Raw genomic sequence first — 137498 nt, 5'->3', positions numbered from 1 at the left:
TTCGTGCTTCCAGGAGCAATGTGAGATCGCAGCTGTCTCTTCCTTTTAACTGCTAGTGGGGGTGTGAGCTGATTGGGTAGGGACTTGGCTGTGTTCTGATTGGGTGGAGGTGTGTTCTGATTGGTTAGGGGCTTGGCTATGCTCTGATTGGATGGGGGGTTGGTTGTGCTCTGATTGGCTGGGGGTGTGTTCTGTTTGGGTGGGGGCTTGGTTGTGCTCAGCTTAGTCTGAGTTGCAGGGGGATTTGAGCTGGTGAGCTGCGTTGTTGTTGTTTGGCTTCGTGTTTGTGGCCGTGCGAGCTCTTCATGGTGGGTGTCAGTCTGCTTCATGTATGGATTGGAGGGGTTTAAAGTGGCTAATGATGCGGCTGCGGTCTGGCTTCTGGTCCTTGGTCGTGGCTCATTATCAGTGTGGGTTTGAGTCTGCTTTCTGCGTGGATGTGTGGTGGTGACATCTTGTGTGGCTCTCGTGAGTGTGGGTCTGGTGTCATTCATCGTGTTAGGGACTCGTTTGTCAATAAGGGCGGGTTTCCAAATGGCTGGTAGGCGGGAGGTATCATCTCGTTTGTTCATGCTGTGTGGGCGTTTTTCTATCTCGATGGCTTCTCTGATTATTCTGTTGTTAAAGTGTTCAGTTTTGGTGATAGTTCTGGTCTTTTTAAAGTCAATATCATGTCCTGTGGCTTTAAGGTGTTGGACCAGGGAAGAAGTTGGTTCCTCTTTTCTGACTGAGTTCTTGTGTTCTTCTATGCGTGCACTTATTCGTCTGTTGGTTTGTCCGATGTATGTGGTGGGGCAGGCTGCTGGGTATCCTGTCCACGCCAATCCATACATGAAGCAGACTGACACCCACCATGAAGAGCTCGCACAGCCACAAACACGAAGCCAAACAACAACAACGCAGCTCACCAGCTCAAATCCCCCTGCAACTCAGACTAAGCTGAGCACAACCAAGCCCCCACCCAAACAGAACACACCCCCAGCCAATCAGAGCACGACCAACCCCCCATCCAATCAGAGCACAGCCAAGCCCCTAACCAATCAGAACACACCTCCACCCAATCAGAACACAGCCAAGTCCCCACCCAATCAGCTCACACCCCCACTAGCAGTTAAAAGGAAGAGACAGCTGCGATCTCACATTGCTCCTGGAAGCATGAAGCCGAGAACACCAGCCTGAAGATGACGAATGAGACTTCGTCGAAACGTCACCAAGACACTTCCAATTTTACGTGGGAGAAGACCCGAATAACCAAAGACCTACATACAAACACCCGCGAAAACCTGAGAAAACAAATATATATATATATGTATGTATGTATATATATATATATATATATATATATATATATATATATATATAATATATATATATATATAAATAATATATATATTATATATATTATATATTATTACATATAATAATATTATATATTATTATATATTATATATTTCTTATATATAAATATATAAGAAATATATAAAATATATATAAAAAATAAAAATAGAAAAAAATAGAAATAGAAAAAAAATGGACACGGTGGCTCAGTGGCTAAGGCGCTGAGCTTGTCGATTGAAAGGTTGGCAGTTCAGCGGTTCAAATCCCTAGTGCCACATAACAGGGTGAGCTCCTGTTATTTGTCCCAGCTTCTGCCAACCTAGCAGTTCAAAAACACATAAAAAATGCAATTAGAAAAATAGGGACCACTTTTGGTGGGAAGGTAGCAGCGTTCCAAGCGCCTTTGGCATTCAGTCAGGCCGGCCACATTTCCACGGAGACATCTTCGTACAGTGCTGGCTCTTCAGCTTAGAAACGGGGTTGAGCACGGCCCCCTAGAGTCAGGAACAACTAGCACATATGTGTGAGGGGAACCTTTACCTTTTAATAGAAATCAGAAAACTGACGGAGGAGGAGGAGGAAGAATTGGTGTTTCCTCTGGAAGAAACTATAACAATAACTTCCACAGTTGAAAAAGTACCATGGATCCAAAACATAAAATTAGGCAATTTTCCAATTATATCATTGACAGTGAGTGGAAATAGTCATTGTCTACTCCAGTTTACAAAAGGACAAGCATTAATTAAGAGCATGTGGTTCTTTTTTTCCTGACTTTGTCAAAGAATTGCTGTACAGGGACAATCCTTCCCATCTGAACAAAATGCATTTGCTAATGTTTCTTCAGTCCTTTAATCATTTTGGTATTGATAGATACAGTTCCAGATACTGAACTATTATTCCCTTATGAGACTGTTCTTTGCCTCAGATTTTGACAGTTTTCTTTTAAATAATTGTCAGACTGATAAAATAAATAGTCAAAGTTCTTGGAATAAAATGAGTTTTTGAGAATTCTGTGAAACTCTTAAAACTCTATGCTGACTTACTCCAATGTCTTGCTAACAAAATTGCAATACAATTTTCAATTTTGGTTCGCATGAATCACAGGGCTCTGAGAAGTTTTGTAGCAGTAATCGTGTCTTTATTTTGGTCATCAACTCGGATAACACAACATTCAAGGATAAAAATACATCCCATTATGATAAATTGTATAAAATTACTAAAATCACAATTACAAACTATAAAATGCTACCAATGCCATTAAGATTGTAAGATTAAAATTATAATGATAGAAGTGAAGACAATAGAGTTTTACATAGTTTGGAAAAAACTATGAGCTAACACTGTCAAACAAATGAAGACACCTAACATGAAATGTAAAAATCCCAATTTCACTAAAATCTATAGGTAAACTATAATATTCACATTGTAATAATAAGAACTATATTAGAATGATATAAAATGAAAGTATATCAAAAGGAATAATAAAATGTAAAAGCCTTAAGAGCTTAAAATGACCAATAACTGTGAATTTATAAATTTAGTCTTAATCAGTCTGATAGCTCTGGTAGCTATGGATAAGTAAATTATATTAATATATTCCTGAGCTATACATAATTTTTTTTTTAATTTGATTTATATGCCACCCTTCTCCGGAGACTCAGGGCGGCTTACAATGCGTTAGCAATAGCCTTCATACTTTTGTATACTTATACAAAGTCAGCTTATTGCCCCCACAAACTGGGTCCTCATTTAACTTACCTTAGAAAGGATGGAAGGCTGAGTCAACCTTGAGCCTGGTGAGATTCAAACTTACAGTAATTGCAGACAGCTGGTGTTAATCACAATGCTTTTTAGTCTGCTGAGCCACCAGGCCCTAATAATAATAAAATAAGCAACATTGATTTAGTTTTGTATTTATTGTATTATTTACTTAAGTTAAACAGAATCCATCTAAACATATTGCTGTTTTCCTGTGATCTTTTTAAAAAAGCCTCCTTGGTTAAAGTTATAGCAAAAATGTCCAACTTTCTCAAGGACCTCCAGGGGGAGAGCCACTCTGTGGCCATATATGATCCTGAAGCCTTAAGCATCTTCCCCACAGCCCTCCATTTGTAATTTTTAATGCAGTATAAGTAGAAATGGGGAAATATGTGAAATGAATTTCATTAAATTAAATTAAATTGCTATAGCTCCACAAAGGTATTCCAGTTTGAAGACCAATTCCCAGCTCTCCAGCTTTGTTATCAATTGCTTATTGGGCAAATGGGATCTTTATCCCAGAATATAGCATGGAGGAAGCCCCAACCTATTATCTCCCTAGCCCAGAACTGTCTTAACCTTTTCTTCTCCGTTACTACCCTTTCCATTCAGCATATTATCTTAGTAAACCTGATGTGGAGATACATATATAGATAGTCCTTGACTCATGATTGTAATGGAGTCTGTCCATTACGGTTAGTAGTTGTGACAGTCATTAACTGAAGCACCCGTGTGATCACTTATGACCCTCCCCATCCATGCTTTCCCCAGTGCGGCCATTAAATGAACATTCAGGTCATTAAGTGGAGCACAAGATGCATCAGGCTCTGGGGGGGGAGGAGCTCCAGAAGACCTAGCACAGGTTGTGAGTTGAGTGCTACCTTCAGTAATGATATATTTGAATATTGATTGATTGACTCTGCGCCGTTAAATGTGTTCATGAAGGGTCAATAGCTGCCTTGGCTAGATGCATCTCATGGCCACCAGCAGGAAGAAGATGGTGAATGGTGCTGGTGGGGTGCAGGGGTAGGCAGTGGTGGCAGCGTACAAGGTGGCCCAAAGAGCAGACATGGGAGAGATAAACAGATGGATGGAGTTAAATAACACTTAGCACTTCATGGTGCTTTATAGCCCTCTCTAAATGGTTTTACAGAGTCAGCATATTGCCCCCAACAATCTGGGTCCTCATTTTACCGAGCTTGGAAGAATAGAAGGCTGAGTCAACTTTGAGCGGTGAGACTCGAACTGCCAAACTGCTGGCAATTGGCAGTTAGCAGAATTAGCCTGCAACACTTTATTCTAACCACTGTGCCACCATGGCTCCTGCTTAAAACTCTGTAGTCATAAATAAGTGCCTGAATTTTGACCACATGAGCAGTGGGCCGCTACAATGGCTGTAACTTTGAGGACTGGTTGTAACTACTTGTTTTTTCAGTGCCGTTGTAACATTGAATGGTTGTTGAATGAAACATCATGAAGTGAGAAGTATATTGATTATTGTTATTTTAACTTTAACTATAGATATGTCATTTATCATACTGTATTTTGTATTGTGAGACATCAAGAATCTGATAGGAGTTGGTGCCTACAAATTTAACAAACTAACTATAGGTATCCATGTGTCCCTCACATGCCAAAACTTAAAATTAAAGCATGTGTAAACATTTTCCAGTACTGGCAAATTTAGTCTGGTTCATTGAAACAAGCGATATTTATTTAAGGAAAACTTTGTAATAGTGAGTTTTCTTTGTCTAACATTACCACAAAATTGGTTTTACTTGTCATCATGAATACAAAAGTCAAACATTAGAGAGAAAACGTTTATGTAATCTATTTTCAATATTTATATGCAATAGCATAAGTGCCTTGTATTATTTTTCCCATCAACCAACTCTAATTACTGATCACTAGACACAGCCATAAACAACAAACACTGAATGTTCAAAGCAGCAGAGAAGTAAAATGGAAATACCTGTTTATATATTTTTTTTTACCTTGCTCACTTTTTCTCTCTTCTTCCTAGTCATTTCCCATCTTCTCTGCCTGGAACTCGAAACATTTACCTCAGAAATTTGTTTGAATCTCCACCCCATGAAAGCAAAAGTGGATTAGGGTCATGATCTCAGGTTAAAAGAAAAAATAATAAAAAAAGCAGCAGATGGGAAAAGGATTAAGCTTTACTCTCCCTGCTGCTTTTCCAGCCCAAAGCATTTTCTTTTGAGATAGCAGTCAATGATTGCGGTTTTGTTACATATCTTTAGATGTAGGCCCTAAGTAGTTTGTTTGAATTGCTTCCCATTTACAGATACTTTTTGCTGCTGGCAGCATTTAGCTGAAAGAAAGCTCATTTTCTACAAACTTTCTCTCAACTTCCTTCCTTCCTTCCATCCTTCCTTCCTTCCTTCCTTCCTTCCTTCCTTCCTTCCTTCCTTCCTTCCTTCCTTCCTTCCCCTTTACAATGATCCCACTTTTTTTTTATGCTCTGAAATTTTATACCATTGGTTTCCCCCATGTCTAGCCATAAAAATAAAAAAAGCTCGTGTATTAATGTAAAGCTGTCTTCAGTTCTAAAATAATATTATGAAATGTGTTAATAATTTTTCAAGGAGAACGCCGCCTCATTTTGTTGTCTATTATCGTTTTTTCCTTCTGTGCATGTCTTTGTGTACTCTACAGTGTGTGTGTCCGTGCATGTGCGCTAAATGAGATACAAACTTTCTGTGCAAGTTGCCCTCCCCCAATCTTTAAAATTCTGGGTTTGTGGTGCATCTTCCTGATAATATCATTAATTTATCAAGAGTAAATAAAATGTTTAGCGGTTGGTCACATTAATTATTGCCTCCATCTACCGGTGTTTAAAGCGAAGAAATAATTAAATGCGCTTTTAATAAGATATGGTTCCAGGAAAGCTGGATCATTTATGAATTGCTAGAGGTGCGCCGAGCTGCCTTTACCTAGAGAGACAGAATTTATGCCAATACCCTGCTGATTGTTCCAAAGGCAAAGAACCAATAGTCGCACGTACAGAGGTTTAATTTAAAGTGTGTTTCTCACTAGGCTGCTCACAACACTTAATTAAACTCTGCTGTTTTGGCAATGACAAATGCTGTAGTGCACAAGGAACCCAAGCAGCAGTGACTGAGAAGCTATTGTAATTTCTTTCATGTGCACCAGCAGCCAGGCTCGGGTCAAAAAAGAAAGGAAGGAGGAGAAAAAAAGAAGATTTATTTGAGGCGCATGACGGGAGTTGCCACGTCTAAATACTGCCTTTAAGTCCGATGGATGGTTTCCTTAGTTTAAGGTAAGATCGGCAGTATTGGTAAACCCTGCAGGGCTGACACTGCGTCAGCCAAGAGGAAGTGGCCTTTGCATCAGATATGGCTAATCATTACAGTATATTATTATTTTTAATTAAAAAAAATAACCTCTTTGTGACAAAGTTATAGTACTGTACTTATTTACTTTACCAGAGAACCAACCTCATGGAGTCAGGGGGACTTGCTTCCAAGTAAGTATGGATTTCATTGGACTACAAGAACAACCAGTTGCCAATTTGAAAAAAGTCTCCTTCTTGAGGAGACTTTCAAAAATATTCTGCAATTCCGTGCAATTCCATCCTTTCCCTCAGAAAGTAGGGATGACACAATAATTTGGCACACCCAAATAGACAAATATCTGCTCAGAGGCTTATTTATGTGTTGCAACAAACTGAAATCCCAGTATACATGAACTCTGGAGCTTTCCAAGACAGCCCTTGCCCCCTATTGTAATTTGCAATGTGATAAAAGGGAAGAATTATTAAAAATATGAGGAATAATATGCCTGAATTTTAATTTATTAGTTTATGGAATGGAATAAGAGTCCACCAATTAAGTGAAAAAAAATATTCTTGTCTTGTCTGTTACCATCTTTCTTTTGGAATTTGCCTTCCCTCCAAGGAAGCTGCCCTCCAATGCTGTGGCCTAGAGGTGGAGCTCTTGCCTCACAATCAGGAGGTTGTGAGTTTGATCCTAGGTAGAGGCAGATGTAGGGTCTCCTGCTTGGGCAGGGGGTTGGACTAGATGACCTGCAAGATCCCTTCCAACTCTGTTAATCTGTCATCTGTTAAACATCTGAAGGTTTGACTCTCGGCTTAACATAACTTTAAGATTTTATGAGCTGATTTATGAGCTACAATAATTTTCAAAACCAACAGTTAAAACTGTTCAGGAGGCAGGCATATGTGCATCCATATAAAATGACCCCAGCACAGTCCTAACACAGTCCTAATTTATGAGGTTCACCCTTAAATGTTCATTAGAGTGTAAATATCATCAAATGATTGTTCCAAGTCACCTAGTAATTTTGCAATAATTACAAAATTATTGTTGGCTGATTTTAGCTGGTAAGCCAAGCAATACTAAAATGACCAACAAATAGTCATTTTGTCAAGGTCCCATTCAAACCTAGAGATGTCCTTAAAGGCCCTTCAAACCTGAATGGAACCATCACTTGCAGCTACTAAATACAGTAGGATTTACCTCAGATATTATGTTGTGCTTTAGAGACTGTATTGGGAAGAACATACAAAGTTGCCTTAACCCAAGGGAAAGTACTGGTCTTCTTACTCATATTTTATTTTCAGACTAAAACAAGCTCTTCAGAATTTCAGACAAAAAAATCCTGGTTGAAGTCATTACCTGGATATTCTAGGGGCTGAACTAGGACCTTCTACATGCAACACAGGTGTTTTACTACTGTGTTATGATGACCCTTCTTCAATTCCTCTATTGCTGAATTTCTGGCTATATTGCACTCTCCATATATTCGCTTTTCCAGATTTTTTACTAACGTAAAACTGAAATGTATTCTACTAAAACTAATGGAGTTTGCAGTGCTCCTCTAGGGTAGTCTTTTGAATCTTCACATGCATTCCTAGCATAATCTAATGCACAGATCATAAAGATTATGCCTGATGAAGTTTAAGGGATTCACTGGCTTCCTACATAAGTATGCAGACGGTCAAAGGGATTGTTACAGTGAAAGCTAAGGAACAGCAGGTTTTTCTTTCTTTCTTTCTTTTTTTTTAAAAAAGTATTTTACTTCTTTAAATAATTAAAATGCTCAGGGTATTGCACAAGAAGAATGGAAGAAAATATTATGAAACAATAGCATATTAAAGCTGCTTGTTTCCCCTCTATCGGTAAATAATACATCAAAGCAAAAAGAGAAAAGGCAATAGAGAGAATTTTTCAAACTGTTTCATTCACATGGTCACGGAGGGAAGGAAAAGAGGATTCGAGCCACCCTGTTATAGTCTTCAGAAAAAAAGCTGCCTATAGGGTAAAGTTAAGCAAGACTAGGGCCTAAGGCGATTATCACTTTTATTTATACAGGGATTGGTAAAGAAACTGCTTAGATGAAATGGTGGTATTGATTTCCTGTATTCTTCATGTGACGCTCCTGCTGGGTGCCAGCTATCAACCACTTGAGCAGGATAGAAAAGCTCATTTCTCAGTGTTGGTGTAAATCCTTTCAGAACTTCTCCACAAGACAGTTGATCTTTCCATAAACACAGCACAGATCCATTTGAGATGTTTTCCTTGCAGGTTCAAGCAGATACATGTTCAGTCAAGTTTACAATTTTTGCAACTAATTAGTTGAATGTCATCAATGAACATTTCAGCATCTGCAGGAGCTGAGATAAATTGCACTCATTTTGGGGCGGGGTGGGGGATGAATTTGGTATCCTATTGTGGTAAAAAACAGAATTTTAGGGGTTTGTTTCTATTCCCTTTGGCTGCCTAGAGACTCACTGCATCTACTAACGGCATCCTTTGATCAGCTTTAAGAGCCTTTTTGGTCTCCTGAGCCTGCTTTTTATCATTCCATTCATAAAAGGAGATTGGAATGCTCAGATTTATGCTGGATCTATCTATAACATCTTTATGGCTGCATGAACCGATAAGAATCCAGCTAATCTGGTGAGATTCTGCCTCTACTGAAGGTTCTTCTGCAAATGGAATGGCTTGAAGTCCTAATGCCAAGAAATATCATGGACGAAGAGTACTCTTGCAATTCTTATAGGAAAAAAAAAATTGCTGGATAAAATTTCTGCACCATATGGGGTCAATGAGACAGTTGAAAACCATGGGTAGTCATAAAAGTCAAAAATAGGAAGTGACATATATTCTAAAATTGTCATTGTCTTTGTTTTCTCTGATCCCCTTCCTGCCTTTCCAAGTAGCAGGCTTCAAAAAATATGTGGATAGATTTTAGGAAGTTTTAAAATTATTCCAAGGCCCACATGAAATTAATGCAATAATTGCATGTACCTGAAATATATGAAGTTGTCCATTCTATCAGCTAGAAGAAGGAGAAGAAAATTATCCAATACCTTAGTGACTATATACCAACCTGCCTCCCTCTAGTCACATTTGCCCTGGATAAATTAAAAAAAACAAACATTTAATAATGTTGAAATTAGGTTATTTTTTTTAAAAAAATGCAAATAATTGCAATTCTTAGAAATGAATTGTTTTGAAATATTTAAAACAAATTACTAAAAAGATGTTAAAATAATCTATAATTTTTGTTAGTTTGAATTTGTGCTTTATTTTAGATTTAGATCAAACTTAGTTATTCTGGCAGAAATAGTACTGTGCCAATGACTCAGCCTTCATTTAATTTTTTTTTATTTTTTATTATTATAACATAAAATGACATTACAAGACATACAACATTTATATATATACACTCTCTTAACAGCTATTTCATGATGATCTTCTTCTAATATTTACATTTTCCCCCTTTTCCCTTTATATTATTCCAGTTTCTTCTTGTCCCCTCTCTTTTAATTACAGTGTATTTATTAAGACCCATATTAACTTTATATTTTTATACATTGACATATTCATTCTTTCCTTTTTTACATTTCACCCCTATTTTTCCTCTCCGTTATTCCTATTCTCCAGCCACTTATACCATTTGTGCCAGATTATATAATATTCTGTATCCTCTTTTTCTGACTCAGCCTTATTCTACCTCAGGAACAGTCTGGTCAGTGCTGCTGTCCCTATAGCTTTAATAAGGGAGAAATTTCAAAAAGGACTGTTGGACTCTTCTGAATTCATTTCTCTACTCCCTGAGTCATCTGTCAGTGGGTAAATCAACCATTCATCACCCCTTCCTATGGCCAAACGCAGGCTGGTCATAGAACAGAAAGTTTATCTATTTATCAAGCTGCTGAGTGACAGGTCAAAGGCTCAGAGGTGTTTCACATCACGGATCTTGCACTTAGGCTCCTTGTTCCAAAGGTGCTTTTCAAAAGGCAACTGGACTTTTTACATTTTTTTTTTTTTTGCTTGAACTGAAACAGCTTTTTGGATGAATAGCAAAATGTCTTCAAGTGAAAACCAAAAAAGTCCAGTTGCTTTTTGAAAAAGCACCTTTGCAACAATCATAACCTGGATGATTGAGAATCTCCATAGGCACTTAGGCTCCTACTGAAGCTGAAGTCTTCTCATGAAAGAGTGCTGAACGTATGTTGAACAATAACCTCTCTGAGGTATCTCTCTCATTCTTCACTTCACATCTGTCCTCTGTACCAGCAATTGTGAGCTGGGATTCTTTTCTACCCATTTAAAAGAAGCCTGCACAAGGCTTTGGAAAGTATCAACCGGTCTTGCGTGGACAGATACCTCTATAGAATGCAGGTGTCCAATCTCACCTGGATCCCAGGGCAGACTGGCCACAGAGGATAGATCCCAACAGACAGACCCCAGAGACAGAGTGCTGCAGCAGCCTCAAATGGCAATAAGGAGATGGGCGGATTCCAATACCAGAACCTGTCAGCAATCAGATTGTTAGTGAAGCAATCTATGGTAATTCATGGCCATAAGAAAATATATATGGGGGAGGGGGGGAAATGGGACAATGCTACTTTGACTTTGGAACAACTAAGTATGACTTTATGCTTCCTCCACTGTGACCTCAGGATGAGGCATAGACAGTGTCACAGGATCATGCCATTCAAAAATGGTTAAGAGGGTTATTTTCATTCTGCAATCCGAGGATGGCTCCTCATGATCTTGTTTTAACTCAGCCTCTTCAGTTCTCCAATTCACAGTATTTCTTCCTTCTTGTTCTTTCTGCTGGGTGTCTCCAGCTTGCACAATGGGCTGCATCCGCACCCATTAGAACTGGCTGGAAGGGGAGAAGCCTTGTAGCTCAGTCCTGAGCATTGCTCAGAACTCAACCCATTATCTTCAAGGGGGAATGTTTTTTCCCCCCTCCAATGCAGCTGGGATTGCCGACTCAGCTGTTTGTCACTGACGGCTTCACTTGCATTTTGCTGCGAGTACAGAAGTGCCACAGTCCTTTCTCTCTGTTCCTCCAGCCTGTTCTCCTTCCTACTTTCAGAACCATCTGGCTGATTTCAAAGCCAATTGGCTGGTAAGGGAGTTAACATGTCTTATCCTTCCCATTTTGGAGAAGAACATAAAGCACAAAGAAGCTCAGTCATCTGTGTTCAATGTCTTGTTCAAATGCTGACTGTCTATCCATTGTGGCTACGGAGAATGCTTTGGAACTGTTGAAGTTAAAACTTTCATTTTGTGCTTTTAACTATGTGTGTGTGTGTGTGTGTGTGTGGATGGGGGGGAGGGAGCGAGAGGAGGGAAGTAAGGAGGGAGGTGGGGGGAAAGAGAGAGGTGATGAATGTGATTCAGCCAGGGCCTATTTACCTTACACGTTTCTTTTACAACTCCAACAATAAAACCAAACCATTTAAAACGGTAGATTAAAAAAAAGGAAAAAAAAAGGAGAGAAGCAGTGAATTTGATGAATGCCTTTTGGCAAGTGCCGGTTAAGCTGACATGGGGTTTTCTACATTACTGACACTGTCAGTGATTTCCGTGATTGTGGCTACAGCTGGGGTATTATTATTGCCACATTACAAGGCGACTTTGGGGAAGCGATTGCACAATCACAGCTGGAAATGCTCGTGGCATTTTGTGTTCATGACCTATAGTAATTGTACGATCTTACAGCAGGATTTGGGGAAATCCAGGCAAAGAATAGAAGAGAAACCCAGCCAACTACCTTCCCCTTCCATGATGTAGGGATTCGGGCTGGGCCTGTTGTCAGTCAGTGGTTGTCAGTGTGGGAAAATATATTTTAATGCCTTATAGTGTCTCCATCTTCTCTCAAACATTAACCAAATCCACAATGGACTGCGAATTAGTGTCTCCACTAGATAATTGGCAGTCAAGCTGAAACCAAGTTAATCAAGTAAAAATAGCAAATGGGGAAAACCTTTTACTCAAACTTACTTAAACCCCAAAATAAATTACCTAGACCTAATCCACATATCAAAGGAGAAGCTCTTAAACACAAATAGATTTATTTAAATTGGTCTCCCAACAGAACTGCGTGTTCACTAGAATAAATACCATAAACGACACACACCCATGTCCCTCCAATGTCACCCTATTTATTTATTTATTTTATTTTATTTCTATACCGCCCTTCTCCTGCGGGACTCAGGGCGGTGTACAGCCAAGATAAAACATAGCATATAAAATTTAAAAAACACTTTAAAAAACAATTAAATAATTTTGGCCCAAGTTTAAAACAACCCAATTAAAACCGAATTCAATTAAAAACTGAGAGGATGGGATCAAGCCAGCCCAGCTAGATGGAATAAGTGTGTTTTCAGGGCCCGACGAAAAGTCCGGAGGTCTGATATCGTGCGTATCTCAGGGGGCAGGTCATTCCAGAGGGCAGGTGCTGCCAAAGAGAAGGCTCTCCCCCTGGGGGTCGCCAGCCGGCACTGTCTGGCCGACGGCACCCTGAGGAGGTCCTCTCTGTGCGAGCGAATTGGTCGGTGGGAGGCTATTGGCAGCAGAAGGCGGTCTCGCAAATACCCCAGCCCTAAGCCATGGAGCGCTTTAAAGGTGGTCACCAACACCTTGAAGCGCACCCGGAAGACCACAAAAAGCCAGTGCAGCTCACGCAGGAGAGGTGTTATATGTGAGCGCCCCGTCGCTCCCATAATCCCCTGCGTGGCCGCATTCTGGACCAACTGCAGCCTCCGGGTGCACCCCAAGGGGAACCCCATGTAGAGAGCATTGCAGTAGTCCACGCGGGAAGTGACAAGTGCTTGAGTGACCGTGTGTAGGGAGTCCCGATCCAGAAAGGGACGCAACTGGCGTATCAGGCGAACTTAGAATCATCATGTACAAGTTTCCACATCCAGAATAAGCTCCCCCTCTAAAACATTGTCTCTGTACCCCATTTTCTCTGCAGCTGCCCACAAAGCAAACCTCTTTGCTTTTGGGAATAAATATTTCTCCTTTCCTCACAGCTGTCTGGATTTCATTTTTATTTATTCTTGCGCAACCCTGGCTCAAGTGGGAACCCCAAATTATTCTTCTAACAGCAGCTATCCCCGGAAGTACAAAAGTGATAAAGAGGGAACAGAGTATTATTTAACATGGGACTTATTTTATAAATAAGGTTAGAAAACAGTACCAGAAGTTAGTAAATTTATAATTAAGGATGATTAATAAAATAATAAATAAATAAATAAATAAATAAATAAATAAATAAATAAATGAATGAATGAATAAATAAATAAATAAATAAATAAATAAATAAATAAATAAATAAATTTATTTCTATACCACCCTTCTCCCGAAGGACTCAGGGCAGTGTACAGCCTATTAAAAACACAAGGACAAACATCAGTTAAAAATAATTAAAATTATTACATAATTTGGGTGAAATTTAAAATTCCAAAAATTTAAAACCAAATTTACAAATCATTAAATTAATAACCCGGCAAATAGAGGTAAATATATATGTAGATATATATAAGATAACACTATAAGCATTATTATTATTATTTACTTTATTCATTAAACAATGAAACTCAGTCAACTGAACAGTCAAGAATGCATCACAAATACCGTTGACTGGTTCTAATGGTTGATACGGGTTGCTGTCAGCATCCTAGGTATCAACCAAGTACCTTCTCAGGATGTATGATGTTCCAAGTAGCACAATTTTTTGCAGCTCCACTGGTGTTATTGCAGGAAGCTGCAATTTGTTGATGTAGCTTATAAAATTTTTGGACATGGTACCAAGTGCCCCGATGACAATGGGTATCACTGTTACATAATTCATCCATAGCCATGTAGTTTTGATGGCCAGGTCGCGATATTGCATGATTTTTTTCCAGTTCTTTTTCTTTGACTCTGGCAACTCCTGGTACCACGAATTCAATAAATTGCATTTTATAATAAATAATATTATATTATATATATATATATATATATATATATATATATATATATATATATGTAGGTCTTTGGTTATTCGGGTCTTCTCCCACGTAAAATTGGAAGTGTCTTGGCGACATTTTGACGAAGTCTCATTCGTCATCTTCAGGCTGGTGTTCTCGGCTTCGTGCTTCCAGGAGCAATGTGAGATCGCAGCTGTCTCTTCCTTTTAACTGCTAGTGGGGGTGTGAGCTGATTGGGTGGGGACTTGGCTGTGTTCTGATTGGGTGGAGGTGTGTTCTGATTGGTTAGGGGCTTGGCTGTGCTCTGATTGGATGGGGGGTTGGTTGTGCTCTGATTGGATGGGGGTGTGTTCTGTTTGGGTGGGGGCTTGGTTGTGCTCAGCTTAGTCTGAGTTTCAGGGGGATTTGAGCTGGTGAGCTGCGTTGTTGTTTGGCTTTGTGTTTGTGGCCGTGTGAGCTCTTTATGGTGGGTGTCAGTCTGCTTCATGTATGGATTGGAGGGGTTTAAAGTGGCTAATGATGCAGCTGCGGTCTGGCTTCTGGTCCTTGGTCGTGGCTCATTATCAGTGTGGATTTGAGTCTGCTTTCTGCGTGGATGTGTGGTGGTGACATCCTGTGTGGCTCTCGTGAGTGTGGGTCTGGTGTCATTCGTCGTGTTAGGGACACTTTGGGACAAATCCAAACAACTTGCCGTCTGGAGAGCCGAAACACAGACCACCCTCAAGACAGACACACACACCAACAAACTCCGAAGACTACAAGAACGCCAGAAACAATCCCCTCCACCCTCACAGCCACACATGAAACAAACAGTGCATAACATCTCAGATAGGATCCTCACCAAAGCCGAAACCAATGTCCTTTCCAAAGGATTCAATATAAAATATATAAAATATAAGACAGGGTCTTATTTTCGGGGAAACATGGGGTCTGTGTGTGTGTGTGTGTGTGTGTGTAATTATTATTATTATTGGATTACATTTGATTACAGATTAAATTGTACAGAACGACCAGAAGTGAAGATTATATTGTATATATTATGAGAATAATGGCTATAATAAAGGTGTATAATATTATATGTATTCAAAAGATATTTGATACGGACAGTACACTATCATTGCAGAAATGGAAATGTGATGTATAACAAAGGAAAATATATAATAAAAAATATTTCTTTAAAAAAAGTGTGTTCTTCCCATGGTATCTGCTGTGGACTAGTTGTATTCGAACTGAAAGCCTGTAAATATGTGATAATAATGTTAGCTCTCCAGGCTATAATACAGCGTGCTTGGTTTTGCTTAATATTTATTGAATAGCCTTCTTACTTTGAATATTGTGTGGGTAGTAAATTATTAATTTGAATAGCTTCCAGTTTTTTATTTAATATGGAAAGATAAACAAACAAGCAACCCCCCCCCCCAGATTATATAAGCAACAGGAGAATACACGGGTGTTTTCACACTTGAGTGTGTTCTTAAAGAAGGTTTACTGAGTAGCAGTGACTTCATTGTTGCAGTGATACGTATGTACTGTTATGTTCACTATTTGATGTGTGCATTACTGATGATGCACGGAATGTGAAGTAGGCCACACAAGAAGCATTTTATATGCATATCCCCTTTCCTTATCAATCATTTAAAAAACCAACAGGAATTTGAAGTTAAGTCAGACATTATTTTGTTCATCTCTGATATGACAAATATTTTGAAAAGATATTAGTAGTTTACAAAGGATCCCCAGATTGAAAGTAGAAAGAAGGAAGCTTCTCACGTTAGGTGTAATTCATCAGCAATATCTATAGATCTTTTTAAAAAAAATTATTTAGGAGTTTTTATGGTTACCCAATTCCCAGTGATTCTGGATGGCTTACAAAGATAAGACCCCCAATAAAAAAATCCAATACATTCCTATCCCTCTGGTCATATAACATTCAGAACTTGGTAGTAAAAACTTTTGGGAGGGCCATTTGCATGGGCGTCCACAGAATATGGGGATGAAAGTGAAAATGAAAATTGAAAAGAACAGAAATTCGTGAGAATTTATGTAAGACATTACTGTTACGAGTGCAAAACTAAGGACTGGACTAGGTGGATCTGTGAGCATATGATGCTGGCAGAAGAAAGAGATGCTGAGCCTTGGTGGCGCAGCAGACTAAAGTACTGTTAAGTAACACCAGCTGCCTGCAATTACTGCAAGTTCAAATCTCACTAGGCTCAAGGTTGACTCAGCCTTCCATCCTTTCAAGGTAGGTAAAATGAGGACCCGGTTTGTGGGGGCAATAAGCTGACTTTGTATAAAAAAGAACACTTTTTTACCTGCTTAGTAGGGCCGAAAGCCCTACTAAGCAGGTATATACAAAAGTATGAAGGCTATTGCTTAACGCATTGTAAGCCGCCCTGAGTCTCTGGAAAAGGGCGGCATATAAATCGAACCAATAAATAAATAAATAAATAAATAAATAAATAAATAAATAAATAAATACCTCCATCTGAATCAGAGGTGGGATTCAGCAGGTTTGCACCGGTTTGGGCAAACCAGTTGTTAACTTTTTGCCCAGCTCTGAAAACTGGCTAATCCCACCACTGGCTGGCCCCACCCCACCCCACCCTCCCAGGAGTCCCTCCTTATCTCGCATCACCTGCCTTAGCCAGTACCTAAAGTCATGCCCGTGGCATAGCTGCTGCTGCTCTCTGGCTCCCTTGCTCCCTTGCCTTGACCACATGGATTCCCGCTTGCCTGCCTTCGCTGCAACCTCCCACATGGCCCAGCTCCCTGCGTGGTGAGTCTTCCTTTGATGATCTCTGCTGCCTCCCACACAGCCCAGACTTTAAAGATTTTTGCAGCAGGAAACAGTGGGTGGCTACTTCTGGCCTTTGTTGGTGCAGCTGGGCACAAATCGGTCGCTTGGGAAGCAACCTGATCTCTGTCCCGAGACACTGGCCTGCTGCAGCTGCCAGCCCGAACCGCCTACCACCGCTGCCTCCTCATTGTTGTCCGGAACTACCTGCTGCCTCTGCCTCCACCTCCTCAGTGCTGGCCTGAACCGACTGCCACCGCCTCATTGCTGGCCCGCTGGCCTGAATCACCTGCCACCACTGCTGTTGCCTCATAGCCAAAGTAGCCTGCACAGCACCTTGTGCAGCACATTGAAATTTAGCACGCAAGGGGAGACAGGGTCCCCTCCTCCTCCTGAAGTCCATTATGACGCAGAGCCACAATGCGGGCTCGCCCCTAACAATAGCAGTGGCATCAGCCATGATGTGGTTCAGGCCAGAGGCAGGCAATGCAGCGGTGGTGGCAGGCCAGTGTCTCAGGGCAGAGACCAGGTCACACATCTCTCCGAGCGACTGGGGCAGCAATAAAGGCCAGAAGTAGCCGCCTGCCATTTCCTGCTGCAAAAATCTTTAAAAAAGAACCTGACTGTCAGGCAGAGAGACCCAGCAAGAGATGAGGCACCAGAGAATCACACCCAGATGCTTCTCTCAGCCGCACTGCTTCTTGGATACGGCTCTGAGCCTGAAGTGGCGGGAGGCAAGGGCAGCCTTGAATGCAAATGTACTACGACGAAGGTGGACTGCTGTTGCTGTGACCAAGGCAAATAAATACAGGGGCACTTCACTTCCGCATTAAGGCTCTGGCCATCACCACTGCTGCTTTGGCCTCCTGTGCCACCCCAACTTGCCATAACAATGCCATTACCTTGTTCTGGCCGGCGGGGGCTGCACTACTCCTTGCATCACTTCTTGTACCATCATCTATGGTGGAGATTTCCAACCCCACACAGAGCGAGTATCCCTCCCCTGCCATCACCCTTACAATCTCAGGCCAGGCAAGGAATGACTGGGAGGGGAGGGGAGGGGCAAGGGGCATGGCTAGCCAGCACTCCACTCCCATACTAAGGCTCTGGCCATCATCACCTCTGCTTCGGCCTGACTGCGCCACCCCACCTTGCCATGAGTGACATCGGGTTGGCCACACCCACTCAGTCACATGAGCTCCCTAGCCACGCCCACCCAGCCAGTCATTAGGGAGAACCAGTTGTTAAATTACTTGAATCACCCCACTGATCTGAATCCCATAAAAATTGGCCCCTTAATGCAGCGGGAGTAAATTGGCTCTCTTTAGTAGCAGCCACAAAGCACCTCCAAAGTACTCCAACCAGTGGAGATTCCGCTAAGTTTGACAATGGAGAATCTCAGCTGGCCATGAGCAGGAGCATCACCATTGCTCCTTGGTTCCATATGGACAACATATGCTTTGTTAACTTAAAAACGGTTTCATGGTTTTGTGATGTAATAAAGTAAGATACCTGGAGGCAAATACCCTTTTTGTCTGTTTGGAAAACAATGCAAAGGCTGATCTACAATGTGTTAGTTTTGAGAAAGTCTAGTTCCATGCTAGGGATAAAATGGCCAAGATTGCAGTGGCTTTATACAAATCCGTGGAATAACAAACTATAGTAGCTACAATATTTCTGGAAAAACCACCAGAAGAGTCATTCAAATGGTAGAAGATTACAAAAAAGAGTACAACACTTGTTAGCTTCCTAATTTAGAGGAGGGAAAAAAAAAAAACCAGGAGAAGGGATAAATTATGGAGGGATATAACTTTGAACATTCAAGTTTTTTCCCCCCATTTCTCACAGGGATGTCTATGGGATGTAAGAAAAGTCTAGTTAGTATTTACAACTGAATAACTGAAGCCCAGTCATTTTTTTATGTGCATCACATAAATAAGCAGGGCTCAGATTGCATAGCCCCAGCTGCCATTCTTTTTCCCAAGCACACCCCAGTGCAACCTGATATGTCTTAATAACGGAATGCATCATCATCCAATGGAAGTCTATCAGACCATATACAGTAGGGATGGCCATCAACTTGATTGGCTTTAAAAAATAGAATCTCTGGGGATAACCAGGGGTGAAATCCAGCAGGTTCTGACAGGTTCTGGAGAACCGGTAGCGGAAATTTTGGGTAGTTCGGAGAGCCCCAGAGTGGAATGAGAATGGAGATTTTGCAATATCCTTCCCCTGGAGTGGGGTGGGAATGGAGATTTTGTAGTATCCTTCCCCTGCCACACCCACCAAGCCACACCACGCCCACCAAGCCACGCCCACAGAACCGTTAGTAAAAAAAATTGGATTTCACCAGTGGGGATAACCCTGTTGAGTTGATGTTACCTCTAGGATGAAAAGTAGCCAGCCTCCAAATGCCAGGAACCAAGGAAGATCTCTGGGGGAAAATCCACTTCTCAACTCTGTTGGGGGCTTTTTGAAAGTAGATGGATAGTCACTGTGGAAGGTTCAAGATGTGGAAAGGCTTTGGAGTGTTTCAGGGAGATTCAGCCTGTTGGGTTGAAGTTACATGAAATTTCAGTATTTTATTGACTATTTCTGTACAGTTCTGACTAGTTCTGTAGAGCCTGACTAGGTGGCTCAGTGGCTAAGACACTGAGCTTGTCGATCAGAAAGGTCGGCAGTTCGGGGGTTCGAATCCCTAGTACAGGTCTCTCGCATGAGCAGAGGGCTGGACTAGATGACCTCCAAAGTCCCTTCCAACTCTGTTACTGTTATTCTGTTATAGTTCTTTAAACTTCAGGGTTTGAACTTAAAATATAAAGAAGCACCGTAATACCGATATGTACACCTTCCTACTGATTTTTTTTAATCTTATTCCAAAGGGAAACAAGATCCAAAGAAGGTAACTTTAACAATGAAACTGATCTCTGATTAATCTACCTGATCCATAGTTATACTACTACACAGAAGGAAAATAGGTTCTGAGGGAATGTGTGTTTAAAAAACCTCACAGACGCATCTTTAAAAGATCAACTTAAGTTTTAATGACTAAGCAGTCTTCTCCATATGAAAAGAAATACCAGAAAATAAAGCCAGAAGATATTGCTTTTGATGAGAAAATAAATCTAGATCTATGTACATATTGGCAAAACTAAAACCATCTGATCCGGAGGAATATATCAAAGATGGGAAGAATAATAAATAGTGCCTCCCGAGCCATGTTTTGAAGATGCTGCCAGTTTGCCAAAGAAGTTAATAAGAAGTCAAAAATCATTCTGCCACTTTTTTTTCCCAAAGAGGATCCTACTTAATGCTCCATTTAATTTGCTCAAATGTCAAGACACATCAAAATGGGAAATTTATTGTATTAGTCATTGAAAGAGATATAGTTGGAGCATCATGATATCTAAAGATGATTAATAAAAATAGCTATTGATTTTACAAAGACAATAAATCTAGCTGATTACATTATGCCACAGAGGGACACCCGCTTCCTTCCCTTTGCATTCTGAAAATATCTCTATATTTTTTGTTAAGATATCAGCAAAACCGGTCCTACCAAGTAGAGAGATGCCATTGCCTCGATATAAATGCCTTTTATACTATTGCCTTTTTCCAGCAAAAGCATTGAATTGGCTTCACAGTGCTTCCTGAGAATAAATCATTGATGACTTTGAGGACGATGTCTTCAAAATAGCTTTAAAGGTAAAGCTTAAGCTTCATTAACATCTGGAAAATATTTTTGTAATGTTTATATGGCATTCAGTCAGATCTATTGTCGTCTCAGATTAATCCTGAAGTACAGGTAAGAAGGACAATAATAAAAGCATTATAAATAATGAAAATTTAAAATGTTACATTTCCTATCTATTCAGAAGTAATCCTTTTCTTCACATGCAGGTGAATTTGCTCTATGTGAACTCGTCAGTCTACTCTTTTGACCCATTGAAAGACTCTGCTCTCTAAATTGGGAAAATCTGCAGTGCTATTCTGCCATACCTTTACCAAATTATAGATAATGAATACAGAGAAGAAGGACTTTGCTTTTAAACTCTTCTCAAAAAAATGGGGAGAAAGAGGCCTGGTTGCTTAGAACTGGGAGACTTTGAAAAGAAAATTTATATTTCGGATTTCTGGATATAAACCCTTGGAGATAAAATCAGTAATTATTAATAGAATCCCACCAAATGTTTTCTAATACCAAGGACAACAATAAGACATTAGAATTTTTCTACGAGAGAGGAGGAAAAAGGCAATCCGAATGATCCTGAAGTACAATGTTTTTTACCTTTCTATCCGTACATTTCTTATCCATTGGAAAAGATCAATATCAATATTTTTCCTCTACCTATTCAAATTAATCACAATGTTCTCTTTATGAGAAAATCAGTGTGTTTTTGAGAATTATTTAAACATTAGCATATATTTTGTGTAGGAAAACAGTATATTATGAGTTGCACAGAAAACTGATAGACTAATGAGATAGTCACAGACCTTTGTTAAAAAAATACATAAATTGATTACAAGGTCATGTGAATCTTCCAGAGTTACATTTAATTTTTTTAAAAATACACAAAAGAATCCCTGAATTGCTTAAAAGAATTTCTTGGCTTAAAAAATATATATAGTTGCATTTCTACTCTAAGCAGGTTCTGAATCCAGGAGTTAATTTTCATCACCGAAACTGAATTGAAAGGATTCAGAACTTTCTTGTAAATTCTATTTTTTTTTTAAAAAAAAAGTAATTTTGGTATTGCAGTGAATTGTTATAATTTATAAACATTAGCATTTGCTCAGATTTCAAAACCAGTTGGACAGAGAAAAAGGTAAGAGGTCTCGGTCTGGGGATATTATCTGGGAAAAATTTGAGTCCGTTAGTCCTGAAGAAATGGATACTGAAAGGTACAAATGGCTCTGGAAGAAACAGATAATCTGGAACTTTTCAGTAGGGACTCAGGTCCAAACAGGAATAGAAACTCCATTGGTCACTCTGCTGACAATCTATAATGGGACTTTGATAGGGAGAGCAAAATCCTATTCACTTTCTGGAACTCTCAATGGCTTTTTATATCATTGACCATGGCATCCTTCTAGAAGATTGTCTGCAAGGGTTTAGTATCAAAAACAACATTTCAGTTGTTGAAAAGCAGAGTGTACAATGGATGATTGGATAGTAGCCAATCCAAACTTTCCTGGACCAACAATCCCTACTCATGATCACTCATGCCCTAGTCACCTCCCATCTTGACTATTGCAATGCACTCTACATGGGACTGCCCCTGAAAAGCATCCAGAAGTTCCTGTTAGTGCGAAAATGCAGCAGCCCACATAGTTTTGTGCAGACTTCGGTGTGCACATGTATCACATCTCCTGTGGGAACTGCATTGGGTGCTGCTTTGCTTCTGGATTCCACTCAAGGTGCTGGTTGTCACATTTAAATCTCTTCATGGCTTGGGACCAGGTTATCTGAGGGACTGTCTCTAGTTGATCATATCTACCCAACCTACTAGAACAGGGAAGCAAGGAATGTTGCAGGTCCTGTCCCCTAAGAAGATATATCTGCGGGACCAGTGGTGGCTTGCTACCGGTTCGCCCCAGATTGGGCAAACTGGTAGAGGCGGTGGCAGGAGGCTCCGCCCACCTGCCTGGATGTCTCTGCACATGCGCTGAAGTGTCACATGTGTGTGCATGTGCGTGCCCATGAACAAACCAGTAGCGAATGAAATTGAAACCCAGTACTGGGCAGAACCCAGAAGAAGGCCTTCTCCGTGGTGGCTCCCTTTCTCTGGAACATCATCCTCCCCCCAAGGTTAGATTGGCTCCCACTCTACCACTCTTTCAGAAGGCCCTTTCAGTGGGCCTGGGAAACCCAGAGCAGAATGGAGCCCATTAAATGGCTAGTATGAATGTGTGTTGTTGCTGGGGTGGGAGTGGGTTATTATTTTATTATTTTTCTTTTTATTCTTTTTATTTTTTTTTATATGCTGTTTTTATAGCTTTGTAAACCACCTTGAGTCATCATGTGCAAGTAGGCGGCAATATACCAAGGGCCTTGGTAGCACAGTGGTCTAAGGCACCCTGTTATTAAGCTGGTTATTAAAACCAGCTGCCTGCAATTACTGCAGGTTCGAATCTCGCCAAGGCTCAAGGTTGACTCAGCCTTCCATCCTTTCTAAGGTAGGTAAATTGAGGACCCAGTTGTGGGGGCAATAAGCTGACTTTGTATAAATATACAAAAGGATGAAGGCTATTGCTGAACACATTGTAAGCCACCCTGAGTCTCCGGAGAAGGGCGGCATATATATCAAATTTATATATATATAAATTATATATATAAATTTAGAATATATATATATTCTAAATAAATAAATAAAATAAACCTTTCTTCCATTTGATTTAATCAATCAAAATTGAGGATGATGGGATAAATGAGTTGATTGGTCAAGGTAGAGTATCATCAATATACTGAAACACATTTGTAGATCTGTACTCCAGTAGAGATTTAATAGAAGTCTTGATTCAATGTTTGGGGATTATAATTTTTTTTTTATTGTAAAAGTTTTACAATTACATTTTCACCCCATTTTCACCCCCCTAACCCACCCCCAACTCCCCAGCCCACCCTCCCTAACCCCCCCTAACCCCCCTCCCCCCCGGACTTCCATAGAATATACCTCCATCATTATCCCGTTTATGTAAAACTTGAGCCCCCCAACCCCCATATCATTTTTCATCTTCACATAGTTCAAATATTTCTATCTTAATATAATATAATACTATCAATGAAAAGCTATTTGATACTTCCTAGTTTGATATTTGTTCTGCACATAATCTATCCACTTTTTCCATTCACATTCATAAGTCTCTTGTGAGCGGTCTTTTAGATATGCTGAAATCTTCGCCATCTCAGCGAAACTGGCCATCTTCAAAGTCCATTCCTCAACAGTGGGCAAAGCTTCATTTTTCCAATATTTGCCTATCAACAATCTCGCTGCTGTAATCATATACAAAATCAAAAATAGCTTTGCGAAATCACTCTCCCTTTCAGCTCGTTAGCGCTAGAGCGGCGCCATTTTTTCAAGCCGTTTCCGCTCGCTCTAACTTTTTCCCAAATCAGAAGTTCAAAAGAGGAGAAATACTTGCAGTTTCTTGGTTTAGGGGTTGATGTTGTTTTATAGCAAAGTTATTTTCCCATCAGTTTAAATGTTTGCTGCAGCCGGCTTGCTCTGACAGGCAGAGTCGTCCCACGCCGTCCAGAGTCTCCGCAAGTTGAAAGGGAGCCGCACCCGTTTCCTCCCCAGTAGCAGACTTCTGGGGGCTCACAGGGGCTCGACCTGCCTCTTGCTTCACTCTTCTCCTCATATCCTCAGGATTTTGGAGTTTTCAAGCTGCTCCCCTCACTCGGAGCGGCTCTACAGGCGGCGGGGCTGGAGGTCCTTCAAAAGTGACCGTCTTCGCCGGTGGCAGACAAACCGGAAGAGGGGATTATAAATTGATAAGAAAAAACAGTCTGAGAGCCAAAGAAAATGGAGTGGCTTAACGTAGAAGTTAACTTATTATGGGGTGGTGACAACATCTAGATAGGATTGTATTTTCCCTGAAGGAACTTGTCTGTAATCTGGGGGCTTTCTTGGATGAATAACTCCTATTAGAACAGCAGATGGAAGCTGTGTCTAGAAGACCATTTGTCTATCTCCAGTTGGTCTGACAAGTATGATCATTCTGGAATAAAAGGTACTGGTAAGAACCAATACTTCATCACTAAAACATCAGTTGGTACAGGATTAGCTGTGTGCTAATATAGTAGGACCATCTATATAATGTTGCACTCTAGTAATATGGCAACTGTATTGGCTATCAATTTGTTTCTGGGTGAAATTCAAGGTGCTAGTAATAACTTATGAAGTCCTACATAGCTTAGAACTAGGTATCTGCAAAATGGCTCCAGTCTGAGTCCACCCAATCAAGGCGTGATAGTAAATAGAATAGAATAGAATAGAATAGAATAGAATAGAATAGAATAGAATAGAATAGAATAGAATAGAATAGAATAGAATAGAATAGAATAACAGAGTTGAAAGGGACCTTGGAGTCTTCTAGTCCAACCCTCTGCCCAGGCAGGAAACCCTACACCACTTCAGACAAATAGTTATCCAACATCTTAAAAATTTCCAGTGTTGGAGCATTCACAATTTCTGGAGGCAAGTTGTTCCACTGATTAATTGTTCTAACTGTCAGGAAATTTCTCCTTAGTTCTAGGTTGCTTCTCTCCTTGATTAGTTTCCACCCATTGCTTCTTGTTCTACCCTCAGGTACTTTGGAGAATAGTTTGACTCCCTCTTCTTTGTGGCAACCCCTGAGATATTGTAACACTGCTATCATGTCTCCCCTAGTCCTTCTTTTCATTAAACTAGACATATCCAGTTCTTGCAACCATTCTTCATATTTTTTAGCCTCCTAAAAAATAGTCCCCTAATCAACTTTGTTGCTCTTCTCTGCACTCTTTCCAGAGTCTTAACATCTTTTTTACATTGTGGTGACCAAAACTGAATGCAATATTCCATAGATAGAAATGTTCTGTATCAATTAATTCTCTGTCCCCGCTGTTCAGTTTAAATGTTTATCCAGAAAAATCTGTGAATTTATTACTAAGTAACTCAGTCCCTTTCTTTGATGGATGCAATCCATCTCTTTTGTACAGTTTTTCATTGGACAAGTTGCAGACATAGTATATAAAAGATATACAGAGTATATTAAAGATTTCCACCTCTCAGTTTGGTGTAGTGGTGAAGACCTAGTCTAGAAACCAGGAGACCATAAGTCCTGGACCTGCCTTAGTCACGAATCCAGTAAGGTGACCTTGTGCCAGTCACTCTCTCTCATTCTTAGCCCTAGGAAAAAGGCAGTGGCAAATCACTTCTGAAATCTTTTCAAGAAAACTGCAAGGATTAATCCTGGCAGTTATTACAAGATAACATTGACTTGAAGGCTATGTTGAAGGCACCAAGAGAGAGAGAGAGATAGAAAGAAAGAGTGAGAAAAGAAAGAAAGAAAGAAAGAAAGAAAGAAAGAAAGAAAGAAAGAGTGAGCAAGAGAGGAGGAAAACCCCAAGGTATGACAGGAAGGACCTCAGAAGCAAGAGCTTTGTGTCAGATCTTTGCTTCATGTGCAAAGATCAGCTTCCTATTTCGAAAGTTTGTAAAAACCTAATTGCTTAGGCAGGCATTCAAAGACTGAGGAGTTGATGTATTTTTGGATGTGTGTGGGCACTGCTTATTGTTGTTTGTGGTTACTATTCCAATTCTAAAGTGGAATTAATATTTATATGGTTGGTTGTTTTTTTAATAGCTTTTGTAAACTTCTTAAATTCCCAACTGAAGCAGAATAAAAGCATATGCAGAAACAATACAAAACAAAATAAGCATTACAACATTAATGGGGTTAGAATAATAGATCCTAATCTTATTTGCTAGCACTATTTTACAGAACACCCACCCTATTCAATTCATTCCCTCTCTCTCTCTCTCTCTCTCTCTCTCTCTCCCTCCCTCCCTCCCCCTCCCCCTCCCCCTCCCCCTCTCTCCATTGAAGATTTATTGATTAACTGAACAACCTTTTAACACAGATTTTTTTTTTAATTTTCAGTGCCTTAAAGATCTGTTCTAGTGTGCAACAATTTCTTGGATTCCTAAAAAAAGATTCAGACCAATCATTGTAAAGGTAAGAAAGTTTGGTATCTTATCATTAACTCTGTTAATACTAGATCTCTGTTCCTTCCTTCTCAGCCAGTCCATAATTCAAAATATTTTACTATCACCTGGTTAATATACAGTAATATGCAATGAATAAAGTTTCTCACCTGGAATTTTCATTTTATTTCTCTCTCATATCCCACTCCTGATACATCATATACTATATAATGAAGGTAATGCTAAAATCCTGTCAGGCAAACAATGAATCTTAGGTGTTCATATCTTAATCTTTTACCTTATTTCTATTCAGAGTACCCCTTTCATTCATAAAACATAAGTTTGTTTTATTTTGTTCTTTACAGTTCTTTCCATAATAAATTTCAGAACCTGATTATATCACCATTTGTACATCTCCTCTTAAATGTCAGCCTATCTATAAACCTACTCTCCAAGGCAGAAGATTGCCAAGTTCTGTTCTTCCACTTTCCCTACTTCAGTGCAACATGCAAAGCCGTTCTTGATTTTCTGTGTTCCATATTCTTTGCTATCTGATATTTGAGGAGTTGACAATAAGAAGCTCTCACTGCTGGAGGCATTTTGTTTGTTTGTTTGTTTGTTTGTTTGCTTGCTTGCTTCAAGAAGAGATTATATATATTTTTCCCCCAAAGGAAATACTGGAATGATTAGTCATTGTGAGGAAAACTTGTGAAAATCAGTGGTATAAATTTATCATTCTTTTTTTTCTACACTATCACTTCACCATATTGAGCCAGTAAACATTCATCTTTCTCAGGAATGCTGGGAGTTGTAGTTCCATGGCAGGAAGTATATTTTAAATTTTATTAACTCATAAAACCACTGTTCTTGTTAGTAAGTCCAATGTATAATAGGTATAAGAGTGGAGAATAGATTGTGTTGCCTAGTATGATGTTATTTTATAAAAAAAACATTTATTACATTTTTGATGTACACCATATTGCACACATTGCAGATGGAAAAATATTACTAACAGTAATAAATAGATGCATTAAAATGGATAAACAGCCACCATGGGGGGGAAGCCTGAACAACCCTGTAACTATAGAAGCCTAGAACTGAATTGTTCTTTTCCCATTCACTAGAATCCCAACTATATTTATTCTCCAAAGCTTGCAACTTTTGTCCTGGAAATCTCATTCTAAATTATGAGGTGGCGAGGAAATGCCACCTGATGAATCAGGGAACCATGTTCAACATTGGAAGGCTTTTTGTATTCATTTTCAGTCCTTGTTTGTTACAGGGTTTGTTAGGTTTCCAAGGATCTTGTGTTCAATCTCTGGCATCTCCACTGAAAAGATAATTTAAGTTTTTAGTCATAATATATGAATCTGAAGGGCCTGGAAATTGCATACATTATAAACTGATTAGTCTTCCAAGATGGTACATTCCATATGACTCCATTTTGGTGTTTTTCCAGAACGGTGTATTTAATAGCAGAGCAGCTTTTCTGCCAATGGGAAGACACAATACTAGGCTAGGCTGTCCAAATTGCCTGACTATAAATAACAAAACCTGGAGCGATGACACAGATTTTCTAATATTATCACCATATTCTAAGTTTCCTTGCTTTGTGAAGGCTGTTCTATATTTCATGTCAGATATGTATTTTAAGTTAAGTAAAAGTTGGTGCAAATAATTATTTACTCTGGTATATAAATATGCACTATATCACTAGACTCAGGAGAAATAATGTTGTATCAGTTTTAAAAAAATATTATTTTTTAATTATTTTATTTAATTATTTTATTTATTTATTTTATTTTATTTTTTAAATTATTTTAAAAAATATCAGTAATAAAAAATATTAAAAAATAGATCAACATTCTACCCAGAAGTTATCTAAGATAAAACTTTATCTGAGATAAAACTAGAATTATGGCTACATTTAGCATATGATTTTATTGGATAGGATGAGAGCTGCCCTTGTGTATATTACACTGAAGCGACAAAACAATGGGATTATTAGTACTAAAGTTCAGTGGCCAATATGCAGTGACAAAGAAGAAAAACAAGAAATTAAATTAGAAAACACTTTCTAGATATCACCTGTTTTACATTGTTGCACATGCCCATGCATGGACACCACATCCCTACACTGTGGTTCTTGCCTCTACAGCCCCACTCTAAGAGAGAGAGAGAGAGAGAGAGAGAGAGAGAGAGAGAGAGAGAGAGAGAGAGAGAGAGAGAGAGAGAGGGAGGGAGAGGGAGGGAGAGGGAGAGAAGAAGGAGGGCAGGGCAGGGCAGGGGCAGGGCAGGGGAGGAGGGGAGGAGTTAGGGAAGAAGAGAGAAGAGAACCGGGAAGGGAAGGGAAGGGAAGGGAAGGGAAGGGAAGGGAAGAGAAGAGAAGAGAAGAGAAGAGAAGAGAAGAGAAGAGAAGAGAAGAGAAGAGAAGAGAAGAGAAGAGAAGAGGACAGTCTGCGAGCTGAAATGAAACGACACATGGGTCATTCTCATGTGAGAGGAAAGAAGGAGGGCAGGGCAGAGCGGGGGGGCAGGGGAGGAGGGGAGGAGTAAGGGGAGAAGAGAACAGGGAAGGGAAGGGAAGGGAAGAGAAGAGGAGAGGAGAGGAGAGAGAGGAGAGGAGAGGACAGTCTGCGAGCTGAAATGAAAGGACACATGGGTCATTCTCTGATAAAGCAGATACAGTTTTCTGAGTCTTTATTACTCGGAGTAGGTGCTGAAACATGGAGCTTTGGAGACTCCTACAGAGACCTACTTCCATGGTCAACAGAAACATCAGTGAACAAACTTTTTTTTTAAAAAAATAAAGCTTCTGCAGTGATTATAGGAAAGGGATCCAGTTTCACTCAATGGCACAATAAATACTCTTATCATTTCGATATAATTGGGTGTTTTCGAAGGAATAGCAGAGAAATAGCTTCAGTCTTTAGTCCTTTCCTTTTACTTCTAGGGCAAAAGAACTAAATCGCCATCGAATGGATCAATACCCATAGTTTGTCTTAGCTTCTGAAGGTGGTGACTTGCATGCTGCCAATCTTCCCTCTGCTACTAGAGATATGCCTGAGTTTAATTCTCATGCTCTTTGGCAAAGCCAAAAATTTTCATTCATCAGACTTACCCCATCATTGTGCCAAGAGGAGCCATTCATGCCATTAAGTTGAGAAGTAGCCTATTTCTTAACCTGCAAATACTTGTCCCCATCCCATAGCATAGCCAAGAATGCCGGGAGCTGCAGTCCCACACATTTCAAAGGACGTCAGCTTGGGGAAGGCAAGTCTAAAAGAAAGCTGTCCTGGGTGACTAACTTGAAAAGTAAAAGTGTTAATTATTCAGTGGTTGTATCTTAATGTTGCTGTTGAGGCAGGTACCATATTTATCTTAAAGTACCCCAGAGCAAAAGAACCTGGGAAGACGACAGGTAGCTCTGGAACCATATTTATCATGTAAATAGCTCAGAAAAGGATACTGCCAGTTACATCTTTTAAATACAAAAATGCATGCATTTCACTATTTTGTAAATGCCAGGGAGATGCAGCATCCGTTAGAGTTAACAGTGCGGCACTTTTGTGTTCAGTAGCATGAATCATTAATCATGAGACAGGCCATATTCTTGTACTGCTTCTGCTTTCATTACTTGGCCTAATTAAACAGTTCTCTGAACTGGAATCTCAGATTCCTCTGTTACAGATTATCATTAATTATGGTGAAAGTGCTCAGAGATGTTGGACTCAATTATATTCTGCTCAACCTTGGCACTGGGTGATTCATTGCACAGCCTGCTTTGCAGATGTACTCTTTTCTTATCTTGCACTCCCACTTTTGTAAATTGGGCTCCGCCAGCCAACAAACTAAGAGTTATGTGCTGCGTTTTCATTAAAAACATGTTGGAGAAGCACAGACCAATTAAGGATTCTGTATTTTATATGAAGTGATGAAGTGAACGCTGGATTCTGGGAGCATTTTGCTCAGCGAGGAAAAAGGGGAAAAAAAACCCTCCAAAATGCAAGAGAAATACATAGAGACTTTCTTCCTTTCTTGCGATTTAAGTTTTAGAACTTTGCTGTACATTCTGAACAGAACTTCTTGTAGCAGAGTATACTCGCTGGCATACACACAAACATGCATACTGATTTTATCTTAAATTTAAGAACAGTCGCATACACCAGATTTTCAAAAACTTGCATTCAAACTTCATTCATGGGCACTGAACAGGAATGAAAAATAGGAATGTGCATTAATAAGAATAATTAATAGTGCAAACCCATACATGTCTACTCACAAATATCTTATTTAGTTTAATATTTCTGACACTCCCCAAATACGGTACTACTTCCTTGACCAGTAACAATGTCTCATTAATCCTATTAGAAAGTGACAGTAGGTAGTTTTCAGTTTAGTTTGCACCCAACACACTTCTGGCCAATCCTTAAATCCAGATCAGAGCAAACACATATGTCACTCTGTTCAGCTAAAACTGATAACCGTTAATTGGCAAAATGGGACACAAGGCAAGCAGGAGCAGGGAGAGAGAGGAGCAGGAATGATACGGAATAATTTGCATTATCTATAAATGCTTATCAAAAGACACAAAACTTTCCAGAGCCCATGGAAACACCATCACAGGTAATTGTCTGAAAGGGAAGAGCTTTTGTTTATTTCAGCGTTAATCCTTTTTTTTTTCCAAAGCAGCAGAACAGAGATGGAAAGTAGGATATCGGGTGATCCTTCCTGTATTAAAGAAACAGTTTGGCAGAGAGGATGAGGTATCAGGTACAAATCTGAGCAGTTGATGTAGGCCTAATCACTCAGAATCCTTCAGGAAAACAAATCTCTCTTTCTCTCTCTCTCTCCCTCCCTCCCTCCCCCTCTCCATATAGATATATGTAAATTTATAAAAATATATTTGAAAAATAGAAAAGAGTAAAACTCATTTAAACATTATTAAAAGCTCTTTACTTACAAATTATTCTTCCCTCCCCAGATACTGATTGAGCAACCAATATCTTACTTTCCCCCCTCCCGATTTCTCCTTGAATCATTTCATCAATTCAACTTTTACTCTCTTGTAAAATTCATACTGTAAATGCCTTACATAAAGATATATAAGGGAATCATTCTTGCTTGAACTTAATTAATCTTTCCTTGTGAATATATGCCATTAATTTCACAGCTGATATGTATTCTCCAAATTTGGACTTCTGATTTTCCCGTTGTTGTATCATCATTGTTTCTTTAAAATTTTTCATCCAGTTATGATACAAATGCTAAATTGTTCTGCCTTTATGTTTTATTAACAGTTACCCTGTTTCCCCTAAAATAAGACATCCCCTGAGAATAAGCCCAATCGGGCTTTTGAGCGCATGCGCTAAAATAAGCCCCCCCGATAAGCCCTCCCCAAAAATAAGCCCTCCCTGAAAATCTTTAAATGCATGTGCAGCCAGTCCTCACCATTTCCTCTGGTTAGGGTTAGTGAGACAGAGCTGGAAATCAGGTAAGACTGCAAGTGGAGCCCCATCTTGCTCCATGTGCCCCAAAATAATAAGACCTCCCCAAAAATAAGGCCAAGTGCTTATTTTGGGGTTCAAAAAAATATAAGATAGGGTCTTATTTTCGGGAAAACACAGTATTATCAGTTTATATGTGCATTCTAATAGATGGTCTTGATTCGATATGAACATTTGAAATTCTGTCATTTTTTAAAAAATCCCTAATTCTTTTCCAAGGTTCTTTTTATAGTTCTGGCATTTATAAATATATCAGCCATGAAAGATTTTTTTTTACCTTTGTTGGATAATTTTTGCTGTGATTTTAATCTATTTACGGAATCTGAATGTACTATATCTGCAATTATCTTTTCCTTGCTGTGATTGTCTACAGTGTTACAAACCAGAACATTTTTGAAGGTCAAGCTAATGGTGAAATTACTGGACTTATTTTTTTTAAAGTGTTTCATATTTTCCTCCCCCTCCTCCTTCTCCTCTTGACTCTGGGAGACACAAAATAAAATAAAAACAAAACAATGCAGATAGTAACAAAACTTATTACCTTTGTTGCCTTATTTCCTTTCCTTATACGATAACTAGTATTAGAAGGTACTGGTACCTTCTAATACTATTTGGTGATTTTATCCCTTTTGGTATTCATGACAAGCAATTTAATTTAACATTTGGAAAACCAAGTCCTCTTTTATACTGTATTTGACTCTTGTAAAAGTTTAAATTTTACTATGAATTTCCCCCCCACCCCGTATAAATTTGTTGGCTGCCAAAATTTTATCTGGGATTGAAATTGAAATGCCATTCAGCACCACATGTAGTAAAAACAAACAAACAAAAAATACTACCATACCTCAAGTTCAATGCTCTGTGTTAGTACAAGATATCAAAGACAAGTCTGTAATAGTTTTATGGGTGATTGATATCCTTGGTTGATTAAGCATGCCTGTGACATTGCATTATAACTTAGTTGCCTTGGCTTACCTGAATATGTAATATAATATAATATAATATAATATAATATAATATAATATAATATAATATAATATAATATAATAATATAATATAATATAATATAATATAATATAATATAATATAATATAATATAATATAATATAAGTTCCTGTGTGAAGTTTCAGCATTCAGCCTTTACGTATGCAGGACAATTACAACAGCAGCCTTCAGCTGCTTCACTCCCAAGATGATACTGGCTGGAAATGAAGCCAGCTTAAGATCTGTGCAGATTTCAAGCTTTGGCAATGTTGTTAGCCAGGTGGATGGGGATTAACACAGTGCCTGACTGATGGAGTCCTCTGTTTGTTTATCCCTGCTATAATCACTTGTCTTTCCATGGGGGATGAGCCTTTGAGGACATGGGATGTCCACTGGCATGAGAAAACAATGTCCAGCGATCACAGAATCATAGAGTTGAAATAGACCTTTGAGTTCATCTAGATCAAACATCTCTTTTATACACAGACATCACCAGATGGAGTATATAGAAATCATATTGACTTTTATTGCAAAAAAAGGAGACAGAAGAGCTCAGTTTTATAACATCAAAGACATGACCAGGTACTGACTGTGGAACAGATCAGAAATTGTTCATGCAAGTTTCAAGTTAAGTTAAAGAAGAAGAAAGCCAGACAGTTCCCATGATGTGACCTTTAGTACTCTAGTAATAGAAGATGAAGTTAGATCAGCACTCTGGTCATTACCAAGTGGGACGGTTCCAGAAACGGATGAAATATCCACTGAAATACAGCAAGCAACAGAAAAAGAATCGGTCAACATTCTAACCAAGCTATGCCAGCAAATCTGGAAAACAAAACAATAGCCAACAGATTGGAAGAGGTCAATCGACATTCCAAACCAAAACAAGGAGACTTAACAGAGCGTGCAAACTATCATACAATGTCCTTCATTTGACTTGCTAGCAGAATAATGCTTAGGCTCATCCAATTCGGATTATAGCCTTAAATGAAAAAAAAAAAGAGGTGCCAGATGTCCAATTGGGTTTTCAAAATGACCAAGGAACAAAATGACCAAGCAAATAACCAATGCACAATTATTGCTGGTCTTTGTTTCCATGCTGAATAATTGGGAAAGCAAACAAATACCAAAAGAAGTCATTGTGTGCTTCAATGATTATAGAAAAGCCTTTGATACTGAATCACATCAAGCTGTGGAAAATGTTCAGAAAAACAGGAATCCCAAAACACCTCATTGCCCTTATGGATATCTTATATACAGGTCAGGAAGCCACAGTATGAACATGACAGAATATGGCAAAAGAGGCTGCTTCCAGGTTGTCAAAGGAGTGCTTACAAAGCTGCATACTCTTCCCTTATTTAGTCAATTTATATGTTGAATCTATATCAGGGGTGTCAAACTCAATTTCATTGAGGGCCGCATCAGCATTATGGTTGCCTTCAAATGGCCAGTAGCTGGGTCACCATGACTAGGTGGGCATGGCTAGGAAGATGTGGCTGGGTGGCTGTGGCTGGCTCGATGTCACTCACTGGGCACAGCTGATTTGGGTGTTAGATCTCGGCTGACTCAGCCTGCAGGGCCGCCCCTGCTGCCTCAGCCCCGCCCCCTAGGCACACGCATAGGAGGCGGTGAGCATGTGGGGCCTAGCATCCCCACTGACTGTCTTGCCCTGCAGCCTGACCACGTTCTGAGTGCTTGCCTTTCACCCGGGATGCCAGCCCCCGCACGCTTGCAGTCTTCTGTGCGTGTGCCCACAGTGGAATGGGTTGGGGCCCAGGTTGGGGTGGCCCCTTGCTGTGTCTAGGCCCCACGGATTTAAGGCTGACCGTGTTCTGGCCCTGATGGCTGCCATGAAGTTGTAGATCAGTGTCTGGCTGGGCTGGGCTGGGGCCTAGGCAACGGGCCAGATTTAACCACATCGTGGACCAGATCTGGCCCACAGGCCTTGTGTTTGACATGTCTGATCTATATTAAGTGAAACTGGATTGGAAGATGAGTGTGGTTTTGGAATTGGAGGGGGGGGGGAATCAATAACCTGTGCTGATGATAGTACCAAGACTGAAAATGCATCTGCAAGCTCTAATACAAAACCTCAAAGAGCACAGTGAAAAATTTTGGCACCAAAATTAAATATAAATAAGGCAATACTAATTACTACAAATCAAACAACCAGCCTTACAATTGACAATGAAGATGGTGGATAGCATCTTCCTTTTAGGATCATCCATCAATAGTATAGAAACAAGCAGTCAGGAAATATGCTGCAGATTAGTACCATGGACCACCAAAAAGCAAATTAACCCAGAGTTCTCATTCAAGGCACAAATGACCAGGCTCACCTTATTTCGGATAAATTATGCAAAAATCCAGATGTCTGGAAAAGGCTCTAAGGCTAGGAATTGGAAAAGGAAAGAGAAGAAGATGACCAGCAGGAAGGTAGATGGACTCAGAGGTTATGAGTTCACTGTTGGGAGACTTGGGTGGGTGGAGCGGAAGGTTAAGGATAGATAGGGATATAGGAAATCTATCTATGTGGTCACTGGGAGTTGAAAAGGACTTGATGGCAGATAATCAATTAATCACTCAATTTATATGTTGCATTCAATATCTGAGACAGTGGGACACTCGGTATCAACTAGTGGGCTAAGTACAAAGGCAGTTTCTAAGATTTGCAGCTCTCAAGCCTTTGTATAAAAGATGATTTATCAGATCAGAAAATGAATTGGCAGCTTGTGTCATAGTAAACATACTAATTATATGTGCTGTTTTTTCCCACCCATCATGAAAGTACCTAGTACATTTTACATTAAGTCAGTCTGTGGACAGAAGCACCTGCAAAATTCAAAGTATTTGTCAGAATGATGAAACAGGCATCGCAATGTTGTGATGCGAACTCCACCTCTTATACATATATGTTCAATGTCATGACACATGTACCAAAGAGATGGGATTTGTGTCACAACGCTCATCTTATCACTGTCTTCCCCTTGCCATTCCATCCCCAGTAGACCCCAATGTTTGCAGACCAGGTTCAGTGGCAGCTGCATATACAATGTTGGACTTAAAGTTTATTAGCTAATAAAAGCAATATTAATCCTCACATCCAACCTAAATTGTACTAGAATACGAAAGACGGATTCTCTCATTCTCCAGAAGCAAACACAATGGACCTATCGATAGATAAAAGAGTGCCATCTATTTCGCTAAAAATAATTCTGGCTATGTACTTTTATAACAGATCATATATTAATTGATTGGAAAGATGTTCCAGGAGAAAGAAGCAGAAATCTATACTTTGGAGGGGGAAAAAATGGCATGTACATATGGAGAACTTGACAGGGAATCAAATAGAGAAATGATAAAAAGGAAAATATAAAATCATATCTGAGAAATATGAGACAGAGGAAGTGGGAGAAAGCATGTGTGGTTATGAAGAGTCAAATCACCAGACATGAGAATAAAAAACTCAAAAGCCCTTGACCCAATTTTCAAAAATCTTCTGATAAATGTAGGTCTCTAGTGGATGGACAGAAGAAGGTGAGAGAGGAGGGGTGATGACTGTGGGCCTCAGATCACTTAGAGATTACTTTAGGAGAAAAACAAAATTTTTGCTTCTCCCCCTCTCGATGACCATTAATGGCCCCCTCTTCCTTCAGAAAGTAATAATCGTTACAATTGAATGTAACTATTTTTAGATATTTTAACTGAATGGGTATACCCCAAGGTAAAAAAAAAAATATTGATGAAATAATTTTTGAAATTTTCTTAAGCGATAGGTCCTTAGTAGATGCTGCCTCCATGGCAGTGGTGAAATCCAACTTTTTTTTACTACCGGTTCTGTGGGCGTGGCTTGGTGGGCGTGGCACGGGAAGGATACTGCAAAATCTTCATTTCCACCTCACTACAGGGGAAGGATATTGCAAAATCTCCATTCCCACCTGGGGGAAGGATGTTGCAAAATCTCCATTCCCACTCCACTCTGGGGCCAGCCAGAGGTGGTATTTTCCGGTTCTCCGAACTACTCAAAATTTCCGCTACTGGTTCTCCAGACCCTGTCAGAACCTGCTGGATTTCACCCCTGCTCCATGGGCAACTTGATAGGCCTTTCCCACCCAGTCTGTCAGATTCCCTGTGAGGAGAAGAGATGGTGGCTTTTCGGCTCAGGGACCCATCTGTCAGGGGCTCAGCAGGGGTCTTCTCCTGTTCATCATCCAGGACCCTCAAGACACATCACAACCGTGTCTGGCTTCCCCTAAGAGTTTGCTGTTCTTAGAGAATAGGCTGGCTTTAAGTGCACAACCAAGAAACACTGTATTTGACTGTCAGGAATGCAAAATTGGCCCTCTGCAAGGCCTTAGACCCTCTCCCCTACTCACCTTCCACCCCACTCACCCTCCCCCCCTCACTCTCCATCCTCCCATTCCACAGGAGTTTCCCTCTCTTTCCTCTCGAGTATGCTGACCATGCTAATAGGGTTCGAAAGAAGGATGCATAGGTTGAGTCCTGTCTATCTGCTTCTTTATTGTACAGTTTGTTTCTGGAGCTGAGATTACTGCAATATACATATCACTATCCCAACTGATGGAGGTTATAGTTGACAACTTCCAAAACAGCTTCATTTATCCTTATCATCTCCAGATAGTCCTCGACTTACAACTTATTACCATAACTTATGAAAATAACTTATGACCATTTTTTCTTAGTTACGACCATTGCGGTATCCCCATGGTCATGTGATTGACAATTGGACACTTGGCAACTGGCCAAGTGGTACTGACCAAACTGGTATTTATGATGGTTGTGGCATCCCGGGGTCATGCGATCCCCTTTTGGGAACGTCTGACAAGCAAAGTCAATAGGGAAGCCAAAATCACTTAACAACTGTGTTACTAACTTAACAACCACAGCGATTCACTTAACAATTGTGGCAAGGAAAGTTGTAAAATGGGGCCAAACTCACTAGACAACTGTTTTGCTTAAGAAGAGAAATTTTGGACTCAATTGTGGTTGTAAGTTGAGGACTACCCATAATACTTTTGAGCTCAACACACTATTCACCTAATTCATCAAGAAATGGTAAGGATATTTATTTTGGTATGATTCTGTGGCCAGCAAGTTTTTCTCTTCCTCAGGCAAATGTTTACATTTTTACCCATCATTACCCAAAGGTGCTCTTTCAAGAAGCAACTGGACTTTCTGGTTTTTCTTTGAAAGTCCAAGCTTCTTGGATGAGAAGTTTCACTTCTTATCCAAGAAGCTTCTTCAGCTCCTTCCATTCTCTACCATCCAGTCAGAGCTGAAGAAGCTTCTTGGATGAGAAGCGAAACATCTTCAAAGAAAAACCAGAAAGTCCAGTTGCCTCTTGAAAAAGCACATTTGGGACGACCGTGGCCTGGATGACTGAGAATCTCCATAGACATTTACCCATCTCTGCCTTCCAGTTCCTACCTGCCTCTTTATTATCATCCAGAATGAACCTTCTAGTTTCATCTTGGGAGCTGTACTTTTACACTCCATTCCAGAGTCTGAGGACAGCTTCTTCCCAGTGTCTTTTTCCCTAGATAATTGGTTGAACCAAACGGATGTTTTTAATTAGGAGCTTTTAACCATCAAAGAGGCTTTTCAACATTGGAGCCATTTCCTTTGAAGAGACAGAACACTCTCTCTAAATCTGAAATGGCTAAAGGAACATAAAACATTTGAGGATTTCTCACAGCCCATCATACAGTGCCAGGACAGCAGTTTGCATTTTGTCTTTCACTTCTGCACCACTAGTTTGCAAGATAACCAGGCAGATGATTTACCATGTAAGTTGGAGTAATTCAACTCCAACTTGGTTACTAGCCCTCTCCCACTTCCATCCTCTGCCCAAAGAACTTTGCTTCCATCTATAATATACAGCATGTATTTATGCATATGTACAGTATATAAAGGTAAAGGTTCCCTTTGCACATATGTGCTAGTCTTTCCCAACTAGGGAGCGGTGCTCATCTCAAAGCTGAAGAGCCAGCGCTGTCCAAAGACATCTCCATGGTCATGTGGCCGACATGACTAAATGCCAAAAGCGCACGGAATCCTGTAATCTTCCCACCAAAGGTGGTCCCTATTTTTCTACTTGCATTTTTTACGTGCGTTTGAACTACTAGGTTGGCAGAAGCTGGGATTAGTAACGGGAGCTCAGCCCGTTACGCGGCACTAGGGATTTGAACTAGCGCAGCATTTTAGCCACTGAGCCACCACTTCATATATATATATGTATATACATACATACATACATACATACATACATACATATATACATATACATATACATATACATATACATATACATATATATATAATTTAAAAAATTACAGATTGCCATCATCTTAATACGTAACTCTGGGCAGCTAATACAGGTAGTCCTCGACTTACAACAATTCATTTAGTGACCATTTGAAGTTACACCAGCACTGAAAACAGTGATTTATGACCATTTTTCACACTTATTACCATCTTATGGTCACGTGATTTATATTCAGATGCTTGACAATGGACTCATGTTTATGACAGTTGCAGTATCCTGGGGTCACGTGATCACTTTTTGCAACCTTCTGATAAGCAAAGTCAGTGGGGAAATCAGATTCACTTAGCAACCATGTTACTGATTTGACAACTGCAGTGATTCACAATGTGGCAAGAATTCACAATTCACAAATGTGGCAAGAAAAGTCATAAAATGGGGCAACATGTCTTACTTAGCAACAAAAATTTTGGGCTCAATTGTGGTTGTACATTGAGGACTACTGGTAACAGTTTATAAGAAATAATGTGAATCCCAGCCTCATATACATATAAATATATGAAAAATAATCCAAAATAAAGGAAAGCCAAAGCACCATAAAACAATGCAAATCCATGTGTATTGGGCTCTTCTAACATCAAGGCAATATTGGAGGAAAACTCACTTTGTAAGGTTCTGGAATCCAGAAACGAAACTGTTTTTCTATGAGATTTTCCCCATCTACATAACCATGTAACAATCTGGATTCCAACCCTATTGGACCCTTGTGAATTTTCTTTGATTTGCCCCATTGGCTTCTGCCCCATCACTCTATCCCATCTCAGTAGAGGGAAGAAAGAATTCAAGGTGGGGTTAGTTTGTGTTCCAAATGGGGAATCTGGATCATCTAATTCCTTTAATAGCAGAATTATATTCCCGTTTTATATCTCTTGATATCCCTAGCCTGGCTTCACTTCAACACTCTCAGTGTTGATTTGTATTTCTGAGTCTGATGGGGAGGAGGGACAGTGTAGATAGAAGGAAACAGGTAATCATATGATTGGGAGTGCAGAAAATGCCCACGTGAAGCTGATAGGAGGAGTTCTAGATAAAGAGGAACTGCTGATGAAGCTACAGTACTGAGGATACAGAAATTTCCCCTGTTGCCAGGAAAGGCTTTCCAACTGCCACCAGAGAAGGTATGGACATTTCCATCCTCTTGGGATGTCTGAGGAGAAGGAAAGAGGAATAGAGACACCCAAAGAAGGAAATAGCTCAAATCGGCAAACAGATGGAAACAAAAAGAGGAATTGAAGCCTTTCCAATTTTCCCATGGCTAGGTGAAGGAACTGCTGGGTTCTCATGATCTAAGGAGGAGAAGGAGAAAGTAGAGATGGAGTTGATATGAAGGTTGAAGCTGGCATGGTAGGAGAGCTGAGACCAGGTTGTTCTCCAACTACAGTGCATTGAAGACTGAGAAATGGGCAGCAAGGAGTCTGTTGCTATTTAAGAGCAGGTGGAAGATCTGCAAGATGTAAAGCCTGGAGCTCTTAGAAGTCTTGGTTGCTGGATTCTAACAATTGATTTTCATCGTGATGGCTTTGTGTATCTGCACTTAATTATCCAAACTTTGTTTATCATTCTTCAAAAACTCCTCAGTGCTGGTTTCAATTCTTGCAGAGATAAGTTTATGGTGGAGCCCTCTGAAACCCATCTTTCATCTCAGAATTTCCACCTTAGCCCAGCAGAAATACAACACTGTAATACCAGACTGGATGTAGCCACAAATACTAGCTCCTTTGCTTGAACCAAAAAAACTCCAAAGGGCAATGCCTAGAAGCATGGAAAATGCCTAGGAGAAATAGGAAGGGACAGGACTGGATGGGAAGTTGTGGATGTTCTGCTGAGATGTGATTAATCATATATATCGGTGGGATATTTCTTGCAAGGTGTGTAAGCTAGGTAGACTACAGGGCTCTCAACTGTCATTCATATATCTGTATTATGGTACTTGAGACAAGTATGGGTGCACTTTCTACAAAAAAAGGTATTGAATGTTTCTGCTTTTGACTTGGCTGTCTAATCCTCAGGGACTCTATCAGATATCGCCTGGGACCCTCAAGCCACATGTCTTGTCTTTGCAACTTCTGCATGCATCGCGTGCATCCATTAGGACATCGGAATGTTACCACTTCATTCATGCACATCCCTCTGTCTAAAAAGCAATGGGGAGTTCTTTGTGTGCAATGAATATTAATGCAGTTAATGTGGAGTCTTCAATCCAGTGCAAAGCATGTGCGGGTTTTTTTAAAAAAAACTTCATATATTCTGAGTATTAATATTATCATTCGGCAGTTTTCTTCAATGCTTGTTTGAATGCATGAAACCTCACACAAAGGGGAAGGGAGGGGAACCCTACCTGTAATTTTGTGGAGGTGCTTGTGTGTCAGATGCAGAGCAGAATGAGAGCTCTGCTCCCCAAAGTTTGAAATATAAGCCTTTTGGCTTAACAGTTTGCCAGCTTTCATATCCTGCAGTAGTTGCCGATTTTAATATATATGAAAATCAGTAGTCTTGTATCTGTGCATATGTGCCTTTTGTAATATAATTTTGACAGATGGCAAGCTGGATAAATCTAGCTCGTCACTATATAAAATCTTGGCTTGGCTCACACTTTACCAAAACTTGTTTAAAAGGGTCTTTTCTCTCCCCCCTCCCTCTCCCTATCTCTTTTTTGGAAGGATGTTTTTGTTAGAAGGAGAGGGTTACATTCTTGTTTTATTTTTTGGCTCAATATATTTTGGTCCCTGGTGCATTTTGTTGAACAAAAAAAATAAATAAAAGAAGGGAAAGAGGACTCCTCCCTTTGCATAAAACCACGGACTATGCTATTCTACATCTCCTCTTATTAAAAATAAATACATTGAGATGGAGCCTGTTTGCTCCATCTAAAATTCTGAGAACAATATCTGGCTGGAAGGGGAGGGGAAGCCCAGGAAGCAGTTCCCTCTTTCTTCCCCGCTCCAGACAGGCTGCTCATTGAAAATGTAATACACTGCTGCCATGTCACAGGTCAGCTGGCAAATGGCAATCTGAATTTTAAAAGGAATATGAATAAAATTCTGTTTTATTTTGAAAATGAACTTTGTGCCCTCCATCATGAATCCAATATATGTCTTAATCTTCTATGCTCTTGAAGCCTGCGGCACCTGGCTGAGTCCTTTGACTCCTGAACCTAATAAGGAAATAGGTTGTTTTCTCATCCTAGTCTCATTTTTAGAAGGGCTGAAACAAACAGTCCCTATTTCAAATGTAATTGACAAAGCATAAAAACATGTGTGTTATATAATTTTGGGGTTCACAATGGAGCTCAGGGCCGGGGTATTTTATTTTAAAATTTGATTAAGATGTTATACTCTGGAAATAACACTGTCAGGATTCAGAATCCAAATTTACCAACTGTTCGGTCTCATGTTTACCTTGGAAGCATACAAGCCAAGCTGATAAGAAGATGAAACAGATAATAGTGCACTCCATTTGGGACCAGTTTCATTTAACCTGAATATTTTTCGCAGCAGGATATTGACAGCTTTGTCACTGTGGCGATGAAAGAGAGTATTCAATAGGTTCTATATTATTGGTAAATTATAAATACCACAGGCTCCAATTCCGTAATGATTATACATATATAATCAGTTCTGTGGACAATCAGATTGGTATGGTTAGGCAATTCTTCAATTTAATGAGGTATTTTAGGTTTTATTTTAACAGCCGATTACTGTTTGGGCAAAAGCTTATATTCTTCCTAAACCACTATTTGCTATAAGTAGTCTCATTGTCATAGTACAAATAGCTGGGATGCCAGTAGTTCTACTGTTTTTATTCTCATCATGAAGAAAAAATATATCATTTTTATATAAAGTAAATTTAATGGCATTCATGTGATCTGATATATTAATGAGCATGTATTTGCTTAATTTTAATTTGCTTTTTTAACTTATTATCTCATGAGTTTTTATTTGCTTTTTATTTAGTGATTTTTTTTTTTTTAATTTTGCAATCAGTTGAGTAACTAGTATTTACCAAGGCACAATCCAGCCCTTTGAAGCTGTATTGATTTCCTGCCCTATTTAGGCACTTCCCAGAGGCATCTCACTGCCCAGCATGGAGAACAGATGGCTGGGTTCAGTGGATTTTTGATCTGATCTAGTAGAGCAATTCATTCTCTCTCTTTCTCCTTCTCCCTCCCTCCCTCCCTCCCTCCCTCCCTCCCTCCCTCCCTCCCTCCCTCCCTCCCTCTCCATATGAATAGCCTTGGCTTTGGTTATGGATATGGGAACAACCACTTTGATACTTACACTTTCTTCTTTGCAAAGTGTATTATTTCTTTAAGGAATCTTTTATTTGTGATTTATGGCTAAAAGTGCATCCTGGAGGAATTTACTGGCCGAATGCATTTTCAAGTGAGACTTGCCACCCTTCCTCAGGGACAATTCCTTTCTAGCTGAGTTTGATGAAATGGATGTTTCTGGAGTCATGATAAGTAGGGAGCATTTTTTTTTTTTTTACTTCTTCCATCCTCTGATAGCCAACTAGTGTGCCCTAATTCTTTGGAGTGGATTTTTACATGGGAGAGGAAACATGTTTACCTCAGTGTAATGTAGAAAAATTTTGGATTAGAGAGCAGAAACCCTAGAAAGATTCAAGAATAACTTTGTATTTGAATTCATCCAATTCCTACAGTTCAGACAGAGGCATGCTGCTTTTTATAGTGCAAGCAGTACACGGTCATCATCCCTTCTACTGTAAATGAACTTGGACTTCTTGATTGTCTTCATTCCTTTCTAAAACCATTTAACTTGGTTACCATTATTAGGACCTGTGTTAACAAAGCTTTGGGGATCCTAATGGTGTTTCCCCCCCCCCCCCAAAAGGCAACTGGACTTCATTTGTCCGTTTCACTTCTCATCCAAGAAGCTTCTTCAGTTCTAACTGAATGGTGGAGGATGGAAGGATTTATACTCCTTGCAGTCATCTGGTTGTTAACACTCTCACTGAGAGTTGTTGAGGCCACAGATTGATCTGTGCCCTCAGAGTCACCTGAATGGTGCAAATGGATGTGGAGTCTTCGTGGAACTGCTGAAAGGACTGTGTTGTAAACTGTAAACTGTGTTGTAAACAGTCCTCCGAGTTACAGTACACTCCTTTTAGCAGTTCCAAGAAGGCTCCACACCCATTTGCACCATTCAGGTGCAAATCAGTGCAAATATCAGAATCCCACATTCTTTTCTTGGTTACTCATTGCCTGTTCAAATTCAGTGTGGTCAATGTATGTGGTCAAGCTAAGATATTTGTATTGAAATAGATGGCTATATAAATCAATTTAATAAATGGATAGATAAATGAATAAATAAATAAGCAATGTTGACCTTTCTTCAACAAGGCCAGTTGTTCCATAATGCATTGGACAATTTTAATGATGTTTTGTAACTAATTAATTCCAGATAGATGCTAAACTACATAGCCTATACTTTCCTGGATCTTCACTTCTTCATTCTAATAGATGTTCATTTCATACTTTTTTGTTCCAGAATCTGATATTAACATTTTTTTATTAGATCAGACAGTTCATATTTACATTTTAAAACACTTTTGTAGGCATATTTTCTACATCCAATATTTTTTTTTATTTGTCAGTTATCTCTGTTGTAAAATGTTGACATTTTTAGTCTATGCCTATTGCAATGAAAATTGGCATAAGAAATCCATTCACCTCTGCAACCTCCACTTCCTCTTTTAGTTTAAATGTGCCTCTTTCACTCTAAGTACCCTCTCCATATATCTCTCTATTACTAACTTCCTCTTCTTCTTGCTGAAGAACACTCAACATTCAAAGGCAAGTCACAATACACCTTGTGCTTTTCAGGAACTTAATTATGGATGTGATTTTGCTTTTTACTCCACAAGCAACCAACAATATATTTATTTATGTTATACAATTGTATGGCAGGAGCCATCTTGTCCATGATATTCAGCAGTTAAATGTCTTGTTCCGTCTCAGGTTAGCAAAGTCTATAAATAGAATATGTCACACAGAGTGTAAGCCAACATGGAACTTTACCAACATGAAATTGAATATTAGCATTTGGTTGTTACCATAAGCTTGCCTATTTAGTGGTCTATTCGGTGATAGAAAGTACAAGTAGTCTTTGACTTCTAACAGTTTACTTAGTGGCCATTCAATGTTGCAACAGCACTGAAAAAAGCTATTTATTGACTTCTAACAGTTTACTTAGTGACCAGTCAATGTTGCAACAGCACTGAAAAAAGCTATTTATGACTGTTTTTAACACTTACAACCATTACAACATCCTGATAGTCACATCATCAAAATTCAGACGTTTGGCAACTGATTCAAATTTATGACATTTGCAGTGTCCCAGGCTCATGTGATCACCTTCTGACAAGCAAAGTCGATGGGGGAGCCAAATTCACTTAACAACTGTGCTACTAACTGAACAACTACAGTAATTCACTTAGCAGCTGCGGCAAGAAAAGTTGTCAAATGGGGCAAAACTTACTTTAAAATGTCTCACTTAGCCACAAAAATTTTGGGCTCCATTGTGGTCGTAAATTGAGGACTACCTGTATGGTAATCTCTAAAAGTAACTATTATTATGCAGGAAGTATACAAATCATAATGAGCCAGATTGGGAAAGGCTGGGGTAAACAGCTGACCTGTATGCCAGTTCCTCCATTGCACATGAGGACAGCAAAGTAATTTCATGAACACTTAGCATCTAAGCGAGCATCTAACAATAAAAAGCACTACTCAGGTGACCCTGAGGACATGGACAAACCTCCAAATGGCCTTAGCGACTCTCTAAAAGAATGCAAATGACAAGCGGTCTGCAAGGAATATAACTACTGTCCCCACCATCCAGTCAGAGTGAAGAAGCTTCTTGGATGAGAAGCGAAACATCTTCTACGAAAAAAAAAAACAAAAAATCCAGTGGCCTCTTGAAAAAAGCATCTTTGGGACATCCACGATCTGGATGACTGAGAATCTCCATAGATATCTAACAATAAAAAGTAAAGATAAAGGTTTCCCCTGTCCAGTCGTGTCTGACTTTAGGGGAAGGTGCTCATCTCCATTTCTTAGCCAAGAGTGCTAGCATTGTCGAAAGATGCTTCTGTGGTCATATGGCCAGCTTGACTATACACTGGGGTGCATGGAATAATGCTGTTATCTTCCCACCAAGTGATACCTATTTACTGCTCGCACTTGCAAATATTCGAACACTACAGGTTCAAGACCTGAGTGCCACATGACGGGGTAAGCTCCCGTTACTTGCCCCACTCCTGCCTATCTAGCAGTTCTAATAATAAACCCCGATGCAATTATCTTTTATCTACTGATGTTAAAGCCAGGCTCACAATAGTGATTCTGATATTGTTGTTTTTAAAATAAAATTATCTTGGGAAAATCATAGCTCTCCACCAGTTGGTGATCAACAATTCAAAATGTACCTTGGTCACTTCAGTAAATTCGGTAGCAGGCGGTAACAAAACATGGTTCCCAGTATTAATTCATCTGCACTGATGACAATGCATCTGATTTCCACTATCTGATGCAAATGTATGACCCTGAGGAGGAAACTGTCTTAAACATCAGCACTACCAGCAACTCAGACTAAGTGTTTAAAATAAAGAATCCGTTAAGGCAAAGATGGAAGCAAAAGAGTCCCCTGATTTACTAAGAAAGCAGAATTATCCATGGATCGCAGGGATGACCACATTCCAATTCTTCTGAAGGAAATCTCCTGTGATAAGAGCATAATATATTTCAGTTGCAGCCTCTGCTTCTTTGTTCTCTTTCAGATGGTTCATCATCTTTGCTGAATATTATGGGGAAAGAGTTGGTGAATTGCAAAGAGCCGAACACCCCTCCCTTCCCCGACAAATCTTAGTTTGCTGTTCTCTTGGACTAAGATTGCTCCTTTTGGGCCAGTTAATTAGAAACACAGAGGACTCTGAGAAACACAACAGCTTTCTCTCTCAGCCTGTACCCTCTGTGACAAATACACAACAGCTGTGGGGCAATGTTGCCAATTGCAATGTGGCTCCCTGAGGAATGGACCAGGAAAGAGAAAGAGCAACAGAGCAATGGCCAGACCAACAGCAGGAATGTTCTAGGTCCTGAGGTCTCTGCACCCCATTTTCTACTGACTTTAGTGAGTATTAGTATCCTGCTTAGCTTCCGTCTAACAACTAAACAGTTATTACGTATTTTGAAAATGGTATTCACTCCAGAGAATGGTTATCTTTTCCCATCCACCAAACGAGCTTGAACTGAATTCAAAATCTTTGTTTACCAATATGGAATATGTTCCTTCTCTCCCTTCCTCCAAGTACCGTATTTTTTGGAGTATAAGACCCACCTTTTTCCCTCCTAAAAGGGGGTGAAAATTTAGGTGCGTCTTATACACTGAATGTAGCCCCGCCCACCCACTGGCCCCCACCCTTTGGCCTCTGCCTCCCAGCAGTTATCTCCTTGCAAGCAAACAGCAAGAAAAAACAGCTCCTTTCAGCTTCAGCACAGTCTGATTAGCACAAATTGATTGGATCGGCCTCCCGACTCTCTGTTGTGCTCTCAGCTATTTTTCGCGGGCCTCTGCTGCTTGCTGCAAGGAGGTAAATTGCTGGAGCAGATTCTTTTTTTCCCCTTGTGCTAATCAAGCTATGCTGAAAATGAAAATGAAAGTAAAGCAGGCTGTTTGCTGCAAAGAGAGAAAACTGCTCAAAGGCAGAGGCAGATTTCTTTTTCTTCTTTTCCTCACCAAAAAAGGTAGGCGCGTCTTATACTCCGGAGCGTTTTATACTTTGAAAAATATGGTATATATTCATTATTATTATTTTTTAATCGGAATGGTTTTCTTGAACTTGAGCCTTATACCAGAGTTTCCTATACTCTTTCTCACAGCTTCCTTTGGCTAATAAAACATCTGCAAGAAAACAACCAAGCTCAGAGGGCACCAAGGACCCCTCGTTTCAACCCTGAGCTGCAAATATTCTCCTCTATCGGAATCCTGTCTCTTGGTTTGAAAATATTGTAGCTTATGTATAACACGAAGCCTTTTGGGGGAAAATACAGGTGTAAAGAGAAGGCACCAAGCCTAGCTGACTTGTTAGCATTGCAATTTCCATATTTTTCTCTTGCTGAGTGTGCTGTGAGACACACACCAGTGGATCTGACATCTGTATTCTATGGGTCAGCGCATCCTGGAATGGACACTGTGGTCATCTGGTGCTGTTCAGCTAGAAAAAGTACCTAACACAATCATGTTTTAGCACTTGGAGCGGGAAGAAGGGAGAAAAATAGCTTAGGTGTCTCCAAGAGAACTACTTTTATTTGTCTTTCTGCTTCTGCTGAAGGAAATAATTAACATTTTGCTTTTTATGATATTGCTTACCTACGTAAAACAGCAGGAGCAGGAGAAAAGTTTGAAGGGTGTTCTAAAGTTGCAGAGTTGTGCCTAACACACTAGCATGTCATAGATATGAATAACTTAGTAACAGCGCATTATATTTTTAAAATCCTGTTGATATTTTCGTTGCAATTTGTATTTTAAAAAAAAAACAATTTCTGCACCCATAGTTTAGCAACAAGAGAGATATTTTTCTTTTGCATTTCAGAATCAAATGTCTCAGCATGTTATGACCATATCAAATGCACCCAGGTTTATGCTACTGCAGTTTTGCAACTGTAAAAAAGAAGCACGTTTATCGCTTATGCAACATAATGGCTTGTTTACTCCTCTGATAGAAAAAGAGAAACCCACGTATTGCATGTGTTTCTGTATGCAAACACATGCAAATCATGTGTTTGCATGTGTTTCTGTATGCAAAAACATGCAAATCAACTCATTTATAGTCAATCTCTTACTGTCCAGAATTGATGTCGAATTTTGCAAAGCCAAATTTGGTGGTTTAGAAGAATGAATGAATGAATGAATGAATGAATGAAAATCTTGATTTAGCAGATCCTGATAAAATGAATGGAATTAGGGATGTATTTCCAATATTTAAGTCATTTGCATAATGATTTCATCATGTACTCCACCACATGATGTCCTCCACTACAATGGACAATTGATAATAATAGATACCTCATCTTTCCACTTGTTCCATTAATTTGAGGTTTCATTGTAATGCTGCAAAGAATACTCTGTGGAGAACTACTGTAGATAAGAAGATTGACCATGTATCCTTTTTTTGATAGGCAAGAGTTTTCTATTCAAAGACATTCTTTATTTGAAATTAAGGGAGAATAGAAGAAGCCTTGAACCCGTTTATTCCCTGTTAATCCTGGACTGCAAAACTGAAAAGGAACCTTATTTTTTTTCCCCAATTGTAGTGTATTTCAAATTAAATTATGGCAGCTATTTCTACATTTGCATCTCTGCATATAAAATAGCATTTTTATGCCAATCTGTTTTCCAATTTATTTTTTTAAGGGGTTGTACATCTCTCTTATGTGTAAACAGCCATCTTATTGGGAAGCGTGTGTAATCTTGTACTGTCTTCTTTGAGTTGTTTAGTTATCTGTTCAGTTGAAAATCTGCTAATAAGAAAGTAAATAAGGAAATATGCTGTTACCATCTCATTGTTTGGCAGAGTTTGGTAGCTTTGTGTGGTTGTGACAGAAAAAACACAGGAAAGGAAAGAACTTATACATCTTCAGTAATGCAAAACAACAACAACAACGATACCCACCCTTTGTTATATTGTTAAAGTACATGCTACTGTCAACACTGTGCCTATTGGAAGTTTCTTAGAATCTGGTGACATAGCAGTACTTTTCATCAATTAATGATGGAGTTTCTTGGCAATTGCAAAATAAACTTCTACAGAGTTCCATCAAACTTATGTATTAGTTTTATGAGCTTCTGCAGCACAAAGAGACTTTTATGAAGTAATAGAGACAGTTGTTCAAGCAACCAATAGAAATTAAATACCATTTTTGCTACTGAGGAATAATTGGTGTTCCCCTAAACAGAAATGGCCTCATCAGCGTTCAGATATGTAGCATCGATGTTTTGTAATGTTTGATCTGTCAGTCAGTTTCTTTCCTCCCTGCCGGCCAACTAATGGAAGTTGGAATGCAAAATATCTTCTTCCTGTTAATAAAATATCCCTCACTAAGTTTGGTAATATAGAAGTCTGAATGAACTTTTGTATTATTAAAATGATTTTTTTTAAAAATCACCTTTGCAGCTACCTCTGTTTGACATACATACCATCCTTTTTGATGAACTCAGTAAATAGAGTGATTAAAAACTCACTTGTGTTTTAAAAAGGACAAAAAAGTGGTGGTAACAATAGCGAAGATCTTAACTCTGTATAACGTTAAAGTTTCACCAAGACCAAACAAATTGGAAGGGCAGTTTGTACTACACGTAACATATAGCAATGCATGACAGATGTAATTTATATCCTGATAATTATCTCTACCTTTAGGGTTGATGGAAATTTCATGGAAGAGTGATAAATAAGTTTTTACATTATTACAGTATATATAACATATATACTGCTGTATATTTATATATAACATATATACTGTATATAGCGGGGGGACAAGGTTGAATTTTCTGGCGAAGCAAAGCCTTTGAAGGGGCATTTATTCTGAGGATAACCTTGCATAGGCTGTGGCTATAGACAGTGAATAGCCAAGTTGCTTTAGTCTGTTGTTTATATATCTTCATAACCAGGAATGGGCTGCTGGGGGTTCGCAGGGGTTCGGGAGAACCTCTAGCTAAGATTCTGTGCAGTTCGGAGAACCCCCAAATCCCACTCCTGGCTGGCCCCACCCACCCCACCTCGCCCCTCCCAGGAGTCCCCACGCAGCAGGTTTTGGAGGCAGGTAAGTGCAGGGCATGCGCGGAGGCTCAGAGAGGGCGAAAAATGGGCCTACTGGAAGTTCGCAAAGGCCTGAAATGGGGGAGGCTGTTTTCACCCTCCCAGAGGCTCAAAGAAAGCCTCTAGAGTCCGGGGAGGGTAAAAAAGCTCCCCACCCACGCCGTGGTGCAGGAGGCCGACTAGGCCATGCCCACCATGGTCACACCCACCCAGCAACCGGGCAGAGAACCCCTTGCTAAAATTTTTGAAGCCCACCCCTGTTCATAACCTTACTGAAAACATTCAAATGTGACACCAGTCAGGCTGTGAACTATTTTTTTATTTATTTATTTATTTATTTTTAATTTGATTTATATGCCGCCCTTCTCCGGAGACTCAGGGCGGCTTACAATGGGTTAAGCAATAGTCTTCATTCTTTTGTATATTTTATACAAAGTCAGCTTATTGCCCCCACAATCTGGGTCCTCATTTCACCTACCTTAGAAAGGATGGAAGGCTGAGTCAACCTTGAGCCTTGGAGAGATTCGAACCAGCAGAAATTGCAGGCAGCTGTGTTAATAACAGGGTGCACTAAACCACTGTACTATCAAGGCTCAAAACTATTATTTATTATTTATATCCTAGACTTCATGGCTGGTTCTTCAAGCAAACATTATATTCATCCATTAAACTAAAAAAAGCAACTAATCGTTGCTATACATGAAGCCTAAGTACAGGGAGTCCTCGACTTATGACCACAATTGAGCCCCAAATTTCTGTTGCCAAGGGAAACATTTGTTAAGTGAATTTTGCCCCATTTTACGACATTTCTTGCCACAGTTGTTAAGTGAATCACTGCAGTCATTAAGTTAGTAACGCGGTTGTTACGTGAATCTGGTTTCTCCATTGATTTTGCTTGTCAGAAGGTCACAGAAGCTGATCACATAACCTCAAAGCACTGCAACCCAGGGGAAATGCTACCAGTTCGAACCGGTTCGGCTGAACCGATAGTGATGGTGGCACGTGGTTCAGAGAACCGATAGTGGCAGCAGCATGAGGCTCCGCCCACCCACCTGGACATCGTTACTTTGATGTCCACGTTACTTCGTGGTTTTATTCAGGAAACAGTAACCAGTTTTTGACCTTCTGCACATGCAGAGAGGGTCCAAGCGTGCACTTCCAAACCAGTAGGGAAGGTAAGTAGATTTCACCCCTGCTGCAACTGTCATAAACAGTCCAGACAGGAAGTGACGAGTGCTTGAGTGACCGTGTGTAGGGAGTCCCGATCTAGAAAGGGACGCAACTGGCGTATCAGGCGAACCTGATAAAAAGCCCCCCTGGCCACGGCCGTCATATGCTCTTCTAAAGAGAGCCGTGTATCCAGGAGGACGCCCAAGTTGCGAGCCCTTTCCGCAGGGGCCAATGATTTGCCCCCAATAACCAGTGATGGCACCAGCTGGCTATATCGGGACGCCGGAAGCCACAGCCACTCGGTCTTGGAAGGGTTGAGTCGGAGCCTGTTTCTCCCCATCCAGGCCTGCACGGCCTCCAGGCACCGGGACATCACTTCAAGGGCATCGTTGGGGTGGCCTGGGGTGGAGATGTTTTCCTATGGAAAAGATAGTATGGCATTGTTTTGGCATGTAGAGGTTGATAATCTTTTTCTCCTTCTCTCCTAAATAAACTATTTTATCTATTTTTTTCCTCAGTTGTTTTTAGTTGATAAATGACCAGTTCAAAATACAAGGGAGAAATTTACTTGATTTTTTCATATGAGAGTCTTCTTCTCTTACAGAATTCTCGAATTCACATCACTTATACGATGGTGAAACATTCAGGCTACCTTTTCTGTTGTTACTTTGCAGGTATTCATTTTAATATCAGCAGAAATGGCTTATCAGTGTTCACATGTTTTTCAGAAGCCATTTATCCAACAAAAGATCCGAGCCATGAAGAACCTCGTAAATTTTATTTGCACAGCCAACCTGTAAACCAAGCAAGCAGTCAGCTAAAAGGGGTAACCTCTACAGATGTAATTGAATGAGAAAATATATTAAGTTCACTCAAAGCCAAAGGTGCTGGGGACTGAATCAGCGTCATGAGTATATGCACGAGATGCTTCCAAGCAAGAATTCAAACTTATCCCAAATTCCTTTAATATGAGCTACTTACTGATTTCTCTACTGTATAAACATAGTTTAGAAAACAATAACATTTATCCCCTTGGTGGAAATCTCCTTCCCATAATCATTCTGGACCCGGTATAAAGGCAGTATTAAAAGAAAACAAAGAGAACATGCTATTGATGATATGTTTCTCTGGGTTAATGGAAGTTTGGCTGTGTTTTAGGCTGTTTTCATTCAAACTGTGTACCTTGCTTTAATAGAATGTCCATGAGCCTTGGGTGATCCATAGCATGACTTCCGTCCTTCAGTTCATGTAGGACATTGGAAATATTGGCTTCCATTTTTAGGGTTTGCTATGGGGTGAAGCCAGAGAAGCTGATTAGGGGATAATGAGTCTGGTTTGCAAAAATGTACATCAGTAATGGGTTTCAATTTAGTTTGCTACTGGTTTGCTTGTGCGTGGGCACACAATCATTCGTGCACACGATGCTTCTGAGCATGCGCAGAAGCGTCCGAGCAGGTGGGTGGAGCCTCCTGCCGCTGCTACCAGTCCGTCCAATCCGGGGCAAACCGGTAACAACCCACCACTGATGTACGCCTTGGTTTTTATGGTCTGTCTGTCACAGGGACCATGACAACTTGACTCTGCCATAGTAGCTGGGCCTTTTGGCATTTTGCTCCCTAAAACACCCATTAAAATTTTTTCAAATCCCCCTAAAATTGAAAAGAATACTCCCTATAATCGACATCCTAAACATCCTTTAAAAAGGGGGATAGTAAAGTGAACTTTGCCACCACTTACATGGTCTTAGCAACTGGAAATCCCAATATAGATGGCCACCCGTAGCACAGGAGATGCTGTTTAGAAAAAGAAACCAACTATAAATGTAGATTAATTATTCTAGCTGATTTCAGTACACTGTCATTAATACGTTATGTCCTATTGTGTCATTAATAATCTGTTTTACTTCTGTTTTTATGGTTTTTAATGCTTTAAAAATCATTAGGACATTTTGATTTTAGATAATGACTGTTTTACATTTCTACTGTTTTATTGAATTGCTCTATGCCACCCAAAGTTGCTTTCTGTAAGGTGGGCAGCCATATAAATTTGATAAATAAATAAACAACAGCTACTTTCCCCTGTTCAGTCACAATGCAAATTATGTACATCGATGTGGATGTTTCTGACCTCTTCAGCCATATCACCACTCGGAAAAAACAGATCATTCCAGACTTGTATTCAGAAAAAGAAATGTTGTTTCTCTTTTCAGCTTAGCATCATCTACTGTATTTATCTGAAAGTGAAGGTAATGTGCTAGAAGAATGTCCTAGTCAAACATAAGCAATTTTTCCATTGATTTTGATAATTGATTTTAGAATAGAATAGAATAGAATAGAATAGAATAGAATAGAATAGAATAGAATAGAATAGAATAGAATGGCCAAGTGTGATTGGACACACAAGGAATTTGTCTTGGTGCACACGCTCTCAGTGTACATAAAAGAAAAGATACGTTCATTAAGAATCATAAGGTACCCTGAGTCCCTTAGGAATAGGGCGGTATATAAATTTAATAAATAAATAAATAAATAAGGTACAACACTTAATGATAGTCATAGGGTACAAATAAGCAACCAGGAAACAATATCAATATAAATCGTAAGGATGTTTTTGTTTGTTTGTTTAATTTATATGCCACCCATCCTACTATCCAAAGTAACACTGTTTTCAGAATAGACGTGGGTTAGTATAATTGAGTTTATTGGTCATCTGATAGGCTACAAAGACTCATGCAACTTTTCACTTTTGGACATCATCTTCCCCAAACAGACTGAAAAAGAGTATTTTTTAAAGCTGCCAAAATTGCACATTTAAAAAAAAAAAACAAGTCTCAATCCACTTCTGTTGGCCTCCAGAATTTATCTAAGAGCATTTTCTTCACACATAAGCATTCAGTTGTGCCTACGTCGCTATTCCTAGCTTTCAATAGAGTCCTGCTTTCATGGCAGCAGGAAGCAGGCAAGAGCCACATTTCACAATTCTACTATTTATCTTCTTAAACCACTCCCCCCACCCGCATTCATCCCTGCGCTAAAGTTTGAATGACACTAATTTCCTGAACAAGATACCCTAGAAACCGCAGTTTATCTCATAAAATCATAACAGACAGGGTTTGTGATGTCCCCACTGCCAGGTTCTTTATTCTGTCAGTTTATAGCATTTGAAATGACGGAAGGAGATGTGTTCCTTTCATATGCCAGCCAGGAGAACAAGCCCTGTCACCAACAGTGTAATGTGCTGTGTATTATCACTCTGACTGATCCAGAGGCCCAGAGACTGTCATCTTTTTAGACTGTACAAGTCAACACAAATAAAACTGAGGAGGCAATTGATAATGTCTGAGATAGATCCAGGCTCATTTTGGCCATTACTTTTTATTCAAACCTTAGAGATGACATGATGTGAAAAATGAGCCTGTGTCTAGTTCACTGCCCATTAGTGTGTGAGCACATAATCTCCCACTTTTCACACAGAATCTCTCTGCACACACTCTGGCAGTTACAGTCAGGCCCACCCCCCCCCCCCACCATCACTGTTAGAGGAGATTTCACACCTCCCCCCCTCCTCTTGGTACATAGCAAATATTGTCCCTAAAGTGATAGTTATATTTTAAGGAAGTGAAGTTAGCAGCAATTTCATGCCAACTTTTCTGATTCTCTTCCCCCCCCCCCACTCCCTCTTTTCAAAATCCCCATAAATGACTGAAATATTTACTTACCATATGCTGGGTATCCATTCTAAACAAGTCCTCGACTTATGACCACATTTGAGCCCAAAATCCCCATTGTTAAGCAAGGCACTTGTTAAGTGAGTTTTGTCCCATTTTACGACCTTTTTGCCACAGTTGTTAAGCGAATCGCTGCAGTTTTTAAAGTGAGCCATGTGGTCATTAAGTGAATCTGGCTGCTCCCGCCCTCCTTTGTCTTTGCTTGTCGGAAGCCTGTTGGGAAGGTTCCGAATGGAGATCACATGACCCTGGGACGGTGCAACTGTCATAAATATGTCAGTTGCCAAGCACCCAAATTCTGATCACGGGGATGGGACCATGGGGATGCTGCAATGGTCGTAAGGTTGAAAACTGGTTATAAGTCACTTATAAGTCAAGTGTTGTTGTAATTTTGAATTGTCACTAAACAAATGATTGTAAATCCAGGACTATCTGTACCAGAAAATCAAAACTGACTGACCAAACACTGAAGCATCCAGGTATTTGGAGAACTCAGTCCATTTCACTACTGGAAATTAAGAATTAAACCCTAACGGTATTATAGAGCAAGCTTGACTTCCACCCAAAGCTTTATTTTCTATCATTGGAGGATTAAAGAAAACTTGGGACCATGGTTCTAATGCCAGCATCAGATAGCAGGGCCACTAGTGGCCTTCATAGATCCCTAAAACAAATATTTTGTTGTATCTTGATGCAAAGAAATCCATTAATTTCTGGTACCATTCCTTCAGGGTTGCATTGTTTTGACCTGGAGTAGCAGACTGTGCTGTGAAAAGGTCTTTCTTACAATTCTGCTGAGTAGACATGACAGGTCTCTGAACATAACAGAAGGCAGGGCATATGTGGAACCTGAATCGGTTTCCTGGAGAGATTTTGCATAGTTGCTAACACTACCCCATGCACAAGGGCTATTCCTATTACTCTCCAGCATAACCTTTAATTACCCCCTCCATCCCCAAAATATCCCTCAATTACCTTGCAGGCAGAATTATATGCATATTTCAAAAGTTCTCCCAGGGCTTCAGTGATAAGCATTAGGTTCTTATGGTTCACTGGTTTAAATTATAGGCTACTTAATTAAAACAATATAGAAAGCTGTCAGAATTCCATCTCATTTGTAGGACTTTGATTAGTTTTGGAAAGGGGGGATGATTTAAAATAATGTTACAGCATATTTAGTTTTATTTAGGATATGCTGTCTTTAATGGCGGATGATGTGTCCTTTCTCAGCTTGGTTAGTGGGAATTCCACTAAAGATAATGTGAAAAAGAATTGTTTTATGATCCTTATGTCAGGAACAGAAGTTTAAAATACAGTTTTGGCCCAAATTTTAAGTTTTATAGAATTATAAAACTTAAGGCTTATAAATGTGAACGTTTAAAGCAGGTATTAAAGTTTAGGGTATTACACAAAGATGTGGCAAAGATTATGAATCATTCTTTATTTCTGAAATTATAAATAGAAGAATTGGTGGGAGGCTTCTCTCTTAATAGAATTATACACCGTGATCCCTACTAATTATTTCTTCAAATATTCATAATGTATGGTTTATAATGTGAAGATATCTACAATTTTGTCCCACACACAAAACTGAAATTGCAGGTCAAGATCAACTTCCAAGTGGATTACTTTGATTTAGTCAACAATTTATTTATTTATTTTTTAAATAAATGTTTTATTGATGTTTATCGCTTTGGAATGTTACTGTATGGTGTTTTTTTCCCTTTCTTTCTTTATAATAAACCACCAAAAACCAACTCTTGTCTATATCATCATCAACAACAACAACAACAGCAACAAAAAAAATCATTTATCCATTTTCCTTTTCAGTCTTATTTATCTTTTGGATACATGACACAAATACTGATAATTGTTCCATAAAGAAAATGTAAGAGGCTTGTCTTGATATTATATAAAGACAGTGACCTAAGGAAAAAAAATCTTTTATTTTACAAACTTACATAAATTTACATGTCTGGCTATCTTTACCAATATATTTTTCAATCCTCCTCCACAGCAACCCTATGAGGTGGGTTGAACTAAGAGAGAGTGACTGGCCCAAAGTCACCCAGTCAGCTTTCTGCTTATGGTTGGACTTGAACTCACAGTCTCCTAGTTTCTAGGTCAGCACCTTAACTCTTATACAGCAGTGAAATTCACTTACCTTCGCTACCAGTTTGGGTGCTCTGCCACGCAGGAGTGCGCGCGCGCTAGTGGTGGGTTTCAACCGGTGTTACCACCGGTTTGCTTTGTGCACACGCATTGAATTTCAGAACAGCTGAGGCATAACAATCCGCTCTGCCGCACCTATCAGCTGGGCTAAAAACGAACGAATATAGGTAGGTATAGTGCAGGGGTGGGAGGGCCCAACTGACGGTCGGAACAAACCGGTTTGCTCTCACCTCACCATCTCTGCTACTGGCTCGCCCGAACCGGGGAGAACCGGTAGCCACCTACCACTGGCGCGCACCTCTTCTGCACATTCGCAGATGGTTAAAAAATTGGACGTAATGACGTCCCGGCGGGAGGGCAGAACCTCCCGCCGCAGGCGCTACTAGTTCGGTGAGCTGGATAGAACCAGGAGGATTTCACCACTGCTCTTATCCAAACTGGCTCTTATACAACAAAACTGTATGAAAAGTACTCTACCATGTTTCTGGCAATCCATTTATGTTGGCAGTTGATCTGTCTATCTATCTACCTGTATGCATATTTTCTCACACAAAAATACAAGCGAAGAGTCTCTTTTCATCTCCCTCTACAAGTATTATGATCCAAAAAGAGCAATTCTATATTTTCAACCACTGGGATGATAGCAGTGATAGAGAATTTTGTACGCTTAAACAAATGACCATGCCTAAAAAATGGATTATCTTTGATATAAAAGTATTTCCTGGGTGATACCTTTCTTTGAAGCTGTTCATTTTGACCAGTGTTGCAAATCATTCATAATCATTCAAGCTTATTTTATTCATGACTTAACATATGTTTTTTTTTTCTTTTGAAGATTACTTTGCTACTATTGAAGTTTCTTGATGAAAACCCTGGAAACAAGGTGAGAAAGTGTTTCCCCTTTTCTGTCTCTTTGCACTCCACTCTGAAGTATACAGTAACATCTACCACAGATGCTCTAGTGAATCTTAATTAGGCATATGCAGATAGTTCAAAATCTATTCAAGATGGATTATCTGAATGAATGCTACTAAATTATCTTTTTATTATCCTTTTGATGTCTGCTGGGGAGATTCAGTAGAGAACCAGCAGCCATATGATAATTTCTCTACTCTAGAGAAAAACAGAAAAATAGCAAGATGATAAACATTTGGAATGTGCAAATATATTTCCCCAAAGTATAGCTTTGAATTATATTTTTCCCAATAAGATCATCTCTGATCCCATTCATTAAACTGTTTGATTCACCCAGGAAGTGAATAATTGGGCTCTTCAGATATCTACCCAAGTGAAGTGAACCAGGGGTGAAATGTAAAATTTGTTACTACCTTTCTGTGGGCGTGGCTTGGTGGTGGTGGGGGGTAATGTGACTGGGTGGGCGTGGCCAACTTTTTTTTCTTTTTTAACTTTTCAAAGCATTTTTTCTAATGCTTTGAAAAGCCTCTGCCGATCAGGGAACTCAGCTGGGATCGTCAGAGAGGCGTTTTAAAAAATGCCTCTCTGCCGATCAGGCAACTCATTTGGGATCATCAGAGACATTTCAAAGCAATTTTTTACCACCTCTTCGGCCAAGAGATTGCAGAAAAAAATGCTTTGAAAAGCCTCTGACGATCCCAGCTGAGCCGCGCAATCATCAGAGGCTTTTTTCTTTTACTTTTAAAAGCATTTTTTCGGCCGAAGAGGTTGTAGAAAAAATGCTTTTAAAAGTAAAAAAAAAAAAAAAAGCCTCTGATGATTGTGCAGCTCAGCTGGGCATGGTGGTGGTGGGGGGTGCAGGGATTTTTGCTACTGGTTCTCCAAACCACCCACCGCCATCACTACCGGATTGGGCAATCCGGTCCGAACCAGGAGCATTTCACTCCTGAAGTGAACCCTCTTCAATCTTTGGCAGGGTGAGTAAAAGAAAAAAAAATATTTTTATCATTTTATTTCAAAGGCTAGAGTCTGAAAATGAAGTTGTGCACAAACAGTACATGGGATTGTACATGGCAAGTATACAGCAATAGCAATGGCACTTAGACTTACTGTATATACCGCTTCATCGTGTTTTTACAGCCCTCTCTAAACTGTTTATAAAGTTAGCGTATTGTCCCAACAATCCGAGTCCTCATTTTACTGACCTTGGAAGTATAGAAGGCTGAATCAACATTGAGCTGGCCAGGATCAAACTCCAGACTGTGGACAGAGTTTGCTTACAATACTGCATTCTAACCATTGCGCCACCATTGCTAATTTCATGTTATTGAGCATTGTTGTCAATATTTGGCATACATGCAGAGAGAATCCACATGATTTGAGACAAAATGTGAGCCATTGTTGCAAGTGCATAGGTAGAATTGCAAATTTCTGCTCACGTGCCTTCCTGTGTAAGAGAAGTTGGGATTGGGAAGAGAATGAGAAAGGGAAAGAAGACCAAAAGATGGAGAAAATAATCTGCATTTGGTTTGGTTCTTGGAATTATATAAAACTGGTATGCCCTCTTCCAATAATGTCTTTGATCCTAATTCCATTGATATTTAGACACCACACTAAGTCCCATATGCTTCATTAGACCTTCATGAATGGCTCATGGCCACTGCAACAACTGTCCCAAGATCTGTTGCTTGTGAATTTACTGATTTTATTCATAACTGAGTTCTAATGCTGTTAATTTTTTAATTTGAATATTATTCACCCTTGGGTATTCTCCTGAAGGTATTCAAAATGCCCACATGCTTTAATTTATACACACAGGCATCCTTAAAAATAAGTTTATAGTTGCTTACAATAGCTGTTTAAATAGAGATGGCACAACTGTCCTGGCTTATGTCTTGTGTACTGAAGGGCTTGCCATGCACACTGAGATTTGGGCATTTGGCTCTTGGTTTTGTTTTGTTGCTAGTATAACTTGGGCTCAGTCAGCGTCACAAAGTCCTCCATCTCCTCTTTTCCAATTTGCTTAGTCCCGTGGACTTGGCATTCTAGTTAGTGTAACCACTGGAACTATATAATGTCCAGCCCTAGAGAAGCGGTAAACGTTCCAGGGCTGAATCTCCAGATTGTTAATTCCCTGCACAGATGGCTCTGCATAAGACACTGTGGGAGAAGAGTGTCTTCTTAAAGCCAATTAAATAGAATCCTTGTCCAAGAAGGATTTTCAGAATGCCTATGCATGCAAATTCATGACGTGCCTCACGACATCTTTAAGCAGTGCTACTTCTCTCTTCTACCTTTATCAAGAGTAAGAGACAGTTTGATTTCCTGCTTTGTGAGAGTTTCCAGGTTGAAGAATGTACAGCTCACCCCGTCTTTGTAGAAATTACAAGAGTGAAAAGAGAAAAATAAACAAAGCAGCACATTGCCTAATGAATTCAAAAGAAGCAGAGGAAATCTGCTCCTTTCCTTTTGAAAACCACAGTTTAACAGAGTTGGGCACATTATTTGCATGCTAGTTATTTCTTGCTTGCAATTACATTGGACAATTTTTGTCGTCATTCATTATTCAGCATTAGAGTAATTTTTTTTCATACTGTGAAATATTTTAAATGTAACATTAAAATTGCACTGCTTCAGAAACAGAATTAGCTTTTATGATTTCTAAAGACAAAAGTTCCATTGACTTGAATTTGACCTCAGATGACTAGATAGACACACATCCATGTAGTTTTCTTGACAAAAATCTGGGAATGCTTATTGCCTTTGCTGCCTTCTGGAATATTTTCTCACCTTCCTGGACTAACCTACTATCCTGGGATTTTCTGATCTCCTGTCAGACACTAACCAGGTTTTTCAAGTTCATTGAAGTCAGTTAGTGTTGCTAACTGACTAATTTAGAAGATTAACAAGGATTTCTGGTGATCAGTCTTTAGAAGAGGTTAAATAAAGTAGACATATCCTGCACTAAATGACTGTGCATGTAATTGAGGAATATAACCCAAATAACTATAGTTAGTGCTTTCAATATAGAAATCAGTCCAATTGCAGATTTTTTTTCTATATATGCTGGAAATAATAATTGTAAGAGAAGTCATGCAATCCAAACTTAATATTATCAATGAATAAGGAGTGTGCAGCCAATCAATCATGAATAAACAGAAGAGGGAAAATTTGCAGGCAGGGGAGGTTCTCTTCAAGAACTTATAATTTTAGGCGTTTGGTGTTTACACACTGTGCTCTGAAAAACTTTCTGAGCTAAAAATGCATTCCTGATCAATTGAAATTAATGGAATGTTTGCCAATGCCTTAAGTGGGAAAGGGATTGCAGCCCAAATCTCCATGGAAGTCCAAACTGAAGCAATGATTTGCAGAATGAATCTAGAAAAGTCAACACCATTGTAATTCAGAATTCCCTTGCAGCCTTGCTATGGTCATTACAAAGTTTGGTAACATCTTACCTTCGCGTGCATTCAGTACACGTTCATTTACCGATGCAAAGGAAAAGAGAGCAAAATACAATGAGCCTTTGGGGAAAGGCAAAGCATATAACAATTACCCCCAAAAAGAAAAGAAAAGTACCCTTGGGAATTAAGCAAACATTGAATGTAAGAGATAGGAATGAGACAAATATTGAATTAAGGCAAGCACTGCCTGAGATGGCAATCACAATTTTATAAAGGGTGGTGGAAACTGAAGTTGCCGGTTGAAGGCAAAGGCAGGAGTTACAGATAAGGTCTCCTAACTTCCATGCTATGATATTAAGTCACGCTTCAAATTCCTGGGCCAAAATAAATATAATCTGCATGGGGTGCTTGTCACAGAGCCTTTTTATAAGATATAATTCTGACATCACAACTGTGTGATTTTGGACTGTGGCCTACAAATCAAAGTGCGCTTAAACCTGACACATAGCTTCCTAACTCATAGCATCACAAAAATATCCTTAATTCACAGTGATTGCCATCACAGTTAGCCTAATGTGCATTTAATTGCATCTATGGGCTTTGGTTGTGAAAAATAAATTGTACACTGATTTTAATGAAATTAATGTGTTGCAAATGTTGGCTACTTATAATACAGGATCACTGTTTAGCAGACGTTAATTATCGTTTACAGTTTGGAATGGATAATATGGATAATACACAATAGGATTTTAGCTACAGTATGTACATATTATGTTGCAATTCTATGCATGCTGCCTGGGAAATCCCTTTGCAATATTGCATTTAGTAATTGAAAGGTTACATATGAGGTACAGTATATAATATTGTTAATAATTTTTCATGAATAGTCATAGGAAAACTAAATAATTGAACATTCTTAAAAAATATTTACTGATTTATCAAAAATTCTTGTCATACCATGGTTCCTTGGTCAGTATCTCGTGGCTTGTCTATTCAGGAGCAGCAGATCAGCTCATCTGGAATCATCCTGAATGTTTATTAGAAAGGAAGGAACTGAAGATTTAGCCATCTACTTCCAACAAAGCCCCATCCAATTCTCCTCAATTGAATGGATGGATAAGATCACATTACATCTGCTTTCTGGATGAATGAGATTACATTTTGGAAAAATTGGTGAGCTCCTTGGTTGCTGTCGTTCCTATGAAAATTATTTCTTGTGGAAAAGAAAAAAAATACCACTGATCTAATATTGATACGTTTTATGTACTGAAGTGTTTGAAACAAAGGATGAATAGGCATATTTGGGTATCCCTGAGTGACAGTCATAATAAATACTTGTCATTTAAAACAAAATGTGAAAATTTGCTCCTGCCCTTGTTCCTCCTAATAATTAATTAGGACCTAATTGGTAGCATTAGCTTCTTCCTCTTAAATCATCAAGATTTTTTTTTAAAAAAAATCACCATATAATGTTCTTTAATAGAATTATTAAGCAGTCCTGTGTCTATTTTTTTTTTTTGCATATTAAAGATTTTCTTCTGATTTTTTTACATATATATAATCAATTGAATTATTTGATGAATCCATACTCTACATATAAATTTCCCTCATTTGGAAAGACATTAATTCATTTCACATCAAGTTGGATACCCATGCAATTCATATCAAATTAGATGTTTCTTTTTCTATTTTCAGATACGCCTATTAGATTTTAAATCTGTGAAGACGATAGCTGTTTGCTTCTGAGTCCTAGCTCCTATTTGACTTTATGCTATGTCTTTAGTCTTGGCCACTAAATGGTCTCTGGTGTTCTGATTCATGGCCTCTAGCTTATCACACTGCTGCTTATGGTCTACTAACATTGTTAGTTGAAATGTGCCCTTGTCATTTTTGGATCTATGATTTTAACACTCAAAACAGTCTTTGGATAATGCAGAAAAGACATATAAAATGAGTTTTTTCTAAGTATAAACAATAAAGAGGGAAGCCTATACAAAATAGTGAACCTGAATAAGAAATTGATGTCTTATTTATTGACTAGCAATCACTGTCCTAATCTGTAAGAAGATAATAATAGGTTTTTCTTTCAAGGTTTTAGGATTTAAGAAGGATGTTGCACTTGACGTGCTGATTACTGATAACCATGTTAAAGTTCTAAACATTTAGTAATTAAGAACCCAAAAGCAATACTAAAAACAGGAAGAGTGGAAGTGGAAAATTACAGAGAACATTAGTGATGCTTCATCTCAGTAGCTCTGCCTCATTATACTATCAGAACAAAAGAGTAAAATATATAGACTAGCTACTTCTGTTTTTCTTTGGAAGCTTGGTGATATATTTGAATAATGAAAAATGTAGGAACGCTTTTATCATACAGCAATGGATAACACTGACAATCCATTTTGTCATTCACTGATAGACAATTGTGTTATTCTATATGGACTAGTTAGAATAATAACATACATAACAGCTTTGCTTAAGGTCTTTACTGAAGTAATTGGTAAAATTCATGGTGTATTTCTAAATTATATTTTTGATTACACATGTAGGCTGCACAATATGGTCCTTCCATTGGGTTTCTTCATTTCAAGTATTATTACAGCACTGTGGAAAACAATCATATCACCCAACTGATATAATACCTGATTTCTTCTTTACAAATCACTCTGCCACCCTGAGCCACAAGAGGAATAGAACTAGCACTTAGACTTATATACTGCTTCATATGCTTTATAGTCCCTCTAAGTGGTTTACAGAGTCAGCATATTGCCCCCAAGAATCTGGATCCTCATTTTAGTGACCTCAGAAGGATGGAAGGCTGAATCAACCTTGAGCCGGTCCCATTGAACTCCTGGCAGTGGGCAGAGTTAGCCTGTAATACTGCATTCTAACCACTGAGCCATTATGGCTCTTATAATAAGGGATCAAACTCAAATTAGGGCAAATTAAGGATCCTTTTCCTGTATAATTTCTATCTATGGCAGGGGTGTCAAACTCAATTTCATTGTGGGCTGCATCAGGGTTGTGTTTGACTTCTGGAGGGCTGGGGGGTGGGGCCAGGGGGCAGGGCCAGCTCAACATGTCAACTCATGTTGGGGGTGCCTGTGGTGGCCCGAGTGCTCAGCCAGTGAAAACGGGCTCCCAAAATCTGTTTTCGCCTGCAACAGCATCCTGCAACCCTCTGCCAGCAAAAACGGAGCCAGAGCTGGCCCGTGGGCCTTGAGTTTGACAGCCCTGATCTATAAGGAGGGGAAATTTGGTTTGAAGACAAGGGTTAAAATTCTCAGCCCCCATGCTTGATCAATATCTCCTGATCTTATAATAGAGTAAATAGAGAAAGAGTAAAATAAGTGAATGGTACTTGGTCAAAGTTAAGGTGACCAGATTTTAACATTGGTAAAGAGGGACATTGTAGGCGTGGCTTATTTTGTGGGCGTGGCTAGCTGGTCATGTGACTGGGTGGGCGTGGCTAGCTGGTCATGTGACTGGGTGGGCGTGGCTAGCTGGTCATGTGACCGGGTGGCCATGGCTATGTGTATAGGGTAAGGTGAACAGATTTTAACATTGGTAAGAAGGACACCATTGTGGGTGTGACTTATTGTGTGGGCGTGGCTTGGAGGCCATGTGACTGGGTGGGCGTGGCTAGCTGGTCATGTGACCGGGTGGCCATGGCTATGTGTATAGGGACTACTCAGAGGGCTGAAAAGTCATTTCTGACAGGTCCTCACACTTTTGACTGGTCCTCACACTTATGACCATCCTCACATTTATACCCGTGCAGCATTCTTAACAACCATGTCACTCATTTCACAACTGCTTCTCTTCACCATGGTGACAAGATAGGGCAAAAACATAAGATGTGAGGACAGTCGTAAGTTCGAGGACTGGTCAAAAGTGTGAGGACCAGTCAAAAATAACTTTTTCAGCCCTCTGAGTAGTCCATATGCACAAAAGGACTAACCAGAGGGCTGAAAAAAGTCATTTCTGACAGGTCCTCGCACTTTTGACTGGTCCTCACACTTATGACCATCCTCATATTTATGCCCATGCAGCATTCTTAACAACCATGTCACTCATTTCACAACTGCTTCTCTTCACCATGATGACAAGATAGGGCAAAAATGTAAAATGTGAGGACAGTCATAAGTTCGAGGACTGGTCAAAAGTGTGAGGACCAGTCAAAAATAACTTTTTCAGCCCTCTGAGTAGTCCATATGCATAAAAGGATACAGCAATAGAGAGGGATGAAGGAAAGGAAGGGAAATTAGAGTAGGAGTGAGGGTAAGAGGGGGAGGAAGAGAGGAGGAGAAGGAGAAAGGAAGAGGAAGTAGGGAGGAGAAGAAGAGGGGGGGGAAGAGAAAGTAAGAAGGAAAGAAAAAAGAGAGGTGGTAGGTTTGAGGAGAAAGATTGCTGTACAATAAAAAAGATGAAAGGGAAGAAAGCCAACCCCAAACAAATATAAAGATATTAAGATAAAGAATGAATGGTTAAACTTTAAAGAATAAAAGAGAACAAATATGAATAAATAGCAGTAATTAGAAACACACATACAAACATACAATTTATTTTCTTTGAACAGAGTATTTGGCCGGTTCACAAATTTAAACAGTGTTTAGTCACTTCAATTAAATTTACAATTTCTATATTTCCTTTTTGCCATATTTATTCCTCATCTATTTTTTTAAAAAAACCAATATTACCTTTCATCCTGTTGGAAGAAACATCCTTCTAGGTTCTGCTCCAAGTGGGGAAACAGACACTGGAAACATGGAGACTGCTTGGAAAGATGGTTTAATGGTGGACAGGATCACATGGCTTGAGTTCCTGAACAGAAAAAGGGCAGATACAGAAAATCCTCGGGTTTTTATGCTCTCCCTGGCTCTGCATTTCTTGGGGCCCCAAAAGAGTATCCTGATTGGTTGTCAGACTCCCAGGGGGTGGGGGTCTTGCTGGCTGATGCAATCTTCCCAGGTGCCATGTGGTGAGCCTCATCTAGATGGGTCCCATTGTGTTAGTTTCTGTTGCTATTGTGTTGCAAATGTCCTTTGACAAAGGATTGGGTTTCTGCCTCTGTCCCATTAACAAACAGTGGGGGGCAGGAAGGTGGGAGCTGCTTCTCCCAGGGAACGTGCTTCTCCCAGGGAAATATAATATTCTGCCTTTTTCATATTTCCTAAAATATTTCACTCTTCCAGGAGAGGGGTGGGTGCTAACTTCCTACAATCCTCATCTCTAATCTTAATCAAATTCAATTTTTCCCTTCTATTCTATATTATACCTCTTCCCATTGTCATCTATTTTTATATCCATCCTCACATTGTTTAATTATGTAATACAGTTGTTTAATACAAATTCAACATTTTAATATAAATCAATTAGTTATAAAACTATCTTTTTTGTATATTAATCAATATGAACATGAATATTCCAATTATTTCCATGCAATCCAATTTCTTACAAATCAATTAATTATATTTACCAATAATAATAAACCAAATAATTTCCCCCATATATTCCTCAGAACCACAACTTAACCATTTCTGCTTTCAATACAATATACAATTAATAGTATCTCAATTATTACAATTCCCTAGTTAAATACAGCTTTTTTTTCTTTTGTGTTTTAAAATCTTGAACTCTCCTCCTAAATTTCCCATTGTTTGCAGTTTTTCACCTACCTTTTTTGGGGAGGAAAAATAAAAATAAAAATAAATCTCTCTCTGCCTCATTTTGTCATGTTGCACCAAAGATCCTGGTTTCGGTTTCGTTTCTGCAGCTTAGCTAGGGGAAAAAAAACTGCTTCAGGAACTCTTTACACTGATTGCCTGTAGGGCGGCCCTTTGAAGCCCCGGGCAAGAGTTTAAACAGTTTTTTTTTCTTCTAGCCATCAGCTGGGGCTCAAGAGGCAGCGGGACTCAGGAGGCAGAATGAAAAATCGGGACTTTTTTGAAACGCTGCGGGACGCGGGACAAATTGCTAAAAATCGGGACTGTCCCGCCAAAAGCGGGACGTCTGGTCACCTTAAGTATGATTCTCATCATGACTTGCTATGAAAGAACAAACCTTTAATCACTCACTAACCTCCCACTTCCACATATTTTTTCTGATTTTTGTATCACTGGGTATCAACACTAACAGAAGATAGAAAGTGGCCTGGAAGGAGAAATGAAATTTGTAAATTCAAATATTTTTATACAATTAAAGATTAAACTAGTATCCAAATAGCAAAATAGAAAAACAAAAATCGCTATTGGGTGCCTGCCCATGTTTATTGGCCAGGAGCTGATATTTTTTTTCCCTGTACATGGACATGCTATAAAATAAACCCATATATTGTGAGGAACCTTCCCCACTTTACATCGAGGGGAGCTGTGTAAAGAGAGTCTCCCCTTTTAAATTCCTGGGAGTCCATCTCAGCAAAGACCTCACCTGGAAAAACAACATGATCCAGGTGGTCAGGAAGGCCTAACAAACTCCATTTCCTTAGGGTCAGGCTGGAACAACAACTGATGACCTCCTGTTACTGATCCACAATAGAAAGTGTCCTCACTTATTGCATCACGGTATGGCATGCTGGCCTGACAGCCATGGATAGAAAAACATTACAGAGGGAGGTGAGCACAGCACAAAACATTGTGGTCTGTCCCCTGAGACCACTAGATGAGTCTCTAGGGCTCACTGCCTTAGAAGAGTGAGGAAAATTCTCAGGGATGACTCTCACCCTGGCCATCACTTCTTTACTCTCCTACCATCCGGAAGGAGATATAGAAGCATAGCCAGCCACACCAACAGGCTGAAGAACAGTTTTTATCCATGGGCTGTCAGACTCCTGAATGCGAGGTCGCTTTCTATCATAACTACATAGTTATATATAGTTATACATAGAAGTGAGGACGCTTTCTATCATAACTACATAGTACGATGGACTTGCAGGGCCGGCGCAACATGTAACATATTAATAGGACTGGGTGTTTGTTAATATGTTTTATTGGGTTAGGGATTTTCTGTTTCCACTGTGAGTTGTATTGTGTTGGGGGGGGGTTGCACTGAGGGAGCTCCACCAATCTCATTGTACATATGTTGTGCAGTGACAATAAAGGTTGTTGTTGTTGTTGTTGTTGTTGTTGCTGTTATTGGTTAATCTTTAGTGAGATTCACAGCCTTTGAGGCTGGTTAATAGCTCAGCAGCTCGAGTCCTAACCAAGGACTTAGGAATGTTAAGGTATCGTTGGAGGATGTAACCTGTTGTTGTTGTTGTTGTTGTTGTTGTTGTTGTTGTTATTATTATTATTATTATTATTATTATCCAGGTAATTTCAGAATGAAATCAGAAAGAAATAAAAAGCAAATGAAACATATATGAGTTTCCATGATGAGGCTAGTAAAATGTGTCAGAAAGGTTTATACAGTTGCTTGATTTTGAATTAAAGATGCTACCTTTGTAGACAATTCATCAGTTTTTGGTTGGATTTTATCCTGGCTACTTTGTGATGTTCAGAGTGACTGTACATGGCAGGAGATCTGACTATGCCAGGGAGGATAACTTCAACCACTTCTCCTGCTTTCTGAAGAGCAGAGTGGAGCTCCAGACTCAAAGTTATAAGAAAAGTTGGAACATGATCAATCTAACCTTTTACTAAGGTTACAGTCAGTCCAGACTATATCTGCCATATGTAGAAAAGGAAGAATGGGAAATACTGGGTGGAAAAATTATAGATGATTAGAAGTTGATCTTTCACACATTTTGAAAGCTGTGATACAGTTTTTGAGGAAAAAATACAATAAAGAGTGCAGTAAACTTTTAATAGTGTTAGTCCAAATGCCAAATTTTTCAGAGTAGGAAATTTTAGCATTGCATGTTGCAAGAACATTTTCCACTGCGATGGTGTAGTTGCTAAAAATACATGAATTTTATAAAAATGGAAATGAACACAAGGTTTTACTTATCCCAAATTAGTACAACAGATTGAACAATCTAATCTGGCCTGGAAGACTCTGTACTTCAATTACTACCAAAAAAATAAAATAAAAAAATCCTCAGAATGTATTCCTAGAAGTATAGAGCTTATTTACAGACATTCGCATGTCGGCTCTGATATGTTCTGAAAAGATTTTCTATTTGTAGCCATAGAACTCTTACTATATTTCCTCCTGATACAAGCCAGAGTTATATTCATGAAGGAACTTGATTCATGAAGAAAAATATAGTGATAAAAATGGCTCTCCCGGTTTAAAAGTGGTAGTGAATCATTGCATGCTGTCCCAGGCTCCAATTGCTACTCCATTGTCAAGAGGAGTGTTTATGGCAAGGAAGCCCAGTATCCTAAGGAAATGTCTTTCATTTCTGTTGAAAAATGGGTGGCAAAGGTGGAAAGTACCTGAGAGGGATATATGGTGGTTCTGATATACATTTTCTACCTGATATAATGAAGTAGAGTCACCTTGCAGGGCAGATGGGCAACACAGAAATTTAATTAATAAATAAACTGTGGAAAACCAAATTATATCTGGGGTAATGTATGCTGTCCCATTCCTACTTTAAAAGGAAGAATTGTTGTGGCCCATCAGCTGCCAGAAAAGCTAACTGCAGAGTCAGACGAGGAGGAGATTGAGGGAGAGCCTGGGCCAGCTTCGGATCCTTTGGAAGGCTCTGATAAGGAAACAGCATCAGAGACAGAGGCGGAGCTGGGGCCTTCTGTCCTCCCCCAGGTGGAGAGGCAGCTGTCTTTGGGGCCTGAGCTGAGTGAGAGGGAGGAACAAATGGGGCCTATCACAGATGCGCATATGTGTAGAGAGGAAAAGAGAGGAGAGCAAAGGAAAACAGTAAGCCGGCTCTCAGGGAGAGGCAGATGCAGGTGACAGCCACCCCCTCCCTGGCTGGGAAATAAATAGGAGGGGCTTAGGAGGGGCTGGTTGTCACAAAGAACCATTCATTTCTAGTATACAGCAAGCAGTTCGGATTTATTATTCATTTATTTGTCAAGTACGTATTAGATAATATATATAAATATAAGCATGAATTGAACACATAAAATGAATACAAATAAATGAACATTAGGACAGGGACGGTAGGCATGCTGGTGCTCTTATGCACGCCCCTTACCTGGCTAAACTCAGGTTTGTTCGGACTAATTACATTTGATTTTTAGTTTATCCATGTGAATAAAAGACCTGCCCTGTTATAAAAAGGGGTTGTTTTACCCACAAGTCTTATCACTACTTGCGAAGGCTGGGTCAGAACAGGAATCTCTGAGAGGTCCTTGGTGTTCTCTGAGCTTGGTTGTTTTCTGGCAGATATTTCATTACCAAACTAGGTGACATCATCAGAGCTATAAAATAACCAAGCTCTGAGAGCATTGGAAGTCTACCACAAATATTTTCCTCTATTGAAAAGAATCTTTACCTCCGTTCAAGGAAAATGTTCATATCTGTAGCTGAAGCTCCAATAAAAGGGACATGACTAGAAAACTGTATGATGCTAGTCTTCATATCATTCTTTTATATTATTTAATAAATTAAACGTAACAGCAAAACCATTGCCTTCCAATGTTGGAGACCCTATAAACATCTGGATGACCATTAGATGACAACAAAGAAAACAAAAAAATCAGTGATTGTCCAAAGTTTTGCAGCCCAAATCTAGTAGCCTTAACTAAGTACCGTAGCTATGACACTGAAACAACAGTGGTATAGATGTCCATGTGGCAGTAATCTAAAGGTTCCATGATTTGTGCTACTGCAGTGACTTGATCCTACAAACAATATATCCAATACAATCATTTTCATATCAGGCTTTGAAAATAGGAAATGAAACCCAGGAGATGTTGTTAGAGGTGTGTTAGGCTTTATACCAGAAGTCTGTTCTTTCAGGCTTTCAAGAAGATACAGCACTTGGGAAATATGAAGAACCTGAAAGAATAAAAAAAAAAAAAGATTTTACTTCGCTCTAAGACTTTATTGGATAATATTGTTTATACGCTACATTTTTGTGATGCTGCCTTGTTTCTGCCGAACGTCTTTAAAAATCCACACGGCACAGAAGAACGCTGCTTATAAATACTAGGAAAACTTTTCAGTCTTAATTTTGTGCCACGGGGTATATAGCTGGGTAGGTTTTATGATTTACCAGGAAATCCACTTAATGTGGATTGTATGAGGAGAGTCATGTTAATTTATTGTAGTCAAAAATGTGAAGGAATCTGGTTGTGCTTTTTCAGATTAACATATTTTATGAAAATAATAATTCATGACAGATTGTGCTTTTTAATAAAATGTTACTCTGATGAGGAACTACCATACTCCTTCTGATGACTGGCCTCTGGAAACACATCTGGTGGTGGGAACAAACTAGATCAGCTCCAGTTCACTATTGTCTGGTTGTAACATGTTCTGTTTACTACTTGCTCTTGATCTATTTTAGCTTCTGTTTCTTCTGAGTGTAACAAGATCACCCAGCAGTTCTGACACTATGCATTATGGTAAATAATTATTGCTGTTTTTTTCCCTCCCACAGGCCACTCATTTCAGCAACTGGCAAAGTATCCATCTATTTGGATAAGTTTTGGAGGAGATTTTAAAATATCTGTGGCCCATTGGAAAACTCCAATAAAGGCTGCAATAAAATATATATATATATGATATTTGCATAACTCTGACAAAATGAATTTTAAGAACATCTCTGGTATTGTGGCATGTAAATTTGATGATAAGGTCAAGAACAGCAATGCCATTTGAACCCTCTAAAAGACAGAATGCCTTAGAAAGGTTTCTTAACAGTGCAATAATAAATTAGATTACAATGCATTTTCAAGGGTTCCACTAAGACATTACAAACAGACTCATGAGTTAAAAGTGTTTTATCATGTCTATTTTTCAGCAAATATAACAATATGTTTCTACCACTGCTTTGTATTAAAAACTCCAATAGTCTTTTCTGTTATTTGGCAAGATTAAACAGAAATTTATATATGGCTTATGTCATCCCCTCTCTGGCAGGTCCTATATTATAATTTCACTGATGCCTTGGGCTTTTCTTTGTTTTCAATTCTTCTAACACTAGAGCACTTAATCAAACAATCTTTCTGTCTCTCTCTCTATGTGTGTTGTTAAAAGGGGTTTGTTGGAACCACTTCCTTCAGTTGTGAGTTGCATGCTTAAGACCTTCCTATGATAAAGGTAGGGATAATGTTGGATGGGGGGGGGAATTTTGAGTTCAATGACACTTGGAATTTTGATCTCAAAAGTGACTGCCATAGTGGGGTATACCCACATCCCAGGGGTGGGTTCTATTTACCTTTACTACCAGTTCGCAACGGGAGCATGCGCGTGCTTCTGCTACCCATGATGACGTTGTGGCGGATGGGCAGAGCCTCCGCCGGTTTTACTACCAGTTCTATAGAACCGGACCGAACCGGAGGCACCCCACCACTGCCACACCCCACATTCATATTAGACTTGAGACTAACTTCATCCATAAATTGTGAAGTTTCTGAGAGATGCCCTAATTAATTCATGAGCCATGAGCCAAGCTTCAAAACTTGAAAGCTTTGCAAGTTGACATAAATTTTATTTTGGCCTACTTATTAATATTTTCCCAATGTCTTTTTTTAAAAATAATTTTTATTGAATATTTTAAAACTTTTAAAACCAAAGACGTAACAGAAAAAGACAAAAACGAAAAAAAGAAGAAAGAAAAAAGAAAGAAAAGATATACATACACCGAACGGTAAAATACAAAACATAAGTAACAACATTATGTAATATTTTTACAACTTCCTGCATCAACAGTTGTCTTTGTTTTTAAATTCAATTCTTCTATTCAATTCTTTAGTCTTATATAGCCATCTTAACAACTTTTGTAACCAGAATTGTTATATTAATTTGCATCCTATTTATTTTCATAGTCGGTGTTTTACCCTTGCTGATATTCAATACTTTTAGTTTTCAGTTAATCAAAATTCAATTCACAAACTTATTTCTTATTTTGTTTTCTATTTTCTAGCCACATATAGAATCTATTCCATACTCCAAATCCGAATCATCTCTTTCTTTAATCTCCATTTTCATTTTATCCATTTCTGCACATTCGAGGATCTTTTTAATTACTGTTTCTTCAGGTGGTGTATTAATCTGTTTCCATTGTTGCGCAAGGATGATCCTGGCCGCCGTTAGTATGTGCAATATTATGTAATACAAACTTTTCTCCATTTTTGTATCTATTATTCCTAAGAGAAACAACTCTGGTTTGAAATCAGTCCTTTGGAGTGTAATCTCTTCTAGCCACCTCTTAATTTTATATCAATTTTTTTTAACATTGGGGCACATCCATCACATGTGGTAGTATGTTCCTAATTTATGGTTGCATCTCCAACATTTGGGTGATAAGTTTGGGTACATTTTTGCCAATCTTGCTGGTGCTAAATGCCATCTATAAAACATTTTATAGATGTTTTCTTTATATGTTACTGCCATCGTCAATTTATAATTGTGGCTTAAAGGCAGTGTTTTCCTCTTATGTCTTCTGTAAGAGCTCTTTGGACTGGACCTTTTTATTTCATCGGCTACTTTGCAGAAAAAATGACATTCCTTCCTCTTCTCTGCAAAGGTTTCCATTAAGTCAAGTTCTTTTTGGATATCTCACCCCCCGCTATTTGCCCTAGCTATTGCAATGACATAAGCTAGGCAATGGCATAAAAATAGCTTTTGTGGCCATAGCCCCAAAGACTTAAGATTTAAATCATAACATTTCTTCAAGTCTTTGCAGACTCCTTGTGATAAAATTGCACCCCCCCCAGGTGTCCATGGACCATAAATTGAGAACCACTGGAATAAGCAATATAATTCTTGCCTTGTAGATCAAAGGATGATGGTTCAAAACAGGATTTTTTTCTTCTCCCTGCCATTTTGGGGCAAGGGAGTGAGTGGTGTTCCACTGTTTCACAATTTTTCCTCTCTTCAGAGTCAAGTTTCCAATCACCTAAAGGTTTTCACACTTCCCCCGGGTGATTGGAAAAACAATGAAACAATGACAGTCCAACCCTTACACCTGGCAAATTGTTACCAAGGTGTCTTGGTCTGGACAGGAATTTTTAAGCCATTTAGAGGCAAGTCAACATGAGCATAGAAGGTAGGAACAGTTTAAAAGGTAAGCACAGTTTTGCCTTAGGAATGAATATTAGGCTTTCAGGGGCTCAAGTGACACTTTTATCAATAAAGATGATGCTATAAGCTTGTACCATGCTTGGGAATATCCCAATTTTCCATTACTTTTTAATAATAATAAGAATAACATCAACAACAGAAAATCAGATGGAACGGAGATCTTGGTGAATACCATGCCAGATATTTGCAGAGAAATGGATGACACAGTGGTTGCACATTAAGTGGAGCTGTGGCCTAGAGGTGGAATTCTTGCCTCACAACTCAGGAGGTTGTGAGTTCAATCCTAGGTAGAGGAAAATGTAGGGTCTCCTGCTTGGGCAGGGGGTTGGACTAGATGACCTGCAAATTCCCTTCCAACTCTGTTAATCTGTTAAAGTTTTGCATAACTTCACCTATTTTTCACCATTAAGCGCATTTGAAATAGATTATATTTCAAGGTGTTGGTGATTACCTATAAAGCCCTACATGGCTTAGGCCCGGGGTATTTGGTGGATCACCAGTGGCCAGCAACAGCTCCCCATCGCCCGGTGCGCTCACACAGAGAGGGCCTACTTGAGGTCCCGTCGGCCAAGCAATGTCGGCTGACGGCCCCTAGAGAGCGAGCCTTCTCTGTAGGCACACCTACCCTCTGGAATCAGCTTCCCTTGGAGCTCCAGGTGGCCCCCGAACTTCGCTCTTTCCGCCGTGACCTTAAAACATGGTTGTTTCGCCAGGCTGGCCTGGACTGAATGGGGTTTTAATGGGAATTTTAGTTTCTTTTATTGTTTGAATTTTAATCTGGACTTGCTGTTGCTTATTGCTGTGAGCTGCCCTGAGTCCTTGTGGAGAAAGGGCAGCATATAAGTCCAATAAAATAGATAGATAGATAGATAGATAGATAGATAGATGATAGATAGATAGATAGATAGGTAGATAGATAGATAAATAAATAGATAAATAAATAAATAAATAAATAAATAAATAAATAAATATATTGTGGAAAGTGATTACACAATATTTGCCTATCAGGTGCATATAAAAACACACATGAATTTTAAAATGTAACCCGTTTATATACATGTGTGGGGTGCATTCCTGGCCCAAATACTATGTTTTGTAAATATTAAAATGTGCCTTTTTTTGTCTCGTGAAAAAAAAAAAAGGTAAACCGTTTTAAAGAATTAATGTAGACATGGGGTGGACTAAATCTAAGGTTTTTATTTTAAAAAAAGAGAACTTGGAAAAAAAGAGGACTTTTTAAAAAGTTCATCCATCGCTACTTGGTGTATCTCCCTCCTCCCTGCAAGCTCGCTCATTATAGGCCTTGGCACTAGGAAGAGTTATGAACATTCTTCATTTCTAATAAATTGGTTTTTCATGGCACTGCTAGCAGAAAACACAGTATGGCAAATCTTTGTAAATACTGAACAATTGAAAGAGGAATTGTATGGGGCGTAGTATGACTGTAGCTTGGTGTGGGAATGTCTGTAGCCAGGATTTTACTTCTTGCTAATTCATAAAATTTGCTGGTTAATGTAGACATAATCACTAAATGCATCTAACAGGATTTTGGAGTCAAGAAGTGGGAATACAGTAACTGCTGTTTTGACTTCCTTGGGGAAGAGATGGAAGGCAAAGATGATAAACATACTTTTATTTCTTTGGATTCCCATACTATAGAAATCATATAGCTTGATCACAAAGCTGAAATAAGGTTTCCAGAACAAAATCTTATATATTTCATAGTAGAGTGGGGGGGGGGGGCAAATCCCATCACACACAGTGCATCTGCCTATTTGTTTTTCAACACTTCTTGATCATTTTAGCCTTTAAGGATTCTAAAAAAAAAACACGTCAAGAGCTTTCTTCCAATCATGGATTTATAATAATTATTGCAGCCTAATCATAATTTGAGAAATGGATTAATTTGCTTAATTGATTAGAAAACCTGATTGGGGCCTGAAAGAGCATGTAGGCTGCCCATGGGATTGCTCCATTTACAACCAAGACACTCAACGTTAGGCAGATAATGGTAATGGTTTTATTTTATAAAAAATAAAAGTATGAAAGACCAATGTGGAAGTCAGGGGGGGTGGGGAAACACAGTAGGTGGTTAAAAGAATAAAAATGCCAGAATAGTATTAGTGGCTTTGAACAAATCTTTCCGTTTCCATGGCAATACTTCATAAGAAATGAGAGTAGAATTTGACCCTCGCTGGGTAGAGTTATGTTAGATTTGGAGAGAAATTCTCTCTGAAATTTCAAATTTATTATAAACTTCCATGCACTGCCAAAGACTGCAATGGGGGGGGGGAGACAGAAAGAAACAAACATTTCAAATATAGAATTCAAATGGGCGAAGAAATCCAAAGTGTGTATTTTGAGATGGCCAGAATTTATGCTTCTCGACCTTCCCCAGTTTGTTCAGGCACAAGTATGCTTGTTGCCAATTGCATCACCCAACAAGAAGCCTGTTGATTTAAAAGAAAGTGACTTGAACTCATAGTGTCTTGCTTTCTAGCTCAGTATTTTAACCACAAGACCACCAAACTACCTATTTGTAACAAGGCAAGCTTCTCTACTTTCCCCAAAGTGTTGTGCCCAGACCTCTTCTGGTAGTTTCATGGCAACTTTCCCCCTGTGCCCAAGTGGTTTGATCCACAAAGTGAATAACAAACAAATGATTAGGAGTTTTGAAACAATTTTTTGGGGGGGGAGGGAGGGGAACCAAGTTAGGAAAATTAAATTCACTCTGTCCCACTGTCCCGCTCCTGTGGGAACTATTGACAAGGAAGTTGACATGTTAGCATGACAGTTGCACTGTAGGTGGAACTGCATGTGAAGCTCTCAGCTGCATAGTTTACCTAGACTAAAATAAGCATTCCTGAATTGTTGTCCCTAAATCAAGGATACGCATCATAAAGCCTACTGTATAAATGCATCTTCCAGTGCCTTTTTGTTATCTCTCCAGAGTGCCCCTCCCAATGGCACTGCTACAAACTGTCCAATAATATAATTTCTGACCCAAAGCATCTTGAGTTTCTGGTAGCCCTAACACACTTATTTTACCTACATCTAAGCATTTAAAAATTGTTTATTAGGTGAAATTCAAGGATTATCCAGTGGAGGATTTATATTACTACTGCAGGTCTTATGGAAATGATTGATGTAGCTGAAGCCTCTGGTAGAAGGAGGAGGAGGTGGTGATGATGATGATGATGATGATGATGATGATGATGATGATGATGATGATAGTGGTGATGGTGGTGATTTGGAGCAATAAGCAGTCTCTCCATCTCTTATATAGTATCTGAAGCTTTTTGTATGTGTGCAGGTGTACTAACAGCAGGAATCTAATCTGTGTAAGCAGTAGTGAAGCAGGTTTCCTAAATAGTATGGAAATATATTATAAAGATAGACAAAGCCCAGGACCAAGTGAGGAATCCCAGACAGAGGAAAGTCAGTAAGCAAGTACTCTATGGGGGTGACGCTGGGAAGAATGGCAAAAGGAAGTGATATTAGGTTAGCAAATGGTAAAACAAAAAGCAAGCAGAGTGACTGATGAAAAGGGACAACTGAATAAGTAAATTCTTAATTCTCTATATCCTAGTGGCCCCTGTGGCCACTAGGTCCCGAGCTGCTGAAAAATTAGTGCAAATGAACTTGTACCTCCAAAACTATATTTATTTAGGAGCTAAAATTAGTTCTTTTGATTGTAATCCTACAGTCATTCTGTGGTACAAGTTGGGCTGCACAATAGTTACTGATCTTACATGACAGAAATTGTGCCGAGCACCCTAAACCACTAACTAGCATGTTACCTTAGGAACGATGGATGTTCTAATCCGACATTTCTGGAGAGCACCAGGATGAAGGAGATAGGAAGTCTGTGGCTTTCTAGATTTTTCTGAACTAGGAGATTTCTCTCTCATAGACATTTTTTTGCTGGAGCCACTTTGCTGATGAAACTGAAATTCAGAAATTATCCAGAGTTCCACGGATTTTAAGGATGGAAATTTCTGTTTACATGGGTGGAATGGTATCTTAAGCCAAATAATTTCTGTGAAAAGAATATGAGTAGGTATGGTGAGCGATGTCATGCTGTTCTATCTGCTACATTCTGCTATATTGTGTCTTAACCAAGAGCAGGTTGGCAATATCAAACATAAAAGGAATATGCAGAGTAGAAACAAAACTTCCTGTCTAATTCTCCTTGTTATCAGCTTTATGATGCTGTCCTTTTAAATGTAACATGTCGAAACTGCCGCCAAGCAGGGCCCCCTTGTGAAAAGCTGTCAAGTTTAATTAGGTGATATTATATTTTTATATAAAAATGTGAATGTTCTTTAAAGGAACTTAACTTTAATAGGTACGATTCAACCCTAAGTTAAGTCCTTTTGAGTAACTTAATTTCGATGGGAGTTACACACCTGAGGGTTGAAATCGATGAGACTTAAAAACAATTGTTTGTGGGCTGAATCGGGTTTCAAGCCCATTAAACAAAATCAACCTATCCAACTGGAAAGAACAGCCTTTCCATTTGATGGGTTGAAATAAATGTGTTCATCTCTGTGAGCTCCAGATTAAACGGGATTTTAAAATATATTTTATTACCATATGGCAGTCAGGCTGATGAATTGTTTTAGCCTTGCTAGCAAATAACCAAGTAATCAGACCACAGTGGTCTTGTTTGGCCTTCCAACTTATCAAACTCCAAGTCACAGAGGGAGCTCCCTGCTATATGAATTACCCATGGAACCATGTCCATTCAGTAGCTCAAATCGTGGGCTTTTTTTATATTTGCCAGGTGGACCTATCTGCCATGTATATCTTGACGTAAGCCCCGAATCTGGACTATAAACATCTGGATGACCCCTGACTTCTTTGTTCTCTTTGCTGCCAACTAGAGGCCAACTGGATTTTTGTAGCTTTGATCTTATTAGCTTATCTTTAGGTCTTCTAAAACTGTTATCTACAGCTATGGGCACAGAAGGTTGCTAAGTGTCTGTACCAAATCCATATATCTGGTATGTGCAATACAGTGACTAACCAATTGCAAATTGTTTTTCAGACACAAATGAAGATGCCGCCGTTGACCTTTAAAGCCCTTCAGTTCAGACTATTTGCAGGATTGCTTCTCCCGTTGAAAACACGTCTAAGATTACAATCTAAAGGAAAGACCTTTCTTAAGATGCTTCCTCTTTCAGAGGCCCATCTATCAGGCACATGGATGATGTTCTCTCCTGCTACTAATTTTAGGTGATCTCTTTGACACTATGGCATGTACTATCTACAGGTTAAATTTTACTGTCCTCCAAATTGCTTGGATGAAGTAAATGAATTAAATATTCATTTTTGCCAAAGTCAGATTTATTTTTATTAGCTTTCTTTTATTCAGATAAATATAGATAGATGATAGATAGATGGAGAGAGACGGAAGGAGAGCGATGGAGAGAGAGAGAGAGGGAGGGAATTTGTTGCTTGGTCTATGCAGTTTCATCTAAAATACAATAGTGTGTTTTGTCTTCTGACAACTAAATAGACAATTTCATGCAGTTTTCTTGGCAAGAGTTTTCAGAAGTGGTTTGCCATTGTCTCCTTCCATGAGCTGAAAGAGAGTGACTGGCCCAAGATCATCCAGCTGGCTTCATGCTTAAGTCAGGACTAGAACTTAGGTTTCCCTAAATCCAGCACCTAAGGCACCAATTCAAGCTATCTAACCCTTTTGTATAATAATACCCATAATAATCAATGTCACTCTTGAAGGAGTCAAAATAGCAAATATAGTGCTAATAAGTTCAAAGAGCCAACAATGCTTTCTAGGAAAGAAGGAAGTGTGCAAAATGTTCCACAATCAGTACAATAGGTAGAAATATTACTCTGATAATCTTGGGACTAATTCAAAAATTATGACTTTTCTCCAGTGTGCAAATCCAGAAATACATTAATGTTTGTTTAAGAAATGTATAGGTATAATCCAATCTCATACTTCTCTGGATGCACCAGGAGTCTTTTTTTTATTAAATTAGTTACAATTACAGTTTTTTGGCAAATGTTAAGATTTAAGAATGTATTCATTTTTAAGCAAATTAAAATGTATGATAGGGATTAAATAAGAAGAGAAAAGGAGATACGGTTGTTTTGAGGAGTTAAAACCTTTTCTCATTCCCCAACATATTTTCACATAGAAGAATATGGGTTCTGCACTTTCTTAATGCATTGCAAAACTAGCCCTTTATGGGTAAAGTTCTATAAAACAGAAATAAATGGGTGGGAGCAATGGTACCATTTTATTTTTGATCTTGAATAAAAGGCAAAGCCAGAATGTGAGCAAGAATACAATGTAATGCAGTGTGCTGTATTATTATTTTTTTCTCTTTCCACTTTAACAATTTATTCAATAAAATGTTGTACTTTCTGTAATCCAACCTTTCTTCAACATGACGTGAGTATCAATTTCCTTTGGGAAAAGTTGGTAAACTCCTGCATCATTCCTTTCAAAGATATAATTTATATAATTTTCAGAACACAGCAGCCCTGCAGCAATGCCTTCTATGAATTATTTGAAAGTGCTGAGAATTGCTTTATACATGTAAAGAGCTAAATAAGGACCGTATAATTCGAGTTATTAACATATAAATGCAAAGGGGAAAGTGTTCACATATAGGTATTTTAGAGAGAATAATTGTTTCCTCACTTTAACAAGGTCAAATAAAATAGAAAGGAATAAACTTTGGATCCACTTCAGTTCACACTGTTATGCATTTGTCGATACTCTTGTAAATAAACCCTTAATAAATGGCTAAGGGGGATAGGAAGCAGAAAACAATAGCTAGTGAAAATGCATTCTGACGAAGAAGGAAAGCAATCAACAATCACATCAGCACTCATGGAACATGAAGACCTACCTTGGCAGCAAGTATCTGAAGGAACAGGAGTACACCAACGTGCCTTGTGTATATTTAGTATGTCCAGTCAAGATACTTTTTAAGAAATAATGGCTATTGAAAGGTGAAAGTCTGCAGATTCCTGGGCAACAATGCAGAAGACTTCAGAGCATGATACCTGTAAAATGTTTTTTCAGGCATCTGACTTAAAAAGAAATCAGATTTAAAAAGAAAAGAGCTGTCTAGTAAGATAGCAGTATCACAGGATGGAGGGGAAAAAATGAGTTTTTGGTTGCTTTTACTGAGCCAGAAAGAGTGCAAATGAAATATCCTATGTGCCATACTTCGCAAAAAGCACAAAACCAGGTTAAAAATAGTAATTAAGAAAGTAAAAAGGCAAAAAATGCTCCCTCAGCATCAAGTCCTCTGTCAAGCTATGGGAACAAATCTGACTGAATTGAAAGAATGGGAACACATTTAGTTACTTGGGAACAAATCTGATTGAATTGAAAGGAATGTGTAGACGTGTGTTTGCAATGTTAAGAAAATATTATACATAGAATACATTTTATATCTGAGGAGTTTTTCTCCATGGCCCTGGTTTTGCAGGTGTAGTATAGTAAGTAGCACTATTACAAATACTACAAACATAGTTAGTAGCAATAAAATATAAGGAATATGCATCCAAGCATTTTTGTCCCATTGAACAATGAGTTATTAATGACCTTTGGGTCAATGCAATTAATGCTAATATTATTGTGATTGCTTCTTAACTTATGTCCTACTTATTTGCAGAGCTACTGGTTTCCCACTTAGCTCATCTAGTTCTGACAGCCAAGCTGTCAATGCATTCAGTGTTATTGCCATTAATGCTATTCTCCCCAAATGAAAGAGTTAGGTTAGAGTTAATTAAAGAAACTGGACCAATATAAGCAAATAACAGGTCTTGCTGATTTATTGCTTTTAAAAAAATGAAATCTCATATTCAAACAATTCTCCCATCAAGTTCTGTTTAAAAGAGAAAGCCAGCAGCACAAAATTGCACATTGCAGATTTTCCATTGGGTCGAGACAATAATTAAGTATACAGGATATATTGATTTCGAAAGCGCTTCATAATTTCTCCTTGGCTAATATATAAGAGGAGAACAAGATTTAGAATAAGAAAGGTTTATAAATAAAACAATTATAAAATCACCAGAAGAGTCTTCCAAATGCAACCATCCACAATATTTCAAATGGCCATGGTTTTACCACTTAGGCAACAGTTAGATACTGCAGATATTTTCACGGGAGCCAATTTTGTTTCTACAACTGATAAGATGGATGAACACTCTCCCATTCCCACTGCCTACTCTCCACATTTCTGCCTAAAATCGCTTAGAAAACCACCAATGGCCAATTTGATGGTAACAAGATTTTTATTTATGTATTATTTGCCTTTAGAAACCCCATCACTGTTACCTCAGAAACAGTATAATTACTGGTGACTAAGTGGCCACACCCTTCAGGTTTTCCTAGCGATCTTATCAAAAATGCCTTTGTTTTCTCCTGTAACTTTTTGTCTTTTGCTTTCCAGACTGACCAGCCCTGGAATATTCTAGTGGTCTTCTTTTAAGCAAGGATAATGGAGGTGCTTTTTTTTTTTTTTAAAAGCAAGCTACATTTTTAAGCAAACCAATGCATAAAATCTACATAAAATATTTTATGGATTGTATAAGGGTTTTTTTTCCTTTTGGTTTTCATATTTTTATCATAGTTTACAATGCAATTCTTGCCTCAAGAATGCATCCACTAGGAAAGGCAGATACACTGAGGAAAATTGAGTACAAGGATGTGTTAAAATTATGGGATATATGAACAATCGAAGCCCATTGTTTGCATATTTAAAACGAGAAAACAAGAAAGAGGGATGGAGAACAGAATGATACACACCCCTTTGCTGCTTTTCCTGGGAACAGCTTTCTGATATAAGTGGACCTTTACTATGTCTTCTTAAATAGAATGAATAAGCAGCTTTGTATTTTATTATTATTGCTACTGTCAGTACTATTGGTTTGCTACTACTACTACTGTTTATAGTTCCTTGCTTTATTTTTATTTTGATTGTAAATTTATGCACACCTGTATATACACTTGGTGCTAAGGGCAGTATAGTTATTGAGTAATTTAGAAAGGTAACCAATCTATTAAACTTTGTCAGGCTTGATAATATCAGAAAAATAAGAAACAAGAAAAGCATAGAGAATATAGCTGTCTAATAATAATAACAATAGAGTCATCCATTTATTTCCTAAAACAGCTGAAGTAGGATTAGCAATATGGTAAGCAAAATAAGATTAGCAATATGGTCCCCCAATAAGTCCCATGATCCCTTGCTCTTGGCCATGGTGGCTAAGGCTTGCAGGAATTAATCTTCAAAACAGCTGGAAGCCACCCAGATGCCGGGTCCTTCTCTAAAGAATATTGCTTATTTATTTTTTCTTTGATGTTATCAATGTCTGAGCAATCCATTTGGTGAGAGAAGCAAAACATAGGAATCTTTTCTGAAGTATAAGCTTTGTAAGCATCGATCAGATGTGGGATCATCAGGAAGTGGTTCTAATTTAAACAAAATTCTCCATATATGTAAAGTGTTAACCTGTGAGTAAGAATTAACTATCATTCCCCACCCACCCCAAATCTATCTCTTGAAATGGAGCATGGCTGGCTGATAACAGGGATACAGTCTATTTCAATGCAGTTATGAAGTCAAAGACATAATCAAGAGAGGTTGGGTTTTTAAAAATGCATAAGAATGTATTCGTTAGAGAGTCGATGGTTATATCTGGCTCTCAAGCATTCAAAGACAAATGGCCATATGATAAAATGTGAAATTTCTCCCCTTCTCTCAACTAGTTCAGAAGTCTTTGAATTTTCTGTGTGCGGGAAATCAAAGGCCAGAACAAACACTGTTTTGATATGGCTTTGAAGATGTTAACAGCTTCTATTAGAGAAAAGTGAGGCTGGGAGGCTGCAAGGAAGCCATAATTGACATGAGCCACAACCCAAGGAAAGTTTACCTTTTAAACGAGTAAGCAGTCAGAACTGCCAGGAGGGTATTTCTTACAGTGATGAAATAAAGCACTCTTGAGAATACGACACCCATTCTTTGAATTAATGACATCCATCCAGCAAAAAGAAGCATGTTTCAGCATTTCAAAATCCTTATCGAAGAAAGGAGGAGGGTTGCCCAGCTTTCCTTCTTGGAGAGCCATTTTGAGTAGGTTTTCTTTAGGTACTAGCTCCCGGAACTGGTATTACGTCTGTAGCAATGGAGGTGCAATAACAATGCAGTAAGAATACCCAAGGAATGCCTGGTCTTCTTTATTCATGAATTAAAGTTGAACACATAAAAACAAAACTTAGCATATGACATCCAAACACTAATAAAGTTGAGGTTACTTGTTTTCTTCTTTTCCCCCCTCCACTTTGAATGAACCTCAGTTGTGTTATATTATGTGGAATTTTATTTTATATAGCTTTCTTAACACAGTTAACCACACCAGCAGATTTAAAGACCTCAGTGGTATTTTTCCTGATCTTCTACTTATATCATTATAGTTTTGAGTAACTATTACTCAGAAGATTGAGCCACCGATTGTCACTTTCTTATTTCACAAGTCACCTGATTTTGGTGACTCATTTATTATCAAATACATCCCTGTTCAACTTCTTGGCAATGTCCACTGGTTGGTAGATACATTTCCCCACACTGTGGTCAAAGTTTCCAGCAAGATGTGGTTTGAAGGAACTTATGAAGAAATTATTTGATGTATGAAAATGGAACTAATTGGAACAGCTATGCTTATATTTGTTTTTTTTTTTTTCATTAAATGTTTGAATATATAAATAGAAAAGATACTTATAGAAGTAACCAATTATATTAAAATGTTGGACTGTATTACTTAAGAAAATGTAAGTTATAAAATAAGTGGGCTCACTATTCCAGTAAGAATTGAACAATTGTAACATCATAAAATTAATTATTTTGATGATGGATTGGGTTTTAATATAGAATAGAAGGGAAATTGGAATTTGGTTAAAATTAGAAATGAAAATGAAGGGTAAAATTGGTAAAAAAAAATAGATGAAAATAAACAATATGGCAAAAAGGAAGTATAGAAATGGCAATCTTGGTTGTAAAAATTAAAAAATTGTTTAAATTTGTTAACCAGCCAAATACTCTGATCAGCAAAGATATACTGTATGTTTGTGTGTGTGTATGTGTAAAAAATAAAGAAAAACTTTTTACAAAAAAAAAAAGTTTCCAGCAGGTAAAACTGATATCTCACATTAACAGGGTTATTTAGGACTATCTTCAAGAATGGCACCATTTTGGATCTGTCTTCCTGCCTTTTAGGATATCTAGAAATGGTGCCATTGATCCGGCATTTTGGTGCCATTTGGTACTACACAACATAGTACCTTCACTGACCATCACAAGATCACCCTAAGCATTTTGGTTAAGGTTAATGAAGACTAACATGTCCTTAGTAGTATATTAATTTGAGAAACAAGTTTGCCTTCCATTCACCATCCTGTTGAAGAATCTGCACCTCCTGAACCTCGTTCTTTGCAAGTGGACAGCAGTAGTGTTAAATATAACAAGGAACAGGTTATTTTACAGATTATTTTACTCTTACCATATTTTTAAAAAAGACTTCAGGCAACAAATATCTTTCTAGCAAATAGATATATACTGGATTCCATGAAATGTACTGGATCCCAAGCCACAGTTGATTTTCTACCTTCATAACTTCATAGGACATTTACTAGAAAGTGAATTTGTAATTATGAATTGGGCAGGAGCTTTGTATTATAAATCTCTTGTGTGTGTGTGTGTGTGTGTGTGTGTGTGTGTGTGAGAGAGAGAGAGAGAGAGAGAGAGAGAGAGAGAGAGAGAGAGAGAGAGAGAGAGAGAGAGAGAGAGATTGAGATTGAGATTGAGATTTTGGTAATACTTTTTGGAAGTGCTTTGCTCTTTTCTGCTTCTTAAGGCCGAGTGAGAGTGACTGGCTTAGGCTTCATGCCTAAGGCAGGATTAGAACTCAAGGTCTCCTGGGTTCTTGATTGATGTTTGAACCACTACATCAAACTGGCTCACCTTGTGATTTAATTGTGATTTAACAGGTGATTTAATCTCCATTTCTTGTTTGTTGTTTATCTTACTGAGGTGAAAGACTAGACCAGATAAATACACCACACCCCTCATTACATATTACAAAACAAAGTTTGTTCTTGTACATGAATGTGTACAGATAGAAGACATCAGAGTTAAAAAGGCATAAAAAGCAACATTTTTATACACATGCCAAAATAATGTGTATAATGTTCATTAGGCTCCTATAGTCTTTGTGGAAACCTCTGTAACGTAATTCTAATTGGCGTATGGATAATTAGGGTGTAGCCAGGTATTTACCGACATTATTTTGTGTTTTGTTTTTGAAGCAGTAAGTGGCAAACAATCTTATTTCTTCTAACTTATTTTTGACTTTCTTTCCACCTAAGCCATTCCCCGTAGATCAGTTAGAACAACCTGATGCTCCTTCCACTAAGCCCCATATTATTTATTTACAAGTGAAAATATTCAGTGGCTTTATTAACTGGATCACCAGCCTTCATACCAACAATATTTTTTTCTTCTAAACTAGAACTCATTTGTATTATAACTTCACAGACATTCCACCCCAGCAAATCAAGTCAGAACTTTGGTTGCTAACGTCTATGAAGGAAGTGTTTTGGGAGCGGCTTCCAAGTCCATTTAACAGATTTGTGTCTGTGGGTGCCTGCATGCTTGCATCTATGAGCTTACTGAACCTATAGAAAGGGCTTCACAAGGGCTTTCATAAATCCAAAATTTGGACTGGATTTTGGTATACATTGCATTTAGGATTGGTGTGCAGAGGACGCATCGCAAACGGGGGTTCTCAGAAGATCACAGCATGTGTCTATGGAGATTCTCATCATCCAGATCATCAAAGGTGCTTTTTCAAGAGGCAACTGGACTTTCTGGCTTTTCTTTGAAGACATTTCACTGCTCATCCAAGAAGCTTCTTCAGCTCTGAAGAAGCTTCACAGCATGTGCGAACCCAAACTATAAAGCAGGATGCAACTTAATGGTGTAATATGGACCTTATATGTAGAAAGGCTATTAAAGACAGTAGGTAATGAAGATCTTCTTTTGCCCCAACATGCAGCACAGCATGTGCGAACCCAAACTATAAAGCAGGATGCAACTTAATGGTGTAATATGGACCTTATATGTAGAAAGGCTATTAAAGACAGTAGGTAATGAAGGTCTTCTTTTGCCCCAACATGCAGCACATAGAATATTCTGAGGTCCAGAATCAATCTTGTGAAATAAAAGTAATTCAAGAAACTTTTCTTTGCACGCATCATCTTCCTCATTTCTTTATTTTTACTAAAACAAGCCTCAAAGTGATAACAATATCCGGGAAAATAGATAGCTTAACTAGTCATGTACAGGTAGTCCTCAACTTACAACCACAATTGAGCCCGAAATATCTTTTGCTAAGTGAGACCATTGTTAAGTGAAATTCACCCCATTTCACGAACTTTTTTGCCACAGCTGTTAAGTGAATCACTGCAGTTGTTAAGTTGATAACATGGTTGTTAAGTGAATCTGGCTTCCCCATTGACTTTGCTTGTCAGAAGGACACAAAATATGATCATGTGACTCCAGGACATGGCAACAGTAATAAATATATGCCAGTTGTCAAGCATTCACATTTTGATCATGTGATCATGGGGATGCCACAACACAGTCATAAGTGTGAAAAATGATCATAAGTCACTTTTTCCCGTGTCATCGTAACTTCAAAAGGTCATTAAATGAACTGATGTAAGTCGAGGACTGCCTGTATTGTGTCCTAGAAAAGAATAGTGTATTCTAACCACTTATAGGACTACTTATATGTGTGTATCTATGTGCCTATGTGTATGTGAATGTGTATGTGACAGTTGCTGCTCATAGATACTGTATTGCAGGGGTGGGTTCTACTTACCTTTACTACCGGTTCGCAACGGGGCAGAAGCATCTGATGACGTCGGTGTCGGTGGGCGGAGCTTCCCTCCGGTTTTACTACCGGTTCTATAGAACCAGTCTGAACCGGGGGCAACCCACCACTGCTGTATTGCATATTCCTTAAATTCTGGGCCAGCTGGACAAAAAGTACGATATAAGGCCACTTCATTCATGGCATTATAAAACTATTTTTAACCATTTGTATATTGCCCAGATTTGCTGGTATGTGGACAGCATATATATATATTTAATAAATAATATAATATCATAAGGTAAACAGGTAGGAAACCTACACACATTCTTGCATGTGTATCTTTGGTATTTTGATACTGAAAATATTTGAGCTGTCCTTTAATAATTTTGGAGAGAAATGCCCTTGGCATGCAAGCTCTCAGTGTCTCTTTTCTGTTTAAAGAGAAGAGCAAAAGAGATGAATTCATTACATTCCCTTGCAGTCGCAGCAAATTAACATTCAGAAGTTTCCTTCCCACAGATAAAGCTGTAATTCTGAGTACCATTTGCTTTGGTTTCCCACTGACTAGAGCTCCAATAATGGATATACAGCATCCAGGAGTCCTGTCATGAAGCGAGATAGCCAATACATGGAGAGAGAGAGAAAAAAGATACTTTAGAAGTCCTTTTATTTTACTGGGAGTAAATAATCTGAGGTTTGCTTAAATGGCATTCAGAAACTCTTGCCCTGTGAGTTAAAATGAATGATGACAGGGAAACATGCCTTGCTTACAATTTGATCTTAATTCATTTTGGAAAACAATCAATGGCTTAGAATACTGTTTGAAGTCAAAATTCAAAATACTGAGGTTAACATTCCTCAGTATTATCTAAGATTTGTAGGGTCAAAACACTAGGCCCATGTTTTCTTTGCTATGTGTGGGTTAGTGTGACCAACAGCAAGATGCTGTGCAACCAATGAAATAGTTAGGTTCTTATAACAGCATCATATATATTCCATGGATGATAGCAACTCCAACCAGCAACATCCACACATGTCCTATCTGCTTGCATAGTTGACATCAAACACTAAAGTTGCTTGTCCTGATGATTGAGTTTCTTTTGCTTATACAGGCAATCCCTTCTAAGTCCCACTGTAAGTTGACTTAACAGCAAGTCTTCACTGAAACTGTAAAATTATTGCAACGTGCTTTACATGGAGCTACCCTTGAAAAGTGTTCGGAGACTATAGTTGGTCCAGAATGCAGCCGAGCGACCTATTGTGAGTGCACCTAGATACACCCACATTACACCAATTCTCTGCAAGCTGCACTGGCTCCCTATCTGTCTCCGGACACAATTCAAGGTGTTGGTTATTACCTTTAAAGCCCTACATGGCTTAGGGCAAGGCTATCTTTGAGACCGCCTTCCATCGCATAGCTCCCAACGACCGGTAAGATCCCACAGAGTTGGGCTCCTCTGGGTCCCATCAGCTAAGCAATGTCGGCTGGTGGGCCCGCGGGGGAGGGCCTTCTCTGTGGCTGCCCTGGCTCTCTGGAACCAATTACCTCCTCAGGTCCAGACCGCCCCCACCCTATTGGCCTTCCGGAAAGTGGTGAAGTCCTGGCCTGGGGCCATTGATCTCGCTGCTGCAATCTTGCGAGACCTGGCATGAATGGAGTGTATGGGTTTTTAATGTTTTTTAAAACAACTTTTATGGTATATTGTTTGCATTATTTTTTGTTGTAAGACACCCAGAGACCCCAGGGAGTTGGGCGGCATAGAAATGTGACAAATAAATAAATAAATAAATAAATAAATAAATAAATAAATAAATAAATAAAATATATTATATAAATAGAATTGCTGCTCATGTCAAGTTTATTAAATGATGCTGTTCTGCAAAATACCCTTCCCATCAAAGATAATATTTGCTACCCAAAGGAGAGGATTTTCTGTAGTAGCCCTACCTCCCCAATGAAAGGATTATGCCTACACTGAGCCGACAAATCTTGTAGGTGTTCATCTTTTCAGGCCCATAATTCTAAATTCAGCCACAAAGCTCTCTGGATGATCTTGGACTCTCTCTTAAAATTATAAATTATATAAACAAATGTATTTGGGGCAGGGCGGGGGGAGGGAATGGATAACAAGCAGCCTTCAGGGGTGGGTTCTACTTACCTTTACTACCAGTTCGCATCGTGCCCGTGCACATACGCTCACTTAACTCGTGCATGCACACTCTTCTGCGCATGTGCAAAAGCTTCTGCACATGCGCAGAACACTTATCATGACATGCGGGTCAGTGGGCAGAGCCTCCCGCCGGTTTTACTACCGGTTCTATAGAACTGGTCCGAACCAGGGGCAACCCACCACTGCCAGCCTTGTTATATCTTGTGGAGGCTGTTGATAAAATTGTCTTGGTTGTGAAATCTAGAATTTTTGGTTACTATCTTTTAATAAGGAGAACAATCCAGGAGAAAGCGTGATCTGAACGAAACATGGCCACTCGGTGCACATATCTTTGATCTCTCTCCCTCTCTCTCCCTCTCCCTCTCTCTCTCTCTCTCTCTCTCTCTCTCTCTCTCTCTCTCTCTCTCTGTGTGTGTGTGTGTGTGTGTGTGTGTGTGTGTGTGTGTACACAATGCTATCAGTGATGATTTGATGAAAAGAATAGGAGAGAAGACCCTGCATGAGAATGAATGTAACAGCAAGGGAAGCTCATTGTGAAATGGATTATGATCCATCTACCCCACGCATTTCAATAATCAAAGTGTAATAAAGAGTTGTGCAGGCTTTAGGAACATCTCACCTCCTCCCTCATTAATCTTACACTCCAATTAGTTTGCCAGACATTCTACAGCTTGTTTAAGAATTTTTCTTCCTTTCTGATGTAATTCCATGTGTGAGATCCAGCCTCTCCCATTCTCAGTGCCTGCTTTTGCCCCTCACTGTCTGATCACTCTCAAGCCTGCTATGCTGCCATGGGAACGTGCAGGAGACCGTAGGCTTCCATTACATTTATTCCCTTTCATCCTTTCTGAAAGAGACATACATTTGTTCTAGGGAGGTTGGCATGAAAATGTGTCCAATTTACAAATTTTGCTCTGATATTAAGGCATGAGCCAAGGAATACTAGCCATGATGGTTGAATGCCAGAAAGAAAATATACACATTCTGAACTTCCACATCCATATATATAATATGCACAACTTTATGTTCCTATACTTTGTAGGAATAGCAAAGCATTTGGAAGAATCTCAGCTACGCAGATAAGTCAACAGAACAGATTTAAACTGAAATTCTTTATACTGCAGTGACTCCAAGCATGTTTTCCTGTGGTATGGAGTTAACCAAGACCATGCAAAATTTGATTGGCAAGTAATGATAATAATTAAGGTAAAATTATTGGCACTTCAATTGCATGTTTAGTTTATGAGGCTAAATTAGATTAGTCTCCTATACCAATCAGCATTATATACAGAAAAGCAGTAAAATTATTGGATTTGTTTCAGAGCTGATTGAAAAACAAGGTGTGATCTGTTTATCTGGAAATGGGTTTTTTAGACTTTTGCCAAATGGGTCCATTAGAGACAGAAGTCCTGGTGTAGCTAAGATGTACAGGTAGTCTTCATTTAACAACCTGGTTCCAGCGTTCTAACAGATGCATACACACCTGCATCCAGTTTTGGTCGCCACGATGTAAAAAAGATGGGGAGACTCTAGAAAGAGTGCAGAGAAGAGCAACAAAGATGATTAGGGGACTAGAGGCTAAAACATATAAAGAACGGCTGCAGAAACTGGGTATGTCTAGTTTAATGAAAAGAAGGACTAGGGGAGACATGATAGCAGTGTTCCCATATCTCAGGCATTACCACAAAGAAGAGGGAATCAAGCTAGAGGGCAGGACAAGAAGTAATAGGTGGAAACTAATCAAAGAGAGAAGCAACTTAGAACTAAGGAGAAATTTCCTGACAGTTAGAACAATTAATCAGTGGAATAACTTGCCTCCATAAGGTGTAAATGCTCCAACACTGGAAGTTTTTAAGAAGAGATTAGATAACTGTTTGTCTGAAGTGGTGTAGGGTTTCCTGCCTAAGCAGGGGGTTGGACTAGAAGACCTCCAAGGCCCCTTCCAACTCTGTTATTCTGTTTTTTGTTTTCTGAAGCAAGAAACTCCAAAGAAATCCGCTCCAGTCCGGCTTCAGACCTGGGTACAGCACGGAAACGGCATTGGTCGCGTTGGTGGATGATCTCTGGAGGGCCCGGGATAGGGGTTATTCCTCTATCCTGGTCCTATTAGACCTCTCAGTGGCTTTTGATACCATCGACCATGGTATCATGTTGCGCCGGCTGGAGGGACTGGGAGTGGGGGGCACCGTTCTGCGGTGGTTCTCCTCCTATCTCTCCGACCGGTCGCAATCTGTGTTGACAGGGGGGCAACGGTCGACCCCAAGGCGCCTTGTTTGTGGGGTGCTGCAAGGGTCGGTCCTCTTACCCCTCCTGTTCAACATTTATGTGAAGCTGCTGGGTGAGATCATCCGTGGTTTTGGGGTGGAGTTCCATCAGTACGCTGATGATACTCAGCTGTACATTTCCACCCCAGACCATCCCAATGATGCCTTGGAAGTGATGTCCCAGTGCCTGGAGGCCATGCGGGTCTGGATGGGGAGAAACAGGCTTCGACTCAACCCTTCCAAGACCGAGTGGCTGTGGCTGCCGGCGTCCCGGTATAGCCAGCTGACGCCATCGCTGGTTATTGGGGGCGAATCATTGGCCCCCACGGAGAGGGCCCGCAACTTGGGTGTCCTCCTGGATGTGCGGCTGTCTTTAGAAGGGCATATGACAGCCGTGGCCAGGGGGGCTTTTTGTCAGGTTCGCCTGATACGCCAGTTGCGCCCCTTTCTGGACCGGGACTCCCTACGCACGGTCACTCAAGCACTCGTCACTTCTCGTCTGGACTATTGTAATGCTCTCTACACGGGGCTCCCCTTGGGGTACACCCGGAGGCTCCAACTGGTGCAGAATGCGGCTGCGCGGGTGATTATGGGAGTGACGGGGCGCTCCCATGTGACTCCTCTCCTGCGCGAGCTGCATTGGCTTCCGGTGGACTTCCGGGTGCGCTTCAAGGTGTTGGTAATCACCTTTAAAGCGCTCCATGGCTTAGGGCCAGGTACTTACGGGACTGCCTTCTGCCACCAATAGCCTCCCACCGGCCGGTTCGCTCCCACAGAGAGGGCCTCCTCAGGGTGCCGTCGGCCAGACAATGCTAGCTGACGACCCCCAGGAGGAGAGCCTTCTCTGTGGTGGCACCTACCCTATGGAACAATCTTCCCCCAGAGATACGAGTGATCTCCGACCTCCGGATTTTTCGTCGGGCCCTAAAAACTTATTTTTTTCAGGTAGCCGGTCTGTCCTGATTTTAGGGTTAGTTTTAAATTTTTAATATTTATTTTAATTGACAAGTTTTAAATTATGGGCCAAATTTATAAATTATTTTAACTTTATTTTTTAACTGTGATATTTGTATAGATGTTTTTTATCTGGCTGTTCACCGCCCTGAGTCCGAAAGGAGAAGGGCGGTATAGAAATTCGAATAAATGAAATGAAATGAAATGAAACAGACTCCTTGTCACACCCACGGTCACCTGTTTGCATTTCAGGTGCTTGGCAATCACCTCACCTTTACAGTTATTTGCAACATTCCCCAATTCTATGATCACAATTTACTTTTTTTTTTTTTTTTGCTAGATTTGGGCCTCTTAGGCTGATTTCTGACCAAAAAATGCCATAAGAATATATGGCTTCGCTTAACAAGCTGATTGCTTAGAGATGACTGTACCCCATTGTATAACACCAACACAATTATTAAATTTGTGGATGACACAACAGTGGTGGGGCTCATTAATAAGAACAATGAGCCTGCTTACAGGAAGGAAGTACAAGGGCTGACATTGTGGTGTAATGAAAATAATCTCACACCTAACACCACAAAAACTAAAGAATTTATAATTGACTTCAGGAGGAAGAGAGATGTACATTTATTATTGTACATAAATGGTGAGGAGGTGGAGAGCGTGGGTAGTTTTAAATTTCTGGGCATTTATATCTCGGAGGACCTCTCATGGACTATGAATGCTAACATGCTTGTGAAGAAGGCACAGAAGAGGCTGTACTTCCTGAGAATGCTCAGGAAGATAAATCTAACTCAGCATCTACTTCTGTCCTACTATCGCAGCCCACCATTGAGAGTGTCTTGACATACGGCATTCTTGCATGGTATGGGAGCAGCTCTGTAGCGGACAAAAAAGCTCTACAGAGATTCATTAAAACTGCCCAGAATATCATCAGACTCCAGCTACCAGCCCTGGACGACATCTTCGAATCTCGTTGTTTGAGAAAGTTGCATAACATTCTCAGAGACTCTTCCCATCCTGCTTACAATCTTTTTGGACTGTTGCCTTCTGGCAGAAAATACAGAACAATTAAAACTCAGACCACATGTTTTCTGAATAGTTTTTATCCCAGAGCTATAATTGCACTCAACAATGAACTAAAGGGCCACCATCAATGAGCTATTGGACAGCATTACTTGGTCTGTTGTGTGGATGTTTGGGTGGTTTACGGGTGGGGAATTTGTGGTGGGTAGGAGTGTGTTTGGGGATTGTTATGTGTGTTGGATCTGATCTTTGGGTGTTAAGTGAATTTGGTTGTATGGGTATACTGTGTGTACACGTACAATGACAATAAAGTTATTTATTTATTTATTTAGAGATCATTGCAAAAAATAAACAAAAAGCCCCAGTCATAAAATCAGTTCCAGTCATGTGGGTGCCTCAACTTACAACTGCCATGATTTACAATGGTTCCATTATAGTTCATAAGCCAAGGCTTATAGTCTTATATACTTATAGTCATAGGTAACAGGCTTCTTATGTCCGTAGACTAAGTAAGGCATAAAGTTGGCCTAAAACATATTTCATGGCCCTACTCTAATAGTGTGTTCTCTACCAACTTCCATGTTTCCTAGAGACTCTCCTTAGAACTTACTGCAGAATCAACTCTGATAAAACGGGGTTAAAGATCTAGACTATGGGCCATTATAAGTCATTCTATTCCCTTTCATTGGAAGTCATTCTTTGGAGGAAGTTCTAGGATGTTTCCTACTTTAGATGTTTTCGTGAGAATAGTGTAAGTAGTCCTGCTTTTCCTTCCAATCACCTAGAATATAGGAGACATAGTTTACTGAATTTCAATAATCTTACTGAATACCTTCCTGAGTTTAATCTTGGCAGTGCCTTATGCATGCAGCCAACAAGCCTTTCCTGGAGTATAAATAACTTGTTCTCAAGCATAGGCTCAATCCCACAGGTACTCTCTCTCTCTCTCTTTTTGTTTTTTCTATGAAAGAAATCTGTAATTGTTCTGTCCTTCTATCATTGATTTACCATGGTACTGCTCCTGGAGTGCATAGGCTTCTTGGATACTAAAAGTGTGTAGTATTTTACGAAAAGCATCACCATACCTATGGATATCAATAAAAGAGATTATCTGTAGCCCAGGGTTGAACTGTGGAGTCCTTGGTGCTCTCTGAGCTTGGTTATTTGTGCACAAATGTTTCATTATCTACTCAAGCAATGAAATGTCTGCCAGCAAACAATGAAGGTCAGAGAGCACCAAGGACTCTGGTTATGTCTAAAGGGAGCACTGATGGATATGTCTCAACTGCTCAAACTGTATGAGCATTGAGTTTACTTGCTCCCACTCAGTAATTATGTATGTGAGATGCATAAAGGTATAGGAGACTCTTGAGAATTACACTGCCAGTGACTGCCACGCCCATTTATGGAAAGTTGCCGTTCCTTCTGTTATTGTCAGGGTGCCAGAAGTACAACATGTTACCCTCTACCACCCTTTGTATGGCCCTTGCCTTCTTCAGTTGCATGAGATCAACAATGAAGCTTCCTTTTTATATTTGGGGGAATAAATTAAGCCCTGTGGATGCCTAGTACCACATGGCATTTAATTTGCAGATGATACTAAACTGCCAGGAATAGTAACACCCTAGAAGATAGGCTCAAGATCCAGATGGATTTTGACAGACTTGAACACTGGGCCCTATCTAACAAAATGAAATTCAATGTAGAGAATGTAAAGTCTTACACATAGGCAAGAAAAACCAAAAGTACACATATAGATTGGGTGAAACCAGGCTTAATAGCAGTAACTGTGAGAGGGATCTTGGAGTCTTAGTGGACAACCAACTAAATATGAGTCAGCAGCGTGTGCAGCAGCAGCTAAAAAAGCCAACACAATCCTAAATTGCATTAACAGAGGGATACAATCAAGATCAAGTGAGGTACTAATACCACTCTATAAAGCCTTAGTAAGACCACATCTAGAGTACTGCATCCAGTTTTGGTCACCACATAATAAAAAAGATGTTGAGACTCTAGAAAAAGTGCAGAGAAGAACCAACCAGGATGATCAGGGGACTGGAGACTAAAACATATGAAGAACGGTTACAGGAACTGGGCATGGCTAGTCTAATGAAGAGAAGGAGCAGGGGAGACATGATAGCAGTGTTCCAATATTTCAGGGGCTGCCACAGAGAGGAGAGGGTCAAGCTCTTTTCCAAAGTATCTGAAGGCCAGACAAGGAATAATGGATGGAAACTGACCAAGGAGAGATTCAACCTAGAAATAAGGAGAAATTTTCTGACAGTGAGAACAAACAACCAATGGAACAGCTTGCCTTTGAAAGTTGTGGGAGCTTCATCACTGGAGGCTTTCAAGAAGAGATTGGACTGCCGTTTGTCGGAAATGGTGTAGGGTCTCCTGCTTGGGAGGGGGTGGGACTAGATGACCTAGAAGGTCCCTTCCAACTCTGTTAATCTCATCTCACCTCATCCTTGCAAATCCTGCTTCCTCCTCCAAAACCAGCCCTTAAACTCATCACTTCAAAACCCAACACTCTCCTCAAGTTGACTGGAGTTGTATATCCTTCATATGCATACATATAGAGGCACACAGTGTGTAAGATGTCCAGGTAGACCACGACTGTGTAACAAACATGAAATGATTGGAAGCTATTTGCATGCACTCCTCATCTATGTCTTCAGTATCCATTCAGGACTTTTGTCTCTCTCTGTCTCTTCCACTTAGCCTCCAGACTCAAGTGCTTCTTATATGCCTTACACTTACAGAGTCAGCAACAGGAAAGAAGAATTTGTTAACGCTCTGCCATCATCATGCTTTCATGTTAAATCAGGATGAGATGAAAGTTAAATAGCATGCTCTGTTATGCTTATGATGTACTGAGTCCTAACTCCTTAGAGGGGGATGCAGTGAGATTTATCAAAGATATAGGAATAGAAAGAGAAGTTTATGTTTGTTACTATTTCCTTTCTGTCATTTTACATGTGCTAAATCTGTCAGATCCAGTGATGCAACATCACCCCTTCTAACCTCTCTTGGCACTGTTGTGACAAAAATATTATTCCAACTATTATTGGCAACGTGCGTTTTGTTTAATCCTGGAGACTTGTATTTTTTTTTTCCTCCTAGAAAAAGAAGAGCTTATATATTTTTAAAGATGAATACTTGAATCTTGAAAACGAATACTTGAAGTTCGTTTTTGTTGAAATGATGTTTAATATATCTTGAACTGGAAAAGAACTGTCAGGAAGACAAAGCACCAAAACTAACCAAGGAGAGAAGCAACCTAGAACTAAGTAGAAATTTCCTGATGGTGAGAGCAATTAACCAATAGAATAGCTTGCCTTCAGAAGTTGTGGGTGCTTCATCACTGGAAGGTTTTCAAGAAGAACAAGACTGGGCAACCATTTGTCTGAAATGATATAGGGTCTCCTGCTTGAGCAAGGGGTTGGACTAGAAAACCTTTGAGGTCCCATCCAATTCTATTATTCTATGTTTTAGGTTCTAAAGAGAGAATGATCTCCCCTTTACCTGTGTCTTCTACCTTCTTCCCACTTAACTGCTCACTTTTGGGGAGACAGATTTCTGATTTAAATTCTGATTCTCTAGAAATCTATAGAAAAGAGGAGAAGGGAGAGAGAAAGTGAGGAAGTTACACTACAGCAAATACCCAAATTTGGTCTTAGTTGGATCCATGGCAGAATTATTTTTCATTCATAGTAATTCTTTCCTCACATCCCCCAAATCTATTCCGTATTTTTAGGATGCATGGAGAGCTACAATGTTAAAGAAAAAGCTCATTGTGTGAGAAAGCTGACTGTTTTTCAACAACAGGACTTCAAACTGTACCATTAGTTATGTCTATTTGATGACAAGAATTGCCATAAGATACCATGTGCCATAAGATACCATGATAATCTTCTCTCATTTTCTTAACAAATAAATATTTGCGTATTTGAGGGGCTGCCACAAAGAAGAGGGGGTCAAATTATTCTCCAAGTTGTTCCACTAATCAATTGTTCTGTCAGGAAATTTCTCCTTAGTTCTAGGTTGTTTCTCTCCTTGATTAGTTTCCATCCATTGCTTCTTGTCTTGCCTTCTGATGCTTTGGAGAATAGCGTGACCCCATCTTCTCTGTGATAGCCCATCAAATATTGGAACTGCTATCATGTCAAATACAACGTTTGTATGCTGCCTATTCTTACAACTGCATACAGCTCAGGGGTGGGTTCTACTTACCTTTACTACTGGTTCGCAACGGGATCGCACTTGCTTCTGTGCATGTGCAGATCGCTAATGATGACATCTGGGGCAGTGGGCAGGGCCTCCCACTGATTTTACTACCTTCTAGCGAACCGGTCCGAACCGGGGGCAACCCACCACTGATACAGCTTATAACAGAAATAACATCAATAAAATGTTCATAAAACTACACCATTTAAGCTAGTAATTACTATTAATAAAGCTTTTAAAGCTTCTTTGTGGCAGCACCAGGGATAGGTTCTACTTACCTTTACTACCGGTTCGCATCGGGAGTGTGCGCGAGCATATGCAGAACACCTATGATGACGTCCAGGTTGGTGGGCGGGACCTCCTACCAGTTTTACTATCGGTTCTTGCGAACAGGTCCAAACCGGGGGCAACCCACCACTGGGCAGCACCTTAGATATTAGAATGCTGCGATTTTGTCACCCCAGTCCTTCTTTTCATTAAACTAGATATACCCAATTCCTGCAACCGTTCTTCATTTGTTTTAGTCTCCAGTCCCCTAATCACCTTGTTGCTCTTCTTTGCAACTCTTTCTAGAGTCTGAACATCTTTTTTATATCGCGGCAACCAAAACTGGATGCAGTGTTCCAAGTATGGTCTTACCAACGGATTACAAAGTGGTACTAATACTTCATGTGATCTTGATTTTATCCCTCTGTTAGTGCAGTCTACTTAGCATTTTTGGCAGCTGCAGTTCAATTTCAATAGGTGTGACTATGTTTGTAGTTTTGCAGTATTAAACAGCATATGGAGAGATATTATGAAAGCACTTTAGCATCACTTCTCTGAGATTTAGTTGATCTGTCATGGTGATTTTCTTGGACTGTGACAAGCCTGGCACACAGACACAGACATGCAAAGATCCGTAATTTAAAACATTGGGATTCAGAAAATGACACACATAGAGTTGCCTTGGCTTTAATGATGCAAACTTTGTAATGGGCAGCATTTAATAGGACCCGTCTGATGAGTATCCAAGACACACTGCAGCTGGATACATTGGGAGCATTGCAAGTGATTAATTTGTGCTATAGACATGAAAAGTCATCAATAAGTAATGCATAACCTCATTCCCCCCTCCACTCGTCACCATCTTAATTCTACACTCCTGCTTAAATGTGCTGTTTCTATGAATCTTTACCTAACTCCTAAGCATTATAAATCAAAAGCATTATCAGGTGAATTGTCATGTTATTTCTCAGCCAATAAGGAAAGATTGTTATCTTCAATTTATGGCCTTCTTGAAGTCTAATTTTGAAATGAGAGCTTGATCAACGGAGCCCAGGAATAGAACATACAAAGGACAGCAAAGAAATCTCGGATAAAATAATAAATAAAAGTTATAGTTTCAAATTATGCTGTGAAAAATTCAACACAGATACAATATGCTTGTAGAATTAAAACTGAACATTAAGACATGGTATTGCTTTGACTCCTTGTTAAAGTTCTACATACAACGTTAATCTATTTAAAAGCGTATATTATAAAGATGCCTGGACACATAAGGAAATGTACACATATTGGGTTTTTATATTTAATACAGTTTATTATACTGTGAGGCAGATTTTTTAAAATTTAAATAACAGATTCTGAGTCAGTATGTTTTCAACATTTTCAGCTTTTAAATTCAAAACCAGCTATGAAAAACAAATGGCACTGGCTTAAAACATAGATATTCCTCATTGCCTTGCAGTTTTAAAAAATCAACCTGTTTATTATAATAATATTGAAGAATCATTGTTGACAGTATTTCAGTAGGTTTTAGAAACTGTTAAAACATTCTTAACTAATTAAAGAACATGCTATCACTCTTCTATATAAAAAGGAAAACAGTGAGAGAATAAAACTGAGAAAGTATGAATGCTGTCATCATGATTGACAGTATCAATTCTATAACTACAGGCCCTATTTGTGTTATGTTAGTGGAAATAAAAAATAAACTGACTTCAACTATGTGCCCCATTCATTATTTTTTAAAAAAAAACATTTTAGTGGTTCACTCCTCCCTTTGCAAGAATGAGCTTTTGGGTACCTCTGTCCTTTTACATATGGCTGTTTAACGTTCTAAAAATATGTAGCACAGTTTTACACTTTACCTGTGCCTCTAAATCTTTACCAAGTTGTAATGATCTTTACCCAGTTATGTTATCTAAGACTTGATTTTTAAAAACTGCATTAAAATTATATTACTTTTCAGGAATATTTAAATATTAGAATAATATCTGGTAAAGGCCTGATCATATTTACAGCACCTCTGACCTCTTTCAAATTACACCCACAAATATTTACTAGAGACATTTAAGTCTGCTCTCTCGTTAACCATCTATTATCTGCACACATATGGACACACACTATTTAGCATATTACCAGAACCTCAATCTGCATGTGAATTGCCTACATGTGACATAGATTTAAGATTGCACTGAATGAAGCTAAATTTGTAAACTATGTTTATTTGAGAATCAAAATATTTCTTATAGGACAAAAACTTGTGCATGGGAAGTTTATTCACAAGAATGTACCACTCTCTTAATTTTATGACTCTCCTGTCCTGCCCCCCCCACCCCCCACCCCCGTTTTGACCTTTGAAAATACGAGTGTAAAACATGTGCTGAGTAATCCGCTAGAAGCTTCATATGGTGAAATCTAAGAAAATCAAAGAGAACATTCCAAGTTGCAAAACAGGAAAAATAAATAAATAAATAGGAACTAAGTAAATAAATAAATAAAAACCAAACAAAGAAAAGCAGCAAATCTTGCCAGAAGATGTGTACTGTCACTGCATTACTCATTGTGTGCCAAAATAGCTGCCTTTGAAATCACACTAAAAGCAAAATATTGTATAGTGATATTTGTAATTATTGACAGCATCTCTCTGTCTACATATGCAATATGTACACGCACGCACACACATGCACACATTTGTGTTATATACAATGTATATGTATCTGAGAGGAATAACAACAAAACTAAATTGGTGTCCCTGAACAAAAAATAAAAGAAGAAAATACGATGTGTGTTTGGTCCTGGGTGGCTCAGCTGAATGTTCCTGCAAAACAAATACCTGTGTTTCAAATTTCTGTAAGAAGTGGGGAGGTTTTTAGGATGAGAGAATAAAATAAAAGCACTAGGTTTAACTGGTGTCAGGAAAGGAATGATTCAACTGAACACAACCCCTGTTTAATCTATGTAACTACTTTTAAGTGCAAAACTGCATTCACGTCCAATTCTAAATATTCCTTTTTGTCACTGCAATAAATAGATACCTTCCAAAAGTAATTATTTTGTCTTGTGAAGTATTAATAGAAAGTAAACTGGGGTTTTTTTTTTTAACGCTTTACTAAATCTGAGGCAGGGTAAACGTTGCTAAAACGAAAAATCATATTAGTTGTTGCTCTAGCTTCTTTTGTGAAATATGTTTGGCTGCGAGACAGCCCCAGTACATGGCAAGAAAAGAATTTGCTGTTTGGAGGGGGGTATCCCCCCCCTTTCATTCTTTCCTTCTTTTCTTTCTTTAAATTATTTTTTCTCTTTTTCAGGCTGATGATCCCCAGGATCTTGCAAGGGATGTCTTAAAGGGGCTGGGGTGGGTGGGGTGGACTGTTCTGGCTGTAAATGTGCACAATATTCCACATTATATACATGTCATTTTTGAGTACTGTTGGAACGATGCAGTGTCAAATCTGTATGACAGATTGAGGTGAAATCTGGGAAGAGAGAGCCTGTGAAGAAAGAAGTCAGCCACCCTATAGAATTTATCCTGCAGGCTATAAGTAACCAGTTTCATCACATAAAAAGAGGAGTGGAACAGGGATAATTGTCTGCTAATTTAACTATCTCATTTGGCTGCACTATTATGCACATTAGATCTCAGAGTAACAATGCCATCTAGTGATTTTAATTTAAAAGAGTGGGTGGGAGAGGCAATCGAGAGAGAATTATTGTTTTCAATTCTATCAGCGAGTAGACGGATGCCAAGGTGCTTCACGGCTTATAAAGCTCTTCTTCTTTTAATATTTTGACGATTAACCAAGTGGAACATCTGGAATACAAACCAAATAAATGTGGGGAATTAAAAAAAAAAACCCACCTAGATTGCTTTTCTAAAAAGAATCCTTTAGGTACTGTATGCCCTCCAAGTGGGTGTAAGAGGAAACACCCACTGAAAATCTCCTTAGCTTTAGAGCTAAGATTATAGCAGAGATGTTGTACATCAGTTGCTCAAGATACCTTTCAAAACTGTTGCCGTTCTTCCTGGGGGGTAATTATGATTTACCAAAAAGCACACAGCACAATACTTTCCAGGAAAACAGCCTTCCTTTCTGGGTTTTTAGTTTCTAACAGGGTGGCTAACTATTCCCTTGCCACAAAAGGAAACTAGTCATTTAATTTGTTGTTGCTTTGGCTTGTACAGCTGTTCTTTGTGTTTGTATTAGACCCAAGAACTCTGCAACAAAGGGCATTGCATTACATTTTTGGTTGGATAGCCACAGTCCTAGACTGTACATCTTTCAATACATTAGGGAATAGAAGAGATATCTTCTGAGTGAATTACTTGAGAGAACAGGAATAAGAAGGTAGAGAATTATGGGTTTTTTGGAAGAACTGTACAACAATTTTAATTCTCCCCTGGTAAGCATATTGTTTGAAAATGGAATGTAGTCATGGCTAGCATGGTTCCATCTTAAAGCTTTATAGAATAAGATATAAAGAAGTAAGTATCTTGTTGTTTAGCTACCTTTGAAAAAAAATAATCATTAATGTTCTTTTCTTACCCAATGGAACAATCTCAAAAATTTGCAGGCAAAGTATTAGAATCGGAGATCAGTCAGCCACCTCTACATTGAAAAGAAGCTTGAGATACAGATTTAGGAAAAACATCTGGGAGAAAGAAATGGAAATGTTTTGGAAATCAGGTGCTTCCACACAAGAGATGCAGTGGACGATATTACATTGCTGGCATTTAATTCCAACTAGTCTAGAAATAGCTCATAATTATTCATCCAAATGTTAGAGGGACTGCAGTCAGAAAGCAACATTTTTGATATGCGATGGACTTGTGAAAAAGTGGTGCCTTATTGGAAGACAATATTTAAAAAACAGTAACTTAACAAGAAGTAGAATATATACCAGGTTAGGGATTATTCCATATTTTTGAGAGAAATAACACTGAACTAAACAAAAAAAAAAAAGTTTATTAAATTCTTAATCTTGGCTGCCAAATTAAGAACAGAACAGAACAGAACAGAACAGAACAGAACAGGCTTCTACAAAAAACTAGAAGCTAGGCATATTTAGGAACTGATTTCATAATTAAAAATTACAAATAGTTAAAAAGTGTAAAAATTGTTTATGCTAATCAGACTGAAATCTATTTAGCAGAGATTAACTAAATAGACTTTAGGGCACGAGTGTCAAACTCGCCATGTTACGTTGCTGTCACATGACATATCATGACATTTTTTTCCTTTCGCGGAGCTGGGTTGGGTGTGGCCTGGGCATGATGCATCCGGCCCACTGACAGGGCTGCCAGATCCCTGCTTTAGAGTCTTTGGATTTTCCTTAAAACATAATGAATCCCTAACTAATACCACGCACAAAATAGAAGCGCAAGAATTGGGACAGATATCAGCCTAGGGTTTTGAAGCTGGACATTCTAGCCCAAGACTGTTTATTTGGCATCAGATCTGAGCTGTCCCAGAAATCCATCCCAGGTCTTTTCCCCACCTTTCTTGATTCTATAGCGTTATTCAGAGAATGTTGATTTTTGCTAAATTGCGGAGAGAAAGACCCATAAATTCTGGTTCTGGATGAAATGAACCCCCTTCCTAATAAGTATATCCATGGTGTTGGGGTGTGCTTGCCTGCAAATCTTGCCATCACAGCAGGAAACAGCTGGGCTATGGTACAAGTAGTCCTCGACATACAACCACAATTGAGCCCAACATTTCTGTTGCTAAGTGAGATAGTTGTTAAATGAGTTTCATTTTACGACCTTTCTTTCCACAGTTGTTCAGTGAATCACTGCAGTTCTTAAGTTAGTAACACGGTTGTTAAGTGAATATGACTTCCTCATCAACTTTGCTTGCCAGAAGGTTGCAAAAGGTGATCACATGACCCCCAGGACACTGCAACCATCATAAATGAATCAGTTGCCAAGCATCTGAATTTTGATTGTGTGTGACCATGGGGACGCTGCAACAGTTGTAAGTGTGAAAAATAGCCATAAATCGCTTTTTTCAGTGCTGTTGTAACTTCGAATGGTCTCTAAATGAACAGTTTTAATTTGAGGATTACCTGTACAAATGAAAGGGATGCAGCAATGATTGGGAGTTTGCTTCATTTTGCATTTTGTGGGGGGTTTGAAATCTATTCTGGTTCCTGGTACAGGAAGCTACTTACAGATCTTTCCGTAGGTCTTGATCCATCTCATTTAGAACCTCATCAGTTGTCAACCGTTGACAAGCCATTGGCATATGCAGCAAAAGAAACTCCTGGGGCATTATTTTACCAAGAGTATAACTTTACTGACAGATCCACATAGGCACAGTAGAAAGCAAAGCCAGTTCTGCATTTGGCGAAAAAAGCTGCATAGTTAAAAAAAAAAAAAAAAACCTTTTCCCCCCTGGGCCACCCACTATCCATTGTCCACCAATCCAGTACAATTTCTTTGTTTTGAGTAAATTTGTTAGCCTCAGAAGGCTCTCATTGTTTGACCTTGAGGTGTTGAGATTCTCCCAGGCCACAGATGGTACCCATGAATTCCTCAATTCCCTCCAAGTCTCCCATACATTCCACTCATTCCTCTCCCCTCCCTGGTTTTTGTTATCTGGCTGCGAGTGGAAGTGCAAAGCGAATCGGCCTTGACATCAATATTACCTAGCTGGACTACCAAGTGGTCAGTTAGAAGTTCTTTCTTCTCTCTTTAGAAAGCCATCTCCCCCATGCACAGCAAATGGATCGATTCAGCCATGATAAGAGTATCCTGGTTTTGACATGAACCTCCAGCAATTTCTGACTGCTACACTTGCAAATATAATTTCAAAAAAAATGTTTGCTAATAGCATTTACATATTCCAGGATAATATTACATCGTTACAAGAACATATTTACTACCTATTCTAGAATAGTATGCAAAGTGTTTTCCTTATCCCAAAGATACAGATAATCAATTCATTAGATGAAACTAAGTTCTATGTTTGAGCAAGAATAACATAGATTTTTTAGCATTCGAACTGGTTCATTATTGCTTAAAATATTATCATGTTGCATCAGACTTTTCTTCTCAGATTAATTTTCATCAGAAATTTCTTCTCAAATTTAGGTTGTTGCAACCTAAATCTTTTTTTTTTAATAAGGGGTTTTATATTGCTGAGAACTAATTTATTTCAAAACTTCCAGCTTTATTCTGTTCAACATTCATTGATCAGTCATTACAAATATAATTACAGTACTATCTTATACAATCTTATGAGGTTTATTAATTTTCTTCAAAGCAAGGTTCAGACTTAATAAAACTTAGGAAACTGCCTTGTACCGAGTCCAGCCGTTGGTCTTTTTCAGTGCAATGGCCTATAAGGCTAGAAATAAATTGAATCTGTCATTATCATTCACTGAACTTGTGATTATCTGCATGCAATCTATCACTGAACTATTTACTATTATTTGTGGATTATAAAAACGTCTCCAAACAGGTTTAGTTGTCATCAACATTTGTTATGTTACTAAATCAAAACTTACTGGTTTACCTGAACGTTATGAATTAAGTGGAGTATATCTGACTGTTTACATACACTCTCCTTTTTGTGATTTCAATCTCCTGATATTTTATACAGTTGTTCAATGCAGTGGTGGGTTGCTCCCGGTTTGCACCAGTTCGCAAGAACCGGCAGTAAAAATTTGTAGTAGTTCCGAGAACCGGTAATAACATTGGCTGGCCATGCCCCCAAACTGGTCCCCGGCCTGGTCCCCACTCACTTACCCTGCCCACCTCATCAGAGGCTTTTTTTTTTTTTTACTTTTAAAAGCATTTTTTCTACAACCTCTTCGGCTGAAAAAATGCTTTTAAAAGTAAAGAAAAAAGGCGTCTGATGATCCCGCAGCTCAGCTGGGATCGTCAGAGGCTTTTCAAAGCATTTTTTCTACAACCTCTTCAGCTGAAGAGGTGGTAAAAAAAATGCTTTGAAAAGCCTCTGACGATCCCAGCTGAGTTGCCTGATCGGCAGAGGCTTTTCAAAGCATTGTTTTCTACAACCTCTTCGGCCGAAAAAATGCTTTTAAAAGTAAAAAAAAAGGTGTCTGATGATCCCGCGGCTCAGCTGGGTTCATCAGTGGCTTTTCAAAGCATTTTTTCTACAACCTCTTCAGTCGAAGAGGTGGTAAAAAAATGCTTTGAAAAGCCTCTGACGATCCCAGCTGAGTTGCCTGATCAGCAGAGGTTTTTCAAAGCATTTTTTTCTGCAATCTCTTAAGGTTGTAGAAAAAATGCTTTTAAAAGTTAAAAAAAGATGTTGGCCACGCCCACCCAGTCACATTACCCCCAACCAAGCCACACCCACAAAATAAGCCACACCCACAGAACCGGTAGTAAAAAAATTTAGAACCCACCCCTGGTTCAATGTTTTGTATAAATAATAGCACTGCTCATTATATATATATATATATATAATATATATATATATATATAATATATATATAATATATATATATATATATTAAATAGTCCAGATCCACTCTTCAAACAATACCGTTACCCGTTTCAAGGTTATTTTTGGACTTTTCACACTAGCCTAATGCCTGGAATTCCTTGGTGATATTCCATTCTAATACTAGGCGCTAATACCAGGTGCTACCCCAAAACAACATGTGGACTAAGATAATATTGTAATCTTTGAAAACATGGTGGCTTGTGGAGCTGGACAACTTGTGCCAATTATTCTCCATAGGAGAAGCCATGAAAGAACTGAGATTCCCATTGCAGAGAAGGAGCTCATACAGGCAAATATGATCAGTGAAACAACAAGCTTATTAAGATCCGGGTAGACTGATATGGAATGAAACCCCTCTTCAGTTTGTGAAATCCACTGTTCTTTGTATTGTAATTGCATTCTATGCTTAAACTGTTTGCCATGTTTTTACCACAATTTATAATTTTGTTTATATGGTAGACTGTGAGAGTGGTGCAGTAGCCTAGAGGTGAAGATGCTCACCTCACAATCAGGAGGTTGAGAGTTCAATGCTAGGAAGCAACAACTGTTTCTCTGTCATGATGCAAAGAGAAAATATCTGCTGAAAACTCTGGGTAGGTGTCAGGAAGGGCATCTGGCCAGTAAATGTTCAGCTCCACTTAATCATCCCAACCCCAAAGCAAGGGATTAAAGGGTCATAAAAAAAGAAAAAGAAAAAAGTGGTCTGTGAACTGTCAACTGTATTTATCCTGTGAAAGACAGGGTAAAATGGTAAAAATAAATAAGGTGATCTAATTCACAGAAGATGCCTTGAACTTCTAGGATTGTGTATATGTGGTCCCTTTCAGGAAAGTCAAAATTCTTCTATAGCAGGAGTAGAAATGAAGTTATCTTCAATCCAGAACTAGAATAGACAATTTTGGGGATTTTAGCATGTTAGAAATGCATAGTACTAAGGAGAGATAAATCTTTCAAATTTTCTTTAGCTCAAGAAAAAGTCCCACCTTCTGCACAGGCATTCTAATGCACGTGTTTATGTATAATTTTTCTAATTTACAAATTTCCCTAGTATAAAATGGTTTTGCATACTCTGTACATTGTCATCAAACGTGTGTTTGTTCATATACTTTTCCTGCATTGCACACACGTTTACCAAAGCAAGCAAGCTAGCTAGTTGATGATCACTTGTATTCCATTGAGCATATAGGTTCAAGAGATATGAATGTGAACCAGGGAAATTTCTCTTCTATATCCCTTTGGCCATTAGGGAATCACACATGCATTGCCTGTTTACATGTACAATTTATCACCCAATTTGGGATACAAATGTAGAAATCTGCTTATGTTCATATGGAAGCCTGTGGCTAAATTGGACTTTTTTGCGGGGGAGGGTGATTTTTAGAATGAAAATATATTGAAAATATATTGTGCTATTGCATTCCTCCATTCCTGCATTATTTTATAAAATCAAGAGGGTGGGGGGTTAGTGGGATGCAATTCTGTCTTCTGGAAGAGCCAATCAACCAAGGTGTCAGGATTCCAAGTAACACCCCCAACGAAAGAAAACTCTGGGGCTTGAAGTTCCTCAAAGTTCCATTTTATTAGAGATGTCATATTGGCACATCTGGAAAAACCTGAATCTGAAAGCTTCCAGGTTTTCCCCACCCAAATGAAAGTGGGCAGCACCCACATGTCCATCACATGATCCAATCAAAGCACAGTCCCAACTGGAGATGCCTCCCAGTTCCAGCCCTCCAGGTGCAGGGCAAGATGTCCTTGACTCTCTGAGAAAGGAATGTTAATATGACTATATATCACCCATGCTCCATACAATCCCCCCTCCCAATTTCCCACAGTAGTAAATGTGGCAGGCCTGAAGGCCCAATACAAAAGATGACTTCCAGGCCTGACACAAGGACTGATCAAATCGCTCTTCTGAGCACCAAACTCCAAAAGGGAGAGATTTGGTCTCCTGCCATCTCACCAGCTTCTTTTTGATATCAGAGAATTCTGGCATCATATTTTTTTTTAGAGAAATCCAGTGGGATCAAGCAATGTGGAAGAGGAATCTCCTGGCATGCCCCGAACCAAAGGAAAATTCAGATGAGCTTTTGAGCTACAATAAATATATTTTCCATGCTATTGTTGGTATGAAAAAGAAAGTCTTGGAATTGGGGAGGTGGGGTGAAAACAATAGCAAGTAAAGGGGAAAAAATGTTGTCCATTTCTGCCTTCCTAGAATATAAGAAGATTTTGTTACAGCTTTTGGACTACTCAGCCCAAATTTAACTTGGTTTTCAGTTTTAAGTTTTAGTACTGCTTCCATCTTGAGCAAGATGGAAGATTTTATTCATTTGCACTTTATGGATATATTTATTACTTATAAAATCCAGTTTTTCCATACAATATAATGTTAAAATGTTAATGCTATATGTAACATTTTATTCTTAATCAGGAGCAGTCCAGATTTTCTTTAATACTAAATACAAAATATTTAGAAATATTTTGGTAGTATGATCACTGTAAATGCTACAGATGAGATATTTATCATCACAACAGCTAAATCCTACTGTATAAATATAACTGAAAAGAACAGTTAGATATAATTTGTGTTGTTTGTGTTCATTACTAAACTCACAATTCTTTTCCTACCTTACATGGGCTTGTGTGAAGAAACCCAAAGTCATATTTTTGTTGCATGAGACATGCAACAAAAGTTGGCCAAAGTTGGACATCTTGACAATAAATATTTAGTGATACAAATACACCAATCTGACCCTCAAAATTTACTGTGTATGATGGTCTTCCCTTTGCACATAATGGGCTGAATTGTCTGAATGCTTAATTCAACTAAATGAGTTAAAAAATTATTTTGAGTATTTAAGTATTTCTCAAATCATCTGAATGCAACAGAGGCCAAACAGTGAAACATGATGGAATAATAATAAAACTGAAAACAAAGAAATAATGATCCGTTGTTACAAATCAAATTCAAAAGAAGAGGATATCTGAAAAGAATGCATCAGTCCCAGAAAGAACCACATCCAGAATCAAAAACGAAGGCTAACAGATCAACATCATTCTCTAATACAAAATAAAGTATTCATCGAAGCAGAATTGGAAGATCTGTGAAAGCCTACCCTGGACAAAGAAATTGAAACCTTGCCAGAAGTAGCTTGGACTGTAGAGGCAAACTAAGGGGAGCTGGTAGTAGAGGAAGCCAGTGCAGTTATTGAATTATCTTTATTCCTCGGAAAGAACAAAACCCTCTAACTAAAAAAAATTAACAAGAACAGAAACGAAGAATAACCAAGCATATAGAATAGCACAAAAACAACAAAGTAAGGTTGGTGGCACTGAAGCCTGTTCCAAAGAATCAGCTGGAACAAGTATTAAAAGCTGCCAAAATTGTAAAATCAGATATCAAAACCAGCTCAGTGCAAGAAGCAAACAAATTAGCATACAGCACAGTTGCATTTATAACGGAATACCTTGCATGGAAACTCAAGAAACAAGGGGGGAAAAAGCCAAACAGTGCACCTCCACAGTGGAAGATCAGTTTGGAAAAGAAGATCAGCTTGCTAAGATCCAATGAAAGAAACAAGTTGAAGAACAAAAAGACTAAAAGAATCAAGAATCAGATTGGAATCAAGATTCAAGAAACTTCACCTACAAACAAGGAAGATCAAGGGAGTACTGGAAATAATAAAGCAGTAAATAACAGTTATAGCCAGGAAAATCAGCAGATATGAAGTTCAAATTATACACTGTAGGCAAAATCTCTAGTTTCAGTTGAGGCTACCAATAGCCTGCAGTGAGAGACTACAATGAACCAATCGACACCTGATAAAGAAGAAACAGTGCAGTTCTGAGTACATCTATGGGACAACCCAAAGAAATACAACAAGAATTTGGCTTGGATGAAGGAGGTAGATAAGGATTTTTTAAAAAAAGCTGAAATGAAAACTTGTAATAACAGCAGAAATTGTGGAGAAAAAGACAAGGAAGATCAAGCACCAGATTAAGATGAACTGCATGGTTTTTTGGTTAAAATATCTGACTAGTCTACACCCACTCCCCACTCACTGCCAAATAGTTTAACAACATACTGCAATGAGGCAAAATTGAAGATTGGTTAACATCTGGTGAAGGGGCAGAACTGGGCAACTACAAGACAATTATCTGCTTACCAACAACATTCAAATTGTTAACCGATGTTGTAACTGATGCAGTTCAATAGGATCTAGTTGAAAACAAGCTCTTTCCACCTGAGGAGAAGGAAACTCCCCAAATAGCAGAGGAACAAAAGATCAATTTCTAATTGACAATTGATTTTGGAAAACTGCAAAAGAAGGAAGACTAATTTGAATGTGGCCTGGGTAGATTACAAGAAGGCATTCGAATCCCTGTCACAAGGTTGCATATTTAAGTGCCTAGAAATAACAAGAATCAATAGAAACATTAGAAACTTTGTGCAAAGATCAATGGCACAATGGAGGATACAGTTGCTGGTCAATTGTGATAGACTGGGAGATATTAATATTAAGAGATGAATCTTTCAAGAAGACTCAATATCACCACTACTGTTTGTCATTGTATTGATTCTTCTGTACACAGTACTGAACAGGTCAGGCCTTGGCTCTCAAACAACAAAAACATCTTCTAGGCTATCCTATCTCCTTTACATGGACAATTTGAAGCTATATAGAAAATCAGTATCTGAAATAGAATTGCTATTGAACATTGTCTCTCTCTATAGACGGCCAAGATATTATAATGGACTTTGAACTGGACAGAGGAGCCACCCACGTCATCAACAGGGGAAAAATAGAATAGAATATAAGAAAAATAGGGAAACAATGAAGGAATCAAGATATCCTATGGAAATAATGCTCAGAGTCTGGATGCAGACAATCACTACAAATACCTAGGCATCCTTCAAATTGACAACATGAAGCACACTGAAGCCAAGAAAAAGAGACAGTAAAGAGTGAAGAAGATCTTAAAGTCCAAACTCAATGGAGGAAATACCATCAAGGCAATTAACACCTAGACAATCCAGCCATTAGATATACAACTGGAATAGTGGACTGGACACAAGCAGAATTAAAAGCGATGGATAGGAAGACCAGAAAAATAATGATAATGAATCACAACCTTCATCTTCACAGTGATATTGACAGACTCTACTTACCAAGGGAAATAAGTGCCATACGCTAAATAAATAAATAAGTGGGTGTGAAATTTATTTATTTATTATTTATTTATTATTGCGATTTATATGCCGCCTTTCTCCCTGGGGATTCAAGGCGGCTTACAAAATGACAAATTCCAATACAAATCACAATGAAATAAAATTAAAATCAGCAACTCTATTAAAAACAGTTTAAAATTATGACAGTGTACCCCCAAATGGATCAGTTGAGTTGACGAAAGAGCCATGTCTTCAGCTCGTGACAGAAGGAAAGAAGGTCAGGGGCTGTCCTGAGCTCGGTGGGCAATCCATTCCAGAGGGTCGGGGCTCCCACAGAGAATGCCCTCCTCCTGGGGACCGTCAGCCGACATTGTTTGGCTGACGGCGCCCCGAGGAGGCCGACTCTGTGAGAGCGCAGAGGATGGTGGGAGAGCGGCTGGAGATGGTCCTGCAAGTACCCCGGGCCTAAGCCATGTTGCAAGTACCAAACAGTTGAATAGAAAAAAAGGGGCATTGGAAGAATATCTGAAGGACAGTGAAGAGGATGCACTAAAAGTAGTATACCATGAAGACTTAGTCAATCCCCTAAAGACCAAACTGACCTATAAGGAAAATTAAATAAAGAATAGAAAAGAAATATGGCAAGGCAAAGTATTATATGGCTAGTACATTAAAAAAAAAAAAAACACCGGCAGGCAAAGCAGATAACAAGAAGACCTGCCAATGGCTAAGAGCAGGAAAATTGAAGAACAAGACTAAGGGACTAATTCTGGCTGCACAAGACCAAGCCTTAAGAACAAATGCATACAAAGCCAGAATTGAGAAGATACAACAGACAGGAAGTGCTGCCTCTGCAAAGAAGCTGAAGTAACAGTAGATCACCTAGTTCATTGCTGCAAGACGATTGCACAGACTGACTACAGATGACAGCCTGACAAAGTACAAGTAGACTTAACAATTGCTGATAAAGAAGACAAAAACATCTGCAAAGTGAATGTTGCAACTCCTGGAAGCAACAAAAAAGAAAAGAAAGAACAAGAGAAAATCACAAAATACAAAAACCTGCCAATACAAATAGAATGACTGTGGCAAAAGAAAGCAAGGATAGTACCGATAAAAATAGGAAACTTGGGTGCAGTGCCAAAACAGCTGGAACACCATGTAAACACCATCAACACTGACAAAATCACCATCGATCAATTGCAAAAGGCAGTTTTACTTGAACCAGCTGACATCCTTTGACAAATATCTCTAACACTATCAAGCAACAAAGCAACAGCCTATTCCAGGGCCTTGGTAAGCGCTTGATAGGTGGACAAAAAGCCAAACTCAGTCTAACATCTAGTTGACTACGCAAACAATCATCATAATAATGATAATGAAAATAATGAAACTACTACTACTACTACTACTACTACTACTACTACTACTATGCACCAAGACAAATTCCTTGTGTGTCCAATCACACTTGGCCAATAAAGAATTCTGTTCTGTTCTGTTCTGTTCTGTTCTGTTCTATTCTATTCTATTCTATTCTATTCTATTCTATTCTATTCTATTCTATTCTACTACTACTACTACTACTACAACAAAAACAACAACAACAACAACAACAAAAACAACAACAACAACAACAATAATTTGGTTGATACCTAGGATACTGGTAGCAACATGTATCAACCATCAACGCCAGTCAATGATATTGGTGATAAATTTTTAAATGTTCAGTTGACTGAGTTTCATGTTTAATGAATAAAAGAGATAATAATAATAATCTCATACAGGAAAATTCCCTCTCAATGCCCCTGTAACTCTGAACACCCAGAAACAACAGAGCATGTGCTTCTCCAGTGCCTGTAAGGCAGAGACACTTACACGTGCCTCATTTCACCATTATTGTATAAATACTCACAGTGCACAGGACAATGCTATATTTCTCTGCTGCTTGCAGATACTAAGCCTACCACAACATCCAAAGTGGCCAGGTTCTGCACAGCAGTGCTTAAGATCCATCAAATGATTTGTTTGTTTAAGAGTGTTTTGTGTTGGGATAGATCTAGTTAGCAATATATTAACTTCTATGGGGTTTTTAAAAAATTATTATTTAATATTTTTATTCCTCCCTGTAGATTTTTTTTAGTGTGTATATACAAGCTTTTTAAAATGTATTTTTATATTTTTAATTTTGTGTAATTTTTGTTTTAATATTTTTAGCTTTTCTTTTTGAAAAAATATGATTTGTATCCCATCCTCCTTATGCTGGTCTATGACCATAATAAAGATCTGATTGTTTGATTGATTGATTGCATACGAAGGCCAACACCAGCTAAAAAACTGGCAGCTGTGATTTCACATTGTTGTGTGTAATAATAACAATAACAGGAACAACACCGGCTGGCAGCTTACTGTTCCTGAATGTTTTATTGAAATTCCCTGCCTGCTCTGGTAGATTTCAGTTTCCCACTATTTAGAGCTGAGAAACACAGTGAAAACTATGATTTAAACTACCAATGGCTTAACAGAATTTTATAATACTTTAAAAATGCTCCAGCTCTTTTCCAAAAATATGATAAGCAGACCATCCAAGGCTCACCAAGAGGCGTTAACGTAGCTTCCCCCGGGCCATTGATCCTTCAGAAAGCGTCTCCACCAAAGGTTTTCAAGCCCTCCTCCAAAGAATAACAACTATTAACTTACCTATCTGCCATTGTTTCTGATTATCCTGAAGGCATTATCTCAACTGAACATTTTATAGCTGCAGAACTGGAAGGCTGCTATTACACAACTCATTAGAAATATATTTGATATTGCTGTTTACGAAGAGGAGTTTTAATTCCGAGAACAGTTCAATCACAACAAACATTGAATATTGCTATTTTTTATATATATATGAGGGCAGTGGCTTATACAGTTGCTCAATCTGAACAGCTCACTAGCTCATAAAGGCCAGCACAGTTTCTGTTCTGTGCCAAATTATAGGACTCTGTGTAACTGTGGCAGATCATGTGACTGAGATTGAATTAGATAGATAATGGGATAGGACAGGCCCTGTCATATCTCAAGAGCTGTAATTGTATCCCCTGGCCTTGAGGCAATTAATTAGACTAGCAATATACCCCAATTTATATATTTTAAAATTATTATTCAAGTTCTGATACTTTATTTTTTATCAAAAAAAAAAGCGACTTTGCTTCTCCATTCCTCTTTTCTCCTTTATGGTATTTTTACAGCAACACTTAGAAAAAATTAAGACTTATACCATCATGGTCTTGTGGTTGGGCTAGGCAAATACATATTTAGACCACATAATTTGTTTCAGATTTCTAAACTGATACCACAATATTACCTGAGGTTTGATAAATGCTATTCTTTGCTTACTTGTCAAAGGATAGTTTAATTTCTAAATAAATGATTCCCAGTTGTCTAATTTTGCAAGAAATCTCACTTATCTCATCTTTCTCTGTGAGCAAATCAAGGATTTGGACAGGGTTTGATTTGAATTATCCTCTGTTCTCCATTCCTCTAAAATAGTTTAAATTAGTCTAAGATTAAACTCCTGTGTAAGCTTACTCTTACAGTTCAGAAGAGCCGAGGTGGCACAGTGGTTAGAGTGCAGTACTGCAGGATACTTCAGCTGACTGCTGGATGCAGTTCGGCAGTTCAAATCTCACCCGCTCAAAGTTGACTCAGCCTTCCATCCTTCTGAAGTCGGTAAAATGGAGGCCCAGATTGTTGGGGGCAATATGTGACTCTGCTTAGAGAGGGTTGTAAAAGCACCATGAAGCGGTATATAAGTCTAAGTGTTATTGCTATTCAATCTTTTTCCTTTTCTCCCAGGGCTATTTTCCAATTTCTCCACCTCTAAATAATTGCCACATAATCATAGCAAATTAACAGCAGACTTCTTGACTGAAAAAGTGACTAGCATCATATTGCAAAATAGTATAGGCCTGCTACGGCTGCTCTCTGAAAAGTAATAGGAATAAACTCAAAACTTACATTTTGTGTTTAATCATTTCTTCATAACCCTTCCATTTGTTTTGATAAAAATCCTTATAGGCAGCTTTAGATGAACCCAAGAGAAGACAATCGTATAAAATAACTTTTATTTGACAGATACAGTGTCCTTATATCAGTATGTATTTTTTATGCTGCAGCTCCATCTAGCAACGATCATTGGAAATTCACAATCTTATTTATTTCATTATTTATTTATTTAGAACACAGTTTGACCATCTGATAAGCATTGTTCTTTTGGTATAGCGCTTATCAGCAAATAAGTTTTTTAAAAATAAAGACGAAACCACCAGAAAATAAAACAAGAGCAGTACAATATTTAAAATCAAGGTAAAATTAACAGAAAAACAAATCAAAAATTTCAAAACAGAAGAGGAGAGGAGAGGAGAGGAGAGGAGAGGAGAGGAGAGGAGAGGAGAGGAGAGGGGAGAGGAGAGGAGAGGAGAGGAGAGGAGAGGAGAGGAGAGGAGAGGAGAGATACTGCTAATACAGTTAATGGTAAATACAAACTATTTAAGAATTTCTCACACCCCTGGAAAAATATCATTAATTTGGGTTATTCAATTTCTATACTCAAAATTGAATGAACAATTTCAAAATACTTGGGCACATAACTCTGCTTCCCTCACCCCCCAGAAAAAAAAAATCAAATTTTCATTGTTTTGGTATAACCCATAAATTATATAGGAATTTATGGCCTTCCAGAAGTTATAGTACAACTTACAACAGAACCATCTAATACTGGCAATGCAGTTTCACACCCAACTTTAAAATATGTTCTTGAAAATAAAGCAGTTAGAAAGGATTTTGTCTTTCAGAAAAAAAATGCTTTGTTAGCAAAATGACATTAAATATGTCAAAACAGAATATATAATTCATTTTTAATAGATGGCATATAATTACAAATAAAAAAGGATTCAAGAAACACTTAAAGTACCATATTTGAATGTGAGTAGTACTAATGATTGATCTACAAACATAAAAAATGAAATGTTAACATTTTCTAATTTAATTTAGAATTTCACAAACAACCTCCCCTCTGAAGTTGTCTTCTAAACTGCCCCAGCCAGCTATGATACATTACCTTTCTATTAATTGAATCTGATATTTGCCAAGCATTTGATTTATGAGCTATATATTCAGTAGACGAGATCTCAGGTAGCGCTAACACAGCCCCCCAAAAATAGGGTTTTATATGATAGACTGGTATCAGTGACAGAGACTATTTTTGTTTCCTTTACAAAGTATTGTTTAAGAATGTCTGCCCCATCAGTAGACAGGGCCATAGTATAAACAGAACCTGATTATCATATAGTTCCTGGTGCTACTCCTGATGAGTAGCACCAGGACCTTTTGAGTCCTGACAACTGCCTAGACAAGTCCCTGCAATTTTCTTGGCAAAGTTTGGAAGTGGTTTCCTTTTGCCTGCTTCCAAGGGCTGAGAGAAAATTACTGATCCAAGGTCACACAGCTGACTTCATGCTTAAGGCAGAACTAAAAAACCCTTCTCCCCAGCTGGTGCCTTAACCACTACACCCAACTGTCTCTCTTTAACTCTCCCCATTCATTCACAACCCCAATTGTTACCATTGAAGAACATGTATAGAATTCAGGAGGGACCAGAAGATTAGGATCTAGATGCCTTTAGGCTGAGGTCAGCTCCTGGCCACTTCATGGAAGGTCCCACATAAATATCTTGGCAAAATTAAAGAAGTGATATGCCATTGCCTCTTTTTAAACTTCTCAGTATTGTCTACAGCTCCGATAGTCATCACATTCAAACCTTCTTACGATAGTTTTCCAAGGTCAGCCAAGGCCAGCTAAGTCCTTCCACATAGCTAGATATAGAGCCCCTTGAGTCAAAGTTGAAGAAATTGTTTTTATCTTGGTCTCCATTTATACCAACAGAGCTTTTTCAGAGCCTTGTGGGATCAAAATGGCATGGTTTGCTGACCTGAAGCACCAGCTAAGGAGCCTCCTTAGCATTCCACTTCTTCTTGTGACTTTCTGAATATCTTATTTCAGGGATCCACCATTTTTCTCAGTTTAACAGCCACACCAGGGTTAGCATAACATGCCAAAAAAATGGACTGGACTAGAACCTATTTAGAGATACAGGAGGGATTCAGGGTTTTTAAGCAAGTTTTAGTACCTCCTTTAAATCTCTGCAAGTATGTGGTGAAAAGAAAATAAGTACCAGTTTTTTGGGGAGTAAGGTTCACCCTCATGGAGTGAGAATTGTTAGATTCAGTGCCTGAAAAACGTAAAGGCTATGAGGAAAAAGAAGAACAAAGGAAGAGACAAATGCAAAGAGGTCAGAAGGAAGCAATATGATGGAGAAGGGTACTGCTGCAGCTCTCCACTCAGGCCCATAAAACTCCCCTCACACACACCCCTTTCCCAGGGGCCTGGCCTTGAAATAGCACCCTTCCCTGATACAGCCTGGACCATTATCTCAAGAAGGGATGCCAGCTGGACTGAAATGATGTAGCTTCATGGACTAAAGAAAAAAAACAAACCCTGAAGCTGGCATTCATTGTCTGTTGGGGAGGAAAAGACCAAATGACATCAACTTGTGTTGCCAATGAAGCTTCCTTCTTTAACTGGACATTATAATTTAATATAATGGTCTGACAGAACTTCCAGGAGAATATACTTGTTCTAAAGTTTGTTGATGAGAGCTTAAAGGAATAGGTGTGAATTAACCAATCAATCTCCCAAGTCCTCTTATAAATGTTTATTTGTTCTCCAGCTGTCTACACAAAGGAGTCAAGAAGTGAAAGAGATGATAGTGGGCCATCCTTGTTGTATCTCTGCCTTGTTTCTGATGCATAAATTAAATCCCATCTCAGAGTTAGCTAATATGGGAAACATGTCATGTACTAAAGGATTCAACAGAGATTTTCCCGTTTTGGCCCAAGAAGATGAAATCAAGGAGAACTAGATACTTAGCAATAAAGTGATTCTTGGAGTTTTTTCAAAAGAGTCACAGCAACATACAGGAAAAAATATGCCAAGTTCAATTCTCCAAACAGATACAACATACACATAATTTCTGTTCTTGTAATTATAAGACTATTAATTTGACTATTATAGCTCAAATTAATAATGCTTATCGCCATCTGCTCACTAAAAAATATGTCAGACTCAAAAGGGTAGGGTAGATTTGAGCTCCAACACAAGTTAGCATTATAGACAAAAAAATCCTGCTTCAAACACAAACACAATCTGGGGAAAGCTAACTTGCTGGGCTTCCTTTTGCAGCTTTACAGCTTTCACTTTTTAATATGTGAAGAACATCTCCCTCTAGTGTTTAAAAAAATACATTTCTGAATCTCACCATCCCGTGCAAGTCTAAAAGAGAAGGAGGCATTTTCCCCATTCTGCAATATCAGCATATCAGATTTTGAAGTAGTTGTAATATACTTTCAGGAAAAAAAAAATAGTGAATATGTTGAACTTTAAGACAGGGGGAAAACTGTAGTCCTCCCATTGTTATATTTCTCAGTACTGATTATGCTGGAATTGTAGTTTAGCAAAAGTGGGAAGCCAACAGGTTTGCCACCCATAGTTTAAAGATACAGGTTTAATAGCCTTAGCCATTTTAAGACATGTGGACTTCAATCCCAGATCTTCATGTTGGCTGGGAAGTTCGGAGAGTTGAAGTCTATACATCTTAAAATGGCCAGGGTTGAGAACACTGGTTTAAGGTATCACAATATACTATTAGGAGCAGTAATAGGATTCAAGTAATTTAACAACCGGTTCTCTGCCCTAATGATTTCTTCCAACAACCAGTTTGCCAAACTGCTCAGAAAGTTAACAACCGGTTCTCCCGAACCGGCTGAATCCCACCACTGATTAGGAGTCTTAGCTTTTGAAGACAATTAGCTGAATTTACTTAACATAAATCTCTTTTATTCCCTTTGGCATTCATAAGCATAAAAATATTCACAAATCCAAGTATTTTAGACTTGATAGAATTTAGAGTTTGATTCTGTGTTCTAATTAAAAAAAAAAGTCAGTGGAAAAAATAAAGGAGAATATTTGTAACTCAGGGTTGAAATGAGGGGCCCCTTGGTGCTCTCTGAGCTTGGTTGTTTTCTTGCAGACTTTTCATGACGAAACTAGGTAATGTCATCAATGCTAGTCATCAGTTACCTAGTTTGGGTAATAAAACGTCTGCAAGAAAACAACCAAGCTCAGAGACTGCCAAGGACCCCCACAGTGGAAAGAATTCAGCATGCTTGTGAATGAACTGGACTGTGGCATCTTGGCTTCAGCTTAACAGTTTATTCATGAGGCCAAATGAATAATGCAGAAAATTGATAGTTCCGTAAAATATATGTTGTAAAAATACAATATCATAGCAGCTTGGGGGCTGAAATGTTCCTATATATCTCCCAGAATCTGTGTGTACTGAAAAACCAAATTATATCTGTAATCTGTCTGGAAAGAAAAATGTGCAATTCCTAATAGTGGTATCTCAGATAAATATCCGGAAAGCAGCAGATGAGGTGGACAATAGCAAACAGCTTTAGCACCAATCCCTGCATATACTGGCATTCACCAGGACTGATTATGGTCTCCAGTATGACAGTATGAATATATTAATGTATTAACATACAGAATCCTTTTTCTATAATAAAATGGTACTTAAACAACCTACATATATTTAACATCATGGCAGCAGAAGCAAACTGCATTTTATTTCATCAGATGTTTCTATGTACATATTTCTTTTGAAATCAAAAGGGAAAGTGTAGAAGATTTTTAGATTTTTTGGGGGAACAGGCAACCTCATATATACACATTTCCTTCCTAATTGGGATGAACTGTTTGCAAACTGTTTTCTCAGACCAAGCAATTCTTTATACTGCAAATGGGGTTCAGTGGCATATAAACCTTTCTCCCTTAATGACCAAAGAGAGCATCGTTTGCACCAATGGATGGAGGCACAACACTGCCTTCACCATCGCAATGAAGGGGAAGCCCACTCATGTAGGAACTCTAAATTGGCACTGGAGACCAGATGGAACCACAAACTCCTTAAGTACCGTAAAATTAGAATTTGGGCAGATGAATGAAACTGGCTAGAACTGTAACATGGGATGGCTAAAAAGCTTCCAACTGCTATGAATTCCAGTGAGTTCTCTGATCTGGGGGGGGGGGGACCTGTTTGGCATGTTAACGCTTTAAGTTAAGTGCCTCCAATGTACATTTAATTTAGATTTAATAACACCATTTTTTCCCCTTTATGGAAGCTCAGTCAATTATTGAAAGTGTTTCTTGAGGTTCAGCAATTATTTAAGAGGTATATTTACAGCAATGAGATTAGTTCAAATAGCATGTTCTTATAAGTAGCATACTTGGAACAAGTTTAAATATTCAACAAAAAGGATTTTTATAGCACGGTAATTTGGTAATAATCCCTAATAAAACTTTCCCCAGTAGTCTATTCAACAAACCACCCCAGAAAATCATAGGCCTGTGTCAAATTTACTCTTTTTTGGTAAGCTTGTATTAGGGAGTTTAGGCTCCAACCATAGAAAGTTCTGCATGAGATGTATTATTGAGTGGTTATCAATAAACCACTTTATGACTTGGGCCCCGGTTACTCTGGGACCTTATTCTTCAAATAGAAACTGCCCATCCTACATGCTCTGGAGAGGATCTTGGAAGGGATGGGGGGATGTGTGTGTATTGCCAAGCAAATTCTCAGTTTTTACCATGCGGTTAAAACCTACCCTGCCCCTTTCCTGGTTATGTTTTATAAAATGTTGAGGAGTCCTCTTCAGTAGGGCATCTAGATCTGTCTGACAATAGCAACAGTTTTTATTAAAAGCTTTATTAATAGTGTTTACTAGCTTAAATGGTGTGGTTTTATGAACATTTTATTGATGTTATATCTGATATAAGCTGTATAGAGTCATAAGAATAGGTAGCATATAAATGTATTTGACATGATAGAAATCTTCCAATATCTGATGGGCTTTCACATAAAGAGAAGAGGAGGTCAACCTATTTTTCAAAGCACCTGGGGACAGGACAAGAAGTAAAGGATGGAAGCTTATCAAGAAGAGGTCCAACCTAGATCTAAGGAGAGATTTCCTGTCAGTGAGAATGTTAGGATATGGTTTGAGCCTAACAAGTTGTCCAGGCAATATATGTGTTCTGTGACTTTAATATGAATATGTATTGTGTGACTTTAAAGTTTTACTGCTGATTCATTGTAATGCTGAGTCATGCTGTAATTAGATAATCACTGGTTGTGAACATATTTAAGAAAGGTACTGTAATGTATTCAGTTGATGATAAGCTACCATTGTGTGTGGAGTTGCAACCATTGTGCTATCATCGGTTGGATGGATCTGCTACCATCGTGGTTTGTGAACCAGAGTGAGTTTGTTATTCTAACCAACTACTGTTTGTGTGGTAAGAAGATTTTTGTATCATTGGACTGATTTAACTGGCAAAGACTTGGATTGATTTAAAGACTATGAGATTGTTTTTTCACTATAAAGTAAACTTTTGATAAATCAGTTTGCACATCTCTTATTCATTGCTCTCAGCAACGTTTCTCTGTGCTCTACACTCTGCTGGTTGGTAACACAACAACAATATCCTTAACAGAGAACAATTAATCAGTGGAATGGTTTGCCTCCAAAAGTTCTCCATCACTGGAGGTTTTTAAGAGGAGACTGGACAGCCATTTGTCAGGAATGGTAAAGCTTGAGCTGGAATTGCTTGAGCAGGAGGTTGGACTAGAAGACCTCCGAGATTACCCTGTTAGTATTTGTATGCTGCCTATTTTTATGACTGTGGACAGATTAGAAAATAAAACAAATACGAACATGATTTACTATTTTGTTTTGGACATCCTTTTATTGTAGCCAGCTATATTTTTCATTTCTTCTGTTTTATTTCTTCCCCCCTCCCCCCGCAATTTTAAACCATACTTAAATGTTATGTTGCTTGTATGACCAACTTAGAGATCTTAGAGAACAGCAAGAGACATAAAATAAAAAATATAATAAATAAAATAAATGAATTAACCTATTTCAATTTTCCGAAACACAGGCTGACTTCTTTTTGTTAATTTGTGTGCATAATATAGAGCACAAAAATCACTTGTTTATTCTTCAATCACAGTGAAACTATGAACAGCTCATTAAATCAATTATGCTCCTTTGGTCAGTCACACCAGATCTGACTGGCCTGAAGCAGTGTTTCAAAGCAGTCCATGCCACTAATAAACCACACTTTAATTATGATACCAAAAGTCTCCACTGCTTCATCTGGACTTTGTGATACAATTTATTTGTGGCACAGTTGTTCTGAGTTGTTCCAGAGGGCAGGATAAGGAACAATGGACTTAAATGCAAGGAATTAGATTTTAGCTGAAATCAGGTAGGGAAAAATCCTAATGATGACAGCTGTTCAACAATAAAAGAAGTTCTCCTCCAGTGGCCATCTTTTTAATATACATATTTTGTATAGGTTTCCAGCTTGAGCAGGGGGTTGGACTACCAGACCTCCAAGGTCCCTTCCAACTCTATTATTCTATTAAAAGCTCGTAGTAGTAGATTTCTGCACTAGGCAGGGGCTTGGAGTAAACGATCTCTAAGTTCACTTCCAACCTTTAACCTTCTTCGACTTTGAAATTGTAAGTTTTTGCCAGTGTTTGCTTGCAAACTAAACAGTGATTTATGAACTCACAAGTCTCACTATGTAAAGCAACAATGATTTTCTGCTAATTAACGAAACAACAACAAGATTCTCTGCCTCTTAAGCCAATCCGTGAAATCAAGATTTTCTATCACAGAAACAGGTCTTTGATAAGATTAAATGTCTGCCTCTCTCTTACTCTCTAAAGTACATGTCTGATATTGAAACCCACCAGCCCCTAACTTTATATACATGGGCAAGCAATCGATATAAACTCAAGGTAAACCACTTCAAACTCGATTGCAGGAAATACGATATCAGCAACAGAGTGGTCAACGCCTGGAGTGCTCTACCCGACTCCATTGTTACAGCCTCAAACTCTCACAGTTTCAACTTTAAACTGTTTACCATGGACCTCACTCCTTTCTTAAGAGGTCCGTAAAAGGGGTGTGCATAAGCGCACCAGCGTGCCTACCATTCCTGTCTTACTGTCCCCATTTAATTGTATTTACTCCCTTTGTTTATATTTACGTTCATACCTATACTTGTTATCTTGTACATGTTTGACAAACAAACAAACAAAAAACCAAATAAATAAATATACTTGCTGGCCATACCCCTTCTTTTCTATCCACCTATCAAAAAGCAGCAGGGGAACATTCTCTCTTCAAAAAGCTGGAAAATTATATCCTGTTTTCCTTCTCCCCAAGTATATTCATGCACTGTTTCAGTCCTACACATTTTGGGAAAGAGTGGCTGGAGAATGTGGAAACACAAAAAGTGAATCCCCCCAGAGAACTGGGAAGGACAGCAATCCTAGGAGTCATTGAATTTGGTTTTCTTAATGGAGGAGGGAAAATAGATTACTGTCATTTATATATATATATAATATATATATACACACACTTAAACACATTACATTGGTCCAGCATCTTGTTTGAGTAAATTGGTATGTTGTAGAAAATTCAGAAGAACTGAGCATAATACTGAGGAGAAATAGCTAATCATTTATTTCAATGGTCCTTGGTTTCCAGCTTCACAAGGTGAGAGGAAGAAAGAACAATAGAAAAGTAAGAGCTTTTGTATGAATTTTGAACTGTAGACAGCAAAATTCTAGGACTCTGGTTCCTTGTTAGGATTTGGGGCCTTATAGGAAAAACTGAATAAGTTTGGTTGCATAGCCTTTTTGTTGCTAAGGGAAATGGCACTTTTTAGAGGTAGTAACAGTGCTGGAAATAGCTGATGGGTCTTATTAACCGGCTGAGGAACATGGATGAGATGAGCTGCAGATAGTCCAGTTACTTTCTTAGGGTATTCTTAAGTAAAATATGAGGTAAAAGATGAAATTAAAAGATAACGGTGTTCTTAATTAAAAATAATTGCAAGCAGCCTTCCTTCCTTTGAGGACCTGTATACTGCATGAGCTAGAAAGAAGGCTATGAAAATATCTACAGACCCTTCACATCCTGTTTTTTGGCCAAAATTGGCCTGAAAATCAGCCTGAAAACAGCCCCAAAAATGCCCCAAAATCAGGTCATTTTTTGGGCTGTTTGCAGGCCGTTTTGGGGGCATTTTTGGCCAATCTGGGGCCATTTTCAGGCTGTTTTTCTGGCCAAAATCAGCCCAAAAAAGTTGGCTGCAAGAGGAAGAGAAGCCAGGTGAGTTGGACCCAGATGTGTCCTGGGTCACCTCGTCCCAGAAGCAGCAACCTAGCACTCTTCCTCTGTGATAGCCCCCTTCTTCGCACTGGATCACCCAGCAAAGGAGATGGAGAGGGAGAAAGGGATGGCGTTTCTGTATGCTCACGTTCTTGTGTGGCACTCTCCCCTCAATGCTAGAGACCGCCACTGCCCCCTTCTCCCTCTCCGTCTCCATTGCTGGGCGATCCCATGTGAAGAAGGGGGCTAGCAGTGAGGAGAGAGTGCGAGGTTGCTGCTTCTGGGATGAGGGAACCTGGGAAGCATCTGGATCCAGCTTACCCAGCTTCTCTTCATCTTGTAACCATCTTGACAAAGTCTCTCTCTCTCTCTCTCTCTCTCTCTCTCTCTCTCTCTCTCTCTCTCTCTCTCTCTCTCTCTCTCACACACACACACACACACACACACACACACACACACACACACACACACAGGTTGGATTTTTCTTTCCTCCCCCTGCCCCCACTGGAGACACCTGGATTCCCTCCCCAACCCTGCCTGTCCCATACAGGTACCACCCACACAAGTGATGTAGAGTTGGCCATGCCCACTCAGTCACATGACCCCACCCAGCCACACCCACCCAGCCAGTCATTAGGGCAGAGAACTGGTTGTTAAAAAATTTGGAGCCCACCACTGAGGTCCTCCCTTAGTCAGTTGCACTGGTTTATCTCTTGGCTAATTCTAGCCATTTTTTTTTTCATTTACTTTTGTTAATGGCAAGCCATGCTTCTTTTAAGAAAGGAGAGTTAGGGGCAGATATAGTTCTTTTAGATCTGACGGGATTATGTAAAGCAGGGAATTGAACCTTGGTTCCTGTTAGGCTGGCAAGCTCAGGGGAAAGTGCACTGAAAATAAAATCTCACCTCATTTCTGCCACAACAGATGGAAAACATTATGAATATGAAAAGAACAATCTCTGCCAAGGAAGAAGCAGAAGATTCTGGTAGAGAGGCTCTTCCCCAAAGATTTTAATGTATTTTGTCACCACATATGTAAACAAATACAGAACTGATGCAATGCTTACATTTTTGGCCTTCAGAAAAGAATTGACAAGTCCCTCCTCAAAGATTTCAGACTCAAAGAGTCATGGATGGATAAATCCTCTTATAAACTAGTGACTGATCTGGAAATGAAAGGAAAAGCACAAGAATGAATAGGAGGTATTTCAACTGAAGGCAGTAAACAGAGAACTACGCAAGACTGTTTGGTTGAGTCAGGGGAGGAGTTATATCATCACATTTGCAAATATAATCAAATTATTCAGGATAGTGAAAACCGAACAAGTGAAGAAAAACTGCCTTCTCAATGGGCAATAAAGGGAGTCATGGCAAATTAAATCCAGTAAAAGCTAAGCCAATGCAAAATGATGCATATCATAATAAAATGACAAGAGAAAACCCAATCACAGGAGTTGGCTTGCAAATGGATGACTTTCAAACCAGTTTTGCAAAGAAAAATGGAAGAAGCACTAAAAGCTAATGGAAAACATCAGCTATGTCTATACCTTCATGAAAAAGCAAATTCCAATCCAAGAAGCGTTAGAAAATGGGTTAGAAATAAAAGATCATGTGTCAAACTCCTTTGGTGAGACAAAACTTTCAAAAGAAGCATACAGGTTGTCCTTGACTTACAACCACAATTGAGCCCAAAATTTCTGTTGCTCAGTGAAACAGTTGTGAAGTGAATTTTGTCCCATTTTATGACTTCTCTTGCCATGAATCTGGCTTCCCCATTGACTTTGCTTGTAAAAAGTCACAAAAGGTGATCATATGATCCTGGAACACTGCAACCATCATAAATATGAATCCATTGCCAAGCATCCAAATTTTGATCATGCGACTGTGGAGATGTTGTAATGGTCATAAGTGTGAAAAATGGTCATAAGTCACTTTTTCAGTGCCCTTGTAACTTTGAACAGTCACTAAATGAACTGTTGTAAGACGAGGACTACCTGTACTATGATAGGGAAAGTCCTGCTCTCTAGTGGATAAGTGCTGCAGGATATTGAGATATGCATTCTTCTGATATGCATAAAGGTAGGAAGAGGGATTACTTTTGTCTTCTATGACTTCCTATGTCTTCTTGGTCTTGCCCTTATAAGAGCATCTGTTTGTTTGAACTGCACAAGTGAATAATTCTAGAAAAACAGAAATTGGACTGAGAAATATAATAGGAACACATAATGGGATAAGAGAGGTGGGAGGTGGATATTGTCAGAATTGAATGACCTATTTTGAAATAATCCTCTCCCAATGCTCTTTGTGACTTGCCCTTCAAATGGAATATTCAGTTCAGTTCTAATAAAGATAATGATTAGATTGTTAAAATTTAATTTGAGTTTTTCACACAGTGCATTCAAGTTTTGTTTTGTTTTGTTTGTTTTCTATAGCCACTTTCAATCAAATTTCAAGGATAACTGCTTGATGAGAACTGGTGACTTTTGGATTGTCCCTTTGTTTAATATGATCACATATAAATCTGAACGGAAAGATTACTTGATGAAAAAGGATATTTTCCCTTAATAAAAGACTTTTCTCAGAATTCAGCCAAAGATTCCTCATAGTTAAAAGATATATATAATAATAACTAGTTGAATACCCATGCTCCTCTATGAAACAATGTGATCGGGCTTGATAAATCGACACAGCTTGAAAATTAATGAGTAGTTATGATCGGCCTCTCCTCTCCCCTTCTCTCCCTCAACCTTGCCCCACAGAAGCCTCCCCTATTCTATCCCCTTCTCTCCCTCAACCTTGCCCCACAGAAGCCTTCCCTATCCTATCCCCTGCTTGCTGTTATGAAAGTAAAACTGAAACTGAAAGTCCTCTCCTCTGCTTGTGTTTTACATTTGGAACAGATTTTTTTTCAGGTTGGGAGAGCTCCTTAGCATCAGAGCATGTTAATAATAATATAGGAAATACTAACGCTCTGATGGTCATTTTGAAAAATCCTTTCTTAGTGAGGACCTAGAAGCCAAGAAGAACATACGCAAACATAGCAAATTTCAAGTTTGTAGGCTTTACGGTTCTGGAGATTTTGTGATGATGCATGAGTAGTATTTTGCTTTTATATAGATAGATAGATTGTTAACAGACGGTTTTGAAATTTTAATCTTGTTTTTTTTTTGTTTGCCTGTTAATTATATTGTTATTAATATTGTAGAAAGATGACAAGTTTACAAATTTAAAAACGTTGGGCCTGTTTCACAAGGGGTAGGAAACTAATGTCGCAATGTATTTATCAGTATTCAACTAAAGAGCGGAGGAATAATATATGAGTATGTGTTTGTGTCTTTTTTGGCACATTTTTAATGTCTTTTTTTGTTGTTGTTGTTTCTATAAACTCCCCCTTTTTGGGGGGAGTTTTGTATTTTAACTCTTTATTTTAAAAAAAGAATTAAAAATGGATATAAAAAAATTTCCCATATTTTAAAAGGCTCTTTTGTTGCTTATGCCATTGCTTCTGGCCAATGAACTTGTGGTCACTAACTCTCTAGCTTTTGCTTTGGCCAAGATCTGTGTGAATGGCAAATGAATATTTTATATACAGTAATTCAGATTTTACAATGTAAACTTTCTAACACATGTAAATTTTCTTCACCAAGAGGAGATAGAGGCAAAAGAGAGACAAACACCTAGCAACTGAGTAGGGATACATAGTCATTATAGTAATCCTGCAGAAACGTCATCTTATGATTTCTGAGGTAAAATATTCCAAACAATCTTTGATCAATTTTGTTTTTAACTGCCATAATTTTGCAGCTGACTTTCTGTTTGCTGTAACACTGATGGCAGCATTTATTTAATACCCTTTGTATAACTCCTCACCTTCATTACATGTTCATCATCTTTTGGATCATTAAAAGAATTTTACTAGTTAATGAATACTTTGAAAGGAACTGAGAAATAAAATGACATAATTCTGCTATCCTTTCTTTTACATTTGGATGTTATTATTGTAATAATAATTACATTCAGGAATTGGAAGAACAGGAATTAGAAAACTTATCAGGCCACTAAGAGGAGCTCTTGTCAAAATGATTTTGAAAACACAGCTCGGTGACCCTTTGTATTCATTGTTTTTGATTAAAATAAATGTATATATTGTACAGGACAGTTTGGATCCTTATTTCTGAGCTAAATTGGCCAAGAAATAACCGTTTCTACCCTTTCCAAATTCATAGTAATATATTATTGTTCATATTTGTCAGTTTTAGAAGGAAAACATATTTGAACTATGTTGTGTTACTAATAGCAAAGCAATTATGTAGGCCTATGCAAAGTGGCTGTAATTTATCTTCACTTCACACCTTGAAGGAAGCACAGTACTCATTCAGTGAAGAAGGAAATGCATTTTTCTTCTAGCCCACATCTGAGAATGGAGTATTTAGGAAATCCTCTTTTGATTATTACTGGACCACAGGCCTGGAACAATGCCAAATGCAGGAATGTGACCATTTTTCTTAATAGAAGCAGAAGTAAAGAGCTGGCATTGCTTTTCAAAGCAGCTTTGCAAACATGCTTCACACAAGACCTCATCTAAGTAAAGCATCTCATCAAAGCTTTTCATTGCCCTAATATGCTCATCAAGACTGCAGTTATTTTTTTCCCATCAGAAATAGCTCTGAACAATATAGAAAGACTCTTGATACATGGGTTTTACTAAGGGCATAACATTTACTGTAAGTTAATCTTGCTGTCCCATATTCATGCTATCCGGACTCTTATCTGGTCCAGGAAAAGCCTGTTCAGACTGAAGTACATTAGTAATAATTTAAGAAAAGCCATCACTTTTCTTCCTATGGGTGAGAGTGTCTCTCTCTCTCTCTCTTCCCCCACTCTCTTTCTCAATTCTGGTGAGAGTGTATGTGTGTGTGTTTAAGTAATCTATTGTATATAGTGTAATTTAGAAACTTATATACATTCATACTAAGTTAAATTTATGTAAGCAAAATTAAAGCATCAAATTGCATGTATACAGTATGCTGCATATATACAGGTCATTCAGCCATTTAAAATAAAAATCCTTTTCTTGCTAGTCCTTTTCCTCTCTAATAACTTTTAGAGCTTCCTTTTATCACCAGTATGGAAATGGTGCAGTGGTGTTGAAGAGAAGGAGGTGATGTTCATGGTCTCATTCCTATAAGAACGCAAAGTGTCATGGACTCGAAACTGATCCTTCTCGGTAATGGTCCCACCCTTTGAAAGACCCTATCCTTCTTCCCTAAAGCATTAAGGCTGCCTGATATAAAAAGATGTTTGGAATGGAAGCTGTGGAGATGTCTGATAATTGGGGTGGCCATATACGGACTTTTAGGGACATGGTGGCTCAGTGGCTAAGACGCTGAGCTTGTCGATCAAAAGATCAGCAGTTCAGTGGTTCGGATCCCTAGTGCCGTGTAACAGGGTGAGCTCCCATTAATTGTCCCAGCTTCTGCCAACCTAGCAGTTCAAAAGCACATAAAAAATGCAAGTGGAAAAATAGGGACCACCTTTGGTGGGAAGGTAACAGCATTCTGTGCGCCTTTGGCGTTTAGTCATGCTGGCCACATGACCATGGAGACGTCTTCGGACAGCACTGGCTCTTCGGCTTTGAAACAGAGATGAGCACCGCCCCCTAGAGTCGGGAACGACTAGCACATAGGTGCAAGGGGAACCTTTACCTTTTATATGGACGTTGTTGTAGCCATTTTCTTATTTTGATTTGCTTTGATTTTAACATTTATTAGCCATCAGGAGTCACTTCAAGTTGAATAGTATAAAAACATCTTGGGATTATTACTTTTTCCAGTGCCTTCAAGTCAATATTGATTCCTGGTGACTGCCTGAATTAGTCCTTTCAGTTTTCTTGACAATATTTTACTCCATGAGGTGCCACTGCAGTCATAGTCCCTTCTAGTTAAGTTTTGAATTATGCTTGTCAATCTTGTTCCCTGGCTGCTTTTTCTATGGATTTTTCAAATGTCATTGGGTTGTCCTAATATTTCATGATAATATACTTCGCATTATCTGGATTGGCAGAAGATTTTCCAGTGTGAAGGTGAATTAACATAAACAACTGCATTCTATTAAATATTAAAGTAAAAATGTGATTTTTTTTTGTCCATACTTAAGAGTGTCCAAGGCTTTAACAATGGAACCAAACTAGAGCTCTGTAATATGTTGCATTCATATGCACCATATTATGGGAGCACAGCAGCGATAGAGGGCAGTGTGCAATCTTGCTAAAAGGTGTTGCTGCTTTAAAGCATTGCAGAAAAGTACAATATTCATAGTCCTGTGTGCTTTGAAGCACCTGTTTCAATTTATTTCCAAAGCACTGCACAGCCATAATTCAGAGTAAAGAAGGCTTGACTTACTTACTTTTTCCCCCTCAAATATAAACATTTTAAAATATTGCTACAACAGGGTTTTGTTCCTGAATTTAAAACCAGCAGGCTTGCAACTGTTTTTGAGCTACTTTATAAAAAGGTAAACAACTAGTCCATATTTTGCATAGAGGAAGCATTATGCTCATATTGCTTCTCTTCCGTTCATCCACCTGCATCATTCATTGCATCTAAGAACATGATTCATGTTAAGGATATTGATGTTGTGTTACCAACCAGCAGAGTAAATGCACAAGGAAACGTTGCTGAGAGCAATGAATAAGAGATATGCAAACTGGTTTATCAAAAGCTTACTTTATAGTAGAAAAAACAATCTCATAGTCTTTAAACAAATTCCAAGTCTTTGCCATTCAAATCAGTCCAGTGATACAAAATCTTCTTACCACACAAACAATAGTTGGTTAGAATAACAAACTCATTCTGGTTCACAAACCACGATGGTAGCAGATCCATCAAACGATGATAGCACAATGGATAGCACTCCTCACACAATGGTAGCTTATCATCAACTGAATACGTTACAGTACCTTTCTTAAATACATTCACAATTAATTACAGCATGACTCAGCATTACAATGAATCAGCAAGAAAACCTTTAAAGTCACATAATACATTTTCAGATTAAAGTTACAGTACACATATATTGCCTGGACAACTTGTTAGGCTCAAACCATATCCTAACAATTCACAAAATATTGGTGCTAATGTAGTTCTGTTTCTGGCAGTCCTGCACATTAATACTTAAGAGAAGGACCTATCTGTCCCCATTCCTTATTTATTGTCACCTTTTATCTACATTATGTACCTTCCTATTCCTGCATAATTTGTTGGAAAAAAGCTAACAGATGGGAAAGTGACACTTCCAGGCTAGGGAAGAATCAAATTGGGAGGACATTTTTATAACAAAAATGCTTTCATCCTCATTTTCTACTAATCCGATGGAAGTAATTTTCATTTATTTGTGTACTCAAGTATACTTCATAGGGCAGTCCACTTGACTGATGACTTGTTTGAAAAAATATGACAGGGATTAATTTGGTCATGAGTAGAAATGTCTAGGGTGTACCAAAGGCCACAAAGACACTCGGAAAGACTCTGTTCCTCTTTTCGTAGACTTCCTCATGTGCAGATACAAAATTATATACCTTTATCATTTTTTCATATTTTTTACCAGGAGCTACTGTGCATTCCTAGAGACAGTGTAGATTTCAGTATTGAACCCTCTTCATTTGAGAATATTAGCAAATGTTCTGGTATTTTAGTATACTAGAGTAGATTGGAACAAATATTTTATAAATCCTCCTCTTCTTATTTTACTACCATAAACCACATATTTATATGTGGTATATTTACAATGTGGTATATTAATTTGTATCACAGTTAGACTAGAGAAATTCTGGTTCAAATTCTTATTCAACACATTGTTTATTAATTGACTCTGGGTATATAATTCACATTCAGAAACAGTCCCTCCACCCATACATAAACAAAATAATATTTACACTGGTAGAATCGATTATTCTAGTGCTCTGTGTGTTCTGAAATTTGGCAGAGATGACTGCCTGATTGATATGTTTGTATGCATGGAGAATTATTCGCTTTATTATCAGTGGATTAAGCAAATAAAGCCTAAATTAGCAAAGCATCCATGCATCAATTCAAATATATTTCATATAGTATCAAATTGCTGTTCTAAATTAGATGGGGAGAAGTACAAATTATATATGAAGCTATTTTTAAAAGGGAAAAAAATGGATGTATTATCATCAAAATGACTGAAAGGAAGTTTGAGTTGAATGTGGCAATGGGTTCAAAGCAGCTACTTTGCATCTACAATTTCAGATCAAGTCATGAAATGCCACATAATAGTTTAAATGGATTGTGTGTCCCACCTAACACAAGGTGAGTTTCAGACCATAAAAATGGATGGATTCCTTTTGTGGGACTAAGACTACTGAAGTTTACTTTTGAGTTATAATGTTGCAGTTTTCAACATTCACCTTATATTGAAATTTGATATTCCTAATGAATTCATTGTGTTGGAAATTACTTAATTGGGGCCAGCATTGAAAGCATTTTCATTTTGGTAAGTGATTGGAAATTCAAATCCTTTCTTATCTCATCCCGTCTTTGACCTCTTCTTGACTTCTCCAATGGATATTTCTCTTTCCTGCTAGCAAAAGAAATTTGATATTCTGAGAATCAACCTGAAGAAAATGGGTTTCAGCTGATAAAATCCATCCCTACCCCTTCACTGGCATACTTTTAGGGACTTTGTGCTTGCTTATTTAGGTTTACTGTTGGACAACTGCTACTGTCAGATGATGATGTTAACCAGGTTTAACCTTGGCCATATTGTAACTTAAAGTTTGTTGTTTCCTAGGCTATAATCCCATAAATCCTTAGTTAGGGACAAGCTTCATTGAACTGGTGAAGATTTACTTCTGAGTCAGCATGCATAGAATTGGGGCTGCGTGATGTTGTAAACTGGTGCTCTTTATACAATGCATCCTTACATAAACATTGGCTCTTGCCATTAAAAGAACTAATCTGATAGCTAATTGCATAGTTTCCAAGCTTAATTTTCATTGCTCTGCTTGTGGAAACTAGTGTTCTTTAATTGCTTTTAATAAACACCTACAATTTCCTAGAGATAAATACCTTATTGGAGCCATTTCTCTTTCAACAACTTGAAAGAAGTTAAAAAGCAAATCCTTTCCTTTTCTTTGAGACACCTATAAGCTCCCATAAAAAGCCAGTTCATTTTATATATAATATTTCATTATGGGAGAGTATGACTCCAGCAACATACAGACAAAATGAGAATTTTCTCAGCTGCTGATCTGAACTCATCAGTTTAGCCAAATATTTGCTTTTAATTTTAATTAAAAAAAAATTAATGGGCCAATTATTGACTGACTTCTAACAAAGGGAGGGTTACTAATTATGGGCTGCAAGCTATAGATCAGTAGAGATACAGAAAATGACCAGTTTGGATTTTCACAGTCCAGATCTGTCAACCTTAAAAGTGCAGACTTTCATCCAGAATTGATATCTGCACTATTAGATGTTATATTGCTCTACTTGTCATAAGTGTGACAAACACTGACATGGAATGGAACCTGATCTTGAAGAGAACATGTGGCA

The 137498-nt window shown here is 38.7% G+C and overlaps 1 long non-coding RNA gene across 2 annotated transcripts; it reads left to right on the top strand.

Moving 5' to 3' along the window:
• The first annotated feature begins 26820 nt into the window (after positions 1-26820).
• LOC117670271 (uncharacterized) lies at positions 26821-82494 on the top strand. Of its 2 annotated transcripts, none has more exons than XR_015733673.1 (4): positions 26821-26897; positions 59443-59490; positions 63924-64099; positions 81138-82494. It is a non-coding gene; the product is annotated as an uncharacterized LOC117670271 (long non-coding RNA). The 2 variants fall into 2 exon arrangements; XR_004592608.3 differs by having other exon boundaries at positions 63901-64099; positions 81138-82392.
• Positions 82495-137498: the final 55004 nt, after the last annotated feature.

This window comes from Pantherophis guttatus, chromosome 1 (genome assembly GCF_059756535.1).
Source record: "Pantherophis guttatus breed Tessera chromosome 1, ASM5975653v1, whole genome shotgun sequence".
Classification (NCBI taxonomy): Eukaryota; Metazoa; Chordata; class Lepidosauria; order Squamata; family Colubridae; genus Pantherophis; species Pantherophis guttatus.
The sequence above is the reverse complement of the archived record's forward strand: the minus strand, read 5'-3'. Positions and strand labels throughout refer to the sequence as shown.